The 129,505-nt window shown below is 27.4% G+C and overlaps 5 protein-coding genes across 8 annotated transcripts; 4 read left to right on the top strand and 1 right to left on the bottom strand.

Annotated features, from left to right (window-relative positions):
• Positions 1–10,990: 10,990 nt before the first annotated feature.
• Positions 10,991–21,825, top strand: LOC145838451 (uncharacterized). Its single transcript, XM_082946043.1, has 6 exons — positions 10,991–11,083; positions 11,737–12,079; positions 18,100–18,216; positions 18,551–18,642; positions 20,187–20,308; positions 20,747–21,825. Exons 1-6 carry the CDS (start codon positions 11,032–11,034, stop codon positions 21,392–21,394), a joined length of 1,374 nt encoding a protein of 457 aa, XP_082802169.1. The 5' UTR covers positions 10,991–11,031; the 3' UTR covers positions 21,395–21,825.
• An 8,239-nt stretch (positions 21,826–30,064) lies between these two features.
• LOC145838179 (uncharacterized) lies at positions 30,065–39,524 on the bottom strand. The gene is made up of 4 exons (XM_082945737.1): positions 39,435–39,524; positions 31,932–38,014; positions 30,722–30,809; positions 30,065–30,386 (listed from the first exon to the last, which is right to left on the bottom strand). Exons 2-3 carry the CDS (start codon positions 38,005–38,007, stop codon positions 30,751–30,753), a joined length of 6,135 nt encoding a protein of 2,044 aa, XP_082801863.1. The 5' UTR covers positions 38,008–38,014; positions 39,435–39,524; the 3' UTR covers positions 30,065–30,386; positions 30,722–30,750.
• Positions 39,525–58,471: 18,947 nt separating this feature from the next.
• On the top strand, positions 58,472–74,217 carry LOC145839464 (sodium/potassium-transporting ATPase subunit alpha-1-like). The gene is made up of 21 exons (XM_082947034.1): positions 58,472–58,516; positions 59,835–59,894; positions 60,714–60,920; positions 61,539–61,652; positions 61,976–62,110; positions 62,554–62,671; positions 62,937–63,205; positions 63,440–63,638; positions 63,749–63,883; positions 64,144–64,265; positions 65,101–65,296; positions 66,422–66,597; positions 66,880–67,016; positions 68,687–68,837; positions 69,207–69,375; positions 69,632–69,786; positions 70,061–70,184; positions 70,488–70,633; positions 71,442–71,572; positions 72,118–72,311; positions 74,189–74,217. The coding sequence occupies exons 1-21, from the start codon at positions 58,487–58,489 to the stop codon at positions 74,215–74,217; spliced, it is 2,997 nt and encodes a 998-aa protein (XP_082803160.1). The 5' UTR covers positions 58,472–58,486.
• Positions 74,218–79,755: 5,538 nt separating this feature from the next.
• LOC145838178 (protein N-lysine methyltransferase METTL21D-like) lies at positions 79,756–80,732 on the top strand. The gene has a single exon (XM_082945736.1). It carries the CDS (start codon positions 79,756–79,758, stop codon positions 80,518–80,520), a length of 765 nt encoding a protein of 254 aa, XP_082801862.1. The 3' UTR covers positions 80,521–80,732.
• A 1,088-nt stretch (positions 80,733–81,820) lies between these two features.
• Positions 81,821–127,185, top strand: LOC145839445 (patatin-like phospholipase domain-containing protein 6). Of its 4 annotated transcripts, none has more exons than XM_082947014.1 (34): positions 81,821–81,989; positions 83,562–83,643; positions 85,651–85,748; positions 86,270–86,403; positions 88,823–88,945; positions 90,177–90,345; positions 91,280–91,410; positions 92,490–92,637; positions 94,038–94,108; positions 95,733–95,820; positions 99,987–100,081; positions 100,529–100,607; positions 101,122–101,166; positions 102,192–102,302; positions 103,561–103,668; positions 104,030–104,295; positions 106,178–106,301; positions 108,018–108,116; positions 108,652–108,814; positions 109,513–109,708; positions 110,358–110,459; positions 110,985–111,051; positions 111,725–111,907; positions 112,185–112,347; positions 112,943–113,172; positions 114,064–114,133; positions 118,985–119,101; positions 119,887–120,038; positions 121,273–121,409; positions 123,150–123,285; positions 123,834–123,933; positions 124,945–125,036; positions 126,145–126,218; positions 126,572–127,185. In XM_082947014.1, exons 1-34 carry the CDS (start codon positions 81,879–81,881, stop codon positions 126,669–126,671), a joined length of 4,164 nt encoding a protein of 1,387 aa, XP_082803140.1. In that variant the 5' UTR covers positions 81,821–81,878; the 3' UTR covers positions 126,672–127,185. The 4 variants fall into 4 exon arrangements, with proteins under 4 accessions (XP_082803140.1, XP_082803139.1, XP_082803138.1 ...); XM_082947013.1 differs by having other exon boundaries at positions 95,733–95,889; positions 123,834–123,921; XM_082947012.1 differs by having other exon boundaries at positions 95,733–95,889.
• The last annotated feature ends 2,320 nt before the right edge of the window (positions 127,186–129,505 follow it).

Below are 129,505 nucleotides of genomic sequence, written 5' to 3'. Positions count from 1 at the left end.
ACACAAAAAAAAAACACATGTAAGTTTAATAAAGATGAAGTTTCTGTACAAATTGTTATATTATATATAATCAGCAGACTTGATTCGCTAGGATCTGCATTAACAAGCCTTAAGTTGTATTTTTGAATACTTGACGTGTATGGACTAATATTTTTGAAATTAATCTTTTTAATTGATAAAATGAACTTGTTAATATTAGTGTACAAAGGACTAAACTACAGAGAGTTATGGTGTTTATAAGAACCTGTTTATTCATAACGTTCATTCATAACGGCCCCCTTTGGAGCTGTTATAGAAATAAAGGGGGCCATAAGCAGCAAATGGATCACAGGGGACCATGAGGTTATATTTTGAAACTTACACTAGCTATTCTAGAGTTGATGGTAAAAAGCAAAAAAAGGTCTTAGGTGTACTTAAGGGTAGTTTTGAAACTTATACTAGATATTCTGGTTTTGGCGGTGAATAGCAAAAAAAAATTTTGAGAAGTCTTGTCGGAGGGGTCCATAGATTTTTTTATTTCAAAAGGGGGCCTTGTGAAAAAAAGTTTGGGAAACCCTGGTTTAGACTTACAGCAGCAATAAATACTGAAAGTAAGACAAGATAAACTTTAATGCTAGCTTTAAATTATCCTGGACAAGACGTTAAAAGGTATCCAAGTGGTGTGCGACTTGAAAACCGAAAGGTTTTTTCGTAGACCAGGTCCTAGGACTAAACACTTTTAGCGTATTTTTTGTTGTTCAATGATCTATAATAATAATATACAACATGATTATACTATCAATTTTTTGTTGAGGTAATGAAAGTTTTTTAAATAAAAAAATGTTAAAGATAACTTGTCTTCAAAAAGTTTAAAATGTTTATTGATATTTTAGTTTACATCGTCATCTGATAACCATTGTTAAAAATTGACCTTAGTTTAGCAAAAATAATAGTTGTTTTATAAATAGTTACGTAATAATAAGACTAGTGTGAAGCAAGTGTTTGTCAAGATTTTGAGTTCTGAATTGATTAGTGATCAAATTAGAACTACTTATTAGTCAAATCAAAATTAGTGACTACTGATTGAAATCCGATCTTAAAAGAAATAACAAAAAAAACTTTTTTGTTTACTAAAATTATTTTTAATCTAAACTATACAATTTTTCTATAAGTATTATTCGAACAATAATGTATTATATGTATCAAATATAAATTATAAATACTGATATCAATAAAACAAGAGTTTTTTACTTCTAAATTTTCTCCTTTTTTTGTCCTTTTAATTCCCTTATTAATGTTCTTTTTTAAGTTTTATTTTTTTTATCTTTTCCCGTTAAACCAATTTCCTTCCGAGTTATTTTCCATCCAAATGAATTCTCAAATTATTTACCACCTAAATATTCTTTATAAAATAAAGATTTTATTTATTCCAAGATAAATTTTATATGTTATTGAAAATAAAAACTAACATTATTTTAAACTAAAGCAATGAGTTTTATATTTACTTAAAATAAACTTAAACCTAGTCTTTATGTCTATTAGATTCCAATGTTTAACTTGATATAGCTTTTCTAGTAATCTTTTATTTTTAAAAAATCATTAGTTTAATTCAAACAAATACATCGTTTAAAATTATTTCGACCATATATAATTAAAAAAAAACTGTGTTGTATTATGATGTATACTAACTACCAAAAACTTAAAGTAGATTTAACTCTGATCCTGATAGAATTTGTTCAACTGATGAACTTACATAGAATTAAACATAGTTAAAGCTGTTTTTTAGTTTTGTTGTATATTGGAAAAAAAAAAAATATTAAAAGTAGTATTTCAAATCAAGTGCATATAAAAATTAATTTATTTTAAATTCTGATTTGAATTCTGATTTGGATAGCAGATGATAATTTAAAACTTATACTGTATGTTTAAACTGATAAAAACAAAAAACATAAAAGAAAAACTTTTTAACTTTTTCTTTTGATTAATATAGTTTACAAATACCTTAAACTTGATTTAGTACTTATAAAGTTTATACTGAGATAGCAGTAATACTTAGTCAGTATTACTGACTATTAAACATGTTTCTAATCTTTTGTAAAGACATTAATCCTGTAAAAGAGTGTCTTTGTATTCGATTTGAAGCAGTGATACTCCAATACCTTAGCAGTTTTAATTTTTATTGAAGTAACTAAAAGTATATTCTGACAGATGTTTTTAAAACTAGTTTATGTTAACATTAAAAAAAAACTACAAACTATTTACTACCTGAAAAAGATATGTTTTGTTCTAAATATATTATTATTTCTAATTAATTTTTTTTAGCAAAAGTCTAATAAACAATATTTTTACTGGTGATTTATATAGATCAGGGGTCGGCAAACTGCGGCCCGCGAAGGGTAAATCTGCGGCCCGCGAGCACGTTATTTTTTTGAATGGAATGCGGCCCTCGAAAGAAATTTTTGTGGCCCGCGAGCATGTAAATGTGGCCCGCTGAGCAAAAATATATTTCAAGTTTAATTTTTTCGGTAATTCGATTTAGTTTGATTAGTTTGATTTTAAGTCTATGTAAAACATTTAAAAATATTAGAAAAAATTACTGCTTTAGTTCAAAAATGTGAAAGAGACAGATTAGCATTCTAACAGGATATTTTTTGAGTTTCAAAATAACTTCTTTTTTACAACAGCAAGTAATTATGTGAAAAAACAGTGTATAGAGTGCTTGAATTTAATAAGTTAGTTATATAATACCTATTTAACAATTAAACTAAATGCAAATGTTTTCCATTTTGTACAAAAGTAATGCACAGTAATTAACTAAAGTTTCAATTTTTTATAGCTTAGATATTCTTTTTCAATATTTTTTATACCTTAGTTTCTTTTATAGATTTTTTATTTGTCAATGTTATATTTTAGTGTAAAAACATTTAAAACAACATAGTAATAAGAAATAATTTTTATTTAATTTTTGTTTTGACACATTTAAGTTTTTTAGAAGTTTTCTTTGCACTTAAATTAATTTATACGCACACCAACTTAAAAAGATGCTCATATTTAAACCACTTTTTATTTAATACTTTAGTTAGTTTAAGTTTAGTTTATGCATAACTTTTTAACATTGTTGTTTTTACATGTAATATCTAAATTTGTACAGACACATTTAAAACAATATATATGACATAAATTAGTATTCTTTTTTCAAACATTGTTTTTGTCAAACTAAGTTAGCTTTTATGCCTTGCATATCAATACACACATTTGCTGTTTTTTGGAGCTACCTATTTGATATAAACTAGATTTAGGGATGGTAAATTTATCAAGTTTGCACATTGTTAATCAAAAAAGTTCAAAATAAAGCAAATAAACAACTAAACATTGACACACACTCAGACTATCACTACTTTAAGACTTCAAATCTCAGGCCAACTAAGTCATTTTATTAGTTTTTGGCTAGAATTGCTTTTTGTATACAAAAATATCAGGAATGTTTTTGTTGATTCAGGCTGACTTTTTTGCTTGAAATAGTGGCAAATTAAACTTATGATGTAAGTTTTGCTCGACCCACAGTGATTTTATTTAAGTGAACGAGAATCAATTTTGTTAAAGAATTTGTTCTAGCTTTCTGGAATACAAACATGTATTAATTTTATTAAGTTAACTAATTACCAATTTTTTAAATGAATGTATTTTTGAAGTAAATATTCCTAGAAATATGAAAAAAGGGGTTGATAATATAACAAATACATAAAAGTAACCCATAAATTGTCTTTTAAGTTTGGTTTTTATAGAGAGTTAGGTTGTGAGTAAAATTACAAAAGTATTAACTTTAACTTTTTAAGTGCTTATGAAAGTACATAGTTTATTAACACTTACGTATATTAGTCAATGTAAATTTTACTCTAATAAATTTTAATTTATATAGGCATTCCTATGTATGGCTAAAAGTTATTTAAAATGATAAGGTAAATAAAAGTAAAACTTTTCTCTAGTGTGACTAAAACTAAAACCAAAAGATTATTCAAATGTCACTAAAACTAAAACTGCGGCCCGCGAAGACTTTAGAAACTTGAAATTTGGCCCGCGACCACCAAATGCCTGCCGACCCCTGATATAGATCATACTTTCTAATTCTATTAATATAAGAAGTTTTTCTTTTCTTATCTGCACTTATCAATCATTAAGAAAGCGTTAAATAATTAAAGATTAAGTATAAGACTTATAAGCAATTATCTTTTAATTAAGTAATGCTTGTTTAAAACAACTATTACTAAAGTATTTAAAAGTACCAAACGATGAATTAAACTTAAGAAAATTAATTATAAAACAATCTTTAAATTAAATCGATGGTTTTATAAAAAATGTTTATTAGAAATGTTTACAGAGTTGTGTTAATTTGTAAAACTGTGTAAAATACGATAGACTATATAGCGACAATAATTCTAAAAAAGTTTGTTAATTTATACTTATGTACTTTTATTAAGCTTGTATTCATGAAAATAAACATTCATCACTCATTAGCTAATAGTTTATTGGTAAAGATCCTAACGAAGCACGTTTGTTAGAATAAATTATATAATAATATAACTTTGACATCACTTTCCTTTTTTTCAACTAATATATGTTTATCTTTGTTAATTTGTTTTAAGATTTATTTCTAATCTACTCCATTATCTACTATTACTTATTGATCTACATAAAATAGGGCTTTTTTTTAGTAATTTAAATATCACCTGCTTTATCATCTACTTTTTTCTTGCAGCATTAATTTTTAAAGAACTTCGTGGAACTCTGACAACTTAACACATGTGTTTGTTAAATAAAAAAAGTGCAAAATATAATTATTATGTATAAAATTATCTTTTTCTCAACAGCAAATGTAGAACAGAAGTAAGTTTGATATTCACATTTAGACCCTGCTTTAACTGTAAGGCCAAAGCTCCGAACAAATAATATTTTAAATTATGTTCATTTTACTTTTATTTGTCATTTTTATTTATTGAAACAAAAAAGTTTTGCAAAAAGTTATAAAAATAACAAAAGAATGCAAGTTTTTGAGCTCTTGGAAGTAATTAAAAGGCCAAGTTTTTTATTTAGTAAACGATTTAAAAAAAAATATTCTAAAAGGCTAAGTTTCCAACATTGTGAAACGGTGAAAAACATCAGTAACTAAGACGAAGACCCTTAAAGTTTTGATTTGTATATTTTATTTTTTTTTACTTTAAAGATAAAGTTTAACGATGTATAAAGTTTTTTGACATGTTTTAGTAGTTATAAAATCATCAATTCAAATATTTATACTCCCAAATCAACTTGGAACGAAAAATTTTGCAAAAATCTAAACTGTGCAAGTTTTTTGTTTTGTGAAATAAAAAATCACGATACACCTTATTTCTTAAGGAAGTTCTGCATGAAAAAAATGTATTATTATATTTTAGCTGTTTTTAATTTTAACAGCTTATGTAGATTAACCTTGTTAACCGTTTTGCATTAAAAATAAGTAAAACTAATTTTTTCTCAAACGTTAGCTAATTCTTAATTTTTACTGAGGCAATAACTCATTTCTGTTTAGTAGCTAAATTAACTAAAAAATATAATTAGAATTAGAAGAGTTCTTATGATTTGTATATTGACTACTTTAGTTGAACTTGAATTAACATACTAAAACAAAAAGCATTAACTGAGTCAGTAGTAACAGCAAACAGTTAAGTATAGAGAAAGTTCTGAGCAGAGCTCTTATTTAGTATCTTTTTGAAAAAAGCCACTATTGATTTTTTGAAATATTTTCAAAACCACTAAAGTTTGGTAAATTTCCATAAAAACAATTAAGAAACAGATCCATTATCATTTAGTTTTGATTCGAATACTTATTAGTTAATGTTCCAAAGCTGGAGATTAAAAACATATTAAGTTAGTTTGTGTTGTTTGCTGTTTTAAAAAAAGTGTTATTTTTATAAAACTCCTAAAGTTTATATATACATAAATTGTTTTTTTATTACAGGCTGGTTTATAATGATAAGCTGATATTTTTTCATAGTCTTTTTTTTGTTAACTTAATTTAAAATTAATGTGTTTAACTTGTGTTAAAAAGTTTTTTTTTAAGGTAGAAAAACATCAGAATTAACTCACTCTCCCCTCTACAACCATAAACGTTTTCTGAAACGTTTCTGAAACGTTTTTAAATAAGTTCATTGGTTTATAATTTTCACTATGTGTTGTTTCTACTAAATTATAAGTGTTTTTTGTTTTTCATTATTAAGAATATCAGTTTAAAATTTATTTTCTCATAAAAGAAAAGTTAATCAATAAAGTAATTAGAATTAAAAGTTAGTAATAAAAAGTTAAGCTGCGCTTATTCAAAAAAGAGTGGTTTAAATAAATTATGATCAGTTACTTGTACTGTAAACCTTACTGTTTTACTTTGAAATTTTAAAGAAAAAGTAATAATGAATTAACTCAGTCTGAAAAAATTAAGCTAATTAAAAATTTGTGTAAAAACCAGGGTTGCCACACACTTAGGGAATATTAAAATTATAGAAAATCCCAGGAAAACTCAGGGCAGTTTTGATTTTTTTCTGAAAACTTCAGGAAGTTTCAAGATTTTTTAAACTAACTCTAGAATTTTTTTTCTAGATCTAGAATGAGATATAATTCCAGTTTCAATATTTTGTTTGAAAAACAATTTTATTTGTTTTTAAGTGCTTATTTAGAAATTTTTTAGCCTTTGGGCATAGGTCTTCATTAGAGATCTCTCATTTTGTCACACTGGACATCCCAAGTAAGTATAATGATTTAAGAATAGTCTTTGAGGCTGTGTTTGTGCTTTACAATGGCAAGGCACGTGATGAACAGGGCTTTAGCTTAAATAAGGAATTGATATCAACTAATATGGAGAGATGAAAATAAGGTCCTCAAAAATGATCAAAGATCATCTATATGCAAACAGTCTAAAACCAAACACAGTGGAACTAAGTTCTGTCTTGTTAAAATTTGTAAAATCTTCTAGGGCCCAATATTTGACATATCTTGAGCAACAGCGCTTTATTAAAGATGTTTCAAATATGCTTTGAGCGAGTTAGGAAAATAAAAAAAGTCAATTAACAAATTAAGTCAAATATTTGAATGAAGATTATGACAAATATACTGCAGATGCCAACAAGCAATCTAATTTCAAAGCAATGAAAAAATTATCATAATGGGGAAAAGCTGCTAAGAATAATGCTGATAACCTGAAAATGAAATTAAAACTAATTACAAAATTGCTTACCTAAAAAAATAGCAAATATTAAGATATTTATTTTAGACAATAGATTTTTTATTAGGTAATATAAAATTATTTTTAAATCAAAATTATGTTTTTAGTTATTTAAAATAGATTGTGTATGAACATCTTAAACCAATCAAAAAATAAACATTTTACTTTTAAATTATATTGTATCATTTGTTAGGTATTAAGTTATACTTTTATATGAGGTATTTTTTAGTTAGTTTTTTTAACTTTTTTTTCGCATACTTTTTTACAGTAATGTTAAGCTTTTAAATTTTGTTTATTGCATTCAGAACATTTGCCAGGAAAGACGTACATTGAAGTTATTATATATGCATTTGAGTGAGTACTTCATGTGGAAGTTATTATTATAGAGTAATTAAAGTTTGTCAATTAAAATGACAAAAAAAACTATTTTCTTTAATGTATAAAGTTAAGGGCATGGGGGATAAAACACTTTTTTAACAATTTTATCTTATTTTATATTGTTTTTACTAAGTTACAAGATGCTTTTTACAGACTTTAAAAATTCAAAATTATTTTTGAGATATAGCTGGTCAAAGTTGGATGCAACAATATGTTCCTTATGGAAAGCACAAACTAAAACGGCAAAAATAGACAATTTCACTACAAATCTATCTTTTCCTACATTTTTTGAGATAAGTACCTCAAACTTTCAGGAAATGTTCCTCTTCTTTTGCAAGGAATTTAAAAAAAGTTAAAAAATAAAAATTTTATGTAAAAACTAAACAAAAAAAACAGTTTTTTTTGTTTATTTGTTATAACATTTTTATTTTTAAGTTATATTGAATTTTATAATCTGTAAAAAGCATCTTGTAGCTCAGTAAAAACTAATTAAAATAAGATCAAATTGTGAAAAAAGTGTTTTATCCCCACTTCCCCACTATGCCCTTAACTAACAAGTTTTCACAAAATTGTGAACAAATTTTGTTTTTTAATTTGAATTGTTTTAACCTTAAACTTTGAATTTTTGAAAATAGTATATATTGTAAGTTTAGTAAGTATCTAATGCAGATCCATACATATACAACCTTCCTTTTATTGCGCCAGAAGCAAAGAAAAAAGTTAAGGATTTGAAAAAAACTCATGGAAGTTAAAGGTTACTTCAAGAAATTTCTGGTCACTCTAGAAATATTTTTGACTCAAAGAGTGGCAACCCTGAAAAATTTAAATTAGGTTGTTATTTAGATAAGTTTAACAACAACTTTTACAAGTTTTCAAGTAATTTTCTTAATACCCTAAATTTACTAAATACATTGATATCTGAGTCTGTATAAAATTTGAGGTAAAGCTGTTTTATTAGAAGCTGTAGTAAGATATTCTTATAAAGGTATTACTGAGTGAATGATCAATATTGAATATTTATTATAATATACTCTTTAAAGTTAAATCGGAAGTTATAGTTGTATTTTAAACACTTGAGTCAAATATGTTAAATTAAATTTTATAATATTGTATGCATTAGACAAAATTAATTTATTTTTAGTATTATATTAACAAAGATAAATTTTTCAACAAAATAATTAAAATGTTTTAAGCATTTATAAAAAATAGCTTGTATTAAAAATATTATGGTTTAAAGATATAGAATTTATACTTGACTTAAATTATTTCAGCTGTTAGGTTAAAAATAAGGTTTAATATTTTAAGAATTTTTAAGTTGCTATACTTATGATTCATAAATGAGCAAAGTAATGAGCTGATTTACAAAGTTAAATGTTCTTAAGTAAGTTTTATTTACATAATCTTAAAAAAGTTTTACTTCTTACACTATATTTAATTATTAAATTGTTTTAAAACCGTTATTTAAAGTTAAAGCCAAGTTTTAAGTTACATTTGAGTATAAAAACACTGACTTTTAATTTACCAAATACAGTAAGCTGCCACATAACTTTTAGTACCTGTAAAATTTTGCTTTTTCAAAAAATATTTGGATCAAACATAAGTCTTTTTTTTAATGTAGAATTTAATTTGACTTCGGATATTTAATAAAAATATTGTGATGTTTTAAACTAACAGTAATTTTAATTTAACTTTTTTGTTGTTCTAACTTAAATGAAAGTAGTTTAGATATATAATGTTATCATAAAAAGTATTGAATTTTAATTAAAGTATTTATTAAAATTGTAGATTTGTATTGATCAGGGTGGCAAACTTAGGTGGAAACCTAAAGTCTGTAATCTAGACAAAAAACCTCAAGTTTGAAAAAATCCTGGAAACCCTGGATTTTAAAACAACTATTCTATGGAAAGTAAATATGTTCTGATTATATAATAAGTATCTAATCTATACAACAGAAATATTATTCTGATTATATAATAAATATATAATCTATATACAATAAGAATATTATTCTAGTTTTTTTTATTTTAAAACACATTTAAAATAGTACTACAGTATCTTTTTATTGTTTTTTATAAATGTTACTACGAAAAAAGGTACAGTTGAATTTGTACTTTATTATACCTGTAGAAAATTTCTATAAAAAGAGTGGCCACCCTGTGTTCTGTACAAACCATAAATGACATGGGCTCTTGAAGATTAGTTCGAATAACAAGTTTGCACTTGTTCTATATTTATAAACTTTTAACTTACATTTGTCATGCAAGGTTGTGAAACAGGTCACTGTACTGAAATTTTACCTGATTAACTTTTGTAAATTTTTTACAAATTATGTAGACACATGCTTAAAGCAAAGGTTGAGTTTGTTGTTAACAAAAGACTGTAGTAATAAAAAAAATGTTATTAAATGTTTTATTATGATTTTTGTCTTTTTTAATAACTGTTTAACAGTTTTACTTTTATTTGCATTAAGTTTGATATGTTTTACTTTAACCAAAAAGTTCTTCAAATTTATAAATTAAATTAAAATATTTTTTTTCATTAGTTAAAGGTTCTTTACTTATGATCTACAAGCTAAAAATATTTTTTAATTTAGTTGGTTTTATGCTTAGAAATAAATTTTAAGTTGGATAAAGTAAAAATGTGTACATCATCACAAAACATTAAAAAGTATTAAAAAAAGTTTAGCTCATGATTTCTCTGAACAATAACTTTTTTTAATACCTTTAATTCTTAACCTCTTAAATCTTGAGCTATGGTGTCAGTTATAGCTTTAATATGCTAAAAATATTACATGAATATTAAACAAAAGGCAAACTTTAGTATACTGATTTTAAATTAGTAAAAAACTATATCTATTTTTATTAATTCATGAAAAAAATTTAAATTCATTTTTTCATTATTAGATTTAAGTTTTTTCTTAGTTATATATTTTTAATGGTTTTTAAATTGTATCTTATGTAGCTTATAATATAACCTATTTTGATCACTAAGTTTAAATGACTTAATTTTTATACTAGTTGTAAATTTTTTTCTTAAAAGCTTACAATATTTTTGAAAAAAAAAAACTGAAAATTTTAGCTTAAATATTAATAGACTAAATTATATGATTATAAACTAAGTTGGCAATACCTTGAACTCTTAATATTTATCTAGTATGAATTCATATATAATAATAATATAATATAGAAAATGCAATTTTTTCTATGGTGTGAAAGTTGTTTTGAATAAATATATTTACTGAGAACTTTTTTATTTAGTTTGAGTTCTAGAACTTTTTCTGGTTAAAAAAAAAGTTAATAGAAACTAGCTTACCATTTGATTTATGTTGTTAACATTTATTATCAAGTTATAAATTATTCTGAACTAACGCATAAACATTTTAGAGTTTTTTATTAAATTAAAGCATTTCTTATAATATTGCAAAAATGAATGAATCTTCAAGTTCTGAAGTGGATGACATTTTATCTTTACACACAGGCAAGTTTTATTAAATTATTTTTAGTAGGTGTTTATTTTAAACTTAATAAATGAAAGTAAGTTGTTGTTACTTAGAAATTAGTATTATTATTTGTTGTATAAGTTTTTTATGAAAAGGAATAAGCATTTAAAAGATCACACATTACTACTTCTTGATTTAATTTTTTCAAGTGAATTTTTTTGTTAAGTCTATATAAAGAGTTTATAATACTTTTTAAACTTAAATTTAACATAGATAGTGATAAGCAATTTTCAAAAACTATTTACTAATACCTTTACTATTAAGTTATACAAAGTTAAGTTAAAAGTAAAGTTTGTTGTAGAAAATTAGTAGAACATTGCATTTGTTAATATGATATTGGTTACATTTATAAGGTAGTTGTTCAAAAATTAATGCTAGATGCTATTAATCATTTATAACTCAAAATTATCAAAACAATAACTGATCTAGTTGGTGCTTTTGTCTGCGCTTTTTAGTTTATTTTTTAGTTTAAATTACTAAATAAAATAGTTTTACAAAATAAAGGCTTTATCTATTGGAATTAAAATAATTTGATTATTTCCAGTTTATTGTATAAATTATTTACAAATTTAACTTTACTTACTTAAAACAGTTTAAATACAATTTATTAGATACACTTATTTAACAACAGCCTTGCAAGAAAACACAAAGCAGTTCAGCAGCCAGCTGGACCAGTGGAAGGACAAATACTCCGACGTCATCAACGACCAGCCTGATTGGCTGCTCGATTCACCATCCAAGTCTTCTGATTGGTTGGACTCGCCATCTAAGCCAATGGGCATCCCGCACGCCTCCACTCACCCGATGAGGAGGAACGTTTCGGAGAGCTCGCTGAGGCGGAGGAGGAGAAAGTTGAGCGCGAGGGAGGACAGCTACTTCGACCTGTCCTCCTCCAGGAACCTCAGTTACGCTTCGTTGGCGTCGAGCGCCCTGGACGAGGAGTATTTTGCCGGGTGTGAGGAGGAAGAACTAACGTGAGTTTATTTTAATTGCTTTAAATATTTATTTAAAATTTAAATTTAATAATTATTTAATTAAGATTTATTACTTAAAATAAGTTGTGCGTGTATACATTTTGAATTTTTGATGTTTAACGAATTAAGAAGTCAGGCAGTTTAAAAAAGAAATAAGCTTGATGTTGTGCTGTATTTCTGAAATAACAAATTAAGTTCTTTATATTTTAAGTTTGCTTTTGTTTTACAGATGTTAATTTATCTATTCAGTGACTGCATGTTTCAAAGTCTAATCAAAGGTGTAAAATCTTAAGTTTAGAGTATGCAAAATATTTAAATGCACTATGTCTTTACTTTATGTCTTCTACAACTTAGAAGCAATCATCCTATATCTTTTAATTCATAACTGGATTGCAAAGTTTTTTTTTGTTAAATATTATTTGTCACTAAGCATTCTTAAATACTTTTAAAATTAAAATCAATCTGAAGTTTTTATATATTCAATTCCTGCAAACTTACGAATTGAAAATAAGAAAAGAAGAAATAACACTTAATATACTTTTTTTAATGTGTTTGATAAAAAATACTAGAAGACTTAATAAAATTGGTTCTTCTGAATTATGAATTTTACTAGCTGTTTTATAAATAAAATATATATACTCTGACCATTTTCGAATAAACAATTTTTTAAAAAGTAATTGATTGAATCTTCTTCAGTTGACCCTTAATTAAATGGTAATAATTAAGCTTTTTAGGCAGCTATGTTAATCCTTTATATCAAAGATACTTTAACAAGTGTGTTTGTGACAATATAAATGTAAAGAAAATAGTGAAATAAATTGAATGAAAAAAAAAATTATTTCAAAACACCATAATGTTTTGAAGACATAAGAAGTTTACACCTAAGTTTTTTTTTAACCAGAATTGTACCAAAAGTTAATTGTATTTTCATGTTATAAGTAATTTTTTTTATTATCATGTAACTATAGGGATTGATTAATTATAATATTTCCAAATTTGGTGTCAGTATATGTTTAAATGAGTATAAATATTTAAAACCATTAGGTAACATGAAATCTATTAGTTTATTTAACTTTCATATACAAGTTTTACGTGATCAAATGCTGCAAATGAAATGTTAATTAAATATTTGTGTACCTCTAATGAAAGTAATGATAACAAGTTGGTGACTTCATGACATTGATGTCGCTCATCACGTAATACGCATTGCGTAATTGTGAGGTCTCAAGTTTGGTGTTTGATCAGCAGAGGTGTTGTTCAGGCTGGTTTGTGAAATTTGTTGTGCAGGGGTGTATATTGGGTTGTATGTTCATTTGTGGGTATTTTTTAAACTTTTTTTTAGTTCATTGGTTTGTTGAAAATAAGTTTTAAATACTTCATAAAATTCATACCATAAAATTTGTAACACTTCTTTAGTTGTGTATTATTACTATGTACATTAATTTTTAATGTGCAGAGTAATATGTTTATTTTCTTTATACTTTTTTCCGAATACAATACTAAAGTTGTAGGTTAACAGTTATAGAATGTTGTTGTTTTTGTGTAATTAGTTTTAAAATTAATATTTTAAGTTTAAAATGTTAAAAAAAAGTTGTACCATTTCATTTAAGATAAACAATAAAAATTTGAGAAACGTTAACAATGCATTTTAGTTAATGCTTACAAAAACTTCTGTTTGTGCTAATAGTAATGCTTAAACTGTTTTTAAAATTGCTTTTGTGTGTTAAGTCACGATTTCTCATTTTTGTGTGGTAAATATTGTTTATAAAATTAAGCATATTTTAGTGTTCTTCAAACTATTCAAAGTGTTTTTTGTTTGTTAACTATTAATTAAAGCTGAATATCAAATAGGTGTAATAGTAAAACTTACAAAAGAGATCTCAATAATATCTTTCAAAATATTTTTTTTTGTAAAACTATAAGAAAATTAATGTAGTTTTACTATTTTTTCCAATGTTCTTACTTTTTTTAAACAAAGATGGTAATGCTTAAAATCAGAGTATTGATTTCATATCATTACAAAATATTGTTCCGGTAGCAAAGTTAAATGTATTAATTTTTATTGCTACTATTTTAATTAAGTTTTAATAAAAAACACTAACATTTAAATTAGTAGCACTTTATTGATAAAATTTGGCAAACACCATTAAAATCACACTTAGGCTCCGGTTTATAAACAAAAAGTGGTTTATTACAAATATACAAAGTAGTAGTAAGAGGTGAGTTGATGAATAATTAATCAGATGGTTATAGAGCAAGTTCTAGTAAAAAAGTGTGAACTTTTTCTTTCCTGTTTATCATTTGCATTCAGTTTTCCTCATTTTAAAGAATTGGCGTATGAAAGTTTTCAATTATGAAAATATAAAGTCATTATTTTTTACAGTTTTTTCTACTGGCTTGTTTTGTATTTAGTAAAGGTTAGTTTAATTTTTTGTTCTATGATAAATTGATATTTTTATTTAATATCTAGCTGTCAAGTATTTTAGGTATGTTTTCACAGCATTTATATTTTACACTTAAAAGTTTTTTTTTTTTTAATATGTGTTTTGTATTTTGAAATTTTTGAGTTTTTATCAGCTTATGTATAGTTTATATGTGTAAACACTTTGTGTTAAATGCTTAAATCTTATGTGTAAGCTTTTTTAATATAGTCTTTTATTTATTTACAAACTAAGTCAACTTGTAGTCTATGAAATTTATTTTAACTATCCAATATATTTCGTGTTGAATTTGTTATAATTACTTTCGAGAAGTTTATTTGATAAATTAATTTAATTTTGAATAGCGGTATTTATCAGTTGTTAAATGTTTAATATTTAAGTTTAAAACAATTAGTTAGCTTTTGGTTATCCAAATTTATTAAATGATTAAATTTGGTTAAGTTAAAATTTATTGTAAATACCCGTACTAAATTCGATTAAAGTTGGCAAGTATAATATGGTTTGCACACTTGGAAATGTTTGTACAGGTATTAAGTTAAATTAATATAAAACCTCAATAGCTTACTTAATGTTAGTGTTGTATTAAAAGATTAAGTTAATTTATAGAACACTGTTTTGATTAAGTAGTTACTATTACATCAGTTTTCTTCTAAATGTTGTTTAAACTTCAACAAAGCAATTTTATATTAAAATAACATTTTATTTAATTCAATTTAATTAAAAACACTTAATAAAATGTTAATGATGTTTTATTTTTTAGTAATTTCAAACGAAATTCATGATTTTTGGAAAACTAAAGTATTTTAACTATTTTTTATTGTATTTTTAAAATTAAAATATGAAATATCTCTATTGTATAAATCACTACTTTTTACTATCTTTTGAACTTTGTTCTGAAATGCAACTGAAATATCGAAAGTTGCATTTTCTTATAACTTGCTTATAAATATTCATATAGCTCGTTCATGTTTTTTACATTAAAAGTTAAAATCCAAAAATACAAAATGGATAAAACAACATGTTTTGTTTAATAAGTATATTTAAAGATAAAAAACATATATTATTCAACTTTATGTAGTTCTTATTCCTCATATTGATTTTCATATCAGTTTATTGATTTTATTTTTTTCTTGCACTGGGGTCTTTTCCTGTTGAAATCGATAATCGTGCATTAAATGCTGCGACCTTGAATTAAATCGAAACATTTGCATGTCTTGTTTTTATTTTAGATTTTTGCAGATATTTCAAAGTGTTTTAGTGGAAAGAATTATAAAAAAATTCCTGTCAATTTATTTTTTTTATTCAATTTTGTATTTGTTTTCGCAGATCTTTCATTTGCAGTGAAAGTGTTATTTTTTTATTTTTAAGTCAATTTTTTTTTTTACATAAGTTTTATTGATTTTGAAGAACTGGCTGAAACTGTTTCATATATTTTTGTAATATATATATAAATCTAGATTGTAAGCTAATTAAAAGTTTAGTATTTATTTTTTTTTAAGTTCCTTTTATTAGCATGAAATCTTTTAATTAATTGATTTAAAAACTAAAGTAGCTTTATAGTCTTCTGTCTTAAATTTTTAAATGGTAAATAAAAGATTTTTATTAAAAGAAAGTTTATTTTGAAGAATCAGTCTAGTTTATGCAACACTGTTGGTCCTCGGCCCAGATTTTACAATAAACATCTTTTGTGAGCCGGAATTGTTAAAAACGGTTTTTAAAGGCTATTGTAATTTTGAGAAGTTGTACTACAAAGCCAAAGAATAACTCTGTAAAAGTAAAATTGTGTTTAAAAAATATTTGATATGCTGTTAGGTGTTTATTTCAATCTATTTTTTATGAATGATTTATTTGATATTTGCACAGCTTTATTTAAATTTAAAAATATGTTGCCTGAGATTTCTGTTAGTACGTTACCAACCCATAATCTGATATTTTTTCTTTACTCTTAAGTTTTTAAAATACTTTTAATTAATATTTATATTAAAGACTGAGTTTACTTTATATCGTTTCAATTAAATTAAAATGTCGTATTTTACAAAGGAAGAATTATTTAAAATAATAACTTTTACTCAGTTTAGTTACAAACCACATTAATAACTACGGTATTTGTTCTAGTCAGTAAGTTTAGCAGTCTTTAAGGCCATAGAGGGGGGTCCAACATTTTTTTTTACAAAAATTTACTTAGGCTTTTATATGAAAGCTTGAAGTACAAACTACAAGCCTGTTTTTATAGAATTCAAAACTATCATTTAAGTTTTGAGATATTTAATTTTTTGTTAAAATTTTCCAATACAAACGTATGGATCGCAAATTTTTTGAGGTCAATTTTCTTGGAAATTTTAAAATTCACTAAAAATCTATCTCTTCCTTAATTTCTCAAGCAATCTTCTTCAAATTTTTAGGAAACATTTCTTATAATAAAAGAAAAAAACTTTACTTTAGAATTTTATTAATAAAAAAAAAAATTATCACAAAAATTAAAAAAAAAAGTGTTATTTTTTCAAAAAAAAAACAAGTTTTTACAATTTTTTTTTAAATTCCAAAATAACGTTTTTTTGTTATTGTATAAAGATTAGACTGTGAAAGTTTGAAGAAGATTGCTTGAAAAATGTAGGAGAAGATAGATTTTAAATGAAATAGTCTTTTTTCGCTGTTTTAGTTTTCCCTTCCCATAGGGAACCTATTATGCGGCCCGACTTTGACTAGTCATACCTCAAAAAATATTTTGAATTTTTTAAAACGATAAAAAACATCTTAAAGCTTAGAAAAACTCTATAAAATAAGATTAACTTGTAAAAAACATGGTTTACCCCCCATTAAACATGGTTTAATTAGTTTTAAATTTAAGTTATCAGTAGACACATAAATGATTTTGTTCATTATAGTAGGTACTTTATTCATGTATATTTGTTATGTAGTATTTTGCATATTATTTTAATCAAAATCGGAAAATATTTTTTTTAAAGTATAAGCTTTGTAATATGGTAGATGTTGTTGTAGGTTTGTTCTTAACCAACAATTTTTAGTTAAACTCTAAATACTGGTTTCATGAATCTTTTGGCTGCAGCTTTTTGAAAAAAAAATTAGTAAGATATTTTATCCTAAAACTATAATTTATAATTTTATAATTTAAAACTTTTATCAAAAATAAAGTATGATAAAAATAAATATTTTAAATATCTAAATTTAAAAATAATATGTATAGGGCTGTTAATTTATGATAAAATTTACTTTTTCATATAGAAAAAACTATTTTTATCTACTAAATTTTCTGTCCACACCGTGAAACCAAATGAATGAGACTTCTCACAAACAAGAATTAATTTTTTTGCTGTAAATTATCTTGTTAGAAATTTTAGTCTGAAAGTTTGTGTTGGATCAAAAAACTTAACTAATTTATTATTGCCACACTAATAAAACATAAGTTAGTTTTCTGACTAATATTCACTTAACAATTAGTTTGAAGTATGTTTTGTAAACTCATTACTTACTGTTATACTTACTGTACATAACATATGAAGTCGAATAAAAATAAAAAGTTGTCAACTAAAAATTTCAAAATTGTAATTTATTCGACAGTTTAGTAGAAGAATTGGCTGAAAACTTGCAAATAAACAAGGAACAGGTCGGTATTAAAATAAACGAAATGAATGAAGTCATGAAGATGGTTCAAGATGAAAATGACGAAAATACAAGGTCATATTAAGTTTTAAACCTATATTTTTTATTAATAAATTTTTGTCCTTTATATCTTAATATCTTCATCTTAATAAAAATGACGAAAATACAAGGTCATATTAATTTTTAAAGATTTCTTTTTTATATATAAATACTTGTCTATCTTATCTTTATAACGGCTAGTTATTTTAATATGCAGAAACTGAAATTACGAAATGTTAATAATAAAAATTTTATGATTTTTATATTCAGAAGAAGATCATATTTCTAAATTTTTACCTTGACCTTTTTTTAAATATATTTGAGTAAAAATTACTAACTAAACCTATTAAACATCTTTATATTTTTACAGACTGCATGATCGGCTAGCCACTGCCCACAGATCTCTGACCATGCTTGAATTACGACAAGAGAAAATAATAAGAGACGCTCTTCACGACAATTGTTAGTAGAATTGTTTCTATGTACTTAATTTACTAACAGTTTATTTAAAAGCTTCAGGATTACGCACATCATAATTTGTGCAATTTTTTTATTTGTTTATAAAACTCATTAAACTAAAATGCTTATTTGAAAAGTGTTTCTATTGTATATAAGTCACAAAAACTCATTTTATTATGAAAAGCTATATAAAGCTCACACAAGTTTTGTAATAAATATTAACATGACTACCTCTTTGTACATCAAGTGTTTCAACTTCAACCTGTTGGCTTGATCACAATATTTAATCTTTTTTCACAGCTTAAAGTAATTGAGCTTAATTAATGCTCAACAGATACATAAGTTTAATTTATTCCATGGTTTGATCAGTAATTTAATTAATTAAGTTGTTTGACTTATGCAAACATAAGTGTTTTATGACTTTTGAAAGTTTTAATTTTATTTGTTATTGTTTTTTGCAAAACAAACTTAAGTTAAATAAAGGTTAATATACTTAAGACAGTAATGTAAAGCATTAAAAAATTGTAAGTATTATTTAATTATATATTTTCAACAATTTTTTTTCATGTATTACTAATTATTGAAACTAAAGTTGAAAAATAAATTTTAATGATTAAACAAAGCTGATTTATAATACTTTAAATGTAAAGTAATGTTTTTTTTTTAAAGTTATTGTTAAAAGTTTTTTGTAAGAAAATATAATTTTAAGTGTCTAGAAAATATTGCTTAAACTATACTTGAGTTATCTTAAATAAAGTTTAAGTAAAAAGTCTTGTGGTAAAATGTATACATGAAGTAAGCTATTACAGCAGCGTTATTGCGTTTAAACTCCTTCAGGCACTTTCAAACGGTTTCCTAATGATTGAAGTTACTGATGTAAGAGGAATATTTGTGCAAAATATTTTATCTATCTGTATGACGTCATAAATAGCAGCTGATGTTATTAGACGGCTAAAGTGTTTATAAATAAAATTACTGCGTCTTTAAATTGTTAATTGACATTATTAGATAGTTAATATTTCAATGAAAGATTATAAAAATTGTATATGTAAAGCTTAACAGGAAAGCTTTTAATTTTTTTTAAAATTTATATCTATGTATATTATAAAAATATAGTATTTATTAAAAAGTTGTTTGTAGATTATGCAAACTGGTCCGTTTATATAAGTTTACTTTCATAAAAAAGAACATTTATGAATAAATTATTGTTTCAAGAATTTGTTCAATTTTCTATAAATCAATAGTCAACGGTTTGGCATTTGAATAATTTAGCAGATATTTTTTTTTTTTTTAATTATTTATACAAAAAGTCACGCGCGTTTGAATTATTAAGATTTATAAGATTACCTTTTGTAGTTTGATATAAAAAAAATTAAGTAATAAAAATATGATTCTTTTCAATTTACTTTAAACAATAACATACCACACTCAACTGTATTTTCAATAAAACAGTTTATTTTAATTGTCAAGCTTTATAAGAACAGCTAATTGAATTTTATATAAAAAATGTTGAATATATATATAAAATTTATTCTATTTATTTACAGTGTCAGCAAACAAGACACTGAGAGAACTTCAAGACGAAATAGTAGACTTGAAAATGCGAGAAGCCCAAAATTTGAAAGATTTGCACAAATTAAATAAAGAAAATTCCCAGCTTAAATTAAAAGTACTTTTTTTATTTCTCAAATCAGACACTTAAAAATATAATTTGAATTAATAGTAAGTTTAAAAGGCACAACTGTTATAAGGTATACACAATTTTTAGTTTTAATATTCTACATATTAACAGGAACAAAAAATATTAGGTATTTGTAAAAACAAACTTGATTTTATGTTTTAAAATACTTAATAACAAAATTAAAATATTTTTAAAATGCTAGTCTTTGTTTAGTACAAGTATTGGGCTTCAAACTAAGGTCTTTAGTTTTTAATGACATTAATAAGTTCTGTAAAAATAGATTCTAAAGTTTTCGTTTGCTAATAAAACATAGAGTTGATTTTAAATAAGTACAATGTTAGTAGACCTTTCATTAAAAACACATTTGTGTGCAAATCACTACAAAATTATTTTTTTAAACACAAATTTATTTTTCAAAATTTCCAGGTTATGGAACTGAGGATGGGATCTCTGAAGCCGCCCTTGCCCCAGCAGCACCAACCCAAGAAAAATCCCCGGCTCCAGAAACCAAAGAAAGCGGTGGGAAACCCCCGCCAGCGGCCGCCCAGCCCGGGCCTGATGGACCTCGAGGGTCTGGACACCTCGCCCGGCCAGCTGCAGGCCACCAACATCGTCCACAGGGGCACCATGGGCAGCTTCCAGCGGGTGAAGCCCCAGAACAAGAACTTGTACGGCAAAAAAATCCCCGCGATAAAAACTCCGGAGAAGATCGAAGCGTTGGAGGAGTCGCAAAACACTAAAACGTGCCCGCTGTGTAAAATCCCCTCGAGTGAGAACAAAAATGTCAAAAAGTTAATGTCAAAGAAGAGCTTCACGAAAGCGACTTCGACGAAGGAAATTGAGAACGTGGTGGCGATAAGGAGTTCGATTAACCTGTTCGGCATAGTGATACCGATACCGCTGTTCGTCTACATGCTGCTGAGGCTGCTGGAGCGGCTGTACCAGATGTTCGTGACCTGGCTCAAGCACGGACCGTTCCACAACCTCAATTTCCCGCACAACTTGAAAATATCAGCCATGAAGGTGTTGAGGGACGTCAGGGCCAGGTTTCACTTCAACCCCATGTACAGTTGAAATGTCACCAAGTGAAGCGGTTACAGTTGAAGTGTGATGTAAAATGAATAGTAATTGTGATTTATTCTTATAAACTCTGAGTTGTTTGTCAATAATTGTTTTTAGATTCGATTAGTTCAAGTTCAAAAAAAATTTAATTTTTTGTTTTCCAGGAAATAGTTTATCTGTATTTTCTAAAGTTATAATTAAAACCTCAGGATTTTACTTTAAGGTTGTTTGGATTATTTTAAACATATGTTTTGTTTTAATTAACTTTTGTTCGTGTTTTTCCATTTGCTGAACTATTTTCAGGTTGAAGTATTTGCCTATATATTAAAATTAAAATTGTTTTTAGCTGCCTTTGTTCGCAATATATATATTTGTATTGAAAGCTTTCTTTTCATTTATGCACACAGTCCGTAACAAATATTAGTTCTTTTCATTTTATAGCATGACTTTTGTTTCATTTACGTTTTTCGATTTTTTTTCAACGCACTGATATTTAAAACATTTAAGTTTTTTCAAGCAAAATTTGTTGACTTTTAGAAATATCATTTGAATAATTAACACTGTGCTTATTTTGGAAAACATATGCCATTAAAAAAATAAAATTTTCTAAAATAATAGTTAAACTGTAATTGCTTTATATTCTACATACAAGTTTATTGTCTTAGTAAAAAGTTAAAACGTTGTTTTTTTTCTTATTTAGTACTGGTTTAAACTTGAAATTATAAGTACTTTAACAAATACAACTTTTATTACTGTATTTTCTGCAGAATAAAAGCATTAAAGTTGTTTTTTGTTCGTAGTGAACATTAATAATCTTATAATTACGGACTGCTAGTGTTAAAAAGTATTATATTAATAGAGATCAGATCTTCCAAACTATTAGCTAAAAAACTGTCAATAAAGCAAAATTTTGTTTAATTTTTTTATTATTAATAATAAAAAACCAACTTGGCAATTGTGTCAAATTCACTTTTTTTCTTAATTTTCAACTGAAATATACCTATATGACGCTTAACTTTGTGTAATGTTGTTAATAATTCGTTGTTTGTAGATAGTCTTTAATTAAGCTCCTCTAGGTACAAATTTTTAATGAAAAAACAATTCGATCAGCTTTTGTGAAATACTTATCTTTTTACAGCTTTAGGCCTGTTACAGTTTATTAAAACCTCTAAGTTTTTTGTTATTTAAGTTTCACTAAGTTTAAGCTTTATATGAAAATAAAATAAAAGATGCTTATATTTTGTACTTAATATAATGATAGCTACATTATTATGGTAACAATGTTTTAAATGAGAGTGATTTTAAGTAGTTAACTAACTAATTAGCAATACTTATAAATTATAAATCCTTTTTTTTTTACAATTTTTTTTATGTATATTAAAATGTATTATAATTATGTTATTAATTAGGCTAAATTAAATATAAGTAATTAGGTGTAAAACTTAGCATATTTAACTTTGATTCTAATTTTTGATAAACATAGAAATTTTTTGGGTAAACTAATAACTAGTAATAAATAAAAAGAAACAAAATATCTTCATACAAGTATAAATTTTCATTAGCTGTAAGGATAACCAAAGATAATGATTTAAACATCATTAGTTTAAATTGAACTGTATTATAAAACTACTAACTCAATACATTTAGTATACATATGTATACAGTTTGATAAATATATGAATATGTTTTGTATCATAGCATAATAACTTTAAATTCGTTAGAATTGTACTTATAACCACAAGAAATTTACTTAATAATACTTTGAAGGAAGAAATATTTCTGTTATGTAATTTATTGTCGACTTTAGTGGTTTAACACTTAATATCGGTAACAACAGAATACAAATGTTTTATAACTTATTAATAATAATAATTTTTGATGCATTTAACTAAATACAAATATTTAATTTATCTTAGAGTTCGTAATAGTAAAAACTTAAATACAGTAATAAAAAATAAATTGAGTGTATAGTACATTATTATTATTTTAATTATATATAACACGTTAGTAAAGTTGACAAAATTAAGCAAAAGTGTAGGCCTACGACTTTTTTTACAACTAAAACAGTAGAGGCAAGCTTCAGGTATTGTGATGAAAGTTGATGAATATTTTTTTATTGCTTGTGAGTAAACTGTGATACATTTTACACTAGCGATTTTTATAATGTAAAATTTATAAAATGCTAAAAAATTGTATCTAAAACACCAATGTCAGTTTTTTATCCAGTGGTATTTACGGTGTGCATCTTTAGAAGTTTTTACTGTTCCCAGAAAAATTAATAAGGTTAAGGTTTGTTCAGTTTTTTTTAATATTTTTTTATTAGAAAAAGCTAATTTTAACATTAATTATTTTTTTAACTTTTTATTTACTCAAAAAAAAACATCATAGAATGAACATCAGTGGTCTTAATAATGGCTTCATTGGCAAAAGTGAACAGAACTTATTTTCGAGTAATTTACCGTACACAGCTTTTGAAAAAATTGAATCCCACTGTTTTAATCATAAGTGCACTACTACACACATTCAAAAAAAAATACTGTTCTCATATTTAAAGAACCTACTTTTTATAGTATTAAAAACTTTTATAAAGATTAGTTTCAAACTTCTTTATTAAAAACACAGTTTTAGAAAGATTTATGCTATGATTTTTTATTGTTAGTGTGTCATAAAAGCTCAATACTTAACATACCAAACTTTTCAACGTTGTACTGGGGCTAAAAAACTGAGGTAATGTTAAATGCATAGAAGTATGTATCTAAAACTTTGTATATTTTGCATATAATATTACCAAAATAAAAAAAGTTCAATTTACGTCTACTTTAAATCTTTAGACTAAGTTTTAGGAATTTAAAATACAACATTAAGAGGTTTTTGTATTCTTTAGTAATTAGAAGCAATTAAGATTAGTTTCACAACTAAATAAATTTGTAATTACATATGTAGTAAATTACTTTTTTTTTATAGTTATTGGCTTAGAACTAACTTATAAAAGTAACTTCTAAGTAAGTAACTTCTAGAGCTTAACTAAAGACTTGATCTATAACTTCTTTTCGAAGTATTAATTGTTTGTGCTTTTGAAAGTATAAGTTTAGTTAGATGTCAAACTCGTTTATAGTAGTTCTTTGTGTATTTTAGAATTACTTTATAAACATATATTTTCAAAGTTTTTTCAGTATAAATACTTTTTGTCTCAAAAAAAATATTTTAGAAGAAACTAGTAGTTTGTCAAAAACACTAGTTTGGTAGCTGGCTTAAAATAAATATTTGTCCATTAGAAGTAAAAATGATTTTCTAAAAATAAAAAACATGCAATTGCTCAGCAGTTTATCTAATGTCCTTGACAAGACGTTAAAAGGTATCCAAGAGGTGTGCGACTCGATAACCGAAAGGTTCTTCGTGCAAAAGGTCCTTAGACTAAATATTCTGAGCGCCTTTATTTTGTTTATCAATAAACAAAATAAATAATGCGATGGTTAGTATGTTGATTTTTACAGGTAGATTTTAATTAAACGTGAAAAACGATTTTGCTCTAGTTGAAGTTTTGAAATCACAAAAAAAATCTCAGACATGAATCCTATTTAAACCAGTTTTTTAATGTTATAATCTTATAATCTCAACAAGGAAAAATTTCACCTCTGTAGTTATTTAATAATGATATTTTTGTTTACGAGGATGAAAAATCACTTATAAATCAAAATACAGTTTTATCTTCTGAACTATATTAGGTTGCAAGTGTTCTTTAATAAACTTTGCTTTTTCAAGGTAAATATAACTATTGTTTGTTAACTAAGTAGGATTTTAAAACAAATTAACTAGAGATCGTAGCATTCAAATAATACTTAATTTATTGCAGTTGAAATTTCAAATCTAAAACTAAGCAAGACACGTAATAACACGCGTCTAAATGATTTAAAAGCTAGGAGAGTAGTTCATAAAATAAAAATTGTACGTATACAAATTTATCGAACCTTTAGGACTTTTTAGTTTTATTTCCTGTTAAGTTTAAACAGTTGGAATCATAATACAAACTAATTAACTAATCAAGTTAATAAAACAAAATTGTTAAGTACTTGTAAATATAAATTAACTACTTTTAAATGATCATTAATTACTTAATTAACATATCTTAATGAGCTTTAGTATGTGAAGTTCTAAAACTAGTTCTTACATTTTTTAGCAATTATTAACAATTTTTTATATTTTGGAGTAGTAACATGGTTTGAGTAACAAAGTTTATTTAAATCCGGATTTATTTAGATAAAAGCATCTTCAAAACACAATTGGTAGAATATCATAAATTGGCTAAAATCACGTATTGTAAGTAGTTTTTAAAAAGGCCTAAACAACAAATAAGTATTTTTAGTTTGCCAATCTTTTTATAAATATCTTAAGCAAAGTTTTTTTTATTCATTGTCAGTTTTTAATACATCAAATATTTACACTTTTCTGTTAACTATATTTTTTGTTTAATAGTTTATAGACAGATGTTCTGTAAACTTTTTTTATATTTTTTAACTTTATTCATAGAAAAAGCGTTTTTGTTTTACTTAGTTTTAATATTGAGTTATTTCTGCTTCAAAATCCAAGTTTTTCAGCAGAAAAAACACATTTTATTTCAAAAGTGTTTTTTTTTTGTTTTACTTAAACAACTCAGTGATTATAAATAAACAATAGCTCTTCGTAAATTTAAATCTTACGTTTGCATTTTTGAAGACAAAGTAAAAAATTTCAGTTGATTTACTCAAGCTACAACAAAACCTGAAAGGTCATTAAAACTAAATTACTGAAGGGGAAAAAAACTTTTGAAAGAACTTTTTATTTTAAACTTGTAGGAATATACCACTAAAGGGGAAAATACTATTATAATAATTCTTTCTTTCAATCTAAGCTTTATCAAACTTTGTTTAATTACTACAAACTTACAACAAAGAAATAATTTCATATGAAAATGGCTTCAAACAATTATATTTTTTAAGAGGATACTGTAGATTTTAACAGTCTGGTTTAAGGCATACAACATTATGATAAGAAACGATTTTCAGAGTACAAAAAGTAATAAATAACGACTTATGTTAGTGAAGAAGGTATCAGAAAGTACATTGTTGAAACTTTACAAAATAATATTTTATCAGACAGGTAAGTTATGTGTACAAATCTATATCTATTCTTTTATTATTTCTAAAATTAAGGAAACAATATATTATATTAGTAATACAAAAAAAATTGTAGTATTATTTTTACTTAAAATCTTGTAAAACTGTATAGTTTTTTCTTACTCTACTAATTTTCTTAATAGTGACTTCAAACACTGTTCATAGACTAAAACAGATGTAATTCAGGATATATGGTAGTAAAACCAAATAAAAATTTAAACGTACAAAAACTAAAAACTCATTGATAAAAAAAAGAATGGTGTCTGGAAAGAATGTATCTATGTTTTAATTAAAAAACGGTTAGTAAGTTATTCTATTAACAAGTAAAACATTCAGACTTCTAGATATGGCTAAACAATAAACAACTTAGTCTTTAGACACCTAACATGAACAAAAAATCACTTTAAAAGCGTTAGTGTAAGTATGAAGTCTAGACATGCATGTTGCATATATTGCAAATTTAACAAAACAGTTTATAATATATCTATCTTAATAGTTCTTTTAAAAGTTCCAACCATTATGATATTTTATTTAAGTATACATTTTTAGATTCACTATGTACTGGTTGTATAATATTTTGGTTTAGTTAATATTTACGCTTAGATTTTGTTATTTTAGGTTTATAACTTAGTTTTAAGTAAAACTGTACACTTTTGCATATCTTTGTGCATAAAAATTAGTGTATGTGCACTGTTTGGTCTATAGAAAAAATACTTTACAAGTTGTTGTGTAATAAGTCTAAATACTTGATTGCTCTTAACACAATTTAGTAAAGTACTTTCAAGTAGAAGTATTCAAAGAACAAGTTTAGAATTTTTTAATGTGCTCTTTCATCTGTAAACAATTGTTTAAATATTATATTAAATTATAGTTCACTATAACTATTAAAAGCTGAACAGTTTTCAATGCTGTGCTCAATAAACTACCCAAACAAATGTTGCACAAATTTATTATGCAACTTTCAACTACTAGATGGCGCAAATTTTATTTAAGTGTTTTGTTGAGCGCAGCTTTATAAACCTAAAGAATCAAAGGCATAAACTAATTTAGTGCACCAGTATTTAGCTGTTTGACACTTTTTTAAAGCAGTATAAAAATTAAAACCAATGCACTTTTTTAAGAATGTTTAAAAATCTACAAAATAAAGAAATATTTATTACATAAAATTACACAGTACTAAAATAAGTTTAAATTTATTATTTCTACTTTTTTAAACTAATCTAGCTAACTCAGTACAATATTCTTTAAACACTAAATTATCACATTTAAACCAAAACTTATTTTGATTAGAGTGTTTATTTTGAGGTTTAAACTAAAGTAAGAAGCCACCCAATGTGAGCCATAAAATTTACAAAACAGTTACAGTTAATATATAGTTGTTCATCTTACTTTAAAGTATATTTAGTTTTAATTTTTTGAAACAAAAGTATCAATTATGTACTCACTACATAAGTAAAATTATACATAGTTTAATGAAAACTTTTGCACCCAGCTTTCTAGAAAATTGTGGATCAATCTTCACCCATGTGTTTAACCTATAATTTACTGTGTGTTACAGTTAAAACAAATGACTTTTATTATTTTTTGGATCATTTGAACAAACTGTTTTCATAACACAATTTTTTAGATATTAAAAAATGTATTGAATCCTTAGCATATCTATAAGAAAGTTATTGATTTACAAAAAAATACTTTTTAAACAACTTACAGTAACAAGGTTTTTTTTAATTTTTATTTGGTTAAGATTTTTTTTGTAAATATCGTTCTAATTATAAACTTTAAAATGTCAATATTGATTTATCATTAAATTATATGAATAAAGTGTTTTGTATAAACTTGATGTGAAAAATTAAAACAGCTTATTGTGTTTAAACTTCTTCGCAGTATAACTTTTGAGTATTAACAAGGTAATTTTATTTGTTTTCTATACAATTACTTAATTTTTGAGTGAACTCTTAAGCTTTTGTTCAAAATTTTTTTAGCTTTTATTGCGTGGTACATAAAATCGATAACTGTTCATTTACAAACCTTGAAGTTACTCTTTAATTAGTAGCAGTTCTTTGGTAATACCTATTGAAGCTAATTGTATTGCAATTTTGTTTTATACTTTCAACAGTCTGAGAAAATTAGCTGCTGTATAGTCGTCAAACTTTTAAATAGCTGTTCTTTACTTAGTGGTATTGACATTTTTATCAAATTTAGACTTCTGTTTTTTGCTTTAGGTTGTCATAATATTTACTGTATCTCCTAAATAAAATTATGTTTTATTCTCTAACTTTAGTAATAATTTAAAAGAAAAATATACAGTATATGTAAATATACTAAACCTCACCGTTAGTTTAACAAATAGTTTTGTCCATTTAAGACGAAATTAGGATGTTTTCAAGATGAATAGTTTTAGGTGGATTCATTTATCCGATCCAAATTTGACTTGTTTAAAATAAACATAGTTATATTGTAGATTTACTCATTTCTGATTTTTTAAACTTTTATACTTTAATAGTATTTTTTTGTAAAATTAATTTTTACAGAAAAATCAATATGCTAATAGAACTAACACAGTTTAAACTTTATGTTGGTCTTTAGTATATGAATTTCACTTGTTAAAACTGTTTATTACCTATTACAAATTTTTACAATATTGTCAGTTCAATATTATACTTTAAACAGCCTAAGTTTTATAAGATATATAAAAAGCTTTGGTCAATATAATTTTATTTCATTTTTTCTAGTTGAATCAGTGTTCTTTAAATTTATGTATTCAAAAAAAATCAATTAATCTGACCCTTAATAGTTAATTACTGGATAGTGTTTTTTTTTTATTATAGCCTTTAAAAAATTGTTTGATTGCTTTTGTTTGTTTATGAATAAATATTCTATAACACAACACATTTTTTTAAAGAAGTTAAAATTACTATTTGATGATTAATTGATTTTTTCAACTTATGTTCCACTAATAAAACAAAGCTAATAAATCATATTATATATAAAATAATGAATCAATTTAAAAGAAAGCTTCTTTTTAATTTTTTATTTGTTTTTGAACATTTTATTAAATTTTTCAAATTTATGTTTTCAATACTTTTTATGTCAGTTTTTTCTTAGTTAGCAACAAAAATGACACAACTATACATATTATTCTTACATACATATTATTATAAATAAACACTTTTTTTGATGTTTGTTTTATTACATTAAAGACGATAACAACAACATATATACCAAAATAATTAAATTTAAATAATTTCAAATAAAACTTATAAAACTAAAATTTCAATCATATACCTTTAAGTGGATGCATACATAAACACAAATGTTTACATGTTAATTTTTTTTTGTTTTTTTTATGCATTAATAAAAACTTGTTTGTTGCGCAAATTTGCTTTCGAGTTAATCCAACAAAGTTTATCAAGTTTGCTTCACCTACAAACAGTCGGTGGCTTTTTGTTGACAAACATTTCAAAAAAATATAAAGTTTAATAATTTATACGTAATAAAAACAAAAGACAAATGTTTAAGGCAGGGTTGGAGCTACTATTCCTAAGAAGCATGTAAATTGACAAAAGCTCGGTATATCTTAACAACAAATGACATAAACACGTTGTTTTTATCAGCTTTTATGCATGCATTTTTAATGAGTTAAATACTTATAAGAACAAAAGGTTAAGATAAATTATAACGACATTTTTTGTTTTAATATATCAAGCGCGTTTTACACGAATAATAATAAACAGAAAACATTCTGGATAAAAAAAAACTACCTGTACTTTTTCAATTAACTACGTGGCAGAAATTTAATATTTTGTATCATGGTTCTCTTCAATGAACCACTGAATATTTTGCTTGATACCCTGAAATTTTTTCAATCGTTGTAAAGTTTTGAAATGATTAAATTTTTTTACAAAGATAAAAATACTTATGAACAAAGGAATTTTAATGCTTGGGTAAATTTTCAACATTGCATTTAACTAATAATATCAAGTTTTTGAAAACAAATGTCATACCCTTTAAAAATACTTTTTTGATTGGTATCATAATATTAAATTTCTATTTGTTTAAATTTGAATACAGCTTTTTAAAACATTTTTTTCATATGAAGCTTTTAATTATTATTTTTTTAATTTAATGAAAAAAAAAACTATTAATAATATTTTTTAATGGAAAATAAAAAAATAAATTGCCTCACTTTAAACAAATCATTTTCACTGTTGGCTTTTATTTTGATTTTCCTTTAAAATCTACTAAAAGTTTTGCTTCTTCCACAGTTGCCAGATCTGTTCAAATATAAAATAAATAGTTACATCTTACTGTTTTCTTCTTTATACTTACAATGTTGTTACATACTTATTGAACTTTTACTTACACCAAAGAGAATAATTTTTTACAAAAATTTTAACTTCAATAGACTCGTAAGAGCACGTTTTATCTTGATTTATTTTCAATTTTTTTACAAATAAATATTAGCCTATTTTATTAATATTAATTTAAGTTTTAATTTGTTTTTAGCTTATATCCAATGCTAATATAACTATTTAGATGCTTATAATTTATTTAAATTATCTGTGTTTAAAATTTTTTTTTATTGTGCTTTTCTACAAATGTTGTAAATAACAAAACAAAAGAGTTAAGGATCTCTAACATAAAGTATAAGATAAATTTTTACTTAAAAGATAAAATCAATTAAATTTGTTGTTCCAAAAACTAAAACTAACTTAGCAAATACTTCTATCTATGTTTCATTGATTTTTGTTTCTAATTAATTGTTATTTATCTTAAATTTTTTTTAATTTCTGAAACTTCCATTTCAAAAACACTAAACAGTAATCAATTATTACTTGTAGTTTTTGAAAATAAGCTTCTTGCTCAATTCATGGTTGGTAGTAAAGCTGATTTTATTGCTACATAAAGTAACAATGACTCAGCACATTCCAACGAGAAGTATTATTTCTCATTAATTTACAAAAGAATTGGCAAAATGCTTATAAAATAACCTAAAAATTGTTGAAAGTTTTGTTTGTAAGTTATTGTTGTATTACACAAACGTTGATTTAATAGATAGTTTCTTTTGAAAAACAGTTTATTATTAATTTATTAAAAACCTTAATTTAAAACTTGTAATAAATTTGATTAAGTAATCTTGAAAAATTACTAAATTATTTTACATCAAAAATATAAACAATCAGCAAGCATTGTATAAAAGCATAAATTATTTATATTTTAATGATTAACCAATGTTTTATACGCATTTTAGCTTAAACTAGGTATTTGTTCAGATGATAAAAACAACAAAAAAGCCACACGCTACACGCTGAAAGCTAGACTACAACGAGTAGAACAAATATTTACTTTGAGCAAACAATAACATTATATTTTCAAAATTAATCATAAAAACAAACCGTCTCTAACAGCTTGGTTGTTGGTCGAATCGGCTGTATTCGTTATTTGGGTGCTTTGGTTTGCCGGCGAGTTTTGAAAATCCGAGTTGTTACTCACGTTCAAAGTTCCGTTGAAGTTGTTATTATGTATTATATTTTTTTCCGCCTGATAGTTGCCAAACAAGGATTGAGCAAATTGGTTCTGAATGACTGCCGGGTAGCTCTGGTTCAAATTCATCTGCTGAATATTGGAACCAACATTGTGCATTGGTTGCGGTGAACCAATAGGTACTTGGCCTACCGGTGGTGGTGAGTTCAACTGTTCCGAACTGCTCATGTTGACACAATTCTGCCCGATGAAACTCTGACCCGCCACCTGCGGCTGTAACAACTGTCCGGGCATCATGGCCATCGGAAACTGGCCCATTGGTAGAGCAGGCATTTGAGTCCCATTTGGCGACAAAATTGGTCCGATTTGAGGAAACTGTCCCATTTGAACGGGCTGCATCTGCGAGCCGTTTGCGGGCATTATGACCGGTACAAACGCCGGTACCGTCACCACTTTGCCGTTGATGACCTGCTGGAGTTGCACCGTGTGAAAGTGCATCTGCTGCACGGGAGGCTGGTTGAACACCTGCTGCGTGTTCTGCGCACCTCCTGCTGTCAGCATGCTTGCTTGTTGAGGCTGAACGCTGTTGGCTGCCGAGTTGTCCGTCGATCCACTGCTCTGGTTGGACAAGTTCAAGCATTCTTGGGAACCGGTGTTTTTCTGCTGTTCAACCGGAGGCACTTGCAGTCTTTTATCAGCAGCAGAAGTTGAAACGACATTACAGTCACCTTGCTTCGGAGCCACAACTTCCGCAGCTGAACTTTTGTCTTCGACGTGGCCGACGGCGAGCAGCAGCATGTCCAAGTTTGTCATGCTGTTCGGCATGTCGGCTTCCGCGGGTTTGCTGCCAACCTGCTGCTGGGCTTCCGCCGCGGGAACAAACGCGTCGCTGCTCAGGTTGTCGGGCGATTTCGACACGGTGCTCGAAGTTTCAAAGTTGTCGCTGCAGAACCCGGACTCCTTGCGGTTCTTCGTTTCCGGGTTGGAAGCGCCCTGGTCTTCTTTCGTCGCAGGCTGGTTTTTGTAGGAGAGAGACAGCTGGTTTTCTAACAGGTTCTTGTAGATGTTGGGCACCTTCAAAGCCTTGCAGGACGTTTCAGGGAGGTTTTTGTTGGATAAAGAGAGGTCCTGCGGTTTGTCTGCTTCTTCAGAAACATGAAAGTTGGATTCGTTTGCTGACGGAGCGTTCTTTGAAAGAAATTCATCATCGGATGCAAACAAATCGCGCTTCACCTTTTTCTTGGGAGAAGCTTCATCATCAAACAATCTTTGTTTTTCATTTCTGTAAACTTTCAGGTTCATTGCCTGCTCAATGACCGCTCCTGCAGTTTCATTGAAAGATTTCTCAGTTACATGCAGAATTTCTTTGGATGGCACGTTGCTGCTTGAATAGCATTGTTGTTCCAGTTGTTTAGCAACCGGCATTCCCAGTTGCTTGGCGATCTTTGCTGCGGGAGATCTCGCCAGCGAATCAGCAAGGTTTGGACTCGCCTTTAGCGGACTCTTCAAAATTTGCAAGTTTTGAGGCCTTTCAGGTAAACTCGTCTTTGAAGGGACCACAACTTCTGTTTCACTGGCTGTGTCTGTCGATTCATTGTTATACTTGACATTGGTGAAGTTGATTTGCGCAACTTCAGGTTTCTTCCTATCCTCTTTAGGTGAAAGTTCGTCAACGACTTTTTGACCTTTTGCAATTGAAGTTTTTTCAGACTGTAAAGAAGAGTTACTAGTTTTGTACGATAAGCACAACGCAGTTGGCGATTCAGTGCTTTTTGAACAAACGGCATACTTCATTTTTACGGCTTCTGGAACTGTACTTTTGCTTGAAACGAAAGTGTTTAAAAGTTTATCTTCTGCTAACGAAATGTTACTTTTGACAGATTTATCTTCTGCTAACGAAATGTTAGTTTTAACAGATTTATCTTCAGTTAACATAATGTTAATTTTGACAGATTTATCTGCTGCTAACGAAACGTCACTTTTGACAGATCTATCTTCAGTAAATGAATTCTTAGTTTTGTCAGATTTATCATCTGCTAACGAAATGTTAGTTTTGACAGATTTATCTTTAGTTAATGAATTTTTAATTTTGTCAGATTTATCATCTGCTAACGAAATGTTAGTTTTGACAGATTTATCTTCAGTTAATGAATTTTTAATTTTGTCAGATTTATCATCTGCTAACGAAATGTTAGTTTTGACAGAATTATCTTCAGTTAATGAATTCTTTATTTTGACAGATTTATCTGCAGCTAACGAAACGTTACTTTTGACAGATTTATCTTCAGTTAATAACCTTTTAGTTTTGTCAGGTTTAACTTCAGTTAACGAATCCTTTGTTTTGACAGATTTACTTCCTTCAGTGGGACTTATCAACTTTTCTTCTACAACACGGTCGTCGTCAGTTTTGGCGGGTAAAGACTCACTCGCAGTCAAGATGGGTGACGTGACGTCATGTTTGTTTTCGTCATCTTTTTCAGGATGATTAATACCTTGAAGGGTTTCTTCTGAAGACGAGTTTGTATCTTTCGAATCAGATCGTTTCACGCGAACGATTTTGCCAGGCGCTTTACCAGTCGACGCCAGAGAAGCTTTGCAAGCTATTCGCAACGACGACCTAGTAGGAGTGGGATTGGCAATCGCACTACTCTGGGTTTTATCATAAACTTTTTGACTCCTTGTGACTCTAACAGACGACAAAATGGGATTCTTGGGCAGCTGAGCTTTTTGTATTGGATTTTTGGATGAACTTTCCTTTGCAACCAACTTGGACGCGTCGACTGTTTTCAGTACCTGAGATCTTTCGACAGTTCTCACAACTTGATCTGCGTTCTGTTGAGCAAAGAACTCCCCCAACAGCTGGTACGGCTGCTTTTTCTCGTTTTTCAACCGCTTCGAAAATTTCTCATACGCTACCGGATTGAAATTCGGCAGTCTTTCTATCCTTTGCTTCAACTTGGGAAGCTGCGACAAAACCTTGGGTGAGCGACCGGACTTGAAGGTGTTCTGCAATTTAGTGACTTTCTTGTAGAAGTGCTGGCCATGCTTGACATTAGCAAAGTGGTTTTTAACTGAAGGGACGGTTTTGCTTTCATCAAAATAATCACAAACTGGCTCTTCTTTGATACCGACTAAAGTTTTTTCTCTTTCATAGATGTTCAAAGGCCTTTCGTCTTCCATTTCAACCTTGACTTTCGCAGTGCAAATTGCAAGTGACTCTTTCGCAGCACTCTCAAGTGAAGAAAGAGCGTTTTCTTGTGTAGGTGCACCATTTTTTAGTGAAGAAACACTTTCTAGCGAAGGAGAAGTAATTTTCAGTGAAGAGCTGCTCTTTAGTGGAGAAAAAGTATTCTTTAGTGAAGAAGAAACACTTTCTAGTGAAGTAGGAGGGCTCTTTATTGAAGAAAAACTCTGTATTGAAGGAGGAGGGCTCTTCACAGAAGAAGTAGGAGGGCTCTTCAATGAAAACGGAGCGCTGCTGTAATTCGACGTACCTGCGCTGTCGGGAAGCTTCGAGCTCTGAGTGACCATGAGGTTTTCGACCGTGGCCATGTTTTCGCTAGGTTCCTTGACATGTTCAGTGTCGGCATGAGGCATTTCGTCGGCTTGCTCCAAATCCAAGTTTTCATAAATGGTCTCAGGAGGAATGTCAATTTCGTCAGCTTTGTTCGGCGATTTCAATTCCTTTTTGATTGTTTTTGCATTACGCCTGGGACGTCTGCCAGAATTACGTTTTCTATTTCTTGGTCTTGGTCTTCTTTTTCTTTTAGGATTTTCTTTTGGTTTATTGGACTCTTGCTTGACTTCTACTTCCTTCTTTGTTTTGCTCACCTCCAAACCAGGAACTTGTTTCTGGCTAAGAGAGTTTTTATGACTTTCAATGATACTTTTGTTAAATGTTATATCTACAGCAGAAGATTGTTTTTTCGCTGTTTCAAGGCTTTTGACAAAAAAGTTATTTTTGTTTACTAATGGATCTTCGGTTTTAACTGCTTTTTTATTTAGAATAACTTTACCACTTGTTCTTCTAGATTCTTCAGCTTTTCTTCCTCTGTTACCAGAGCCGAAACGTTCCTGTTTTATTTCTGTGAAGCTTCTCACTCTGGCAGCTTGGGGCCTTCGACTTTCTTTACCAGCATCGCTCGTTGTTCTTGTCTTGGGTTGTTCCGCGAAAGTGTTCGTCGGCAAACCGCGCCTTCTCGCAGCCGGCGAAGAGTTCCTCCGGTCTCTGTAATGCGGGCTGGCCGACTTGGCGCTGCTCCTCTGCTTGACCTTTGAAACGAAAGTCTTTGGCCTGCACGCTTTTCTGGGGCTGATGCTGGCTCTCAGCTGAACGCTCCCGTTGACTTTACAAACGGGCTTGTCCGCGTTTTTGTGGCAATATTTAGCAGAACTTTTCAAACCAATTGCGCTTGGCTGCTGTCGAGCGGCCGGTTTTGAAACTTCGACTGTTTGCTTCTTGGTGTTTTCGCTAGAATGGTCACAGCTTTCAGACTTGAAACCTACCATGTCAACTGCGGGATGATGGATATCATAAGAGTTTTCAGACTTTATCATTCCAGAGTTGTGCTGTTTTTCTTCTCGCTCTTTAAACTCTCGTTTGATTGATCTATTACCTGAACCAACCTTGGGTTTCATCTGCTTAGTTGGGCTTTTGTTCTCTCTAACCAAGTTATTTTTCTTGGGCATGTCAACATGGCTCAAACTACTTTCAGTACTTTTTGAAGTCTTATGAACAAATTCACTGTTGCGTCTCAATTTGATTCCAGACTTTCCAGCTTTAGTATGAGCAGTGATAACTTGACTTACAAGTTTTTTAAACTCTTGATCGTTCATCTTTCTGGGAGAAGAATCTTGACCAACGCTTTTCTGTGTTAAACCAATAGAACGCAGAACAGCCGGGCGGTCCTTTTCTCTCATACCAGATTTTAAGTTGCTTGGCTTTAAAACATCCTTCTTACTATGGGCTTCTTGTTTTTTATTCTTGGGCTTCACCTTGCTGACAAACTTCGATCTGCTCTTTGTCGGACTCTTAGCATAAGGCTCTGGTTTTTGGCGGACAAAATTATCTTTTTCAACAGGGAACATCGCACGATGTCTGTTTCCAACTCTGGAAGGCTTAACGCGGTCCTCTTTGCTGTTTTCGTCCTCAATAATGCCGCTCAGCCAATCACCGCCTCCGCTTTCGTCGGAGCTAGAATTTGGTTGGTTGACGACCATGGAGCACTCCTGCAATCTCTTCTTGTGGTCAGAGTCCAGTTTAGGCCGCTTGTTATTGGGCAAAAAAGAGCTTTCCACCGATTTTCTTTTATGAAAGCTGCCTCTTCCTTTTTCTATCTCGAAGTCTGAAGAGGAGGAAGAATCTCGGTAGGCTTTCGGGATTTTGTTTTTTCTTTGAGAGCTCAAGCTTTTCACTTTGTTGTAAAAAGCTTTGTGGAAGAGATTCGTGTTGCTGCTGACCGCGGGTGAACTGCTGGCGCTCGCAACAAGCCTTTGCTGGCTGCTTTCCCTGCTCTTCCCGCGTATTTGGACCACTCTGCCGCCAGTGTAGTCTCTCAATCGGCAGGGAGCGCCCTTTCTGCTCCCAAACTTGAAAACAAAATCGTTTGGCGTCTGCCGGTTGTGAACCAGTATGTCGCTGTTCCTCTGACAGTTGGTCTCGCGCACAAGGTCCTGCTGCATTTTCAAGGAGTGGTCGTGCGAGGACTTTTGCGGGCCCGAGCTCCTGCTCAGGTCGTTCTTGACGTGGTACTTGCGGCTGGTGCTGGGAGAGCTGTAGCGGTCGGAGCTCTCGTGGCTCATGTTGAACCTCTTTCTCGCCACGGAGCCCCTGCGACCCCGATCGGGCGACTGGTAAGAGCTGGAGTGGGACCTCGGCGAGTGGAACTTCTGGCTGAAGGCGTGGTGGGAAAAGTAGCTGGTTATTTTGTCGTCCGCGCTCCGCATGGCCGGCGGGTCGGAGTCTCGGTGGTTGTTCTGGTGTGTCATTTGTGTCCTGTTTAAATTATAAAAAAAAATAAAAACTGATTACTCAATATTGATTGCTTTTGTAAATGTGTTCATGTAAATTTTTACGTTATTCTGCAGTTTTGTTTTCACAAACTACAACATTATTTTTAAAACAATTGAATATCTCAAGTATAGCTTGATTCTTTTTTTTTCTGTTGAAGTTATGATTACAACATTATTTTAAAAACAATTAAATGTCTCAAGTATAGCTTGATTCATTTGTTTTCTGTTAAAGTTATATGAAAAATATTTAGGTAAAAATTTAATCAAATACAATTTTGCATATTTTAGTTCAAGTAAGCAGTAAATTTATAATTATCAATGGATGTAACTAAATTTTAAAGTAATAAGGTGTTTAAAACTATTGAGTCACATTTGAATATATCGTAGTATGATACTTTATGTACAGCTTATAATAGATTAATGAAAAGTTAGTTTAGTAAAACTTTAAGATTTGAATTAAAATTGTTTAAAACTTATTTTAATAACTTAATAAACAAAAATACATTGAAATAACAAACAGAATAGGTAAAAAAGTTACAATTAAGTTTTAATTACAAAATAGAAACACACTTAAGTCGGCATACAAAAACTACAGTAATTTATACAGTTGGGATTCGTACAAGAATTGTTGTATACACAATTTGGCTTTTAAGTTTTAACATATAGCAACTTGAGAATACTGAAACGGTACGCGTTTTATAAAGTCAAAATAGAAAACTATTTCCTTCATAATGTTTCGCGCATTCCCGGATTACTTAGTAAATGCTTAGCAATAAAAGAATGAAAGTTTCCCAGTTTTTTCTTTTATTTATTCTATTTAAATGTGCAATGAGCATCTACTTACTAATCCAGAATGCGCAAAACGTTATGTGTTTTATAAACGTGACTGTTGCTTTAATTAAATATTAACTTTTATTTCAATATAAACATCTAAACATGTTTAGTTTTTGTAAAGCTCTTATCACAAAATCTAACTGGACTTTTTAGTAACTTACAAATGGGTCTCGAAATAAAAATATTTTATAATGACTAAAATAAACTCATTATAAAGAAAATGACAAGGCATTTTATGACAAAAACTTTGCTTTGAGATTTAATTACTTAGTTCACTGGAAATTTAGTTACAGTTTTGTTATTTATTACTAAATGATAATAAAAATTAGTAATAACTAATACTTGATAGGATTCACAAAGTACATATTGCATATGCTTAAAAACACTACAAAATATAGCTTTATTTTAACCGTCACTAACGAAGATATACTAATCACATAATAAATATATATTCGATTGAGCTAGTATTAATTGTAACACAAAACTGGTAAACACATACCAGCCTGCTTTAAATGAAAACAAAGATATAATTTAAAGTATTTATCTAAAGAAACAAAATTCCAACTCACGTGTTACTTAAGAGCAGGTGAATTCTCAATTTTCTGATATCATAAGTTTTAATATTTTTTAATTTAAGTATCTGTCAAAAGAAATTCAATCAAGCATTAAAATATAACTTATGCGTGTTAAAAACAGCTATAAAAAGTACCTTAATTTATTTTACAAAAAAGAACTAAATAAAAAGCAAAAATTTAATTAATAAGATTAAACAATATTAAGTCAGGTTTAATTAAAAACTCTTTAAAACTGAAATTACAAAAAAAAATGTTTATACTTAATACTTTAACATTTTTTAAAAAACTTTAAATAAATAAAAGTTTAGACAGGAAAATAAACATGACCAAATTATAAGATTATATGGCCTATTAAGTGTGCAATGGCTCTACATTCAAAGCAATTGTAAACAACAAACTTTTGTTTACTATTGGCTTTACACCAACTTGTTTTTTTAAATATAAACTTATTAATAAAATAATGTCAATAAAAGAATAAACATATACTTCATCTCGCAAAAGTATTTGTTTTATTGTATTTCTTTACTTAAAGAATTTATAATAGAACAAATACTTGTTTTCTGCTTAAAATGTTTTACAATATTTTGTATTAGTTGAAACCTGAATAAATGCAATTCACGTTAACAATTGAAGAAACATAAATTAAATGAAGAAACATAAATTAAACGTTTAAAAACTTTACCTAAAGATTACAACCAAAACAAAATAGAGTCAAATACTCCATTTAGTTTATTTTACTTCTTAACTGTATAATACATAATGTAATAAAATTTATGAGAAAAAGTTTTAATATTTGAAAGTTTTAAGTTATAACTATTAGATTTATTTTAAAGTAGTTAAGAATTTAAATTAATTTAACAGTATAGTTAGTTTTGTAAACATAAAATCCAGTATAAAGTACATATGTAGGGAAACTTTCTACAGCGATTTTTCTCTTAGGTGGAAGAAACTTAAGTTCATTTTATTCGAGGTTGATTAAGCTAAGGATATCAATTTTTTTACATGAATAAATACAATTTCTATTTGAGAAACTTGAATTTTTTTTGAAAATAAATTTTACCTAAAAGATTTTAAAAAGCCCTACAACAATTAATTTGTTTGTATTGAGATAACTAAACAAAACTTTAAGTTTTTACATTTAAGGAGAAAATAGATTTTGTGAAAAGGCCTTTTTCGTAGTTTTAATAGGAAAGTATTACTTTCTCTTAACTTTACATCGTCATATCTCGAAAAGTTACTTTGACCATTTTACAAAATTATAAATTCAACTCAAAGCGAAGGGTCTACAAAAAATACCTAATTGTAAAAAATATTAATAAACACAGATAAGCCAGATTTACTTGTAATACTACTTTAAAACAAAAAAAAATTACATTATTAAGGGCATAGGGGGGGGTAAACACCTTTTTTTGGTTTTTGATCTTATTTTATATAGTTTTTACTAAGCTACAAGATGCTTTTTACAGATTTTAAAAATTCAAAATAATTTTTTAGATATAGCCGGTCAAAGTCGGAGGCTACAATAGGATCCTTATGGAAGGCGCAAACTAAAACGGCAAATAACTAGAAATCACTAAAAATCTATCTCCTCCTACATTTTTTGAGCTAACTACCTCAAATTTTCAGGAAATGTTCCTTGCAATATTTAGAAAATTCTGTCGGAACAGAATTTAAAAAAATTAAAAAATAAAAATTTTATAATAAAAAAACTAAAAAAAAACTGTTTTTTTTGTTTATTTTTTTTATAAAATTTTTATTTTTCAATTTTTTAAAAATTCCTTCCGACAGAATTTTCTAAATATATCAAGGAACGTTTCCTGAAAGTTTGAGGTAGTTATCTCAAAAAACGTAGGAGAAGATAGATTTTTAGTGAAATAGTCTATTTTTGCTGTTTTAGTTTGCGCCTCCCATAAGAAACCTATTGTTGCCTCCGACTTTGACCGGCTATATCTCAAAAATTATTTTGAATTTTTAAAATCTGTAAAAAGCATCTTGTAACTTAGTAAAAACTATATAAAATAAGATCAAAAGCCAAAAAAGGGTGTTTATCCCCCCCTATGCCCTTAAATTTTAGACATTAACTGTACAGCATGCATATTAATTAATTGATAATCCGAGTTATAATTTAAAACTTTTTCAAGTTTTAACAATTATCGCCTAGAAGTAAAAAACAATTAAAACTATTTGGTAAAAAGTAAATCTATTTCTTTTTAAGTTAGTTGTCAAAATTTTTCTTCAAATTTAGTCATTTTATGTTTAATAATGTTCTTGTATGTTTTAAGATAATTAGGAAATATTTAAACATTTTTTATACACTAAACATTAATTTTACTTATTTTATACCAGTTTCAATTTGGCATATATAATTTTTAACGGTGTATCATTACTAAAAATCAATGCTATTATAACATACATAGACTTTAGTAGAAGTTCGTTAACTTTTAGTTTTACTTTTGGTTTTGCATTCTAAAATTGATAGCATTTTAATTTCACGATCCGTCGTTGTAAATTTTATACCCGTTTACACATTTTTGAATTTTATCATATCGTTTTAAAATTCATATTGTATTGTTGACCATAAACCTATTTTCTTTTCCAAGCCTTGGAATCTGTTTTTGAAAATTTATTTGTGAGCTTTCATTTTTAACTAAAACCTTTAGTGAAAAACAACTTAATAAATAGACTTTTACATTATTAATTATTTATAACACAATTATGAAAAATAGCAACTAATGTTATATAGATATATATATATGTAAAATGGTTAACTTTTAACCATAAGTAATATAAAAACTTGTAAAGATGAAAAAACTCATGATTTAACCTAACAGCATGTTTTAGCTTCCTTCCTATTTTAAAAACTATAATTACAGTAATCAGTGCAAATTTGAAACCATTTGTAAAAATTTTTAACAAAAACAACTAAAAAAATATAAATATAACTAAATTAATTTTAGTTTTGTTTATAACTATGTTTTTTAACTTGTTAGATAGTTGCTAAAATAAAAATGTCAATGAAAACTTTACTAATTATTTCAAAACTAAAATACAATAACTTGAAAAGATGTATTTAGTTTTGAGGTGCTTTTTACTGTATAAAAGAAACCTAAAAAACTTATGATAAAAAAATTAAATTGTGAGTAATTGGTTTAACTAAAATAGAGGTTTGTTACATATTCTAACTTTTAAGCTAATTTAAAACTAAACTATCTTTGATAACTTCAACACCAACACTTGATAAACTTAATATGTTTTTATATAAAATGTCATCTTAATTTTAAAGATTAGTTCTACAATGAAAACAGTTTTCAAAGTTCTTTATACATTTAAATTTGTTTATATTTCAGCAGATTGCTGCAACGATTCCTTCTTAATATTTTCACTTCATTATTTCAACTCCTTTACTCAAAACTCATTACAAACTTATGTCATTTAAACTACTAAAGCCTTATCAACCCAGACACCAAAGTGATATTTCATCCTTTAAACTTAAAACTTATTTCAATTTATTGTATTTAATAATGAAATAACATTAGTTTTAAGCATAAGTGATAATTTAATAACTAAAGTTTTTAATGTTATTATGATAATTAACTTAGTATAAAGTTATTTGGGTCCTGGTAGTATTAAAGTAACTGTAAAAAAATAACAAATTTATTTCATTAGTACACATTCAAGGTTTATAAAAAAAGTTATAGTTCCTCCAGAAATGTGGTCAGCTTAAATGATAAGTTTTTTGTTAAGTAAATAAAAATGAGAACTTGAAAAAAAAAATCAGTTTGAAATATGAAGATAAACAGTGTGCAGGAATTTGCTTTGTTATTATCTACAAGTTTACTTAAAAACAAACCATTTTTTTTTACTTGATTAAATAACTTAACAAAAAACCTTAGAAATTTCTTTGAAAATTAAAAACTCATAGTCTAAATTGTTGAATGTTATACAAGTAAAACTAGAAATACTGTCACATTAAGGTTCAATGTTTATGTTCAACAATATTTTAAATTATTTTTTTGTCATAAATTTTTGTTAGTTTTAAACAATTTTTGGCATACAATTATTAAATAATTCTTTATTTAGTTTAATTTTCTAATGATAATTCTAGAAACCTTTTGAAGTATTTAATGAGGTTTATTGAAAACTTGAGTCTTAAGCTCAAAAAATACAAAAAAGAGAATATGTTTTCAAGTCCATAGGATCTTTTTTACAAGTTTATTTTACTTTAAAGCATGCCAAAGGTTTTTTTTTAAGTTTCCAGGTTTTCTGAGTTTCTTCAAGTTTATAACGAATTTTAATTTATTATTAGTTTAAAATTAAGTTTATGGTCTTAAATGGTATAACAGTATTAGAAAGATACTGTAATACTTCTTTAAAAAAGTTATAAAATTAAGAAAACATATAGTACATAAATATAATATTTTATATGAAAAGCTTTTTGTATCTAGTTTAATTTTTGTTAATTTACTTGTAAAAATTGTGTTAAATTCTAGGTTTTTTTAATTATTTTTGTTCATAGCTACAGGATTTTTTTCAAATTTTCTTTAATTCCAGATTTTTCCAGGTTTTTCTGTTCAAACATTGATTTAAGCAAGGTAGAAATTTCTTTTTACTGATTGTAAATTTCAAAAAAGTTTTTAATTTATAAGGGTACATAATAAGTTCTTTATGGAAAGACCAAATAAGAAAAGCATAAAAAACTTAATATTGTAAACTTTATCTTTCTTCAGTTTTTAAGCAACTGTTCTCATTTTTTTTAGTTTTATCATAATTTAATAATGTACAATTCCATTGTAAGATTTCTTAGTTACTACTTTTTTTATATAAAAAAAATTGATTAGCTATTTTTTACTTTTTATAATACAATTTTTTACAGAGTGGCCACTTGTTTTTAAGAATTTTCTTTCAGGTTTTCAGAATTTTTCAAAGCTTTCTGAATTTCTTCCAGGTTTTTGAAAGTATACGTTTTTGAATCTATTTTTAGCTTAAAATCAACTTTAAGAAAAAAACCAAGTTAAACAGTTTACAACATTGAAAAGATAATGTTAAGCTACTTTATTTGTGTTTTTTGATTAAAAAATTTTAATGGTGACAAAAATCTTTATCTCTATGGTAAATTTTTTGTGTTAAACATTAATTTTACTGCTTAATATGTAAAAGTTGTTTAAAATTCTAGGTTTTTTTTGTGATTTTTGTTGAAAATTTCAAGTTTTTCCAAATTTATTTTTAATTTCTCTAATTCCAGGTTTTTTAGCTTAAATTATCAAATTTCAAGTTCTTCCAAATTTTGTGGCAACCCTGGTTTTACTAAAAAACAAAGAACATTTCCAAAAAATTTGAGATTAGTTGTTTTAAAGTGAAGGAGAAATAAAGTTTTCTACTTCCATACCTTTGTAGTAGAAACTAGTTAGAAACTTATTATATCTCAAAAGTTAATTCAAATTTCTATGATCTATAAAGTCTATTTAACATAAATTAAGCTTTCAAGCAAAGGCTGTTAATTTGTGTAAAATAAAATGTTTACCCTATATGGCCTTTAAACTTTATTGGCATAGGTAGATTCAATGTTTTTTTTTACAAAAATTAGCTCTCATATGAAAGCTTTAAGTATAAACTACAAGTTAGTTTTTATAAAAAATATTTTTTTTAGTTTTTGAGATATAGACATTTTTTAAAAAAGTTCCAAAACAACCATATAGACGTAAATATCTCAGGGTCAATTTTCTCAAAAGTTCTAAAATTCACTAAAAATCTATCTTCTCCTTCATTATTTAAGCTAGAGACCTAAAATTTTTAGGTAACATTTCTTTTATAATTCAAAAGACTTTTAATGTTGGTTGTTTTTATAAGTTGAAAAATAAAAACTGTAGATAAAGAAACAAAAAAAAAAGGTAGTTTTTTAATAAAATTTACATTTTTCAAAATCAAAACACTTCTGCATTAAATTGATTTAAATATTAGTATTTGACTTACTGTGAAATTTAAAGAAAATTGATCAAAAATTAAATGAGGAGATAGACTTTAATGAAATAATTTTTTTTATAGTTTGCAGCTTCCATTAGGAACCTTACAAAGTTATCAAATTTAATTGCTTATATTTTTTAAAGTTACTTGGATATTTGTTAAGCGGTCAAAAACTTTTGACAGCTCAGATTAAACGCTACAAAATAAAATCAATTTGTAATAATCAAGGTAACCCCCCTATGCCCTTAAATAAATAAATGCTCCACATGTCTATATTAGAGGCATGTTACAAAGATGACTAATCACTGAAATTAATAAAAATTTTACATACTACAAAAATTGACTTGAATTTGATATTTGAAGCTTTCAAGCTAATGTTAAATTTTGTAATAAAAAAATTTCTCCACCCCCAATGGCCTTAATTATTAATAAAAATAAGATAAAATTTTGGGTTAAATGCATTTTTTTACCACAAGTAACATAATGCATTATAATTTTTATTAACTTTTGAGGTATAGTCATTTGTGTAAAATGTTTCTGATAAATAGATATAGACCACAATTTTTAATGTAAATTTTATCAAAAGACAAGGAAATATTACATTAACAGTTTAAAAAAGACAAGTTGGAATTTTATGATAATTGAAGAATTTAAATTTTAGATTAAAATCAAAAAACATTTTTAATGTGATTTTTTACAATATTAGTAAACGAGCAACTGTAAAACGTTGGTTAACATAACATTAAAAATGGAGAAGTTAAATTGGCAGTGAATTAGCCTTTTTTTGACTTTTTGGTTTGTACCTTCCATAAGGAACCTATTAAATTCAACAACCTTGATTTATTACTTCAAATTTATATGGTGGTAAAAAGAGTCTAATAGATAAGATAAATGTGTGAAGTCATGGTTGACACACTTAAGACCTTAAATTATCTAAATATACTTTCTAAATTTTAAATCTTGCTAATTCATGAAATTTAGAAAAAATGTGCAAATACACAAAATAATTGACACAATGTTTTTTAACTTAAATAGGTATGTAGATTTTATTTAACTTTTGGATAAAAATATTAAAGTAAGTAGGTTTCAAAAAAACAAACTTAGATTGTTCTACATGTGACAAACTTAAAAAAAAAGAACTAACTCTGTGATAATTTATCTCGAACTTTATCAGTCTTATCTTTGTTTAATAATAACTAATCTTATAGTAGGATAGTTTTAAGTTTTGAGTAGTTTTTTTTTTAGTATTTATTCATTTATTTTGGATATAAATGTTTTATTTATTTCTTAGAGTTATTACAATACAGTCTTTTCTTTTAACACAAAAGAACTTTTCATAAGTATTGAGGTTTAATTGCCCATGAAATAAAGGAATAGATTGATTTTTAGTGAATTTTTTTTTAAGTCAAAAAATTGGAAATGTAAAATATTTTTGTATGTGTTTGTATAAAAACTTTATACTAGACTGTACCTGAAAATAATAATTATAATTTTGATGTTCCATAAAAATGTTTCTTGATACATAGTTTGAGCTCTCATTTAAGGGACAATGTTAGTATTTGAAAAAAAATCTAGGACTACCCATAGTTCCAACTAATGATGCTTTAATAAAGCTAAGCAATGAAATCTAGAAACATTTTTGTCTAATTGAAAACATACTAATTGCAATTTATCAACTCCATGATTTTATTTTTGGTTTGATTATTTTATAATGGTTAGAAGTTTTTATCTTTGTATGTTTACTAGTAACTGGTGATGTTATTTTTAACTATTAATATTTTATGGACCATGACAATACTAGAATGATATATCAAGTTATTTTCAAAAAGTATTTTATAAATTAATATCAGTGCTGTTTTATATACAAAGCTAAAACTATCAATGCTTAAACTGTTTAACTTTATCATAGTGACATTTTAATTTTTTATCAAAAATTCAATATTGACTAAAACTAATACTTTCTTAATATATTTTACTATTTTTTTTTCAAAGAAAATATCATTTTTAAGAAAATATTGAAACTTCACTATAAATGTACCTGGTTGATAGGACAATAATAATTTAAATGAATCATCAACTACTAACGCCAACAAAAAATTAAATATCTAATTAAAAATATTTAACTGAAAATATGTGGGAATTAGCCATAATATAATCAACTTTTTTAAATGTTATAATACTTTTATCTGTTAACCTCACAACTAATTGGACTATGACTTTCTGTTTATTGTAAAGAAACTTTTTCCTCCAGTATTTCAAATGAATAAGCTAGTCATTACTATTGTCAACTGTTAAATTTAAATATTATCTTTCATTTTTTAGTTAAGGGTATCAGAGAGTTAGTTCTTTTTTTCCAATTATAAAAGATGTAGAATTTTTTTTTAATTACCTACTTTGAAATCCAAAAACATTTTAATTTAAGCTAAATGCTTTCTGAAGTTATAAAGCAACATTGTTTCAATTAATAAATAATTTGTGTATTTGCATTTTTTTCTAAATTTCATCTAAAAAATTTAAAATTCAAAAAAGGTTTTATTCATCTAAGTATATTTAGATAGTTTAAGGCCATAAATGTGTCTTTCACACACTAACCTTTTTTGTAAAATTTTATCTATCAGACTTTTTTTACATTTTAAAAATACATTTTAAGTATTTTTAAAATAAAAGCAATCAAAGAAGGTGAGTTCAATAGGTTCCTTATGAAAAGTACAAACCAAGAAGTCAAAACAAACATATTTTACTTCTCTATTTCAATCTAATGTTTATCAAATTTTACAGTTGCTTCTTTACTAATAAAATAATAAATGACATTATAATTTTTTCTTGTTTGTTAATCTAAAATTTTACTTTATAATTATCATAAAATTCCAACTTATCTATATTAAACTGTTTCAGGAATTGTTTCCAGAAAATTCTCTAGCTTAACTTTTTTTACATACAGAGATAATTGAGGGCCATTACCACTCATACTTTGAGTTTTTAATAAAATTTACAATAAAAAATTGTGGTCTATACCTAGTTATCAGAAACTTTTTACACAATGACTGTACTACAAAAGTTAATAAAAATCATAATGCTATATTTAATTTTTGTAAAAAAATGCATTTTATTTCTATTTAATGTATTGATAATAAAAATATTAGATTTTAATTAGTTTTCAATTGTTAAAATAGGACTTTTTTAATTATACAATAACATATCTTAAATTAACTAATTAAAAATAAAGGAGTAGGTAGGTTTTACCAGTTTTTTTAATTTTCTGAGATAACCAACAATAAAAAGTTTCTCCTCCATACATTTGTGTTGGGAAGTTTTTACATAACTAAACATATCTCAATTTTTTTTCCTGTGAAAAGTACTTTATAGTATATATTTTAGCTTTCATACAAGGACAAATTTAAATTTTTTTGAAAAAATGTTGGACCCCCATGGCCTTAATAATTGTTCTCTTACAATAAACACAAGTTTGATTTAAAAGATATTTTAACTTCTGAAAATAAATTTTATAAAAGCTACCTCATACCTTTTAAATCAGTTATACTTAACAGGGGCAAGTTTATTTTGGACTTGGTGGCCTAGAAGGTTATAACTTCTAAATTAAACATTAGTCAGTAGTCATAGTTGATAAATTAGCATGGAAGTTAAAAAAAAAACAACTTTAAATATAACAAACTATAAGGTTTTAATTTATTACATATTTTACACCACACTCCCAATTTTTTTTAGTAGTACTTGGGTATAAAGCTGTGGGCTAGTTTTACTATAAAATTACTTAGCACCTGCACTAAATTGAAAAAGTCTTTCGCCCACCAAAGTTATTTTAAAATAATTGTAGTAACAAAATTTTAAACAAAAATGTGATTTTATAAGCAATAATACAGCACTGGTAACAAGTATTTGTTAAATTAAGAGCATAGTTTAAAGTTTTATACCACATTTTTTTAATTGTTGTAAATAAGTATTTTATTTAGTAAAAAGTACCTTGTGGGCTGCAGACTTTTCTTTTGAGGGCCACAGTTTTCCCACTCTTGTATTAGTGCTTAATGACATATAAAGAATACACTCTTGTTTCAACAGATATTTGATTGTCTTTACAACCTTTTTTGTTTTAAATAATAAGCTCTTTATATACTTAGTTTTTGAACATATAGTTTTAAAATAAAATAAAAGAGTTCTCAACTTAAGTTGAGGAGGATAATAAAAAACAATTGAACAAGCTTTCTCAATAAGTTAGTTCAAATATAATTATGTATACTCAAAACTAATAACAATGATTACTTAAAAGCTTAATTACCTTTATTTAAGCATAAAATTTAAAAATACTATAGGCTTTTTTTTGTACCTTTAACTTTAGTATTAACATGAAAAATATACAACTTTGTTTATGTACTTTATTTTCTGGTAAATTAATGAGAGTATTTCTTTTGCCATGTTTTTATTTATTCTCATCACTTCAACAAAGAATTTCTTGAATAAATTCTAGTATATGGTTGCAGTTAGAAAAGAATGATCAACACCAATTTGTTTTTACTTCACTCATTTACCTTGGTTTTCCTATAAAAATGCATAACATTTTAATGTTCACATGACAAAAATTAAGAAAATTTTATTTATAGCTAACTACACTTGATAAGTTAATGTAACTTTTTTTCTCTCTAGAAGTTAACTAAAATATTTATTCTTTTAATAAAATTTAGTAATTTAGTTAATTAAAGCTTTTGTGAAATACTTTTGAAAATTTTAAGCAATTGCTAAACTGAATGTTTAAAACAGAAAAAGGTTTACCTTTTGGAATGAAAAAAAAAAATATTGTGGCTCCATAAAATTTCTTCTAGAACATTTGCATACATTATGCTTGTGGAATTTAGTAGAATTGTTCAATGTCGTTTTATTTTTTGGAATAATTAGTTACTTTGCTCATACAAAATATTGCAACATAGTTGTTTTAAACAACTTTAATATTCAAATATTTTTTATAGCAACAATTCAGCCTAATGGGGAAAATCAACTATTTAAAACAAACATTTTTTTTAATTGAAATGTTGCTCAAAACAGATCATTGACTGTTCTTAACTAGTTGTACTTATGTCTTCTTTATTCAAATAAAATCTTTTAGTACTAGGTAGATGAACCAAAATGGTATTTAAATTTGAGACATTCCATGAGTATTTTATATAAATTTTAAATCTGGTAAGTATTTTATTAATTGATCTAGTCTTTGTAACAGTTGTTAGCTCTTTTAAATTCCATATCAACACTTCAATGTTTTCTTTACTGTGACAACTGTTCTTTTTTGTGGATATTATCAAATGATAAAAATTCTTCAATTATTATGTATGCTTTATCACTGGATAGAAAATTCTGTAAAAAAGAAGGTTAAGCCATTATATACAGTAAAAATTTTAAAAGTACAAGTAGAAAGTTAATCTAAATAAGTATAAAAATGTAACAGATAAACAACAATTTATTTTGAGAGTAAAATGACAAACAAATTGCAGTTCTCTTTTCTACAAAATAGAATGCATGCTATATACAAAATACATAAACATTAAAACAAATAAAAAATATAAAGCCACTCACCATGAGTACATTTTTCAAAACACAGGTTCAACTTTTCTTATAACTCTTCTTTAGTACTATTTTTCTCTATACTGCAGAATCTGTATTACAAATCTTAAAATAAATTTATATTTTTGTATTGCTTCTATAACTAACTAATAGAAATTTAAATAAGATTTTTATTTGAGAGTTTAAGGTTGGTAGAATTAACAGGGTTGCCACTAGTTTTTTCAAAGTTTTTTCCAGGTTTTCCAAATTTCTTCCAGGTTTTTAAAAGTACACATTTTTGGGTTTATTTTTAGTTTTAGGTTAATTTCTATATAAGAAACTGTATTAAATAGTATAGAAAAAACATTGAAAAGATACTGTGAAGTTACTTTAATTATGTTTATTAATAAAAAATTTTTTGATGATGACAAAAAAAATCATTTATATGATAGACTTTTTGTGTCAAATTAAAATTTTACTACTGATAAATTATTAAAAATTCCAGGTTTTTCCAGGTTTTATGATCAAACCTCAAATTTTTTGTATGTTTTTTTCAAAATTTCTCAAATTCCAGGTTTTTCCAGGTTATTTTTGCCTAAATTGTCAAATTCCAGGTTTTTCAAGGTTTTTCCAGGTTTCCAGGTAAAGTGGCAACCCTGAGTAAAAAATTAATACACATTGAAAAAAGTAATGCATTCATAATTACATTACTAGTTTAGACATAAAAAGATTAAGACTTAAAGTTTACATGATTATGAAGAAAAAATAATAATATCTATAACAAATATTTGGAATCACAACTAATCATAACAGAATTGCCACTCATTGAAGCAATGAAGTCAGCCTGAGTGAACAAAAACTAGCTTGAATTACATCAAACCATCATGGGTTTAAAAGAAAATTGTTTAAAAATGGCTCAGTTAAAACAAACAAAAAAATAATTACTAAATCTAGCTAAAAAACTTAAAAACATTATAATAAAATCAATATAACATACTATCAAAGAAAAAAATTCAAGTCATTAAATTTATCCTGAGATATGCAAAAAATCAAACAAGCCTGATTCAGTTGAGTTATTAAATAAAATTCTAAATACCCTAAAGGGTTGGTCTGAACTTTTTTTTTTTAAATAGAATGAGCAGCAATCCTGATACTGTAAGTATTTAACTAAAATATAAACTTTCTTACCTCTTTTATTATATTAGATTATTTTTTTCTTGGACCAATTTACCATAAACCTTTTTGGCTGGAATGCCAACAAACTCTGTTTAAATTAAAACTATTTTATAAAAATGTGTATACTTGTTTAAAATGTAATACTTAGTAATATCACCTTTAATATCAATTTAAGAATTGAATATTACCAACAAAAAGAAACATTTATAAAACTTTTCTAATATAAGACAATGTCTTATAAAAATTGATATTATTACTTGGAATACTTTTAAGCTTAGAAAATACAATTGCCAACCAATTATATGTATGTCGTTTTAAAGAATTGATTACACTAGAATTTATTAACCTAGAAAATTTATGTACTTGAGACTTATTTTGTTAATTAAAAAAAAATATTGGTAGTAAAAGGGAGTGGCCATTAAAAATTTCATTCAAATGTTTCATTTTTAAAGACACTTTTTTTTTAATCTGATATTAAATATTAAAAACATTTCATTTTAATTTAAATACTTTATTTCATGGTAATTAAAAATAAGCTAATATTCATAAATCAAGCTCACAATATGAACACTTAAGAATGTTTAATGTACATTTATTTAATTTTAATAAACTTAAAAATATGTATTCGAAAAAGTTATTAACTTACCATGTAATTATTATCTTTAAGAATTAAAGCTTTTTTCTGGTTTAAATAAATTTTATTAGTTTTTTTAATTTTATTAAAATATTCTTCCATATGAATGAAACATTTGCATATCCGATTTGAAATAAGACCATTTTAGTACTTCAAGTTTTAGCAGGATTTTTTTGTTAATGTTTAAACTTAAAGTTTTTGTCCAGTAAGAAAAAGTATTATATTAATGAAAGACACTTTATTAACTAAATATTTATAATCTGTTTTATTAAAAACAAAGTTTTTGAACAACTAAAATTAAAAAAATACTCATTTTTTCCCTTTGTACAAAAATACTTTAATAAACTAAGCTACTTCATTGAGTAACAATAAACTAAGCTATTTTATTTAATTAGTTGTTATAAAACAATAAAATTTAGTAATTCAATTACCGCAAATTAATAGTTGTTAAAATTTATTTACATTTTTATACGTTATGTATTATTATTTTCTATATAAACCAAATTGTAGTTCTTTTAATATTCAAACTAAGTGAAAGTGTCATAAGTTTTTTTAACTGAATTTATATTTTATAGATGTCTTAACTTAGGCTTGATAACATAAGGATTCAAACGACGGCTTTAAAAATTCTCGGAGTTTACCTTTGCAAAATCAAATCTTGATAGTTGAATCATAAAAAAAAAAGACTAATTTAAAAGATGATTAATTGTTTTATTACCTTTTATCACTTAAATTCTAATTACATTGTTAATATTTTTAAGCTCATTGTTAACTTATTTTTCAAAACAAACTGTTTTAAAATAAAAACATAGTATAATCTTTTTATTAAATATTATCATCTACTAAAACTTTAAGTAATCGTAATATTGCAGTAAATTGTTATAAAATACTTTAGTCAACAGTTTGTAAAAAAAACTAAAAGGTTTTAAAAAAATTGGTAGTTTAAACAAAGATAAAATTTCTAAAAAGATTTTTTTCAAAACAGCACTTAAACACTTTGCAGAACTATTTAATTTATGTATAAAATTGCTTAAAAATCAAAGATTAAACAAATAAAATCAAATTCATACATCAATTAGTAATGTAATGTTTACAACAACTTTTTTATAGTTGGTTTATATAATGATAGTAATGAAAGTTTAACAACTATTCATTTATAAAGTTTAAATTGACAGTATTAAAGAAATATTTTTAAAGAAAATAATTCTTTAATGGAAAACTAGTTTTTTTTTTTGAGTAAAATATAATAATTATTTTCTTATTCTTCTTATTCTTTGTCTTCTTACATAAAGCTAAATAAAAAACTGATAACTAAAAGATTGCTAACTAATTTAAACGTAATATGTTAGCCTTTATTTGGTATTTAGTTCAAGCTTTAACCCCTTTACTTTTCCTTGTGTTTAATATTTTATCGTGAAATTATTATTTAATTTACTAGTCTTTTAACTTCAGGTTATGTTTTTGTCAAACTAGCAAGCATCAAAAATAAATAAATTTACGTAAAAAAATGAATGAATAAGTAAACAGACGCAATATAAATAATAGCTATAGGTAAAATTATTTGAATTTGAAATTACAACTATCTAATTTTGAAATTAAAACGCTTAGAATATATATCCAGCCATGGACAAGACACTAAAATGTATCCAAGTGGTGTCGATAACGAAAAGTATTTTTGTACACAAGGACCTAAACCAATTATTTTGAGCGCTTTTTGTTCGCTCAATAAACAATATATAAAATCGAGAATACTTAAAATATTTTTTGAAATTGATAACATAATCAAAATTTTGCAGGCATAGTTAAACTACTGAAGCTACATTTTTCTTAGTCTTTATCTCTTGTAGATCTAACGATTGAAAAAATACCTGATAGTACTTAAATCGTCATGCAACTAATTTTTACGAGTTAAGTTTTAAAGTTTTTCTTTCCTTTAGAACCGCTACTTGTATGGAAAAATCACAAGTTTATAATTTTGTGTTAGACATAATTTAAACGCTTAATATTAAGGGCTACTTTCTGAAATTTTCTAGAATTTATTTTAGTAATTTCTTTTAAGATAACACCACTTGTTACTTCAATGGAAAATGACTTTATCTGGCTAAATATTTTTTTGTTTACTAACATATTGGTCTAAACACCAAGTTTATTTTTATTGACTCTACTTAGAAAACATATTCAGTTTTGCTTGTGAAGCTTCAGCTAAATGAGAACTATTTGCTAAATAATTTTTTTTGAGCATAGTAGCCATATGGCATTTAGAGACCATACTAATGAAAATGTTTTCAACAAGAGCTTCCTTAAACAAAGGTTTCACTAAACTAAATTTATTTAGCTCTAGCACATGTTTAAACAAGATCGTCATGTGTAAAAGCTCCTAAGCACAATAAAAATTAAAAAAAAGCTCGATAAAAACTACAAGCCATCAAAGTAGCTCATCTTCACAAGGTCCAAAGTGATGCCAAAGCAGCAATTACCGTTAAAAAGATCTTTCTTTTTTCTTCAGATAGTAATCTCATTGATATCTTACATACTCATGTTTTAATACTTGAAGAAGTGTTGTTTTTTATTTGGTTGTTTGTTTTATGAGCTGTACGTCATCGGTTGCTTAGAAATACTTGTAATTATTTGATACAGATCACCTCTCACCGCTACTTGTAAACTTATTATAACTTAAAGTCTATAGTTTTTGGTTTGAAGCCTCAAGGTTGTGGGCTTCGGAGGTTAGTACACTTATCTTGTTATTACTACCCATCGTAATTAAACTCTACATTATTTAATTACTATCTAATAAATATTAAATTCTAATTGAGACAACTTTATATAATCAGACAGACAGTTTTGAGGGATGAATCTTTCATATAAAACACAACAAGAAATACAAGCATATACAAAATTATAAATTACTATTATAACACTTTAAAAACTGGAAGCTATATAAATCTATATGAATAGACTTTAAACAATAAACTAAAAATTAAATAAAAATTTTAGTAAACAATAAACTGTAAAAGGTTTAACAAACTATCAAAATATAAACCTGGCTTAAATATTCGAACAATTAAACACCAGTTGAAATATTAACTTTAGAACAATACTAACAATAAGCATTCACAAAAAAATCAAGATCAGTTGTTGCTTCCAGCTGTACACAAAACAAACTGACTAACTGCTTACATATAAACTGCCTATCATGTTCTGATGTTTTGTTGCATCAGTTATTAGTATAAAACATTTCGTCATATGATTCTCATTGGCTCGTGCATTCAAGCGTATCTAACTCTAAATACTCTATAAAACAATGACAATGCAAGGAATTTTGCACTGTCATTACAAGGTATTAAAAGTATATGATTGGAGAATAAAATAAATAAAAAGTTTTTGTACACAAAGGTGCGCTCTAAAAACATAATTTTTTTAATACTTTTCTCGTTGATCAGTTAGTTAATGTTTCAACGTTTTTATATTTTTTCAATAATTCTCACTAAACATTTGAATTAAATTAAAACTCTATTTAAATGAGTTAATTTTTTATATTTGATACTTGTATGTAAAAAATCACAAGTTTAATAATTCTATGTTAGACATAATTTAAACGCTTAATATTAAGGGCTACTTTCTACAAATTTCTTGAATTTATTTTAGTAACCTGTTTTAAGATAACACCGCACCACTTGTTTCTTCAATGGAAAACAACTTTATCTGGCTAATATTTTTTGTTTACTATTATATTGGTCTAAACACCATGTAAACTTAAAGTAGCTTTTCTTTGATCACTATCAAAAATATTAAGGCTTGCGGCATTCAAACTAAAAACAACTGTAACTTAGGGGTAAGCACCTTATCTGGTCAATTAATAAGATCACGGGTCGGCAATCTGCGGCCCATCGGCAAGTTACGGGCTTCAAAGCTCGAGAGGTAATTTTAAGATCAAATTGAACTTTTTTAGAAAAGTTAACAAGAAAAGTTTTTGTGGTAAAAGCTTAAAATGAGGCTCTTTACTTAATAACTACTCATCACTAGTGCTCTACAAGTGATTGTTTTATCAAATCTTGAATTGTAGTTACAATTAGCCTAAACTATTTTTTCAAACCAAGCTTTTAAACTTAGATTATTTTAAAATCGTAAACATTTTTATATTATAAAGTTTTAATGTTTGTACTATCTATATCAAATTAATAAAAAAATAGAAAAACTAATAATAAATTTCGAAACTAAACAATAATTACAATAAGCTGATTTTTATAAAGACAATAAAACTACGGAAAAAAAATTAATTAAACTTTCTACCTGTTATTTTTCATCAGTAAAACAGCTTAGATTTTATAAAAGTGTTTCCAAATATTTTGTTTCGAGTTAAATCATTTTTTTTAATAATAAAAAATTCAAAATAGATCAATTTATGTTATATAATAAACTCACAGAAAATAATCTTAATAGTTAAAGTATAATAATTTCAAGCTGAAAATTTAACACTTTTGTGAAAGTAAAACTAATTTAATGATAAAAACTTAAGGTTTAAATAAATAAACTAAACTTAAAACTATCATTAAACCCTCAAACACATGATAAAATAAGTGCAAAACAAGGTAGTATTATTTGACGAGTTTACACTTTTTACAGCAGCGTTTGATGACTAATGACTGTAGCAAGGAAACAACTTTGCTTAAAGTACTTGTTTATGTTACAGTAGTATTTGAATGGCTGTTAGGCGTTTGTTAAATAAAGTAAAAATAAAGAAAGTTATTTTTTTAGTTTATAATTTTTTGTTTAAACAAAAAAGTAATTAAATAAAAACACTTTAAAGTTTTTGTTTAGTTTAGGTTACTTTTCATATTTTAATTTTATTTGTTTAGTTTTATAAATGAAACTAACGGTTTTAAAACTGTTGAGAAAGTTATTATATTCTTATTTTGTATGTAGATATGTCTATTTAGTAGTGGTAGACTATAGTAACAAACAGTCTTAAACTTCAAACTATATTAAATTTTAAGTACTTTTAACTAAATATCGATATTAATTTTGACTTAAGGTAATATATATATACTCACATTAGTATCTAAAAATCCTAAAAAAATTAAATAACAAAATCATAAAAAAAAAGTATTTTTAATGCTAGTATTTCAGATTACATTTATTTATTATTTTGCTATAAAAATTGTATGTTGGTATTTTAAAATAAATTTATAAATATGGACTAAAAAATTACATATAAAATGTAAAAATTAAGCGAGCAAGCTGTTTTTACTTTAAAATAAAGAAAGATGTTCTTTAGATGTGAACTTAATTTATTGTTTTGCAATAACTTCAGTTTTATTTCTTGAACTGTAGTAATTTGTGACTAATATGTAAACTGAACTATGCAAAAATTAATATAAAGATTAATATACAAATACCTAATTACGCAATAACTAACACATTTCTTAATAATTTATTGACTTTAAGTTCACAGTTTAAACTTAGTTGAAGTTAATGATATTTTAATCTTATTAGTAAAATAAATTACTACTATAAATAAAGTATACTTTCTCTAGATGCTGAACAATTTGAAAATATACTAAATAGCTAAGAAATTAAGAAAAATCGAGTGCTGTAGAACATGATGGCAAATAACATTTTAAGCGAAAATATAGAAATGGACGAGTTACACTCTTCGCAGGACGATGGAAATGTTGACAAAAAAGATCTGATAAAAGAAAAGCCTAAAAAGAAAAACAGTAAAAATAAGATGCAGCAGCTGAAGAGAGAAATCGAAATGGTAATAAAATTTTTGATGGTTTATGCTTGCAATTTGGTATTAAAATTTTTGATAGTTTATACTTGCTAATTGGTAATAAAATTTTTGATGGTTTATACTTGCAATTTGGTATTAAAATTTTTGATGGTTTATACTTGCAATTTGGTATTAAAATTTTTGATAGTTTATACTTGCTAATTGGTAATAAAATTTTTGATGGTTTATACTTGCAATTTGGTATTGAAATTTTTGATAGTTTATACTTGCAATTTGGTATTAAAATTTTTGATAGTTTATACTTGCTAATTGGTATTAAAATTTTTGATAGTTTATACTTGCAATTTGGGTATAACTTGCCATGGTTGTGTTTTCGAATATACAGCTGTTTCGATTGATATGATTTCACAAATTAAGCGCACAAAATAAAAATTTAAACAATCGATAGGTTTAAGAGAGTTTGATCAACAAGTTCTAATAGACATACTAAATTAAATTAGAACGAAATAATAAAGGTAATCCTTTTAATGAAAAAGTTAATTACTTTATATGTAATAAAAACCTTGTATAATATATATAACAATAAAACTACAGTGCGTCACTACCATTTATACATTTTATTCTATATGTCATAAACTTAACTAATTTCAAAAACTTAAGATTTTAGTGAGATCAAATCTACAACAACTTATTCATGAATGTTTGTGTTGTCTAAGGTACTAGAAGTTTTTTAGTTCGATTCATTCAAAATTTAGAATAAAAAGTAAAATATTAATGATGGTGTTTTTGGCACGGTGCTCAACAGATTAAGAAATACTCATAAGCCACGTATCAAAACCTGCTAATTTAATTTTAATTTAACCGGTGACTTTCAAAGGCATTGTTTAACAAGTTTACAGCACAAGCTACCGCAGGAAATCTATGTATATAAATATAAAGCATTTTGTATGTTTTTAAGTATTGTAAATTTTTTAATTGTTAATATATCTGAACACGTATTTAAAGCTCTTCACACAGTGATAAGTTATGGGAGTTTAACCGTAATCTTAACTTTATCAACTTCAAACGCTTTAAAAAAAACAACTTTTTGTTTATTAATTGAAGCAAAGTTTTTGTTTCGTTTGGTTTTTCATTCTTTTTTAAGTAATTATACTTTTAAACCCTTTTCTATATTTTCAATTTCTTTCTTGTTTTTTACTTAAAACTTGACATAAAGCGAAGAAACTGAAACTGTTTTTTTCAAGTTATAATGCTAATATATTACATATTTAAGGACGAAAAATTTTGAGCTAATATATTAAATTTTTGTTTTCAATATGAAATTGTTGTGTTATTTTAACAGGATGAACACAAAATCGAACTTGAAGATCTTCTTATAAGACTAAAAACTGATTTAAAAGATGTGAGTTTTTAATTTTTGTTAAAACAATCAAGTAAGCAGAAATTTTTTATAATTCCACAACACTTTTTAAAAGTAAATACTTTATATTGCTAAAATAATATGTTTTTTTAATACTAAACTTATGGAAAAATAAAAAGTATTTATCTACTTTCGAATAGATAAAATATTTTATGACTTGGTCGGCTCAGAGGCTAAATACGGCACTTAAAGCCAAAATCCGTGGCCTGCGTGGCACTTTTCAGCTAAAAACATAATTTTTTTAAACAATAAAAAGAATTTTTAGTATTACATGAGTTTTATTTTTATTTCATTTGTTTCAAAATAACATTGGCCCGGGAAAACTTTGTTTTATAAAATGCGGCCCACGAGTAAACTATTTTAGTAAAATTGGCCTGCGACTTAAACAAGGCTGCCGTAATCTGACTTAGTACATACTTTTTTGTTTATTTTTTTCTAAATAATGAAATTGATAAAAAGTCCGATAGTCTACCAACAAATACTTCTTTTATATTTGTTAGAATTTAGGTTCTTCTTCTATCTAAGAAATCTTCAAACCAAAAAAAAAGCGCTACTAAAGCAGAATTTCAGAGAACTGGGTTTATATAACTGTTATTAAAAATCAAATAAAAAATAAAATCAAGCACACAGTCTTTAATTCAGATGACCATTTCTAAATAAAACACCAAATAATGTATGTTGTACAAATATGTTAAAAAAATGTTGCTTTTTTACACGGATTGACTAAAAACGGGGTGCAGTCCAATCAACACGACCCACAATTTTCTCAAGTCTTTCAAATTTGGCTTGCAAACCATACAGGGACTGACCAGGCAGAAAGCGGCCGAGTTGCTATTAAGGGACGGCCCCAACCAGCTCACACCCCCGAAAACGACTCCGGCGTGGGTGAAGTTCCTGCGAAACATGTTCGGGGGGTTCAGCACCCTACTGTGGACGGGCGCGATTTTATGCTTCATTGCGTTCGGCGTGGAGTACTCGCAGGACCCTGGCGGCGTTGAGCTGGATAATGTTGGTTTTTAGCAAATTTATGTTCAAAGTTTGCTGTATTTGATTTATATATAAATATATATTTATAGTTTGTTTATGTTTATAAATAACGGTGTAGTTTTATAACGTTTTTTTTTAATTAAATAGAGTTTAAAATTTGCTGTAGTTTTTTACACGCTGTCTGATTTTAAACAAGATAAAAAATATATTCTTTTTTGCTTTCTTAATTTATTTCGCCTAAACTATTTCGCGATGCAGTTGATATAAGCTGAACTTTCAGTAGTTTTAAGAAGAAAACTATATACTATTCTATAGTAAAATTTCATAAACTTTTTCTCTTAAGTTTCAACAGTTACATGAAATAATGTGCTTTATTAATGTAGACACAACACAAAATACAGAGTAACAACACTTTTTAGTATGAAAAGTATGTCAAGGTATTCTTAAAACTTTAAATTTTTTAGCGTTTAAAACAGTGTAAAAGGTTATTTTTACCGGGAAAGGACTAAGGTAATACTTAGTTATAATAAAAATGCATTTTTTATGAATTATACAAAAAGTGACAGTTTCGATACCAAAGATGACCCAAGTAAAATATGCTATTATACAGCTCATCAAAAACAATTTATTTAAATTAAGGTGTTTCTCGGAATAGTTTTGTCTGCGGTGGTAGTAATAACCGGGTGTTTTCAGTACTACCAGGAATCAAAAAGTTCAGCTCTGATGGAATCATTCAAAAATATGGTGCCGCAGGTAAAATTGTGTTCCAAAAATTGTGTTTGTCAAAGGTAAACTAAAAGAATGAAAAAAAAGTTTTTTTGTTTAACTGCAAGGTATCTTTTTGAAAACAATATAAACAATAATGAATTTTAGACTTACAAAACATAAATTTGTTTATTATATGGAACTTACAAAATAAAATTTAGACAAATTCAAACTAACCATTTAGTTTAAAAAATTTCAATTCAAGTTCTTATGAATAAGAGAGCCAACAAATGTTAAGTCTCATTCTTCGCATCTACTCAAACCTCAAGCTTAAAAAACCAGTACATTGAAAAATCAATAATCATCATCAGAAAGCGCTGGTGATAAGGGAGGGGAGGAAAACGGAGATCGACGCGGTTGGGGTGGTTGTTGGGGACCTTGTGGAGGTGAAAGGGGGGGACAGGGTACCCGCCGACCTCCGGGTCATCTCCTGCAACGCTGCCAAGGTAACTTGAAACAATTTACATAGAAAACATTATTTTACTTTATTTAATTTCTAATCTATTCAGGATCTATCCATTAGACTCTGTAGTATTTTTAGGTGTTTTTTTTTTGGTTCGAGAAGAAACTTTTAGTTGTATCATTTCAAAATCCACATCAGTACGTAGCTACTTTGTGCAAAAATACTAAAAAAAAATTGTATTTTTAAATTAAAGTACACGGTGTTGTTTTGTAAATAATAAGTTTGTGTGCTTACCTGTTTATACAATACAAATACAAACCTTTATAACGATTTTCAAGTAACGTAAACGTTTTTTAGTAACGTAAACGTTTAAATAATAACCTTTGTTAGATAAGCTTAAAACTACAAAATATTTGTTCTTCATATATATTCTATGCTTTAAGAACCTTTTTTCTGCTTACTTTGCTAATTTTAAACCCGTTTCAGGTCGACAACGCCTCCCTGACCGGAGAGTCGGAACCGCAAAGCAGGGCAGTCAGCTGCACGCATGACAATCCTCTCGAAAGTAAAAATGTCATGTTCTTCTCGACTAACTGCGTTGAAGGTGGTTTTATGAGGCAGTCTTAAATTTGAATTAAATTTAATTAAATAAATACTGCTTTTTTTTAATGTGAAACTTAAAAGTCAAAAGGAAAGTTTATCTCTTAAAGTTTATAATTTTTGAAACTTTTAAAGAACATAATTAATAAATTATAAACATATTTATTTGCAAAAAATTACAAAACACTTAGGTTAATAATAGGTTTTTTACAAATTATTTTAGTTGCAACTAACAAAAATAAGTATTTTAAAAAATCCTCAAAAATCAGGGTCAGCGGTGGGAATAGTGATCAAGCGCGGGGACGACACGGTCATGGGCCGCATCGCGTCCCTTGCATCGGGTCTCGAATCCGGGGAAACACCCATCGCGAAAGAGATCGAGCACTTCATCCACATCATCACGGGGGTGGCCGTCTTCCTGGGCTTCCTCGTCTTCTTCATCTCGTTGGGACTCGGGTACAAGCTGATCACTTCCGTGGTCTTCCTCATCGCCATCATCGTCGCGAACGTGCCTGAAGGACTGCTTGTCACCGTGACGGTGATTAATTACAAAATTTCAACAGATTTTTTATGACTTTGTTGTGATATGCTTCAACGAAAGTTTTGATATTAATTCGTTTTAGTATACTTATTGTTTTAGTTGTTTATTTTTGGCTACTTTTAAAGTATCTGATGTAGGTTAGTAAAAGCACTGAAGAATTAATAAACGTTTTGACGAAAAACGTAAACTTTTAAGCATGAAAATAAAGTACTGTAAATACTTTTTCATAAGGTATGTTTATCACTCACTGCCAAAAGAATGGCCAAGAAGAACTGTTTGGTGAAGAACTTGGAAGCCGTGGAAACCCTGGGTTCCACCTCCACCATTTGCTCTGACAAGACCGGTACCCTGACCCAGAACAGGATGACAGTGGCCCACATGTGGTTCGACAAAAGAATCGTGGCAACCGACACCAGTGAAAACCAAACGCGTAAATTGTTTTAACTCTTAAAAGTAAAAAGTTTAATATGATTTCAAAAATAAAATACAGTTAACATGTAAACGTTAGTATTTGCCTAAAGTATTATTTTATTGTAACAGAAAAAACGAGCAAGTCTCCGAAACTGATAAAATCTGCGACGTACGACTCCCTGTGCAGAATAGCCATGCTGTGCAACAGAGCCACGTTTCTGCCCGATCAGCACGAAATACCTGTACTGCATCGCAGCACTGCAGGTTGAGTATTATCTTTATATTTATTTACAATAACTTAAAGCTTATAAAACTTTGTCATCAAAGATACTATTTATGCTATGTTTGATATTACAAACCTTAAAGGTATCAAATAAAATACGACAAGAAATATAAAACTATCGTTAGGTAATATCAAACTAATTAAATGTTCATAACACTAAGTACTTAGGATAGAAGTAAGACTGGTAATTTTTGTTAATACTTTCAAATAATTTTAATTAAATATGACCATGATATTTTAGGTGATGCTTCAGAAACGGCTCTTCTGAAATACACAGAAATATCAGTGGGAGATGTTGAGGAGTTCAGGAAAAAGTACGAAAAAGTTGTGGAAATTCCATTTAACTCTACAAATAAATACCAGGTCTTTTAATTTACAGTACTTTATAAAATTTAAAAACCTTTAACATGACATAAAATCATCACTAACTAAATATGTATAAATTAATTACAATACAAATATATTAATATATTATAATAAACAAGTGAGAACTTAAAGTAATGATTTTTTTTCGATAAATTTTAGTATTTAAAAAGTATTTTAACTGTTATTAAAGTGAATTCATGTGCAAAAGCTAAATTAATAGCTTTTTTACATTTTGCTTGGTAGAAACCTTCAACAGGTTTTACAATACAATTAAATGTTGTTAATAAAATACCAAGACTAAATTTCTATTTTAATTTGACATAATATGTTTACCTTTTTTAGTTAGTTAACTATAGAGAAACATCAATTAGATTTTTTTTACAAACTCATAGTATATGTTACTTTAAAATTTTTCAAAGAAGTTTTATGAAATCCTTAAAGTCTAAGCCAGCAGCTTCAAAACTATTGGGTAGTTCATAAAACTATTTACTTTAAATAAGCAGTTGTATATAGCACAACCATTTTTGTCTAAGCCTTTTTAGGGACGATTTTGACCACAAGGTGGAAATAAGTAGTAAAGGGGTTTATAGCTTTTAAAAGAAGAGCTATGTAATAAAGCGGAAAGTTGTTTTTTAAATCTCTTCCAAGTGGGCAACTAGAAAACTTAATATGGTTATCCCTGTACTAGACTAAGACAATGACGCAAGCTGAGCTAATAATTAATTACTTCATGTTAGGTATCTAATCCAAAACTTTTTATTATAATTGTACTTATTTATATATGTTAATTGTTATATATTTTTTTTGTAGAGGTTTAAGTATTTCATGTCAGGTATCCGTCCACGAAACGGAAGACGCCAAGGGAGAGTTCAGGTACCTATTAGTGATGAAGGGAGCTCCGGAGAGGATTTTGCAGAGGTGCAGCAAGATCTTGAATGGGGAAGAGGAGGAGGATTTGGAGGAGGAGTGGAAGGAGGAGTACGATCAGGCGTACAAGGAGCTGGGAGGGATGGGAGAAAGGGTGCTCGGTTTGTTTGAATATATATATATATATTTATATATAGAATAAGGTAGTTGTTCAAACTTAAAAACCTTCTACAGAGCCCAATTGAAGGGCTTTTAAATAGTTTATTAGGAAAACTAGTATATATGTTTATTTATTGATAAATAAAGTTGAAATAAAGTTTGTTGTCTGCATGAAACAAATGCCCACCAATAACATGAAAATAAATTAAAAAGTGTCAAAAAGCTCTAAGAGCTATTAGAGCTTTTAGAGCTTTTTGAGACTTCGTAGATCTGTTCTTAAATTTATTTGAGAGCAGTGAAACGCCGTTAGTCGGAATAAAGTTTTACCACAAAATTATCTGTGGTATATATATATATATATATATATTGATAAACAAATGAGTGCTGTATATGAAAGAAAATTTAGTTTAAGAATTTTAAAAATTAATGAATATTTATTGGGAAAAAGGGTTTTTGGTTTGTTTGAATATATTAATACACATTTGTTTATTGATAAATAAGTTAAAATAAAGTTCGTTGTGTGCATAAAACAAATACCTAACCAATAACATGAAAAAAAGTTTAATTAAAAAAAATAAATTCAAATAAAAAACGTTATGCCTACCTAAGAAAATGTTTAGTACGTTGGGAAAAATTTGAATACAGATAAAATTAATACGCTGTGTTTGTAAAGTATTACAAATTACTTTTTTGCGAGAAGCAGTACTTATGTAACTACTTTGCCTGTTTTATTGAAGGTATTCAAAGCTTTTAGGATTCAACTTTATAAAAAAAATACATTGTTTGTTTTTTTGAAAAGACAAAGTTTCATTGCTAGTTTCAAACTAAAATGCACTTACAATTATAAATTTTTGTATATACAAAATTTTATTGACCGAAGTAACTTACATAATAATAGTTATTCTGCCGACAATAAATTTTTTTTATACTTTTTACTCTTCAAAACATAATCTCCTTAGATCCAGTTCAGTTTAATCATAAGAATCTGCCCCAAATTTCACTTCGTTTTTAAAAAAAATCTCCCCTTACTCATGATTCCAGGATTTTGCTACATGAAACTTTAACATGTACATTTTGTGTTGCAAAAAAACTACCTGTTTAAATTTACTTAGACTTTATTTTTCCAGGGTTCTGCCACAAGTTCCTGCCTCCCGACCTGTTCCCCCGAGGTTACAAGTTCGACGCGGAGGAGGCGAACTTCCCGCTGGAGGAGCTGACCTTCGTCGGGCTGATGGCGATGATCGATCCGCCGAGGGCGAACGTCCCGGATGCGGTGAAGAAGTGCAGAACGGCCGGCATCAGGGTTGGAATAATTTATTTTATTTTTGTGTAAAAATAATTGGAACGGTACTGATTTTTATCAGCTACGCGTTGTTTGTCATACAAAATCGTTGTACTAGAATAAAAAGTTTTAGCTCGATAATGTTTAAATCAAAATTAATTTAACTTTATAAAACTAACAAACAGGTTATTTTTCTTACTAGCATTTAGCTACTACTGACTTTGAAGTTAAATATATCAAAAGCACTACTTGAAACAATTAAGGTTATAAATGTTTGTAAACAGCAATACTGTTTAATTCAAGGTGATCATGGTAACCGGAGACCACCCGATAACAGCGAAGGCGATAGCGAAAGGGGTCGGGATCATCTCGGAGCAAAACGAAACAGTGGAAGATAAAGCTCTCAGGCTGAATATTCCCATTGAAGAGATCGATCTTTGGTTAACAAAAATTTTAATATAAACTGAAATTCTAAAATATTATATTACTTTTTTTCAGCTAAAAAACTAGTTCTAAAACTATATTACAAAAAAAACTACTGCACACGTCTTAATTTGTTTTTTTTAATTAACTAAACTTTGTATCTCAAAATTTCAAGACAAGCTGAAAAAAAAGTTTTAACTTTATAAATATGTAAAATATTTTAAGTTCCTAAATAAAGTTGCAAAACTCAATTTTAGTTTTACAACTTTTATATCATAAAATTATAGCTTACATATAGACTATTTCGCTAAAAACATTGTTTTAGTTTAATTATTTAACTTGTATATCAAACAAAAGTTTAAAAGATTTTTTTTGTTTTCCTGAACTAAACCAAATAATGTTTTACCTTAATTATTTAATTTGACTTTACTATACAGATTTTTAACATTGTTTTGTTTACAATTTAATTTTTTGTACTTATTTCTATTGTAAACTAAACAAATGTTTCAATTAGTAGAAATAGAAAAGTACTAATGACTAAAAGTAGGATTGTCTAATGTTAGACAGTTTGTTCAACTTATCAACATTTATATTTTCATACAAAAAATGTACAAATGAAAATATTTAACGTATATCAAAAGTAGTATATCTTATACTTTTAACCAGTGGCGTCGCGTGGTGTTTTTCTAAGGTGGTGCAGAAAAAAAATCCGAGTTGCCGGTCCTTTAATTGCCCCTACTCCAGTTGTTCCTGCTCAAGTTGCCTCTGCTTGAGTTGCTTTTACTCGGTTTGCCCCTGCTCGAGTTGCCTCTGCTCGAGTTGTCTTCGCTCAAAATGCTTCTGCTCGAGTTGTCCCCGTTCGAGTTGCCGGTGCCCGAGTTGTCCCTGCTCGAGTTGCTTCTGCTCAAGCTGTCTCTGCTTAGCTTTGTTTTCATTTTTTGTATGCAATCCCTTGTGGAATGATACTTAAGCCTGTAATGTTTTAGGGAATTTTCAGCTTAGCTTACTTACCGCAAGGTATTGATTTTGCGGTAATTCTTGAAGAAATTTTGCTGTTTTGAGTTCACTTGCGGCAGTCAGCTAAGAGTTTGCGGCAGTGTAGTGAGCAAAATGATCGTTCTTTAGACTGGAGTTTTGTAAGAGATTTTGTTCTAGAAAATAACTAAAACGTTATAGATACTTAATTTTTTCTTACAAAACTTGAAAGTGGTGCAATTGCGGCAGTCCAACACCCCACGCGACGCCCCTGCATTTAACCATATTATTAATTAAAAAATCACCACTTAACAATAGATAAAATCAGCCATAAAAAATATAAAAACACGAGTTTAAGTTCAACAAGTAGTCTTTTTATGTTAAATTTTCTATAGAAAAAAACAAGGATACTAAATCTGAGTTATATAAAAAACACAAGTGAAAAATGAGGTATGTTGACAATATTTTATTTTGACCATGTTGTTTGTAACATCACGATCAACCGGCTGCGGATAACAAATAATTACTTCAGTAAAATATTATAACTCGTTAACAAGTCGTTGAACAATTTTTGCTGAACTGAATATAAATAATTTATAATGTAATAATGTATACTATTACAGTATTAATATTATTTCGTTAAACTAGTTGACTGTGCCTCAAATTTACAAAACAATTTGGTTTTTATAACTTGATGATATTTAAAAAACAGTGACATCAAAGCTTGCGTCATTCACGGGTCCAAGCTGATCGACATGACGTCAGAAGAGCTTGATGACGTCATAAAAAATCACGACGAGATAGTGTTCGCACGGACTTCCCCGCAACAAAAACTGCTGATTGTTGAAAGCTGTCAGCGATTGGTGAATGTCAAATACTAAATCATATAAATAGTAGTACACATCTTTATAGAAAATTAGTTTTGTTTATGTTGTTTTGTTGCTTATTGAATCAACTTTTTTCTGTTTATTTAAATTGTTAAGAATGAATTTGATTAAAATTAGTATTTTGCACAGTACAACTTGAAGTTTTAATATAAACAATTGAGGATTTTTTATTTGTGGATAACCTCTGCATACTTTGTGCCTAATGCTTATAAATTTGGAGTTTCTTAAATTTATACTTTATTAAATTTTTCTAAATACATTGTTTTAAGAAACGTCAGTAAACTTTAGAACTGTAGTTTAGGATAATATTTTACTTAATAGAACTTATAAAAATGGCAATTTAAGGGTAACATCGTAGCTGTAACTGGTGATGGTGTAAACGATTCACCCGCTCTTAAAAAAGCCGATATTGGCGTTGCTATGGGAATCGCGGGTAGCGACGTTTCCAAGCAAGCCGCTGACATGATCTTGCTCGACGACAACTTTGCGTCCATCGTTACTGGTGTTGAAGAAGGTCGTTAATTTTTTTAAATTAAGAAAATAATTGGTATTTAGCAGAAGTTGTTTTATCTGAACTGATAGTTTAAAAGTAAATGACGAAAAAAAAGGCTTCTTTTCCTTAGTACAATCTAAAATACTGATATTTAAGTTTTAGTGAAATCTCTAGTACAAGCTTTAACTCAATTATCTAACACTTTGCACTTTCAAACTTTTTTATATACTGCGCAACAAACTTACTTATTAAGCTTTTATTACTTTTATTTCCACAGGCCGATTGATTTTCGACAATTTGAAGAAGTCCATCGCCTACACCCTCACCTCCAACATTCCCGAGTTGACCCCATTTCTCATGTTTATCGCCCTCTCAATTCCCCTTCCACTGGGAATCGTTACCATTCTGTGCATAGATCTCGGCACTGACATGGTTGGTTAATTATTAAAACAATGTGTTTAACATTTTTAATTGATCAGTTGGTTAGATATTTTTGTTTCGCAAGTTTTAAATAGTTTTTATCATATTGTTTAAATTTAAAACTTCAAACTAAATATTTAAAGCAAAACAGTTTTTGTTTATTTATTGTGCATAATTTGTTTAGTACAATATTACAAGAACTATCACAATTTTTTACTTTATAAAACCGTAGAATACATACACAAAGTAGAAAAACTTCAATGATATGTTTCTAACACACTTTCAGTTGCCCGCTATTTCGCTGGCGTACGAGAACGCGGAGAGCGACATCATGCGGAGAAAACCGCGAGATTCGAAAAACGATCGGTTGGTCAATCCGAGGTTGATATCCCTTACATACGGCCAAATAGGTATTTATTAATATTTAATTTTTTACATACTTTTCTTAAGTGATCATTTCACTTAAGATATGTTTGTAAATTAGTTTTTATAATGAAGTTTGAAAGTTATACAAATGTATAATCAAAAAACAATTTGAAAACGTACAATAATTTCATATATAATGAATGAAAGAAATATTCTACTTGAAAAATTCATTGCGATTACAAAGATATAAGCAACGAATGTAAATGTAAAATAACTTGTGGTACATTTAAGTTATACAAAAATTAAGTCTTCAGTATGTCAATAAATCTCACTGAACAAAAACACAGGCATGATACAGGCGTTGAGCGGGTTTTGTTCTTATTTCGTCATAATGGCGACGAACGGCTTCCTCCCTTCAAGGTTGATCATGTTGAGAGCTGACTGGGATGACTCTGGTTTGCCCAACCTTGAAGACTCATACGGCCAAGAATGGGTTAGAACGAAAGTTGAAACTTTTTAACAAGTTATACATACTTTTGGTTTTTCAAGTTTCAATTGGCTTGTTTTTTTATTTGAATTAGTAACAAACTACCAAAAATGAACTTCATCACTTATACAAACAAAAAAATGCACAAATTATACTATGTAACTGATTATGGTTTAAAACGTTTTAATACAAAAACATAGCAATTTAAACGTTAGAAGTTTTAGAAATATGCAAGGTTATTTATTAATTTAATAAAAGCGTAAACTAGACTTTACAACATTTGAAAGCTTATATAACAAATTATGTTTTATGTAATTTTTTGCTTTTCATAGTTTTAATTTTTTATCCTTACTTTTAAGTAGTGTCGAAATGCAAATAAAGTATTTTATCATTTTTCTAAGTAATAAATTCAACCTGTTTGCTGAAGAAGAACTTGCACGTACTTCAAACAACATGATGAATATAAAATAATTACTTTGTCGATTTTTTGAGGTATATGTAGTATCAAGGTCAAAGGATACAATATCACAAAGAATAACTGACATGTATAGCTACAATTTGACAACTTTAAATATTGTAAGGTCATCTTAAATAAGAAATATATGTAAAACGTATATAACATCAGAATATAACATTAGCTATATAACGATACAGAAAAATGTATATAATTTTAGTCTTTAATCAAAATGCTTTTCAAAACAGTTTTACATAGTAAAAACATTGAAAACAAAAGTATTTACTTGAATACTTTTATGCGGGACTACGTAGCATTATTTTAACCAGTGGACAACCAAACTTAACAAACTTTACACAGAACTACCAGCAGCGAAAGATCTTGGAGTACACCTGCAGTACCGCCTTCTTCACCTCCATAGTCATCGTTCAGTGGGCCGACCTGATCATCAGCAAAACGAGGAGGCTCAGCGTTCTACAGCAGGGAATGAGGTGGTTAATGAACGTACTTATTTGTTTATTTTATTATAAAAATTAAAAACAGTTTTACTCGTTGCCAAACGAGTATGTTAAATAATTTTAGTTTGTCTTCATCATCTTCTTGATAAATTTTTTTAAATAAATAATAATGTTTAAATATTACAACAGGGCATGAGGTCCAGTTTTTTATTATTTCCATTAAACAAACTTTTGCTCGTTCTAATCTATCACGTTCAAAACTTTTAGTTTGTTATTACCTTAACACCGATAACTTTTTCTAAAGGAAGTTTAAATTAAATCTAGCAAAAAAAAAGCTCTAATTTTATTTAAAATAACAAAGCTTGTAAACTTGTATTGTTTCTAAAGCAACATGAGGATTCAATTAAAATTTTTGCTGCCCCTTTTTTTGATGAAGCATCTTTTTTTGCTAGAATTATTTTAAACTTCTTTGAAGATGCGCTTTTTTTTTTATAACAACTTTCAAAGTTTTTAACGTAATACGAACAGTTAAGGTGCAAAAATTTAATTTTATTTTTTTCTTATTAAATTTTCCCCAGAAACAAGGTGCTGGTGTTCGGCTTGTACTTCGAAACCTTGCTGGCCGCCTTCATCATCTACTGCCCCGGCATGGACTCCTTCCTCAAGATGTACCCCCTCAACTGGACCTCCTGGCTCCTCCCCGTCCCCTGGGCCCTCCTCATATTCGTCTATGACGAAATAAGAAGGTTGCTGATCAGGAAAAACCCCGCAGGTGAAAATTTGATAAAAGTTCGTGTAAACTTTAACGAACTGAAGTCCGGTCTGGTCATTTTGGCCATGGTGTGCCTGATGGTGACCGTGTTCTCAGTTGTTTTTATTTTACTTTGAAATTTTGCATTTTTTAATTTTTAATTGAATTATGCTCAGATTGCATTGTTATTTTCAGTAGTCGGGAGTTTTTAATATCTCGTTTCAACGACATTTTACTTTTCACTGCTGAATCAATGAAACTTTTTTGCTTTGCAAAGCTCCACCACTGTAAATTGTTACCTAGACAGCATCTTCTAACTTTAAGAAGAATTACTGTTACTTTTTATATTTAAGTTAATATTTATTCAAAATTAATTAAGCATGTTCGTATTGCTATGTCAGATTGCTTTTGCACAAATTCAAGCTTTTTTCATATCAAACGCTTAAATAATCTGTTACTTTTACTATTCACTGTTATTTTACTGATGCTTTTTTTTTTCAAGCCTTATCATTTAAGGTTTTGATCTGCACAGCACTTTTAACTTTAAGATTAAGCATGAATTATTTAGTATTCATTTGATAGTGTTATGTCAAACTTATTTTTTATTTGCATGTAAGTTTTATTTGTATACTATTTTTAGAAACATTTTTAGTTATTAATTCCTATCAAGACTGTATTATTCATTTCGTTTAGAACAATGAGAAACGTTTTTACATCTCTAATAATTAATACATGATTTATCACTGTTACTATAATGTTTCCAAAATGTTACTTTTAATTTTTGTTCTTATTTTGCTGATGCTTTTTTTTAAAGCTTCACTAATTTAGATTTTTATTTAGATAACACTTTTAGCTTTAAGAACGACTATCAAATATTTAATATTAGTTTAAAAATGTTATGTCAAACTTACTTTTTTATTTGCATGTATTTTTTTGTATATTACTTTTGCAGAAATTTCTAAAAAAGTTTTTTGTTAGAATAGTGTTAAACGTTTTTATATATCTAATAATAAAAAAATGATTTACCACTGTTACTTTATATTTAATTAGTTGCCTAAATAAAATTTCTAATTTTAAAAACAAACTATCACTTTAAATTTGTAACAAAAAGTTCCTTTAAATGACACTAGTAAAACATCAAGCATAGAAGTCTGCAAAGCTAGATGTTTTTACAAATTGCATTTGATGCTTCATGATTTGTAGGTTTAAAAATACTTACAAATCTTTTCTCGTTGCTATACAAGCTAAGGCTTTAATAAAAAATCAAAAGATAATTTTTTAGCTTGCACTTTACTGGCATAAGCTTATTGATCAATTGATTTAAGCTAATTTTGCTTTCTTCTTTTCATGGTATAGTTTGTTGAAGTACAAACCAATAAACTAAAAAAGCTTATTTATTCTTATTAACTATTTAGCTTTAAAAATAAAAGTTAAAATTAGGGATGAGCAATATTCATACCTCCTAGCAGAAACTTTTGACTCACCACTAAATCTTAAACCTTAAAAACAACTTGTGCAAAACAAAACAATTAGAGCTAATTTTTTTTAACTTGTATTTTAAGTGTGCTTTTATTAGATTTTTTCTACACAGTAGTGTGGTGCTTACCAATTTTTTTCCGTGTAAAGATTTAAAAAAATATAATAGTATAGCTTTCGAAAGTAAAACGGACCGCCAAAATTGTTGCCAGCTCGCGAAAAATTTTGTTGGTGATTAGATCTGTCGACAATATCAATCGTTAATTATTTGTTCTAAGTTTATGTTTTTTTTTTCATTAAATGTCAGCATGAATTATTAGTCATGTGATAAATTTGAAACAAATAGTATACAATGCAAGTTTTGATAAAGATTTATATAAAATACAATCATTATAAACAATTTATGATAAATACTATAACAGGATGGGTGAAACAAGAAACTTATTATTGATGTAAACTTCATAAAACTTTATCAGAATCAGTCGTATGGAGAACTACTTGTTTATGTTTTATATATTTACTTAAAATTATATACTTGCAAATGTTTACTGAGTAGTATTTTTTTTATGTAAGCAAGATGTTTACGTTCAAGTGTTTATCAAATAGTTTTTTGGTGATTGAATTATATAATTTTTTTATTGCTACTGATAACTTTTGAACTTTTGAAAAGAGTAAGCCTAGAAAACATTACACCTTTTTAAATATTTAACTTTTTAAATAATTCATGAAGTATTTTCAATGAAAACACTTTTTTAGTTTATATTTGTTAATGACAAACTAAATTCTTTTAAAAAGTACTTTTTTTTTGTATATTAGCAATATACTTTTAAAAAGTTGTAATCATACTGTTCAACCTCTTAATTTAGTTTAAAATACTTTTATACATTTTTAATAGAATCAACTTAAATTATTAATTGTTATCTTATAAACTTGTTTATGTTAAAATAAAGTCTTTAGCTTTTTGCTGAGTTTTGTTAAAAACATAAGAAAAAAATGCGTTTATATCAATATCAAATTTGTATAGCAGAATATTTGTAGTTTGTACAACAGATGATGCTATACACTTTTACATTTTTAATTCTCTTAATAAGATTTTAACAAACTTTATATTTTTTAAATAAGAAGTGTTCGACTATTTTATACATTTATATTTATATATCATTATTAGTTTATAGTAATTAATTTCGATAACAATGTTTTTTTTTTCTGATATATAAGCTAATTTTTTTTTCTAAAAATAAAACACAAGGGTTTTCGTGAAACACTAAAAAGCTTATAAAAATTTTTTTTAACGAGTGAATACACTTTTATGCCTGATTAACACCAAAAAGTAAAAAAATGTAAAGATTTTCAAAGTATTCTTAATAAAGATCACTTAACATTTTAAAAACTACATATATTTATAAAACCAAAAATTGTGTGCTCCATTTATTTAAACATCAAATATTTTATTAAAATATCTTAAAAAAATTAAAGACAAATTTATTATTGACAAATAAAAGTAAAATATGTAATAATATAAGTGCTATCTTTTTCTTGATGTTTAAAAGATATATGGAAAAGTTGTTCTTTTTTATACCAAAAAACATTTGTTATCTATTAAGTCTGGAAGATAAAATGCTTTCTATATAAGTTAATTAAAAGAAAAAACAAATGTTCAAAAAGCTTGGTCTAAAAAACTGGTGCACAAAAAACCTTTTAGTTATCTGTAGTGTAGTAAACCACGGATACAGTTTAATTTCTTGTTCAGGACATATTTAAAAAACAATTTTAATTAAACATTTATACAGTTTAATAAACAGAATAAGTTTAAATTTATTCTTAAGTATTGGAAAAATATGAATAAAACAAAATTCAGACTTTAGTTGTGTTTAAACCAGGGTTTCCCAAAGTTTTTTTCAAATGGCCCCCTTTGAAGAAATAAAAAAGGTATATAGCCCCTTCAAGGTTCAAAACTACTAGTAAAAAAACCTAAAAGCTATTTTTTTCATCGTCATCAACTCCAGAATATCTAGTCTAGTTATCAAGTTATGACCTCATGGCTCCCCTGTGGCTCCTTTACTGCTCATGACCCCCCCTTTGCTACTCGTGGCCCCCTGAACATCTGTCCCACTTGGCCAACTTTGGGATACACTGGTTTAAACATTTAAACCTTTTTAAATGTGTCTGATGTTGTTTAATTCTTTTAACTACTTTTACTTTATAGATGTTTGCTACTTTATTAGCTAAAGTTGACAATGTGAGTTATAAAGTTTGTATGCAATGCAACTGTTTAAAACTACGTTATATACCCACTTACCTTATATGTGTTTATGGCTTACCTTCTACTTTTTAGTAGTTTATTTTTGCTATTATTTAAAAAATATTATTGATAAAATTGTTATCGGTTAGTTTTTATAGTATAGTCTACCTCTACAGTCTACATCATTACACGAAGAAAAGTGGCTCATGTTAAACATTGATGAAACTCGCGGTTCGTTACCTATAAAAGGCCAATATTCTTAGTTTTAAATCGCATTGTTTTTCGTTCGCATTGTAAGCATGTTTCTTTTTAAATATTTTCAAACCTCATTTTTCATAAGCGGGGAAGTAATAACTATCTGATACTTTCCTATTTTCATAAACAACTTTGCATTTTACAAAGCAAAGACTTTTCCTAAATTCTATTGTTTTTTCCCTATGAAAAATTTGCATATTTTGTATAATAACAAAACATCTTGAACCTAATTGTTTGCTTGCATTAAGAAGTATATTTTAAGTTAAACAAGTTAATTATGTCATGTTTAGTTTTAGCTACTCCTTAATATTTAATCAATCCAAAATAATTTAAAATTTTGAAAGTTTTTTTTTTTAATGGTAAAAAAACATCAGTCTCAAACTCAACCCCTCGCAGGGATAAACGTTTTCTGGGTAAAAGTGAGTTAGCACACCATATGTAATTTTACCTGCCCCATTATTATATAGTTTTAACTATCCAAAAATAAAATAAACAAAAAACTATCTTTTAAACAAAGAAAAAAACCCTTGGTGACACGCCATTTGGAGAAAACTCACAAGCCTAAAATTAACACTAAAAACCACAAAGTGTGAGAAAATCATTAAGCTCAAATCCCCAAGTAAGTGTTTATTGGTACTACAACAAAAAAATCACACCAACAATCCAATAATGTGATCACTGCCACCATAGTGAACTCACAATCAGTTGTTGAAAAAATGCATTAAACTAGTATTATAATGAATACAGGGTTGCCACACACTCAGGGAATTCAGGGAAACTCAGGGTATTTTCAAGTTATAGAAAATCTCAGGGAGACTCAGGAAAAATCAGGGCAGTTTTGGTTTTTCTAAAAATTTCAGGGAAATTTTATTATATTTTATAAAATCTCTGGGAAAATTTTTTCTAGATCTAGAATGAGATTTAGTTAAACCAGTTTTAATACTAAAAAAAAGTTTTATTTGTTTTTAAGTGCTTATTTAGAAATTTTTTAGCCTTGTATCTAGTTTTTTAATATTCTTACAACTCACATTGTAATTTTTTATTGAATAATAAAATTTTTAAGTTTTTTAAAAAATCTCAGGGAAATTCAGGGAAGTTTAAGGTTACTCAGAGAAGTTTCTGGTCACACAGGGAAGATTTTTTGACTCAAAGAGTGGCAACCCTGTGAATATATTAACATTAAATAACTATCTTAATGCTTGATAACTAACTATTTCTGAAATGTCCCTCAGAAAAAAATTGAAATTAAACTAAATTAAAATAGCCTTTGAGAAAAAATATAGTTTCTGAAACTTGTTTTGGTAGAATTAGTTTTAGTCTAATAAAAGTAAGAAGAAAAAAACTTATTGTTATGCAGTAGTAATTAATATACATACAACTGACAAATAAAATATAACAAAACTGGAAAACAGCAAATAAACAATCAACCACAACCATACAATATCTTTCCCCATCAACAGACCAATTTGAAACATTCTAAAGAATAAAAATCTTTTTTAAATGATATGGCAAATTTTCACCAGGTTAAACTTAAAAATTAAATACCTAAAAGTTTCTGAAACAACTAAAGCTCATATGTATATGTTTATTAAAGTTACGAAAATCATCAAAATTTTTAATATGTGACTTTTTTCCAGTAATGTAAATCACTATTTTTACAGCTTATAAGGCTCTGAGTCTTAAGAAGATTTTTTAATAATACATAAAGTCTGATAGTTTGTGTCAAATCATATGTCTCAAAGTATGGTCTGAATAACTATAAGACAGAATTGTTGATCTGTGATTGTAAAATAATTAAAAAAACTTATATAGTAAAAATAACATATAAATCTATATCGGAAAATAGTTTTGAATACGCAAAATAAATACCAGTATAATTTAACCTATAGTTAAACATAACCAACTCCACATAATATTTTGATATCATTAGCAAAAAATAAATAACATTTAGAAAAAAAATTTAAATAAATAATTTTAAAATAATAAGTTTCATACTGTATGTAAATTTTTTATATATACATGCAGAAAAGCTTCATCAAAATTCACATATTAGTGGTTTAACAAAAAGTATTTGGATTTTTATTTAAAAAATCAAAAAAAAATTAAACATCTTAATAACATTTTAACAACAAAAAGTTTTAAGTATGCCTATGAGCTTAATAACTTCTAAATATTTTAACTTCTTAATAACTAAATATGGACAAAAAAAACTTCCAGTTTCAAAGACTCTAGAAGAAAATTATAAAACCTAAAAGAAATTTCTAAAAATTCAGTGGCCACCCTGTAAAAGTTTTAATATAAATTAAATACTGTAAGTGAACAATTTAAACTTTTAATCTTAAGCTTACATTTATGAATAGTAAAAAAATATTTTGTATAATTTAATATAATTTATTAGTTTTTTGTTTAACAAATTACAAATAAATACTTATTTAAAGAAAAAGTGTTTTTCAGTTGTATGCACATTTTGTTGAGAAGACAATTGAATACAGGTTTATATTACAAACTTAAGTTGCACACTTATTTTACATATAAACTCTGAACAGTTTATTTAAAGATTTTTATGGTAATTAAAATAAAAAGTTTTATTCACAGTTCATTTAAATGATATCATATGAAAATGTTTATTATTTTTCCAATACTTTTAATAAGTTATGATTGAAAATAATTATTCTAAAGCTAAACAGTTATTTTTATAGAATTACCCAATATTCTTTAATTGAATAGTACAAACTTACAGAGTTTAAAAAACTTGATAGAATTTTAATTTTCATAATGTATTTAACATTTAAGACTTTAAACTAGTCAAATTTTGAAAACATTTTATATCTTTAATACTTTATTATTGAACATATATTGTTTTTTTTATTGTAAAACGTTAATTGTTCACAGAGTAATAGTTTCAAATTGTTTTCTGTTCATGTTTTTTTTTTATAGATAAGTTTTAAACGGATATAAGTGGTAGTTGTTTCTCTGACTTTTAAAATTGAAAATTACATAACTAACTAAAAAATCAACTAATATCATTATTGAGTTTTAATTAAAATGTAAACAAACTTGTTTTTTTCTTCTAAATTTTTGGTTGCCACTTGCTAGGTTTGAACTTTTCTAAAGCTCATGCTTAGTTTAACCAAATCAAACGAGTTAAAAAAACTTGAGCTGTTTACATTTTTATTAAAACTTAATTTAGCTATTTATTTGATTAATCTACTTATATCACTTGGTTTTTGTTTATTTAATAGTATAAGAGATTAAAAATATTTAATTATTATTCTTATTAAATTATTATTAATGTGTTTACTGTTAATAAAAATAATTATTAACCAAGTTTACAACCTCATACTTGTGACTGATAGAACAATTTAAAAACTGTAAACTCAAGCTGACTAGTTTATTTTAACCCAATTCAGTTTTTCTAATCCTCAAAAAGTTGTGAATTGCAGACAACTAAGCTAAACACAGTATTTTATACAGTTCTTATTATTAACAAACATGGAAAAAGTTTTAAACGGCCAGAGGACCCTGGTGAGAGAAATAGATGTTCTGCCACCGGATGAGCAAGAAGAATTGTTTTTGAACATCCACCAGCTCACAGAGGCTTCAGTGGAAGGCTGCGTTGTTTGGGATGCAGCAATCGTCCTTCTCAAGTTTCTCTTCACCCCGAAAGGCCAGCAGTTTGTGAAGAACAGCAATGTGATTGAGCTGGGTTCTGGCACTGGTGTGGTGGGCCTGGCCTCACTGCTGGCCGGGGCATCATCTGCTTACATCACTGACATGCAAGAACTGCTGCCTCTTATGAACCTCAACTTGGAGCAGAACTTTGAGTTGATAAAAAGCTACAGGAAGGACTTGGTGTTAAATGAAGCTGAGGAAAAGAGTTTCCAAAAAGTCAAGGTTGCCAAGTTGAAATGGGGTGACGAGAAGAGCCTCAAAGAATGTGTTGGTTTTGTGAGGCAGGAGGGTTCTGAACAGAAAGAAAAAGTCTGCCTGCTGATAGCAGATTGCGTTTATTACGAGCAAGGAGCCGATGACCTGGTAAAGACCATCACAGACATCATGAGCACTTTTGACAGCGGATCAGTGGCTTTGTGCTCGTACGCAATAAGAACCACTGGCAACAAAGTTGAAGTGCTGAAGAACTTTATTAAAAAGTTGAAAAATAACAACTTGAGCCTTTCATTTGTCAGCAGCAATGACATGGACCCAGTTTATCAGAGTGACGATATTTCCATTTTAAAAATTACAAAGCTGCAGTAGTTTTATACAACGTTATAAATTACTTGTGCAAATGCTCACAATTAATTTATAAAAAGTAAAAGTAAAAACAATATTTTGCATCTAAGACACTGTGTACTTTTGAAATATAGAATTTAGATATAGTAAATTTGTTATAAATGTTTATTTTGATGAAGCACTTAACTAAATTTTACTTTCTTAGAAATAATTGTAGGAAATTAGACTATTTTCTTAAACACCTTTAGAATGAAAACACCTCTACACATCTAAACTTATATGTACAATTTTATATTTTAGTGTTTGGCATTTTAATTTATTTTAAAGTACTACTTTTAGTAAAAGTCTTCAATGTAATAAGTTTGTTGAGATAAATCTATTTAATTTATACATACTTTTTCTTATGTTTATTTAAAAATGTATAATGTAAAACCCTCTTAAATGATTAGGTACAAAGTTGTAAAAACACCTATTGAATATATAGCTGCTGTCTTTATGATAATATAATTTTTTTTGGAAAGAAAGTGTATACTTAATTTTTTAAAAGTGCTTTTAATTAGATGATTTATTTTTTTAATTTATTAAATGTTTATGATAATAAAGTTATTCTCTTGTTTAGTATTTGCATAGTTGTGAGCCAATGCTGCAAGATTAGCATTTTATGTCATTTTTTTACCATTTTTTATTGATTTAAGTGCACTAGTTTGTTTCAAAAAAAATTCGAAACTAAAATATGTAAAATCCTTAATAACTTTCTTTAATGGAATTCAAAAATTCAGTCCATAAGACAAAGCGTTAATCTCCTTTTGTTCAAAATTGTGTTTTGAGATATTTGCATTCCTCCAAAGAAAGTTAATAAAGAATTGACGTATTTGGTTTAAAAAATTTTTTGAAACAAACACTTAAACCGATAAAAGTTGGTAATAAAATGACATTTAAAACTAATCTTGCAGCATTGGCTCACAACAAAATTATTTGCAAAAATCATTATAAACTTATAATCTATTATAAATTTAAAAACAATACAAAAAAAGTTATTGTTGTTGCTATGAGTTTAATTACAGTTTTATTCTATTTATGATTAAAGTTTTGTTTTTGAAGTTCTTTTATTTTTATCAAAAAAAAAAGCACATGTTTTATGTTCATACTGTTAAAGTACACAAATATAAAATTTTCAAATACTTTGATTAATGTATATGTTCAAACAAGGTACAATTAGCTGTAAAAGGAAATTATTTGCTTAGAAAAACTTAAAATAGTCTTTTCATGTTAACGCGTTGAAAATTTTATAGTTAAATTTTAGTTGTTTCTTAATTAGGTTTTGCTTAACAAATTAATTAAGTCGCTGTTTCACCGGAGAAAAAGGAGAAAACAAAGGAGAGATGAACAACGCAGCCATCAGCTCTCTGTACGAGAGCCTCATTTCGAAATTATCCTCCTTGGGTGTTTTGCAGTTTGATGATTTGGACGAAGCGATGGGTTTCTCAACACAGGTTTTACAGGCAGTTTTTTATTTGTTTTGTAAATGAAAGTTGTCATTAAAAATGTTAAAAATTTTTTTGTAAAGACTAAATGGTTAAAGTTTATACTTAATTAGTTTTACTATATAATTATATTTAATAAGTGTAATATAAAAAGTTATATAAAGTGTATGTATATCTCCTCAAATTGCTATTGTCTTTATCATTTTTTATTTATGTACCCAAATTTGTTTAACCCTCTTATTTGGTAAGTGCAAAAACTAAATATTGATAAACCATGTTAGTGTCTCAACTGTTTAATTGTTGTTTTCAATCAATAGTTTACCTAATAATCCACTCGTTATACTATTGAATATAACTTTCAACTTATCATTATGAAGTTGTTATCACATTTTGTTTATTTTTTTGAAGATAATCAAAGTATAAACATTTATTTTTTATTGTAACCAGTTTTCTTAAAAAAAAAGGCTTTATATATAAATATTTTAAGATTTACAAGCTGGCAAAAACCATTCGAGAATTTTCAGTACATTGATAAATTATATTTAATTTGAATTTGAAAAAGTAAATTTTTTTGATATTTACAATTTTTCATAGTCATTTAACAAGTTAACACACAGAAACATATGCTAGTTTAATAAAGAAAGAGTATTTTTTAGTTTTGTTATTCTATATTTCATCGAACTTGGTTCGCTAGGATCTTTATTAGCAGATAATTAACTTTAAATATTGAATATTTACGTTTTAAATATAGATAAATAGTTAAATATTTCTGCATTTAATAAAACAAAGCATTATGTGAATTAATCTATTAAACAAATGTTGTTTTTAGACAAGATTTAAATAATAATACAAGAACAAATTAACTGTTTTTATGTAATACCAATTTCCAGTCGGGAAAAGTTCTGACCTTGTAAAATATTGATAATTGAAGTCTACAATGTTAATTCTCACTTGTATTATTATAATGTATAATTATTTCTAAAAGCTCTTTACTCAGAAAATTGAGCAATTTTTTATTCAACACAAACAGTTATGATAAGATGACAATTCAAATCCCGACAATTCAAATCTCAACAATTCAAATCTCGACAATTCAAGTTGTTAAAAACTTATTAAAGGGCCACAACTCAAAAATTAATACATATTAGAAAAAGATAACAAAGTGGTTTTAATTCTAATAAATAAATAAATCTGTTTAGAGCGAAAAATGTATTAAAAAGCATTTTAAAAGCTACTAGAAATATTTTAAAAGTTATTTCAGCCATATCTCAAAAAGTATAGCAAAAACTAAAAAGTGTTTGTATTTTTATTTTTTCAAATACATATTACATTTTGAGTTGTGGCCCTTTAAACGTTTTTTAATGAATTCGAATTGTTGGAATTTGAATTGTCTGAATTTGAGTAGTCCTGCACCTAGTATTTGTATAGATAATATCTTATATCATTTTGTGTCAACTTGTTGAGTTTTTTAGGTTTTAAACTTTCTAAACTAATCAGAACACAGATAATTATTGTTATTTTTAAAGTTTTTATGCAATAAAAATAGTTAATACTAAAGTTATTTTTAACAATGTTTTACAGTATTTCTGGATAGCAGGAACAATCACTGTGATTCTTATCATAATTCCGATTATATACTCAATGCTTCTAAGAATAAGAAGGGGTTAGAAAAGATTATTGTGTATTTCGTAAATAAATTTAGTAGGTTGTGTTTTTTACCTACAAATAAGAAAAAAAAAACGCTTTTATAAGAAACTAGACAACATTTCTTAAACTTGAATTTTTTTTGTAATAAAGTGGTTTAGTTATGTCAAATTTAGTTTTATTTAAATTTTAGTTGAGTTAAGTAGTTAAATGCAAATATTTAAAACTTTATAATTTTTTTTTATTGAATGAATCTTCTTATAAAGGTTATATTTGTAAATCCTTACAAATATCAAACTTCTGTGTAGTACAAGATTGTACCTATTGAATTGTCTAAACTTAATTGAAAATTCCTTACAGATCCAAATTTATTATACTTTAACTCTTATATATGTTTTTAGTCTGTGTTTTTTTAATATAAAAAATACTTGTGTTTTGAAATTAAAAAGAGGCAAATTTAACTCATATTTTAATTGATTAGGTTTTGTAGCAGCATGTAGTCGGTGTTTAGTAGATGTTATATTAGGGGTTGGGAGTACTTGGGTGATGTTTGCTTGACTTATGAGTCCATATGATTTGGATGTGTTTTTGCTTCATTAAGAAGAATCTGAAAAAAAAAGTTTGCCGCCCAAAAAACTTATTTCACCTCCAAAAATCCCATACTTTTCGATTTTTTGGCTTAAACAGTAATAAAATACATGTCCTAGACTTATAATTTATGTCTTAAATGAAAGCTTATACTTATTGACATATATTTAAAGACTTGTTAACTGCCTTTGATATATTATGAGGTCATAATGACCCTAAATGTGCAAAACTTGTCTGTAAAATGTAGGGGCAGGGAGTACAGCACATTTTTTTGGTCAAATTGTAAAATTCAAATAAGTACCTGATTCGGATGTGTTTTTGCTCAGTTAAAAAGAATCTAAAAAAATATGTATAATTTTTCAAAAAAAAAGTTGCTGCCCAAAAAACTGATTTCAACCCCAAAAATCACATGACTTTTGATTTTTCGACTTAAACAGTAATAAAATTACTTATACATGTCCTGGACTTATAATTTATATCATAAATGAAAGCTTATAATTATAGGCATAAATGAAATACATTTCAACTGCTTTTGTTGTATTATGATATCATTATTACACTAAATATGCAATTTTTGTTTGTAAAATTGTACTTTTTTTTCTAATATAAAAAGCAAATTCCTCTGCTGTTTTACTTTTAGTTTTTATTTAGAATATAAAGTGTGTCAAGTCAGCTAGGCAGAAAGATATTACTGATGTAATGTCATTTCAAATGCATGTTGATAAATATATATATATAAAATACATTTTAAATCACTTTCCGTTAAATCATATTGATTTGAATGAATATTACAATATGACCAAAAAATGTGCTGTACTTTCTACCCCTAGTTATATATAAAATTTTTATAACAAAAAAACTCTATCAAGTAAAATATTTAATGAAAATTTTAAAAATACATTCTAAAGTTTGTTTTCGAAGAATATGTTAGCTAAAATTGGATATAAACTTTATATCATATAAAAAAGCGCACACTGTAAAAATGTTTTTTGTTTCTTTTTATCTACTAAATCTGAGGATTTTAAAAAAACATATACATATATATCTCCTTAATTTAAAGAAAGTTTACTAAAGTGTTGATAGAAAAAGGTGCAAAAAATACTTTTTTGTCTTTTTTCTTATAAAATTTAGATAAAAGTACTAAATGAGTTCAGTAAACAAATCTTTAGATGCCTGTTTTTAAACTACAAGAAAAGTACAAAATTGTTTTATATCAAAGCAAAGTATATTTTTATTTACTGTTAACTGTGAGTTTTTAAAGACATCAAAATCTAAACTAATTTGAACTGTGAATCTCCTTTCAGAGACATTATAAATGAAACTTTTCGTTCAAGTTTCCAGGTTTTCAAGACTGGACCCACAGCGATCTAAGCTTTCACGCGTTTACCATCCCTGGATTTATGACAACTATGACGTAATAATAAACTATTTTTCACAGTACCTGTGGAAGAACCGGAATCTCCAATCCGCCCGGTCAGAGGCCGGTTCAGAAAAAGAGACAAAGTTGACTTCTACGCGAAAAAGTTCATTCGAAAGGTAAGTTGTTCTTGATAAATATTATTTTAATTTCTTTTTTAGAAGTAGGGTTTATACTTTTATGAGGTTTTGAAATAGTTTTTGGTTATTTTAAGCTTTTGAAAGTCTAAAAAAGTTTATAAATAATTAAATGAAAGCCGTAAAAAGTATAATTTATCCAATTTGAATTTTAAGTTTGTCCTAAAATATGAACTGTGTTAAAATCTGATAGTTCTCATACTTTGAACTGTTTAAAAATATTATACAAATACTATCATGAAACCATATGGTGTTTTGATGGAGAAAAGAGGAAGACTTTTTCCTTATTTTTAAGGTTCTGTTTTTTTTTTCTGGATAAAAAATATCACCATCAAACTTTATTTTTCAAAAAAAATCTACCGACTACTTGTGCTAACATCTTGTACTATATGATACTTGTACTAAAGTCTGTCTAATATTTGTACTGACATCTTGTACTAATGTACTATATCTTGTACTATATGATACTTGTACTAAAATCTACCGACTGCTTGTGCTGACAGGGCAAGGACACGGCGTCGACGATCTCGAAGAAGCTGAAGACGTTCCAGGACAACGTTCCTCAGGTGAGCAGGTCGGGAAGGAGGTTGCACCGGCATGAGAGGATGCTCATACTTGCCCGGATCATGTTCAACAGGTTTTTATTTTGAAGTATTTAAATTGAGTTTTCAATATATATCTTGTAACTTTTAAGCTCATACTCGCCAGGATCATGTTTAACAGGTTTTTATTTTTTAATGAGTTTACAATATATATCTTGTAACTTTTAAGCTCATACTTGCCCGGATCATGTTTAACAGGTTTTTATTTTGAAGTATTTAAATTGAGTTTACAATATATATCATGTAGTTTTTAAGCTCATACTTGCCAGGATAATGTTCAACAGGTTTTTATTTTGAAGTATTTAAATTGAGTTTACAATATATATCATGTAATTTTTAAGCTCATACTCGCCAGGATAATGTTCAACAGGTTTTTATTTTGAAGTATTTTAAATAGAGTTTTCAATTTATATCTTGTAACTTTTAAGCTCATACTTGCCAAGAACATGTTCAATAGGTTTTTATTTTGAAGTATTTAAATAGAGTTTTCAATTTATATCATGTAATTTTTAAGCTAATACTTGCCCGGATAATGTTCAACAGGTTTTTATTTTATTTTATATTGAGTTTACAATATATATCATGTAATTTTTAAGCTCATACTTGCCCGGATCATGTTTAACAGGTTTGATATTTTTTAATGAGTTTACAATATATATCTTGTAGTTTTTAAGCTCATACTTGCCCGGATCATGTTCAACAGGTTTTTATTTTGTTTTATTTTATATTGAATTGAAATTTTTTATATATAATGTGATTTTTATGCTCATACTTGCCCGGATCATGTTTAACAGGTTTTTATTTTGAAGTATTTAAATTGAGTTTTCAATTTATATCTTGTAATTTTTAAGCTCATACTCGCCAGGATAATGTTTAACAGGTTTTTATTTTGAAGTATTTAAATTGAGTTTTCAATTTATATCTTGTAATTTTTAAGCTCATACTCGCCAGGATAATGTTCAACAGGTTTTTATTTTGAAGTATTTAAATAGAGTTTTCAATTTATATCTTGTAACTTTTAAGCTCATACTTGCCCGGATCATGTTTAACAGGTTTTTATTTTGAAGTTTTTTATATATTGAGTTTACAATTTATATCTTGTAACTTTTAAGCTTATACTTGCCAAGAACATGTTCAATAGGTTTTTATTTTGAAGTAAATTAATTGAGTTTACAATATATATCATGTAATTTTTAAGCTCATACTCGCCAGGATAATGTTCAACAGGTTTTTATTTTGAAGTATTTAAATTGAGTTTTCAATTTATATCTTGTAACTTTTTAAGCTCATACTCGCCAGGATAATGTTCAACAGGTTTTTATTTTGAAGTATTTTAAATAGAGTTTTCAATTTATATCTTGTAACTTTTAAGCTCATACTTGCCAAGAACATGTTCAACAGGTTTTTATTTTGAAGTATTTAAATTGAGTTTTCAATTTATATCTTGTAACTTTTAAGCTCATACTCGCCCGGATCATGTTTAACAGGTTTTTATTTTGAAGTATTTTAAATAGAGTTTTCAATTTATATCTTGTAACTTTTAAGCTCATACTTGCCAAGAACATGTTCAATAGGTTTTTATTTTGAAGTATTTTAATTGAGTTTTCAATTTATATCATGTAACTTTTAAGCTCATACTTGCCCGGATCATGTTTAACAGGTTTTTATTTTGAAGTATTTAAATAGAGTTTTCAATTTATATCTTGTAATTTTTAAGCTAATACTCGCTAGGATCATGTTTAACAGGTAGTTTTTGAATTATTTTAATTTTCAAACAAATTTCGCAAGTTTTTAAATATTTTTTAATCGTGCTGACAGCCAGGGTCAATTTTAACAGGTTTGTTAGCAATATAGTTAAGTTTTTTGAAATTTATAATAAACTTTTCATCCAGTCTCACATTCGGAAAGAAGTTTGATTTCTGTTTTTAAATTTTAATGCTCAAGTTAGCAGATCACTGTCTTAAATAAATCTGATTGTTTAATTTGTAAATTTTAGATTTTTTTAATAAAATTTTTATATTTTGGTTTTTGGCAAAATGACGTTTAACAGGTTTTTTTGAAATAATTTGATGTACAGTATTTTGATTTATTTTAAATAAACGCTAAGAGTGTGATTCAGTTTAAAAATTTAAGCTGTTAGTCTTTAAATAAATATTGTTCTTGATAATAGTTTATCTTATTAAAAAAGAATTGATATTTGTAAACATAATAAATACGATTATTAATTTAACGTACACTACCTACTTCATATCATTGCAAAACATATTATTATGGGTGCTTATGCTAAATTTTAATTTCAATTCTCAGCAGAACAATGTTAAAAATTTTCGTTAAATTATTCATTTCCACGATTTATAATTTAATCTTAACTAATATTCTACCAGGAACCGTTTTTAAAGATACTCGTGTATATTTTTACACTGTCTTTTTTTTGACCCAAAGGTATTTTCGCAGGAAGAAACAGCCGATCAGCCTGATAAAGAAGGACTTTCCGTCGGAACTTTTGGAGGCGGACAAAACGGATGAGAATTACACCAGCTTCCCGGAGGAAGTGCTCTACCTCCTCCAGAGCGTTAAGTAAGTTCATTCTTGGTAAGATTATTATGAAATAGAAATATTCTTTCTAAAAGAGTCTTTTTAGAGATTAAAAATCTGGATAAATAGTTTACCCATTCGATAGAAAGTTCAAATTAACATTTGGCTAGTGTGCACAATTTTTCCGTACATAATTTATATGCACATGCAAAGTTTTTGATTACTTATGTTTTCGATCCTTCTGAACAAGTAAAATTTAAGTATTAGTTAAAAATGTTGCAATAATAGTAGCAACTAAGTTTTCGCATTGGCAAGAAGTTCTCGTCAGGTTAAAGTTTTTGCAGAGTTGGTTTTGTTTTTATGCTTGCTGCCAATTTTCTTTCTAAATTTTAAAGTAAAAGAGGTGCGTCCATTGACACATGATCTTCAAGTTACAACACTTATTCTATTTTACTTAATCCCCATCCTGCATTTTAAAACTTTTTAGAAAATAGGTTTTAATTTTTTAGTAGCAAGATGAATAATTCAAATCCTTCTGTGAGTAGATGTAATTCTTTACTCAAATTAATAAAAATTATTAGTAAGTAAGTGCAATCATTAGCAAAAGGTTGTAATTTATCTAATCGAAATAACAATTAAACATATTAGTGACTAATAAAATAAATAAGTAAATAAACTTGAAGTCCACTGCCAAATTTTGAAAACCTGGAAAAAAGTGCTTTTATTGGTACAGTGTTCAACAAAAATTGATTTATTATGTTACAAGCTTATGATGGAGATAGAGTGTTCGGTCTTCAATATCAACAGATTTTTCATGTCACAATACTATGACAGAGTGTTCGGTTGCAGTGAAAGAAAATAAAGTAAAATAAACAACCTGATTTTTCTTAATTTTAAAGCGTTTTTCCAACGGACCTACCGCTTCTTTTTCCATGTGTTCAAAATATACAAGCGCTTCCGTTGGCACATGCTTTTTAGTTTACAGAATGTATTTAGTTTTACACACTGTCTCACAGAGTGTTCGGTCACTTTGATGAATTTTAGCGGCACGCACACTTATTTTTTGAAGTATATGCAAGGACTATTCCTTGCACAACATATAGGGCACAACAGGTCTCAACAAATTTAATTTCGGAGACAAAGTTAATTTTTTAATTTATTTATTTACACTAAGGCAACAATGATTCACCCCTAACGGATCTTCAGGCCTGCAAAATAAAAGTGCACGCATACTTATTTTTTGAAGAAAGCTTAACAGCAGGTAACATTGCAGGGTGTTCGGCCACTTCGAGAAGGGAGTGTTCCTGCACTTGTGCCGGCACATGGAGACGCTGAAGCTGCGGGAGGGAGAGCCGCTCTTCAACGTGGGAGACGAGGACAAGTGGATGTACGTGGTCCAGGAGGGGCACGTCAACCTGTACATCAACCAGGACGGGGCGGAAGTCGGTGGTTTTTTGTTTGGTGTTTAAAAAAGTCTTTGATTATTACAGGGTTGCCACTTTACCTGGAAAAAACCTGGAATTCGACAATTTAGGCAAAAATAACCTGGAAAAACTTGGAGTTTGAGAAGTTTTGAAATAAACCTGGAAAAACCTGGAATTTTTAATAATTTTAACATTTTTAGTAGTAAAATTTCGATTTGACACAAAAATCTATCATATGAATAAGATTTTTTTGTCATCATCAAAGAATTTTTTATTAAAAAACACATTCAAAGTAACTTTACAGTATCTTTTCAATGTTTTTATACTATTTAACACAGTTTCTTATATATAGAAATTAGCTTAAAACTAAAAATAGACCCAAAAATGTGTACTTTTAAAAACCTGGAAGAAATATGGAAAACCTGGAAAAAATTTTGAAAAAACGAGTGGCAACCCTGTTATTAGAAGTTAAACTGGTTTAAAGCCTCAAGCCAGTTGAATCAATTTTTCTCCAGAGTTTCAAAGCGTACGAACAACATGTGTAAACTTTTGGTTTTTGTTAAATCTAAAAATAAAAGCTTACTGTAAGCATCAAGCTGTGGCTAAAGTTTGTTTCGTGTTTTTTAAATAAAATTTATAGCCTGCTAAAAAAAAATTCTCATCTTTTTACATTATACTGTAAAAAATTATAAATGTAATTTACTCATTTTTGTTTGGTCTGACAATTTCAACTTATACATTATTTATTTAACTTTTTTTATATAACTAAACCTTAAATGCAACCACTAAAAGAGAAAACAACAGTTTTATTATTCACCACTCCGCACACTGTGGTCAATACTAAACATTTACTTTATTCATTATTCCTTAAGGGCATTTTTTTAAATCCGTAAAAACAAACTAAGGTATTGAAAAACTACTTTTACCTCGCTGATGTTTAATTTACAAACAGGTGAAACTGGCCGAGTTCACGGTCGGTGAGAGCCTGCACAGTTTGCTGTCCATCTTGGACGTTCTGACGGGCCACACCGCCCCCTACAAGACCGTCTACTCGCGCGCCATGAAGTCCTCCACTGTCATCAGGTTGGTCATAATTGAAAATAAATTGATTAAAAAAATTTGCGTGATTGTAGTTTTTAATTTAAATTTAAACTAAAAATAGACCCAAAAATAAGTACTTTGAAAAACCTGGAAAAAATGTTGAAAAAATGAGTAGCAACCCTGAACTTTGCGTAAAAATGCATTGAAGAAAAATTATTTTTCGCTTACTCAGAGCTGTCTACCCAGACAAAGGTTATTTAAAACTCACAAAAATTGAGTATATTTTTGACCAGTTTTTAAATTTCAAGTGTTTAGATTAATATTTTGGTTTCAAAAAGAAGTATAACTGTTTAATGTACGTACTCAATTTTTTCCTAGTTCAGCTTTGAGATTTTTTATTGCTGTAAGATTGGTATGAACTCTAGCTTTTATTAAATGTTTTTATATGTATTAAAATTTAACTTTTATATTCTCTAAGTATACTAAAATGAATAATAAAAAACACCTTTTCAATATTACATAAAAATTTAAAAAATAAATGATTATATTTATGGTAGAAACATGTTGAAACGGGTATAAAAATTGAGTTGACGAAAATTAAACTAGTGCGCCCCTAAAATAAGTAAGAATTTTTAATGAAACCTTAATATAAAAATTTTATTTTTCATACAGATTGCCAGTTGAAGCGTTCAAAATAGCGTTTGGTATTAGCTTATATAATAATCGTTATGTTTTTCAGTATTTTATTCTTTCTATAGCCTCTAAGGTTTATTTGATTTACAACAAAAAGCTTTTTGAACATTTCAATTACCTATGAAAATAAGCTATTATTAGCAATTTAAATTGAAAACTATAAAAGTTATTGGTGTTATGATAACAGTAAATTTATTATTTTATCTATGGTTGAAACAGACTATGGGTAGGAGCGCGACAGTTGACGGAACCTAAACTTTGCGCCACTATTAATTGACTATTTTCAATAAAACTTGAATTTTAATTTTTTTACACAGGTTGCCAGTCGAAGCGTTCAAAATCGCGTTTGGTATTGACTTATTTAATAATCGATAATGAAAATTACTGGTATAATTGTAACAGTAAATTTTTTATTTTTTTCTATACAGGTTGCCAGTCGAAGCTTTCAAAATCGCGTTCGAGAATAGGGAGTACTCTCTGGTACAGATGGTGCAAGTCATAATGACCAGGTTGCAGCGAGTCACCTTTCTCGCCCTGCACAACTACCTCGGCCTCTCACAGGAACTTTTGCAACCAGTTAGTTGATAAAAAATAAAATAAACTTTCACAGGAACTTTTGCAACCGGTTAGTTGATAAAAAAAACTCACAGAGTTTTTTTATGCTTAACAATCTAATTTTAAGAGGCTTTTTTTGAATAAAATTAGGAGATATATTACAGTAGACTACCGCTTAAGTACGCACTTTTTTTGGTACGCACCTCGCCTTAAGTACGCACTTATCCAAAAAGACAAAAAAAATCTAATTTTTTTTTTATGTATATGTACAATTTATTTATCAAAATAAAGGATTTTATATTAGAACTTCTAAGAAATTCCAGATTTTTTGCCTAAATTTTCAATCATCAAGTTTTTCCAGATTATTTTATGTTTCCAGGTAGAATGGCCAACCAGCTGAGTTAGCCTGAGACTTTCACAATTTTTAAACTAGGGTAAGTAATCTTGAGTATTCTAAGTGGCCTGAGATTAAGAAAGTCCTGTTATTAAATGTTAATAAATTAAATATTTATGTAGTGGTTGCAGAAAAGTGAAAAGAATAATGATATTCGAGCTGTAATGCTATAAAATAAACAAATCTAGATGACAAAGTTAAAAAAATCTAAAAATACAACATAGTTAAGTCATAATTTAATTTAAATGTACACACCTTGATGTTTTAAAAATGTGTGGTAAACACAATGTAGTTTGGTACTTTCTAACAAAACAAAACATAGAAAATATGGCTTAACATTCTTTTTTATATCAATGACTGACATTGACTTTCTATATTAAATGTATGTATTAATTATGTAGAAACTTTTTATAAAAAATAAATCATTTTAAAATATTTAAAAAAAATTTGCAGATTAGAATTATGTATTAAATGTTATTTAAAATAAAAAGACTTGTTTATTTGGCTTAATTATTTGGTTGTTAGTTGTAAGAAAGAAAACAAACAACTAAATTTCATATTATACCATGTCGTCAAAAAGTACGCACTGCCCGTGCTAAGTACGCACTTTTTGGTCAGGTTCAATTTGCGTACTTAAGCGGTAGTCTACTGTATTTTTAAAAGGTTTTATAAACATTTGAAAATGAATTTTTAAAAACAAGTTTTTATTAAATTACTAAAACAAAATGTTGACCGCGGCCCGTTTTAAAACTACTGTTGTATACTCTCCTTCAGTGTAAATATTCAAATAAAAATATGTCTACTTTATATTCTATGTTATAAGTTATTTTGAAATATTTTTGTTTCTACTGTAAATCGTTTAAACTGCTTAAAGATAAACTGTTCAGTTTTTAGTGGAACTTTGTTGCACAATTTAATTAAGGACTGACCAGTAAAGTTTTGTGTGCAACCGATATTGTTAATTAATTTTTTTCGATTTTGCGTAAATAATTTTTAAACTAAACAAAATTAAATTATAAATTTGCAGATAAGAAAATCATCTATAATGACAACAGTACAAGCAATGTTAATTAAAGATCTGGCTAAGAGACATAACAGGTATTACTTGGTTTCATTTGAATAAATATTTTTATAATTAATTTCATAAGTGATAAAAGTTTGTTTGTTTTTGTAATTTTCAAACTTTTTATTTTAAAAAGACTAGAGTATGTACTATACAAATACTGGTGTTATAAACATGTTCATATTATAAATTCAATCTTGTTGGTTCAAAGTACAATGTTTTATAAAAAAATATTTGTAATAAGTTTGTAGCGATTTCAAACACATATGAACTTTATAGTTCTTTAAATTTAGAATTAAGTTATTTGTTAAAAATGTTTTTATATATCATAACTACATAATCTTTTATAAGTTGGATGTAAATGCAATTTTATTATAAATATTCTAATTTTTCTAAAATAGTTTTCTTTGCTCTTTAGGTATTTAAAAAATATTTACAAAAATTAGATTATTTCAGTTAAGTACTTAATTTTTTTTCAAAAAAAAGAAATATTGAAAATTTTGTCAATATTAAATATTGTCAGTTATTTTTGTACATTAGTTGCACAATACTAATCAGAAACTTTCCATTTGGTTCTAAAAGTAAATAAAACTGAAAACATCAAGGTTTGTTTGAGTTTATAAAATAGAAAATAAAAAATTATTTAAACAAGTTGATATCGTTCTACCAATTATAAGAAAAAACAAAGTTTTATTGCAACCCATTTGAAACGTATACAAAACATTACTAAAGTTTAATTAAATTTTTACAGGTTAAGATAAAACGCGAGTTTAAACATTCTTAATAATTTGGTTAACATCATCATGTTATATTCAAGTTTTTATTAGAGGAATACTATATAAAATAATTCTACTAAAAATATTGAACTTAATTAATCTGCCAATATCATTAATGTATAATTTGATTCTCATACGTCACAAACATAATATCAACAATAATATGCTGTAGAGTTATTTGATTTTTTTGTTATTAGTTAGAATTACTTTAGCCGATTTAAATTAAAATAACCAAAACACCTTTCTTTTTTTTTTTTATTATTAATAAGTGCTTCCATTTGAAAAAAGTACATTTGTAATATAAATATCATTTAATGCTGTTATTAAATGTACTTAAACTTAATTATTATATTCTACAACTTTGTTGTTTTTCTATAATGTTACACATCTTCTGCCAATGAAGCCCCTTATATCGTCATAGATGATTTAAAAACCTCATTAAACAAAATCACCCATATTGAAGGAAAATGCTGTTGTTTAAAAACCATTGTAGTGTACTTCAATTTGTTGTCGAAACTAAAGTTATTTAACAGTTCAGTCAACTTTTCGCACTTCTTATAACTATATAGATATTTTGAAAGTCTTAAAAAAGAAAGGCAAGTAAAATACTACTATTTAAAACCATCTTAATATTCAAAAAAAAAACGAAAATAGAATAATTTACCATTTTAGTGAACTTTCTACAAGATGAAATAAAGTATACCCACTGGATAAATATATAATTATTTTAGAACTACTTCAATACATATTAATATTCAAAAATACGAAACATTTCACCAATTTAGTAAACTTTCCGCAATACTTTACTTAGTATATTTTAGAATGTACAAAACATGACACGAAATTATTTAAAATATATTTAAAAATTAAATCTGTTTACCAGTTTGGTGGACTTTCCGCAAGATGGCGGTGTCAAGTTCGCCGATTGTCCAACCACGAGCAATCTGATCAGGAAATCGTCCAATCAAAAGGTTACAAACCAAACGGAGCTGCTTAGAAAGGCTTCCACTAACACGGCGCCTATTAAAACGTTGCACAAGGTTGCCCGCTTACTTGCTTGTTACGTCATAGTTGGTTTCAGGGTTGCCGCTTTCGACTCGGGACGTGTTAGGTTGTATTGAAAAAAAAAAAGTTTTATGTAGTTTGAAGTTTTTAAAAACTAACACAACTTTTGTTTTGAATAAATTAATTTTGTTCGTAGTAGAAATTTTACAGGACTTCCGCAGGTACAGCTAAGGGAAAAGTCAGGCTAGTTTAAAGACTCGAAGATAATTTTAAAGTAATGTTTTTTAAATTTGATATGTTTTGTACTTTACAGGTTCTCCAATTACTCATACTGTAAAATTAAAAAAAAAAACTGATTCAGGGTGGGTAAATCTTTCAGCATCGTATTTTTTTTTCTGACATATAATTAGAACTTTAAACAAATAAACCTGGTTAAGAGTTATAAAACTCTGTAAACGATGATATGAAAAGTCTTCGATTTTGAAAGTCTTCAATTATTCAAGATTGTTTGAATTTATGTAAAAGCAAAACACTCATACTGACTAAGATTAGTTTTATTTTTGTTGAGTTCAGCAATTTTTTATGTATTTTCATCAATATCAAGTCAGTTTTATCTTTTTTGAAATTAAACAAGATTATGCTAGCTGAGGCTTTTTTGTTTAAAGAGTGGCAACCCTGTATTTGCTATTAGAACTAAATTTTTATAAAAATTTTAACTTATAGATGTACTATTAGTAACAAGTAGAATTAAAATAAAAAAACAACTTTTGACATACGTTTTAAAATGTGGCTCACAAAAAATTAATGTTATAAAAATGTGCTGTTTTGCTGTTCATAGAACTTTTACTACTTAGTGGCATGAGGTGGCTTGTTTAAATTAGTTTTTAAATTATAATAAAAAAAGATTTATAATTTTTACATATGATATTAACTTTTATATTTACACAGCTATAAGTTTCAAAATTTGTATTTTAAAACTATAGTTCTATCATTTTTAGTAGTTTTTCGACTCTTACAAACAAAGTTTTAAATATAAACTATTTTAAGTAGTTTTAGTGATGAAATTTAATAAGGGTGAGCTTCTTAAAGAAAATATTCTTTAAAATTAGTTTTTTATTTCAATAGAACTAACTAAATGACTTGTTTTTACTATAGTTTTTAGTTACTTTATTTACTTAATAATTGAAAATTGGTGTTACTAATGTTTAAAAGGAACTAGATATTGAATTACAAAAAAAAATATTAATAAAATATCTTTTAGTTTTAGTTTGTTCTATCTGAGATATCAAATAAAATTAAATATCATAGTTGAGCAAAAAAAAAAAAGGTTATTTATGCTATTCATTACAAGCATTACTTAAAAACATAGCTGTTTATGTTTCTTTAGGTTATTTACTGCTACTTTTAACCTAAACATAAAAGTTGTTATGTTCTTATGTTTTAAAAACCATTACGTTGTCTTGATCTAAATCAGATGTATATTTATATTAAACAGCTATTTTCTTACTAAAAAATAAGTTTGTAATAACTGTGTTTATTTGAGTTAAAAGAGTCGTTTTTAACTAAAAATTGATTTAATAAGCACTAATATCACCACTAACATTTTCCAGTTAAACATTTGATTCCTTTTTGTATTAGTTTTTGAATCTAAGTTAGAACACATAAAACGTTGAAGATAAAGTTTTTTTTAGTTAAGGGGCACAGGTTTGTTAAAATATTCTTATTTGTTTTTTAAAATTTAGTCCAATTTTTTACATTTATTTTTCAGATGTAACCCACGGGTGTAGGTTTCTTAAATATTAAACAATATGGTTGTAATTTATTTACAAACCAAATTAGATTAAATAAATAATAACCTAAACCTAACTACTACTGATATTAAATATTACTCAGGGCTACTCTATATAAAACTAGGCATGACACGAATGAACATATTGTATTAAAGAACCATAGCAAACACTAACAAATATAAAGAACCTTGTAAAATAAAGAAAACTTTATCCTTTATGAATTACTTTGAATGTTATCAAAACCTTAAAACAATTTTAGTTCTCAGAGAAAGATATCAAGAATGTATAAAATAATATTAAATTTAATTACTTGGAGTTTAAGTCAAAAAAAAATGCTTATAAGAAATAGCGTTTTTCAAAAATGAACTTTACATAAAACAACAAAAACACAAATGTCTATTTGAACAACATGGTAGCAGCAGCAAGGTGGTTTAGAATGAATCCTCTGAAACTGATGAGGATTTATATATGGCTGTAGTGTGCAAATGCAAAATTGCATCAGTAAAACACGTGACCTTGCCAGCTTTATCTTAAACGCTTGGATGAACAAGAACTTTAACTCACAACTTTCCATTAAACTTAAATAGTTATCAATTGCAGTATCCTGTTACACAGGTTTCGAATAACTTTTACACATTATAAACACTCAAAGTAGTTTTCAAAGATGCAAAAGGTTGTCGTTGGTGAGCTTAATAAAATCCGTTTGTGATATAAAACATGTGTTGGAAACTAGTATCCCTAATAAGCTGGATTTTTAAAAATACTTATAAACCTTTTTTTTTGAACATAAAAAGTGTGTGAGTTTACAAAAAATGAAAGGAACATTTTTTGAAAATAATTAAAATAATAAAAGTATCCGGTAGACTTAAAAAAATTTTTTTTAGAAAACCGAAGATAAAAGTTTTAGATCTATACATCAACGTTTGAAACTTTTTACTGACTATACTTTTAAATTTAAATAAACATTTAAAAATCTGTAAATAGTTTCATAATTGAAGTTTTCATGTATGAAGTAATTTTAATTATTATTAAAGAAGTGCCTCGACTTCTCTATGACATAAATAATTATCTTATACAACGAACACTACGAATTGCACAAATAAAAATTGCACTAAACACTAGTTTCTTAAGTTTTAATACAGAGTTTATAAGTATTTATAATTTAAGTACGATCTTTTTCATGTTTTAATAAGTAGGAATTAAAGTGAAAAAAGAGGTAACTTACTTATTGTATCTTCACGTACACTATCACAGCAAAAATCTATAGATAATTAAAGTACTAAGTTAAAGAAAAAGATACTATACATAAAAAATTATACTAATTAGTTTCCGTTTGTTTATAAGTGATAAAAATGTATTATTTAATAAAGTTTGTCATATAATTAACTTTTAGTTTCTGTTAATGTATGATAGAAATATCGGACACGTTCTAAATCCACCCGCGTTCAAAATCCACCCAGTTAAATTCGAAAACCTCTTACCGATCGAGGGTAACGGTTAGGGGTAACAGTGATAGTGAAAAATAAATAAAAAAAGTGCAAACAATTAAAAAAAAAAATAAACAACGAAACTAAAAAAAAACCGGGTGGATTTTGATGGTATACCGATATATCATATCAAAGTTTATTTGTTTAGTAAAAATAAAGACATGCACTACTTACAAGGTTTTTTTAAACTATACAACAAACTTGCTCCTGAAAAATCCTATAGTAGTTTGACACTTTTAGCTGTAAATAGAATAATTTCAATTTTAAAGTTTTGAAGTTAGTAATGACACTGGAATAAAATCTACAGAAAAATACAAATTTTGTAAATTTTAAATCCTTCAGATACTACTGACTTTGAAACAAGGGGATAAACTAAATAAAATTTTATTACACTTCATGGTTGTGCAACTGATTAAAGCTAGTTATGGTTGTTACCACTTAAATCCTTATAAAAGCTCTAGATTCTATTAAATTAGTCATATTTTCTAAAAACTATTTAACTTACAGAGTTAATTTTGATAATTAAGTTTTTAACTTACTTTTATTTAAGTTGCAAAAGTGTATAAAATTAACTGCTTAATAAAACTGCCACATTAAATTAAATAGTTTAAATTATTTTTTTCTTATTGCAGAGGGCTTTACTGTATTTTAGCAAATGTAGTCAAACAATATTAATATGGTTATACAACTACAATAGAAATTTGATATCAAAATACTTTTCAAACAAAAAGTGTTACTATACTTTTCCAACAAATTTGTTTTTTTTTAAACCTTGGAAAGTTGTAATTCTCAGAAGTATTAAATCTTTTTTAAAAGTTTGTTTTTGTTTTTAAACTTAGTTATTCGATTTGGTAGGAAAAACCAATAAGAAAAATCAGTACAGACAAGAACCTTCGCTTCAACCCGGTCAAATCTGTGAAAGACACTGAAACAAACGAAGTATCATTCGGGTTTTTATATTTTACTAAATTTTATTTAATAAGTTTACTTCTTAGTTTTTCATTAATATTAGTGTTACACAAAATTTAAGTTTTTTAGAAATTAGCTTTGTTGTTTCAACATTTTAAGTAATACAGCTTCTTAAAACATTTTAATCTGAAAACTTATTTGGTAGACAGCCACATTTTTTTAAATTTTTCTTATATGTAAAGATTCTGTCTACATTTACCAAAACTTCAGTTCTTAAAAATTAAACAACGTTTTTGCTTGTAAGCTTTGCGTAAATTACTAACTATTTGCATCATATTCGACGTTTTAGTAAATTTGTGGTTTACAAATACTTTCACAAACGGATGCACTTGTTTTCCATTGAAAACGTGAGAACCTAAAAAAAGTATTTACAAGTAAATAAACAAAATGTAAACTAAATTTTTCATGCATGAGTAATCATTGAACAGAGCGACTTCCAAGTCTTACAGCACCGACAACGTGTTTAGGTCATCATCGTCTTCTTCTAAAGACTCTAGCAACGAAAAAGTTTGTTTTGTAAATTTTTTGTGTATAATTGTCTTTTTTGTTTGGCTTTTTCTACTAGTCAATACACCCCCAAGAGTTCAAGTACTTTTTTTTTACCTCATTATAACTTGGTTTTTTTCAAACTGTTTGTTTTTGATGTATTTGTGTAGACTGGCAGCTGCAGTTAATTTTGTGGATTTGAAAAACTTGCTTGCGAGAAAAATTAGCCTAGACCAGGGTTTCCCAAAGTGGGTTAAAGTTTTCCAAAGTGGATTTGCAAAAAAGTTTGAAAACCCTGGCCTAGACCAATCAAGCCAATTCAGTTTAAAATAAATGTTCAAGACTTTACTTTTCTCTAAACTCAAATTTAGATAGTTTCAAAAATAATTTTAAAAGCTTAAAATATTAACTTCCAAAAGTGGATTAGAGCTGTGTTTAATTGGTTTTCTTTTGAAATTTAGTCATTCTTAGATAGCTTTTCTTAGAAGTTTGCGAAAAATATTCAATATTTTAATCATTAAATATTTCTTTTCAGGAATCTGAATCAGATGGTTTCGGTAACAAAGAAACAGAAGATACGGTATAAAATTAAAATTAATATTATTATTACTATTATTATCATATTATTGTTTAAGTTACTATCATAATTAGTAATTGCAAGTAAGTACATTTATGATCATGAGATGCTCTCAATAAAAAAAAAAAAACAAGCACTTATACAGTCATTCAAACCTTAAAGTTGTGTGATGGTCTATAAAAAAGGATTAAAATAATGATAAAGTATGAGTTGAAAAAAAAACTGAATTTATTTATTTTTAATATCAAACTACTAAAACTTTTGATATTAATATGTTAGTACAGTTTTTTATACGGCTTAATGTTGAATAATTTTTTGTTACAATCATTCTATATCTTAGAGTAGGTACGAGATAGAATAATTATTATTTTGTCTTACTATCATTCTCCTAAGTTTGTCAACTTTTTAAAATCATTTTTGTTTAAAAAAGTTATCATTTTGTTCTATTAAATCACTTAAAGTTTCATTTGAATTTTTGTAAAAATTAACTGTAGATCAATGTAAAGTAAACCATTTTTTTATACTAAATAAGTAACTTTAAACGTGTTTAACGATCAAATTAATAGTCAGTTTTTTGTGCACTCTTGTATGAAAATTTGAAATTTAGTTTTAAGAAATAGTGATAAGTATATATATACTTAAAAACAGATCTACGGAGTCTCAAAAAAGCTCTAAGAATATTTTTTAGACTCCGTAGATCTGTTCTTAAATTTATTTGAGAGCAGTGAAACGCCGTTAGTCGGAATAAAGTTTAAACACAAAAACATGTGTGGTATATATTCCTATAAGCTTAGCTTATCAGGATCTCCAGGATTTAACGCCTTTTAAGGTTACATCTTATATACTTAAAAACACCAATTTTACGCAATTGTAAATGATATAATTAAAAAAAGTGGTTCATTTAAAACAAAAGTATACAAAACTATCAAAAAAACGTTTATTATACAATATATTATAAAGCAACACAAAAAAATAAAACTATTTTTCCAATGTGTTCGTAAAAACTAAACTTTTTATAAAACAAAAAGGTGTACAAGCTAGACGAGCCGCAAATACTGGACATTGTGACTAAAAACATCTGCGAGCAACTCAAAATAGAAGAGTACGAACTCGTGAAGAAAAACGTTAACCTGCTCAAAGTAAAATAATACAAATATATTCAAGTTCAATAAAAAAGTTTATTTTAACCTTTACTTCTTGGTACACTGGTGGCTCTTTTTTTAATAAACTAGATAAAAATTTAAAAGTTAAGCCAGAGTTTTTATTTAAGCGAAATTCGAATATTTAGTAGTAACGATTACTTTGAAATAGTTGTTTTTAGAATTAATCAACTTTTTGCTTACCGAAACGTGTTACAAAAAAAAAACATAAGTATACATAATATTAAAGCTGTTGTACGAATAATTTCGACATTTTCGTTTGTAAGTTGCCTAAACCCCTTGGTGGTTTGTTAATAAATAATCTTTATGTTTTCTTATTGTAAAAGTAACTATTACTCATCTTTTTTAAAGCACATATCTAATCATATAGATAAAAAAAATGTCATCATCAAAATTTTTTGTATTAAAAAAACACATTTAAAGTAGCTTTACAGAATCTTTACAATTTTGTCATACTATTTAACACAGTTTTTTACTTTAAACTGCAAATAGACTCAAAAGCGTGTACTTTCGAAACCTGGATAAAATTCAGAAAACTTGGAAGAAGTTTCTAAAAAACCACTAGCCATCTTGTTAAGTACATAAAACTATTCAGTCTTAAGAAAATAAGTTGTTAATTAATGAATTTAAAGTCTCTGTAAAACTTTAAAATAAAACAAATTCTTTCTAAAAATAATTAACTTCATTTCTTCGATTTTATAATTGAGGAAAATAAGAGCACTCATTAATTTTTTAAATAATTTCTGCCAAAGGATACATTAATAATTAATAGTATGTAAAGTGTTAGATACTGTAAACTAAAATCTAATATACATTTATTTTTCACATTTTTAGTTTTTACTTAACATGTTTAAACAAATCACTTAGGTGTTATAAACAAATATTTTTTAAAGCTATGGATATTAGTTTAATAAAATAAATTAAAATAATAAATAAAATAAACTAACTGTTCAAAATATATATTTAATCGTTTGCCAACAAAAGATCCTAGTGAAAAAAGTTCACTGGAATATAAATAAAATAAATAAAAATAAATAAATAAAAACAAGTTATACTGTATAATTTGTTTTTATAAATAAAATAAGTTAATTAATAAAAAAAGCAAAGTTAGTTTAAAGCCTTCTGCACCTACTTGCCCAAAATTTGAAAAAAAAAACGGGAAAATGTTCGTTCATCGGCACATTGAACTAACAACATTATTCTCATTGTCGCCACCTAGCGTATACAATTCCAACAGGTATGTGCGGGCCACCAGCTAGTGGGAGAAGGTGATCAAGAGGTTTCTATTTACTTGGTCGTAACGGGAATGCTCACCGTGTTCCAATCCGCCGTTGAGAACGAATCGGTTTGTTTGTTACAAATGTTTGAATTATTTTAAATTAAATGATCTGAAAGTTAAAGTAACTTTTTTATTTGTGTTTTGTTTGAAACTGTTCTATAACCCGTGATTCTTTGTAAAAACAAAATAAGAAGACTTAAATCGAATTGATGGGCTAACAAATCTAAAGCCCTTTGCCAACGACTATGTTGGAAATATTTTTTACAGTCTGTAAAAAAAGTTGCTAATTTAAAAGGAAAACTTTAGTTTTGTATAAAAACCCCTGCTTTTAAAGTTTTTTTTGCACTTAAAAACAATACTTTCAATCCAAACACAATATTTTCACAAGCCATTTAAAAACTAAAATTCAGTTTTCATATTTTCGCAGGTCACTTTGTACACCGCGAAGACGGGCATGCTCACAGGTCAGTTGGCGGTGCTCACGGGGGAGCCCTCGTTCTTCGGGGTGGCCGCGCAGATCGACTCGGTCGTCGCCCAGCTTTCCCGCCACAGCTTCTACGAGATAATGAAAGTGTGCCCCCAAGTGGTGCTCAACGCCGCCCACACCGTCATGATGACCGTTTCTCCCTTCGTCCGCCAGATCGACTTCGCCCTGGACTGGGTGAAGGTCGAAGCGGGGAAGTCCCTTTACAAGTTTGTGAAGTTCTACTAAATGTGTTTTAGTCTCCAGCATCATTTTTTTTTATATTGTAAACATTTATTGATTTAGCCTTTTTGGAAGCAAAGCCGGAAACTTGGTTTAAAATTTAAATCAAATTCTCTTGAAATGTGTTTAAAGTACCTACGGAACGAGTTTCCTCTATAAAAACAAGTTATAAATATAAATACCTACTTTAGTAATTTTCACTGGAAAAAAAATTATAAATTATTAAATTAAAAAAGTAAACTTTCTTGTATGATGGTCAAAAATAAAAGAAGTGGTATTAATTTGTTAAAAAAAAGTGTTTATTTAGAATTTATAAACACATGTTCCTGCTGATATCATTAACTAAATATTTCGTTTTAGTAGCAATTACTGTGTAGGGGTTTTGTACAATTTAAATTTTGATAACGCAGTTAATATTGGTTTTAAAAGAAGGTAGAAACTGTAGCAGTTTTACTGAGTTAAAGTTTCAGTAAATCTTTCAAATAAAACTCAATTACATTCGTATATTTTGACAAAAAAAAAACAGTTTTTATTGCTTTCTTATTAGTAGTAGTATTTGCCTTTTATTAAAATGTCTTGAACTATTTCAGCAAACTGTTTTCGCCATTGAGTTTCGTCATTATTTTTGTTACAAGGTGTAAAATACATTTAAAGTATTTCATCCTAAATATTCTATATGAAAAATGCAGGAGTATTTGTAAATAGGAGAAAAAAATTTGTATCAGTTTTATATTTTTGAAATAATCTGCTTGTAGTTAAGGCAGACGTAAAAAAAACCACAGGTTAAATTTCACAGTTTTCCTGTCTTTCTCTAAACAAAGTAAAGAGTTTATTTCAACAACTTTACACGGCAACACATTTGCACCAAGTTGTTTCAAAGTTTCAAATATACTTTTCTTGGAATTCTGTAAATCGTATAAACGCAGCGCGAGCATTTACAATCTAATCAAAGCATTATTTTGGCACATGAATAAATTGTTTTTAATTATTGTTTATACTTTTATTAAGATGTTGTTAACTAAACAGTTTCCCAAACCAAAATTTTTTCGTAATCATTCAAGTTGTTTCTCATCATTACCTTCCTACCAACAGACAGGGGTCGACGGGAGATAGCTTGTATTTCATCTTTCATTTTATAATAATAATAATATCAATAATAATAATGTATTATGACGTAACAGACAGGGGTCGACGGGAGATTGCTTGTATTTCATCTTTCATTTAATAATAATAATGTATTATGACGTAACACACAGGGGTCGAAGGGAGACTGCTTGTACATCATCTTGCATTTATAAAATGATAATAATGTTTTATGACGTAACAGGCAGGGGTCGACGGGAGACTGCTTGTACATCATCTTTCATTTTATAGTAATAAAAATAATGTATTATGACGTATCAGACAGGGGTCGACGGGAGACTGCTTGTACATCATCCTGCACTTATAAAATGATAATAATGTATTATGACGTAACACACAGGGGTCGACGGGAGACTGCTTGTACATCATCCTGCACTTATAAAATGATAATAATGTTTTATGACGTAACAGACAGGGGTCGACGGGAGACTGCTTGTACATCATCCTGCACTTATAAAATGATAATAAAAATAATGTTTTATGACGTAACAGGCAGGGGTCGACGGGAGACTGCTTGTACATCATCCTGCAATTATTAAATAAAAATAATATATTATGACGTAACAGACAGGGGTCGACGGGAGACTACTTGTACATCATCCTGCACTTATAAAATGATAATAAAAATAGTGTATTATGACGTAACAGACAGGGGTCGACGGGAGACTGCTTGTACATCATCCTGCACTTATAAAATGATAATAATAATGTTTTATGACGTAACAGACAGGGGTCGACGGGAGACTGCTTGTACATCATCCTGCACGGAAGAATGAGGTCGGTGGTGAGTAAGGAGGACGGGAAGAAGGAGCTGGTGTCGGAGTTTGGGAGGGGAGAGATCGTCGGCATCGTCAGTTTTTTAATTAAATTGAATAGGAGATAAAAATATAAGATATATAAAAAATAGGTTTTATATCTAGTTAATTTTGTTTATTTGTTTAAGTTAATTTATTGGCCCGGAGTTTTACGTTGATAAATCGAACAAAAATCTAATCATTATGAATATAAATATATAGTTATTTTATCTTTTTCCAGATTTTAAAAATCCGGGAAAATAAGTTTATCCACTTGTTCTAAGTCTTAAGTTAATAAAATATCAAAAACTATTATAAATTTAATATCTAGTTAATTTTGATGTTTTTTAACGCTAGATCGAGGTCGTTCGTTTTTTTAAAATGCAAACTTTTAAGCTTTATTACTCAATTAAATTTTCGGAATTGTGAGTTGCATGCTGTTGCTGTTTACACAACTCAATTAAGTTTATTGTTTAAACAGTTTTGTAGCATTCTTCAGATGTACTCACTTCTTTCCAAGATAAAGATAAATAAAATTGTAACTGACTTTTGTTTATTTGAACTTTTAAACGCCAGATAGTTTAATTTCTTTAAATAAAATTTGCTGTGAGTTTTTTTTTAACTGCTAGATGGCGCTAGATACTTTTTCTTGTTGAGAACATTTTTAATTAGGAGAAAAAAAAATGTTCGATAAGTTTTGTATAGTTGATCTTGGAATTTAACTTTATTTTTAATGCTTCCAAATTTTACTGGTACTTTAAGGGGTCAAGGATAACATGGTTTAAATTACTTACTTGCGCAAAAGTGAAATTTTGTGTAAATGTAAAATTAGTTCTTTATCAATAAGTATACGATTAAATCATATGTTATTTTTTCAGTAATTAAAACCTAAGCTTTAAAATAGTAAATAACAGCGTTGAATTTCATCTATGTAATTAAAACGTTAGAAAGTGCTAGTAGGTATATACAGGGTTGCCACAAAACCTGGAATCCTGGTAAAACCTCGAATTTGACAATTTAGGCTAAAAAACGCTGAAATTTGAGAAATTTTGATAAAAGACTTGGAAATACCTGGAATTTTAAACATTTTTTACATCTTAAATAGTAAAATTTCGATATTTGTTTAGTCATCATCAAAACTTTTTTTTGTTAAAATAACACAATTAAAGTAGCTTTACAGTATCTTTACAATGTTGTTATACTATTTAACACAGTTTTTTTACTTTAAGCTTAACTTTAAACTAAAAATAGACTCAAATACAAGTACTTTCAAAAACCTAGAAGTAATTCAGAAAACCTGGAGAAATTTTGCCAAAAACCAGTGGCAACCCTGTATATAATGTAAAGGCTCTAGTTTAATTTTTATTGAAGTTTATATTTGTTTCATCGATTTCAAAATTGAAAATGAAATTCAAATTTTAAGAGTTGAATTGATGGGTTTAATTAACATCAAACTATTGTTTTGTAGTAGTTTTAATATGTAGTAACTTTTGTGATTTACATCACTTAGGCAGATGCTTGCAAGAATTAGCAGTTGATTCGTTGTATTTTTACAGGGACTAAAAGTCATTTTGTATAAATTATTTTGAATTTTTGTTATTCGTGTTGTTTTTGTTATTTTTTCAACCGCTAAATGGCGCTAGATACTTTTTTTTTGACGATCACGCTCAGAGTTAAGTAAAAATGTTCAACTATGCTTTTTGGTTTTAAAACTTATTTTCTAATTAGTTTTTTTTATTAGTTTGACAACAATCTACTCATGGTACCCACAGAACGAAGCGCTCAGCGGGGGACCGAGGGCTTGCTCAGTTCACGCCATCAGAGACACGGAGCTCGCCAAGATGCCCGAGGGATTAGTGAAGCACATCAGGGTAAAAATACATGAAATATTTGAAATATTTAATGAGTTGAATTTATATAGTTTGATTGGACATATAAGGTTATGATAAAAACGTAAGTTTGGTTTTCTTTCAATTTGATTGAATCCTCTTGGCCAAAATGCCCGACGGACTCGTCAAACATATTAGGGTATTTTATGTATTTAATATTTGTTGAGGTTGAATTTCATATGAGATTTAAATGAAAATATAAATTGGGTTTCGTTTAATTTTACTCCCAGGTTACCACTTTAGTGTTAAATTGAAGAGGTTAAGCAAAAAAGAAAACTGAAAATCATTTAAAGTTTTAAAGATTAATATCACCTTCAAAGCCAATCGAAAATTTCCCTACAAAATTGTTTTTACTAATTTTTAAAAACCTAAAACCACGACGCATTCTTAGACTTAAAAGAATGAAATTCAAATAAGAAACTTTTAATTTAGTTATCAAATTTGTATTTTTATATATCGTGTGTATCAACGGTGTTTTATTCAAAATAGAACTTAAATAAAAAATTCCCCTAAACAGCGACAACATCCGGGGGTGGTAACCAGGCTGATATCGCTGGCCAGCGACAAGTTGCTAGGCAACATAATGGCGATGAGGAACCGCCAGAACCTGGGACGGCCGATGGACAGCATCATGTTCAACCAATCGGCGCAGAGGAAGAAGGGACTCATGCATGACGAAAGTTGGTTTTTTAATAATTAAATTAAATAATAATAAAATAAATAATATAATTTATTGTTGTACAAATAAAATGTTTCAGGTGTAATATAGTTGACAATTAAGTTAAGTTCATCTTCGTATAAACAGGTAACTGAAGGTTTCGTTGCCTTTTATTTTTTTGTTAGTTTTCGTGGCTTTAAGTAAAACTGCCTCATAAAATAAAAGCGTTTGGACGAGTTAATTGTACAAACTGTTTAAATTTGTAGGACAAAACAACTTATTCTATCCTACTTTGTTATTAAAATTCACTTTTGTAGCTTAATAAGGGAAAAATACCAGCACAAATTTAACGGTCTGAAATTTTTATTATACTTTAAACAGTTTTAAAAATATCACAGATTCTGTGGCGTAAAGTTAAATAAAACTGTTCTGTTTACTGAAACTATATAGTTTTACAAACTTAATACCGAAACAGACTGTATTTAGCAAAAATAACATAATAGATTTTATGATGTAAAACCTTTTTTATTTAAGTCCTGTCAAAAATATTACTCACTCAAGCGCTTGCGACGATCCAACACTGTTTTTTGTATTTTTATTTAAAAAAATTTTCAAACAAATGACAAAGACTTGATGGCTTACGGTAATAAAAACACTAATAGAAAAAAAAAAAAAAAAATTTAACTTTTACATTTTCAATTAAACAATTTTTTTACAAAGACTCGATGGCGTACGGGGACGTGTCCAACCACCTGGCCAACCTTTCCACGGTCGCCATCCTGCCCGCCAGCCCCGACGTCCCGTTGGCCAAGTTCTCCATGGAGCTCAACCACGCCCTCACCCACATCTGCCCCTCCGTGCTCAGGTTGGACTCCCAGATCATGAAGAGGCGGCTCGGCGGGAACGTTTTCGACAGGTTTCGAGTTTTTATTTGTTTTTAATAATATATGTATAAAAATAATTAAAATAATTAAAAGTAAAAAGTTTTATTTTTAATGGGCGCCAACGTGTTCGACAGGTTTCAATTTTTTATTTATTTTTAATAATATATATATATAAGTAAATGTTAGTATTGAAAGAATTGAATTAATCAAAAGTAAAAAGTTTTGTGCTTATGGGGTTTTTGACGGGTTTGAAGTTTGAATGTTGTTTTCAAAAAATTTTAGCAATGAAGAAAACTATTAGAAACATGAAAGTAAAAATTTTTGCTTAATTAAAATGTTTTTTTAGTTAAAACGAGTGTTAGCAAAAGACAAACGACCAAACTTTTTGTTGTTTTTCTGCTTACTTGCTTTCTGATGTTCAAAGCCTTCTGCAAATCGATTCACTTGTTATCCATAATTTTTTTAAATCTGCGAAAATAAGTGTGTCCATTTTCACGGGGTCTCAAATTTACAAATAATAAAAATTTTAATTTTGCTTATTTTTTGTAATCTTTTTATTCCAGTCAATTTTTATCTTTGCTGTCAAAACTAGTACCAACGTTCATTGGCACAGGTATCAAACTTACAAAAAAAAAAAAAATAGTTGTTTCATCAAAATATTTTGATTAAATCAATTTACAGCCAGAACGAGTACCGGCTTTCCAATTGGCTGGCGTCGAGCGAGGACAGCCACCGGATCGTTTTGTACCAGACAGATACCAGCATGACCGCGTGGACCACAAGGTGATATGTTGTTGTGAATATCTATTTAATTACTGTATTAGGTGTTAAGTTTAAACGAAAACTGTTTAATGCATGTTTACGTTGTTTAAAAAAAACACTTTTGTTCTATTTTTATGTGATTTTCTGTGGATAATTTTCTCACAGTCTCACCTGCATAATTTGTGGTAAACAGCTCAAGTTTAAAATAAATTAAATGCTAAATAAAGGTGCAGTTTTTTCTCAAGTCTAACTAAAAAACTGAATTATAATTCAACAACGTTTCATACTACCCATAAGTTTCATATAATTTATCTTGTGCAATGAAATCATTGTTTCTCGAGAAGGGTGTCTCACAACTGAATCCAAAACGTAATTAAAGCTGTTTCTTGTATGTGTAATAACAATGTTTGAATACTCAGATGCGTGAGGTTTATTTCCATTAATAATTTTTATTTTTACAAACAGATTTGTGAGGTTTATTTCCATTAATAAGTATTATTTTTACATTGTTTTATATTTTATAAATAATTTTATTTTTATAATTAGGTGCGTGAGGCAGGCTGACGCGGTTCTCATTGTTGCGCTCGGGGACGGAGAACCCGAAGTTGGAGACGTTAGTTTGTTTGACGGGAAATATTAAAAAAGTTGTATAGAAATTTCACCAGTATGATAAAAGTTGTAGGATTTTTTAAACAATCGTCATGAAATTCCGCACCAAAGTGCTCTTAGCCGTTTTTATATGGGAACGGGTCTAAATTGCACGAAGCCAAATTTGCACGAAAGGAACAAAATTGCACGAAGACGATTTTGCACGAGTTACATTTTTGCATGAGAATAAAAAAAATTCAGAAAAAAATAATAACAATAATATAATAAAAAATAAAAATACTGACCGAGGGTAAGGGTTAGGAGCAACAGTGATAGTAAAAAAAAAATTAAAAAATTAAATGATATTAAAAATTAAAAAAAAAAAAAATATATATATATATATAAAATAATAATTTACCGACCGAGGGTAAGGGTTAGGGGTAACAGTGATAGTAAAAAAACTAATTAATTTAATAAAAAAAATAAAAATAAGTTAAAAAAATTTAACCTGTCCAAAATTGTTTTCGTGCAAAAGTATCTTGGTGCAATTTTATCTTTGTGCAATTTTGTACGCTCGCGCAATTTAGACAGCTACCCGTTTTTTATATCATTTTGAAACTTAAATTACTCATTAATAGAACCAAGTTGTAAAATTGTTGTAAATTTTCGAATAAATTCCCCTTTCACGAAACTCACAGCTGGAATCGCAAGTGGAGGGAATGTCGGTGCGATCGCTGAAGATGCTCGTTCTGCTTCACCGGCCGGGCGTGACGCGTCCGAGCGGAACGGTGGAGTGGCTCAACTGCCGGTCATGGTTGACCGATCACACCCACGTGCAGGGTCCCGCCAGGTTGTTCGCCAGAACCAAACCCAACAGACTGGTAAATTGATATTGTTCTTTATTAATTGATTTACATCAATTAAACTTTTTTTCAACTTACAAAGAATGTATTTAAAATTTTATTATTCATTGATAACAGACTGGTCCGTTGGTTGTTGATGACTTTATTGATTTTAAAGTTTTTAAACTTAACAAGGAGTCTAAGCATTTTATTATTTGTTGATAATGATCATAAAAAGTAAAGTTTATAAATTCAAACCCTTCTGTCAATTTTCCATGATTTTAAAACCTTGTAAAAACCCCCTCAAACGAAACAGCCGGAGTACTGGAGCAAGCTGACGAACAAGGTGGTGGACCGGTTCAGCGACTTCAGCAGGCTGGCCCGGTTCCTCACGGGCACCAGCGTGGCCCTGGTGCTGGGCGGGGGCGGGGCGAGGGGGTGCAGCCAGCTGGGCATCATAAAGGCCATGCTCGAGAAAGGTGAGATTGTAAAAAAATTATGCTTTGAAAGAGTTTTTTACATTAAATTTAACTCAAAGCTAAAAATAGACCTAAAAATGTGTACTTTTAAAAACCTGGAAAAAATTTTGAAAAAACAAGTGACAACCCTGTTGTAAAAAAAGATGTCATGCTTTGAAGGAGTTTATTTTTAGTTGTGTTATGAATGTTAGTTTCAATTAAGCTTGAGACCGGGTAAGAAAAAGGTATTTATTGTATGTAAAAATATAATTAAGTTGCTTGCGTTTAGGTGTTAAATAGGCAGTGCTCGAGAAAGGTAAGATTGTATTAAAAATAGTACAAGTTAATTTGAGGTCGTGTTAAACAATATTTTAAATTTATTTTCTTTTTGAATTTTAATATAAAATTAGATAAAGGCAATGCTCGAAAAGCAAAGATTATGAAATTAATAACCAGCTAATTGTATATATTAATAGCAATACAACTAGATTATTATATAAAATGCTTGCATTAACAAAAGATTGCAACCATGTTTTAAAATATTTGAAAAAAAAGCGTCAAGTAACTCTAAATTTTTCTCTCCTTAGCGCCACCTAGCGTTTATAATTATTCACAGGCATCCCTATAGACATGGTGGGCGGCACGTCCATCGGCAGCTTCATGGGCGGCGTGTGGGCCGCGTCACGTGACCTGCAGACGTTGAGGGACAAGATGATACTGTTGAGCACGGACATGTCTTCCTACGTGCCCAAGCTGTTCGATCTGACCTACCCGGTCACTTCCATGTTCAGCGGGCACTCGTTCAACCGGGCCATACACCAGATATTCGAGGACATTCAGATCGAAGTGAGTAGATTGTTGTGTTATGTTTTTCTGTGTTTCGATTAACCGGGCAATTCACCGGATATTCGAGGACATTCAGATCGAAGTGAGTAGATTGTTGTGTTATGTTTTTCTGTGTTTCGATTAACCGGGCAATTCACCGGATATTCGAGGACATTCAGATCGAAGTGAGTAGATTGTTGTGTTATGTTTTTCTGTGTTTCGATTAACCGGGCAATTCACCGGATATTCGAGGACATTCAGATTGAAGTTTGTTTTTTGATATGGTAATAATACTTTAAGCTGTATTGCTTGAATTCTTGTTTACTTCTGTGAAAAACTTCTTAAGCTTGTAGTAATTGGTTGCACTTTGTTTCAGATGTTTTTAAAAACTTGTAAAAATGAAGTGCATCCGCTGGTATAAATAGTCTTTAACTTCATAAATAAGAATCAATTGAAACTACTTCTCAATTGATAACTGGATTTGTGGATACCTTACTTCAATATAACTACCGATATTTAATAATAAATAGTACTTTACAGGGTTTATGGATACCTTACTTTTATATAACTAACGATATTTAATAAAAAATTTCACTTAACAGGATTTGTGGATACTCTACTTCAATACAACTTACGATATTTGATAATAAATAACACTTTACAAGATTTGTGGATTCCTTACTTCAATACAACTTACGATATTTGATAATAAATAACACTTTACAGGATTTGAGGATTCCTTACTTCAATATAACAACTGAAATTTAATAATAAATAATACTTAACAGGATTTGTGGATTCCTTACTTCAATATAACTAACAATATTTAATAATAAATAACACTAAACAGGATTTGTGTATACCTTATTTCAATATAACTAACGATATTTAATAATAAATAATACTTTACAGGATTTGTGGATTCCTTACTTCAATATAACTACCGACATAACTTCATCTGAAATGAGAGTTCACACCGACGGTTCGTTTTAATATTAATAAGATTTTTTTGTTCTTTAGTTAGATTTCTTTTTTCTTAGTTTTTAATTTGTTTGTTTTTAGAAGTTTATAAAATAAGTATTGAAAATATAGCTTACTGTTTTATTAGAATAAAGTTATAAAACTAATTAACAGTAAATAGATATTTTCAAATTGGTCTGAAAGCATTGAATTTAATTTTTTTGCCGTTTACACTTGAACCTTTATGTGTAGAACAAGAAAATATTTTGTCTAATTATTTTCAATAGGTCTTGCTTACTTAGTTTTTAAGCAGTTTGTTTGATTTAAGCTTACATGGTTCTAATAATAACTTTTGTAATAAAAGTATTAAGCACGAAAACAAGAACTTTCAAGTTATTTAATAGTGTTAAATTTTAAAAAACTATAGAATTAATTCTCATAACAACTTTCCAAAAAAAAAGGCATAAAAAGAGTTAAAAGATATTTTTGCTACACATTTAATTTCACACTAGTAAATGAAAAGTGATCAGTTTGGTAAAAACTTTCAGCTGTAAACTCAAAGAATAAAAAATATGTTGTCACTATTTAGTTTTATTTTCTGCCTCTAACATCTAACTAATTTATCAAGTTTTTGAATTTTTTCCGTTATAAAAGTTCAAAATCAAAATCTTTAAGTTTCTTGTAGTTTTTTTTTAGCAGTAAAATTTTACATCAAAGTTTTTTTAATATTTACGGAAAAAAAAATAAATTAGTTATATACTCAAAATAATCAAGAAAGTTGTTTTTTCTAAAAAGTCTACCGAGCTTTCTTATTAAAAAGATTTTGTTTTAGTTATTAAGCAGTTGCTTTTAGTATAAAAAACCGAAATTCTTGCAAAGTCAAGTAAACTCTAAAAAAAAATCAAAGGTAGAAATCAATAGTGTTCGTGACATGCTTTAAAAATTATTTAAGAATCTCATGTAACTATAAAATCTGTTTAAAGAAGTAAGCAACCGTCTAAAGTTTGAATAAATTGATAATTTTAATTGATATGTAATTTTCCTTTATATCAATTTGTTTTTATTTAGTAATTGCATGGAATTTATTGATATATAAATGGCTACTACTTTTTTAAATCATATATTTTTGCACTTGACACTTTTTTTTGTTAGCAAAAGTATTCTTACATTTTATGCTTGCACTTCAGTATAATAACTCAGTATAAAATAATAAACTAAGTAAAAAACTATTATTTATGTTTTGTTATAATCAGTGATCTCAGAAATAGTTAAGTTTCATTAAAAAAAAATGTTTTTAAGTTTTTTCAGCATCGCAATGTGCTTCTTGTTTTCAAGGTTTTGTAATAATAGTTTTTGACGTTTTAATGCAATTGCAATAGACAGGGTTGCCACTTTACCTGGAAACCTTGAAAAACCTTGAGTTTGACAATTAAGGCAAATATCCTGGAAAAACCTAGAATTTGAGAAATTTTGAAAAAAAAATTGGAATTTCGAACAAAAAACACTAAAAAAACCTGGAAATTTAACAATTTTCACATGTTCAGTAGTAAAATTTTTGTTTGACTCAAAAAACATATCATATAAATAAAAAAAGTTTATCATCATCAAAAAAAATTTTTTATTAATAATCATAAATAAATTAGCTTTACAGTATCTTTTCAATGTTTTTATACTATTGAACACAGTTTCTTACCTTAAATTTCACTTTACAATAAAAATAGACCCAAAAGTGTGTACTTTTAATAACCTTGAAGAAGTTTGGAAAACCTGGAAAAATTTTTGAAAAAACGAGTGGCAACCCTGAATAGTATAATTAAAAAAAGTTTTTACGTTGAATTTTTATGCTTGAAGATATTAGCATGTAAAACTTTTTAAGAAACTTTTGTTGTAGGTTTAGTATTTCTTTAAGTTAACGAAAAGTTATTATTATTTCTATGATAAGTACAACAACATAAGGTATTTATAAACCAAAGCTGAATTGATTAATGGTGTACGTGTTTAATTTTATCCCCTTTGTCGTCTACAATAAAAAAATCTCAGTGTTTAAAAAACATCCAACTAATTAAATGATAAGTTTTGTTTATGTATATATATATAAAGTCAAACCATTTAAATTTAATTTTTTGCTTTGAAAAAAAAAACCATTACAGTACACTACCGCTTAAGTACGCAAATTGAACCTGACCAAAAAGTGCGTACTTAGCACGAGTAGTGCGTACTTTTTGACGACATATTATAGTATGAAATTTAGTTGTTTGTTTTCTTTCTTTCAGCTAGCCACCAAACAGTTAAGCCAAATAAACAGGTCTTTTTATTTTAAATAACATTTGATACATATTTATAATCTGCAAATTTTTAAATAGATTTTAAAATGATTTATTTTTTCTATAAAAAGTTTCTACATAATGCTAGTCAAGCTAAGTTTAGTTTAGTTAATACATTTATTATAATTTTCCATAAGCTAAAAAGTGTTTAATTTTTTTCTATTTGAAAGAAAAACGTTTCAGGACTGTTTTTGTAAGAAAGTTTATAACAGTAGAAACATTTATAGTATAAGTGCACAATGATATAATGTTCATTAATTTTTTTTTAACTTTACTTTTTTGTTGTTGTTGCTTCTTTTTATATGTTTATTTTGACTTAATAAAAATTGTAACTAGTTTTTGTGGTTAACTAGTCAAGTATTATGTAACATTAAAATTAGCCTTTCTTTTGCAGATAATCTGAAATTTTTTGAATTAAAAAAGTTTAGAAACTTTATAAAAATTTAGAGAATTTAGAAAAATGAACGGAAAGCGTCAGAAAATGACTCTATGGATCAAGTCTTTAGAAAAAATCTAAGTCTAAGAATTTTTTTTTTTGTCTTTCTAGGTAAGTGCGTACTTAAGGCGAGGTGCGTACCAAAAAAAGTGCGTACTTAAGCGGTAGTCTACTGTACTTAAAAATTATTTTTCAAATTTTAGTTAGTTGCAACCCTAATGTAGCCTTGTACCAAAACCGTTAATAATAAAAAATGTATTAGTAGAAAAGATTTAATGTAAAATTGTCCATATTTCATCAGCAAAGACTTATCATTTATTACAGCTGGATTTTTTTAAATAGTAGGATTTTTAAGTATTGTGGATAACAAAAATGGAACAACACAAAGTAAATATAGAAGCTTAAACTTAAGTTATTCTTGCAACTTTAAAAATAAATTTACTCAAGTTTATTAGCTTTTAATGAACTCAGTTTTTTTTGGGTTCAAATATTCAAATAATTAAGATTTTTTTTTGAAAATAGTCATAGATTTCTTTAATCACTAAATCGATTCTTTTTTTTTTGCTTGTATGAATGATTTAGAGTTTGAATCTTTAGTTTTGATCACTAAAAAACCTTATATTTAATCTTTTAATTTTTTAATATAGATATAAATATATAATTCTAATTTTAAAAATGTCTGTTACTTCACATAAAATTAAATACAATTGATTAAGTTCTCTATGAGATCTCTATGAGTATTTAATATAAAAAAATAGTAAATAAGTATTAAGGTATCTGCAACTGTGCGGTTTTAAGTAATGACAAAAGTTTATTTGTAAAACTTAAAAAATGAAAATGAATCATTTAACTTGCATTTGAATATTTTTTTGTCACTAAATTTACAATGAAAATAAAAATCAATTTAAACGTCAAGCTTGTAAAATTTACATTTTATTAATTTTGTTCTAACTTATACACTTTACCATGCTTATGCCTTGTTTAACAAAAACGTAATTGGTAACAATTAATTGTAACAAAGTTTACACAAAATTTTAACTAAAACACCCCACTGGAAATGAAGGAGTTTTGTGGAAATACGTGAGAGCGTCGATGTCCTATTCTCCTTACCTCTCCCCACTGTGCGACCCTTACGACGGTCACATGCTCGTCGACGGTTGCTACGTCAACAACCTCCCAGGTACACTATGACGTCATAACGCCGCCGGAAAACCAAAAACCCTGTTTATCAACCTCTTGCACATTTTTTTTCTAATAATCTTTCTCTTCTTGCATGGCCGTTTGTTTGGAGTTTGAGTTGCTGCAGTTTGCATGTACTTTATTTTAGTTTGATAAAAAGTTTTTAAATTAGAATTGTGCTGTGCTAATTTTAATTTGCAGTGTTTAGTTCTAACAACTCGCTCCCAAAGTTAGAGTCATTAGCTGATCATTGAATGCTAGATTTACGTTTGTTTAAATAAGATAAATTTTGTCCACTTTTAACTATTTATAAGATTAGCTGTGTAAAAAACAAAACCTATAAAAAAGGTAAGAAGTCATGAATGAATTATTTTTAACTTGAACCTATTTAACTCAGCTTGGATTTTCTTTTGTATATACTTTTCTAAAGAAAAAACAATAAGCACAACAAAAAAATCATTTATAAGAGATCGACTGTGAATGGCGTCAAAATTGAATACTAAATAACTTAAAATTTAAGTAATCATCCTCAATATTTCAAAACGCAATACTTATCACTTAGATCCTGACCTATCAAACAATAAAAGAAATAGTTATCATAGGTTTCTGCAATGGTTTTTATAGTAATGTATGCCATTTAAGTATTATAAACAAAAAGCCTTCTGCATATTGAACGTGCTTTTTATTTAAATCTTGGAAAAAAATTGCATCCGTTCGCACAGGGTTTTGAGTTTCAAATTTAGGTGCTAAAATGGTATTTTATATTATTTTGTTTGTTTAAACAAACAAAAACTGTTAGGTTGGCTGCAAAAGTTTAACCATTTATGTTTATCAAAATGGACTGATAAAGTTTAAAACTTACAACACATATTTATGTGCTTGTTAAAATTTATTTAATATTTCTTCCATTTAATTAAAGCAAACAAATTGTTAGGTTGGTTATGGAGGTACGTTCGGGCATCCATGTCTCTTTCCGGGTACCTTCCCCCAATTTGCGACCCCAAGGACGGCCACCTTTTGATGGACGGAGGCTACATTAACAACCTGCCAGGTATGACGTCACACTTGATAAGCTGTTAGGGTGTTGCGTCATAACTAACTGAATGTTGTCTTAATAGCTGTCGAAATTGAGTGAACGCGTTGGGTTTTTTGTACGCTTAGGTATTTTTAAGATAAACGCTTTGCCTCGTTTTGGTTTGGTGTGTAAAATCAGAGGGTTTTTAAATGTGTAAAGGAAAAATTTAAAGTACAAACTTTTTAAACATTTGGTAACGCTGTTTTAGCCGGTTGATTATTTTTTCTACACAAATTATTAAAACAATTACTTAAATTTTGAAAACTTATATTTTTTTTTAAATAATGAATTATGCGTAAACTGTTTTCTTTGTATCAATAGTAAAAATAAATATTTTTATTTAAACTGATGATTCATAAAAAGTTTGATTGTTTTAAATTGTGACTGTTCTGTCTGCTTTTTGGGTGTTTTTCTAAATGTTTAATGATTTTATAAACTTTTCATTACAGGGCTTTGGTTTTCTAGCGGCATTTTATTATTGTTAATTAGTAAATGTAAGTAAAAATAATTCATCAATATTTAGATTTGAAATTGTTTGAATAAAAAAAGTTATTAAATCAAAAATAACTGTTTGTTTTTGTGTCATTAGTTTTAAAAGTATATTTTTACACTAGTTCTCTTATTAAATAAGTAATCAACAAGTTAAGTTTTATAGTTTAGTCATTTTTTGCAGTAATTTAATCATAGTTTATCATTATTAAAAAGTTGACCTCTCGCGATCACCATCTAGCGTTTAAATGTTTTACAACTTTATGCAACAGGGGACGTGGCGCGGTCGAGGGGGGCGTACAAGGTGATAGCGGTGGACGTGGGCAGCGAAAACGACATGGACTTCACAAATTACGGGGACTGCCTCAGTGGGTGGTGGTTGCTATGGAAACGATTCACGGGCAGGTGGACCGGAAGAATTAAGGTTCGTTTGATGAGTTTGTAAAAATATCGACAAAAATTATGTTTATGGTATAACCAGGTCGCCTGATTTTAGGGCTTTTTATCCAGAAACTAATAATTGATAAAAATACTTGATGCAAACTTATAAACACGCTGTTTTTGTTTGTGAGTAGATTGTGCTGCATATTTTAAGTTCATTGCATTGCACATTTGCTCTTATAGGTATATTTTAAAGTGTTTTGGTGAACTTTTAAAATACACTCTGACTTGCAAAAACCTTTTTCACTACTTTTGGCCCGTTCCTTGTAAAGGGCTGCTCATCCCTGACTTGGATTTATTTTTTAGATTTTCCTTGAGTTGCAAGACTTTTTGTTTTCTTAGTCGAAAAGTAATACTGATCAGGTTTATAAATATACGTTTTCTATAATAAGATAGGTTTAATAAAAAACTACTGAAAAAGTTTCTAATTTACTTTGTTTTTAAAGTAAAAGATTCACAACCTAGTATAAATAGAGACAAAACTTTGTGTGAATATTAACGAAGTTTTAAATTTATAAATTCTTTAATTTTTCATAGCTGATAAAATATCCGGTTTTAAACAAACTCGTTTATGTAAGTACTTTAAAAAAGTTTTTAACTTATGTGGCCAATATAATAAATAAAAAAATCTACTTGTTTTGTAATAAGTGGCTTGTCATGCAATCAAAAACATTGGAAACCTGTTGTGTACAGTTCAAAAAAAGCTTAGATTAGCACCCTCATATTCTGAACAGATTTTCAAATAACTAAAAACAGGCTGTTTTCATACTAATAAACAAAATATTATTTGAATATTCTTTTAATTTTATTAATGTTTTAAAATTTTAACTTGTGCTTTTAAAAAAAATCTTAAAACTGGCCACATTAAAAACCACCGTGACTTATTTGTTATTAGATAAACCCTCAATTTTTTTTTCAAACTGGTAAACTTTTAAATAAACACAATACGAGCTTATACAACTACTTGAAGAGTATGTTTCAATGAGTAATTGAGATATGAATTGAGTTTTATTTTTAAAACTAAGTCTTTATACTTTCCTTAAATGGACTCATTTATTTTCCCAGCTTTTTTAAATATGGGAAAATAAGTGCATCCGTTGCAGAAGAATTTAATTTTGTTAAAACAAGTAGTCAATATTCATGAAAGTATTATGAATTTTGACAGTATATTATATCAATATTGACAGTATTTTATCATAAGTAATCAACATCCGCAGATACCAGATATGAACGACATACAGTCGAGATTGTCCTACATATCGTCGTGTTACCTGCTGGAAAAAGTTCGAACTTCAGACTACTGCTTCTACATAAGACCTCCCGTTACCCCCTTCAAAACGCTCGATTTTCACCGGTTAGTGATTAGATTAAAATTTTTAAATTATAAATTTACTTTCAAGACACGGCCCTTAAAAATATTGTTTGCTTAGTCTATGCTGTTTAAAATTTAATAGCTTTTCTCTCTTCATTTTTCAAAACTTTACTCCTGGTGAATTGAATGTACCATGGTATTATCAACAGCTAGATTTTCAAAATTCACCCATGGTGGTAAGCTGAAGCTGAACAACTTGTGCCCCAAGGGTCGACAAGCTGCGGCCCACGGGCCAATTGCGACTAGCAAAACAAAAATATGCGGCTCGCACTGTGCTTTTTGTTCAAAAACTTTTTTTTTAAGGGAAAAGAAAAACATTGTAAAATTTTACAACTAGACTCTTAACTTAATTTCGATTATTTTTCATCTTTTTTGTTTAACGAGTGTTTTTATTTTGATTAAACAATTGTTTTAATGACGGCCCCCCTTTTTTTTCTATGCAACTTTTTCTAATCAAATTTACCCGCAACTTTTAAAAAGCTGCCGACTCCTTTCATACGCCAATGCATGTATTTTTTACAGATTTTTTTAAATCTGCAAAAATAAAATAAGTATTTTTTTTATAGTTGTCTCAACTTTTAGCATAACAATAAATACCACAGTAATATTAACTATGCATTTTTCATAATAAACTAGTTAGAAATTAGGATCACTTTTAAACAGTAAGTTTTAATATTTCTGCTTTAAATTTTTTTGTTATTGAATAGAGTTTTTAACTAAATAATAATTATCAAAAACTAGTGTTTAACAACATAATATGATAAGAACGTATACCTTTTATTAAAATTTTTCCTATTAGTTTAAATAATTTTATGTAAGTTAATTTTTGTTCATGGGTGCACACTTGTTAGTTATTAACTCAAACAATAAATTTTAGGTTTCATTTGTTTTTATTAATGTCAGAAATAGACTAGCTGTTTTGTATAAAACAAAAAAATATTTAAGTAAAATTAATTCTTCTGCCAGTGGGTATTTTTGTTTCCTCAATATATTTAAAGGCATAGGGGAGTTAAATCACTTGTTTCACAATTTTATCTTATTTTGTTGAGTTTTAACTGTGCTACAAGTTGATCTTTACATATATTTTAAAATTTCAAAACAATTTTTGAGATGTAGCCGGTCAAAATCGGAGACTATTAAAGGTTTCTTATGGGAGGCGCAAATTTAAACGGCAGATAACTATAAATCACATTAAAAAAAAATTTGACATAAAATTTTTAATTATTAATTTCTTTAAACTTTGTTGCAACAAAAATTTAAAAATATTGAAAGGAACAATTCGTTAAAGTTTAAAGTAATTATCTCAAAAAACGTAGGAGGAGATAGAGTTCTAGTGAAATAGTCTTTTTTTCGCCGTTTTAGTTTGCGCCTCCCATAAGGAACCTGTTGTTGCCTTCGACTTTGACCGGCTACATCTCAAAAACTGTTTTGAGTTTTAAATTTGTAAATATCAACTTGTAGCTTGGTTAAAACTCAACAAAATAAAATCAAATTGTGAAAAAAATTGATTTAACTCCCCCAGGCCTTAAAAACATGAGAGACAAGCGCTTTCATTGGCACATGGTGTATAGCGCCCATCAGCGGATAATATATTAAATATTAAAACCAATATTGTGAAAAAGGTGCTTAATCTCCCTTGGGCCTTAAAAACATGGGAAAACAAGCGCTTTCATTGGCACATGGAATATAGCGCCCATCAGCGGATATATATAATATATTCAGGCACGCGGAACTGACGAAACTGGGGTTCGACCACGGTGAGAAGGTGTTCACGGAGGAATGGTGCGAGGAGTTCTGGGTGAATTTGAGGAACAACTTGTACAAGCAGACCACTCAGCTCAGCTACAACGTGCCAGATGTTTGTTTGGAAATTATTTTTAGTAAAAAAGTTTAATTAATAGAGTTTCTGATAGTGAAATGATGTTTGTTTAAGTTATAGAGTTTGAAAAAAGTAATCAAGTTGTGGCCAAAATTTTAACATATAGTTACTGATAGCTCGTGTATACAAAAATACTTATCATGATTATATAGTTTTTTCCGTAAAAAATTGTTTTATGGAAATTCAAAGCCATTTTGGAAAATTTGTGAATTAGTTTTAAAAATTATGTTTTGTAAAGGTCCAAAAATTGCTGGTAGCTTTTTGCCTGATGCATAACTTTATTTGTATGTATATTGTCTTTGTAAACTATTTTTTTACTGTTATATGACATAATGAGTATTTAAAACTAGATTAAATACTTTACAAATTCTCATTTAACCATAAATTTGAATCTTTATGCCAATGAATAAACTTATTTGATATATTTTTTAAATACGATCAAAATTGTGCATTTTCATTGAAAGAAGTAGACTAAAGTTTTTTTTTTAATTAAAATTAATATTAGTTGATTTTTTATACAACCACAGGGTAGTGAGAGGGATGAGACGTCTTGCATCGACATTTCGTCATTTTTGAAAGACAAGCAAACTGACGAAAATGCGCAATCCGACGACGGTTACTCTCATGGTTTTTATTATTATTTACTTAGAAAATAATTTGAATATTTTATAATTGTTCTCATGGTTTTTATTATTATTTACTTATAAAACAATTTGAATGTTTCATTATTGTTCTCATGGTTTTTATTGTTATTTTGCCGTATAACTTTTTGTATAAGTTTTGAAAAATCTTTAATTACAATAGTGGTTTTTTTTTTCAATTTTCCAAACGTGTGCACAGTAAATAACTAGAAATTTGTTTTAAGCGAGTACTGATGTTAATATTTTTTACCAAATTGTCTTGTTGTCATTTTATTTTTTTTAGTTATCAATAAGAAACAGCTTTTAAGAACTAATAGTGGTATATTACTCACTTTTTGTGGTGTAATTTTTACAACTTATTAAACACTGCATTAAGGTATAGAATATTTTATTGTCAAAAAACATGTTGATAGTAGAGTGAGAATTGTTGCAAATCGTATTTTCTCTTTTTCAAAACTGTGATTTCGTTTCATTAGGTACTGTAACTTTCATTGGCAAACAAGTACAAGAAGTTTGAAAAAAAAAAAGGTTTTTAAAAAAATGAAAGTTGTGCTACCATATAAGATTTAAAAAAAGTTTTAATAAATATAATTTATAAGCATTAACTAATAAACAGGTTTCTGAATAACAGAAACCATGTGTTTCATGAAAAAAGAGTTCTTCAAAAATAAAATATAAACATTATATCAAAAAAAAAGTTATTGTTAATTGATGCAATATTTCTCAGTGATTTTAAAATCTAGAAAAACGAGTCTATCCACTGGACGACATTACGGTCGTTTAAACTCACTGGTGTTTTCTGTATTGTTTTTAAAATCTTAAAAAGTAGTAAGCTGAAGTAAGAAGAAGTAAAAAAAACTTGTTAATTTCAAGCTAATTTTCATCTTTAAAAATTTTCCACAAAACTGTTTCAACACGCAAAACTTAAAGCGGCAATAAATACAAACACGTAAATTCCTGCGTCCCAGGCATTTTCACAGGAACTTTTTACTTTCAGATTTCAAACACGGATACGAAAGTTCCCCTGAAATGTCGAGTCTGCCGGGAGCGGGAGTTCAAAGAACCAGCTCAGAGATTCAACTCCATCAGGTCGGATTTTTATTTTTTGCTATAAAAATTCAATACATATTTTATAAGTTGGCTTCAGACGTATCAAATTACATTATTTTTCTTATTAAATTTGCAAGATGGTTTTTTAAAGGTTATTTGTTTCAAATTAACTTGCAAGTCACCATTGAAAATTTACCTAGTCTTTTTTTTAAGTTATTAATTTTTATTGTCTTACTAACTCTAGCTATACCTTTATTTAATTTTACAAGCTAGGAGTTTTATTTTCTTAATTAGTCTTTTAGTTGAGCTTAACTTTAAAACTAACCAGACATCATTGGTGCTTTATATTTATAGTTGACATTTTTCTGAAATTTATTGAGTTCTTAGACTTAATTTATTTGAATAAAGACTGTGAAATTAGTTTTAAATGCACAAAATTTACAAAGCAACAACACTTTATTGTTTTGGAGTAGTCGAACGATTTTGTTCTATGTGTTAAAAGTAGTTATACTTTTTATTAAATTTCTTCAAACTTGTTTTACATGCGATATTTACATTTAAAAAGTTGAAGTTTATCTTATATTGCAACAGGTTAACCCTGAGCCAATAAACACTTTTATTTATACATTTAAAAAATTTAATAAGAGAAAGAAACAAGCTAGTATGTTGATATTCACTTGATAGTAAACACTCAGTTCTATTTGACTTTTTAAAGTTTTAAACAAATAGCTTCTGTTCAGTATTCTTTATTCTTATTTTCCCAGATTTTAAAAATCTTTGGAGAAAAAACTAACATGAAGGTACTCACTAAAACAGGGTAAAGAAATTAAAAAAGCTGTGGCCCCCTCCAACAAGAATACTAAAAAACTACAGTTAAAAATACTTAAGATCTTTTTTATTTTTTGCTCTTCATTAACAACTCCAGAATAACTAGTGTAAGTTTCAAAACTACAATTAAAAACACCTAAGACATTTTTTTTGCTCTTCATCAATAACTCCAAAATATATAATGTGTAAGTTTCAAATTATGGCCCCCCCTGTGGCTCCTTTACTGCTTATGGCCCCCAAAGGGGCCACTTGGCCCACTTTGGAAAACCCTGCACTAAAAGAACAAAATTGTACTTAACTTGTGTTTATACTTCAACAGATTGCTTCTGAATCGATATTCACTGCCACGGGTGGAAGCCAATCGGCAGATGAGAACACAACAACTAATTCCAGGTGATAATTGTAATATAAGTATTTTTATTGTATTTAGATATGATTAATATTTAAAAAAAAAAATTCTTAATATGTGCATAGTAATGGGTGTGTATTTCTTATTGTGCTATGAAAATTTTGCGGGTATAAAAGTGCATTTTTCAGGCAAACGTATATTCTAGTTCTCCTTTTTAAAGCAAGTTTTAATTATGGTGACCAAAAGTTTTCAAAAATTCCGTATAACCTACAAAACAAATAAATCGTTAAATGTAGAATTGATATAAATTCAACTAACTGGTCCACTGTGCACAAAACTTTCTCTACAGATACCTAAAAAATCATTTGTTGTTTTTACATTATTATTTGTTTATAAGGTCCAGAGGAGGGTTGAAGGAGCGGAGTATGAGCGACTCGGAACGGGTGTTCACCGAAAACGGACTCGGAGGTAGTGATGACGACGACGGTGCACTGTGAAAAATCCCCCAAAACAAAACTGTTTTGTATCAGAGCTTGGTGTACTGCTGTGTTGTTGTCGATAAAATTTTCTGGTTTTTTATCGCTCTTCGTTTAACTTTAGTATAGAAATAGTTTACAAATTTTATTAACCGAAACTTAAAGTACATATATAAATTTATTACTATCATTACTTTGATTACTTTTAAAAAAATCTTGCCCATATATTTAGTCTAAAGATTTTTTTTTCAAAAAATATTCATTGATGTTTATTGGGCCGTTTTGAGTCATTTTAAAGTATCCTAGTTTTTTTCTTTAGCAAGTAAGTAATTTTTATTTTTTATGCAAAAAGTCTTATACTGTTTGTCTTATATTTTATTTTATGAAGGGTTTACTAAATATTCATAAATGTTAGATATAGCCACCTTCATAACACAACATTTTCTTTTCTAAATTGTAATATTTGTTTAAATTCAAGCTGTTTATGTTGTACTTTACTTCAAACTATATATACACCATTAGAGTAAAATAACTTGAAACTTATCTAGTAAAAATTAAAATCTGTTTTTTACAGTATAAAAATATTTTCTTATTATCAAAATCTAAACAATATCGAAATTTAAATACTATCAGTAAGATTATTATTTGTTATCAATTCTTTCAATAGACTTAATTTTCAGTTTTTTTGCATTATGAGCGGTTTTGGTACTATTGTTGTTGTTGTCTCTGCAACTTATTGCCGAAATAAAAATATGTAAAGCCACTTACTTGTGTTTTTATCAATAAAATTGGTGAAAATAAGACTCAAATGTTATTTTCACATAAACTGGTAAATTTTTATGCTACTTATAGGATACTTTTTAAGTTTTTCTTATTGTAGTTATTGCTAATATTTAATAACAATAAACTATTTTTTGATTAGTATAAGTTGAAGCATAATAAAAGTTTGCTGGCTAATTAGACCGTTTGCTTTTCATTTGGAAATTTGTAGGAACAGGAAACATTTTTAATAAAGTTTTGTTTTCAATAAATAAATCTCAAAGATTTTAATTATTTTTTTCTTTATATTTTGGTTAATTTTTAAATTTGTTAAACTCAGGGTTCGTGCGCGTCAGGCTAAATCAGTTTTTTTGAAAAAAGTTGAAAAACGTCAGGATAAGTCAGTTTTTTTATTTAAAAGTTTGAGAATTTCAGTTTTTTTCAGTTCAAATGCTTGAAAATTTTTGACTAATGTGCAGATTTTGGCTTTGAGAGCCGCATTTGGCCTGCGGGCCGCAGTTTGCCGACCCCTGTTATAGAGCCTTGTTTTTAAAAAATTATAAGATAGTGTTTTCAAGAAACCTATCACAAACCTGGTATTTAAGTATTAAAATTTTTCAGTATGCAAAGTTGTTTACATTTTCTTTATTATTACTACTTCTATTGATTATTATCTTTAAGTATGAAAAACAAAACTTTTTATAAATTGAACTATTCTTATCAAAACTTAGACTTATACTTAGAATGCTAGAACTAGATTAAAAGTAAGTGGAGTCTAAATTTTAAAAGGAAAATTCATTGAAAGCTTTCAGAATATTATGCTGTTTTATAAGTTTTAAAAGTTTTTAACATCTTTATTTATTAAAACAAACTTAAAGTCAAAAGCAAAAATATAACCAGATAGTTTAAAAGAAACGCAGTAAGTTTTTACATATTGTCGAACTATTATAAGCTTGATTTTACTAAGGTAACAAAAGTTACAAAATTAATACTAAAAAGTTAAATCAAAGTTTTTCATACCAAACAAAGAAGTTATACTGATGTTTTTTTTTTCTGTAAACTCTTAGTTTATGTTTTACTTGTATTTTGTTAATCTGGCTTGTTAACATGTACGTTTGTGTGTATGTTTACATGTATACCAATATCTCTAAATCGTGGCACTAAACATCAATAACAGTTTAACTTATTTTTTAACAGAAAAAACATAGAATGTAGGTATTTCAAAATGTAACAAATTGTTAAATGTTAATGAAAATTTTTCAGAGCGTATACTTCTACTAGTTTTTGTTTATTGTATTTAAATCATACAACAAAAGGTATTTGCTTGTACTTTTTTCAACTAAAAATTTCAACCAAAACTTTCAACTAAATTTTTTTTCAAACTAAACCAGCCATTGTTATTTGATCCTTACTTAAATTATTTCGTACTTTTATAGAGTTATAACTAAAACTTTTATAAACTGTGACTAAGATATTATAATTTTACAAGTATCTTTTCAAAGCGATATTATTAGTATTGTTTAATTTGAAAAAAATGTTTTTAAACTTTTTAATGGCGATAAAAATAAACAAAAAGTATTAGTTTTTTTAAGTATACAAACACTATTATTTAGTAGTTTTAGTAGTTAATATAAGGTTTATCGTAAACACTTTTTTTTAATTCCGAATTTAAAAGTTGAAAATTACAAATTAATAAAGTGATATTTATAGTTAAATTTTGTATGTATGACTAAAACTGTATGGTTATCTAGCCAGTTTTTTTATTATTATTTTGTTTTGTATCTCTTTAAGCCTTGAAAACATAAAGTTGTTGCTTTAAACTTATAATGTACATATATACGTTTAACATAAATTATTTAAGTACTAGGCCTTAATATTTATGTAAAAACTGTTTATCTGATTTACAACTATAACAAAATGATAACAGGTTTATTAGAAACATAATTATATTAATAGTTGTTAGCTATTAGTAACTGTGTTTTAGTTAAGAAAGTTTCTATTAAAGTTATAAGCATTTCCAAAACTTGTTTTCAGAACTTAATTGTTTTGTGAACTGAACTTTATCTAAATTGTTTTTTCATATTGAGAAATTTTAA

Source organism: Thalia democratica, chromosome 6 (assembly GCF_965202585.1).
Source record: "Thalia democratica chromosome 6, ktThaDemo2.hap1.1, whole genome shotgun sequence".
NCBI lineage: Eukaryota > Metazoa > Chordata > Thaliacea > Salpida > Salpidae > Thalia > Thalia democratica.
This window is presented reverse-complemented; position numbering and strand designations above follow the sequence as displayed.

Coding starts and splice junctions, on each gene's coding strand:
- LOC145838451 (XM_082946043.1), top strand. CDS start 11,032: ATGAATGAATCTTCAAGTTCTGAAGTGGATGACATTTTATCTTTACAC. Junction 11,084..11,736: donor CATTTTATCTTTACACACAG/GCAAGTTTTATT, acceptor ATTTAACAACAG/CCTTGCAAGAAAACACAAAG. Junction 20,309..20,746: donor ATTCCCAGCTTAAATTAAAA/GTACTTTTTTTA, acceptor CAAAATTTCCAG/GTTATGGAACTGAGGATGGG.
- LOC145838178 (XM_082945736.1), top strand. CDS start 79,756: ATGGAAAAAGTTTTAAACGGCCAGAGGACCCTGGTGAGAGAAATAGAT.
- LOC145838179 (XM_082945737.1), bottom strand. CDS start 38,007: ATGACACACCAGAACAACCACCGAGACTCCGACCCGCCGGCCATGCGG. Junction 30,810..31,931: donor CAACCAAGCTGTTAGAGACG/GTTTGTTTTTAT, acceptor ATATTTGAACAG/ATCTGGCAACTGTGGAAGAA.
- LOC145839445 (XM_082947012.1), top strand. CDS start 81,879: ATGAACAACGCAGCCATCAGCTCTCTGTACGAGAGCCTCATTTCGAAA. Junction 101,167..102,191: donor ACAAAGAAACAGAAGATACG/GTATAAAATTAA, acceptor TAAAACAAAAAG/GTGTACAAGCTAGACGAGCC. Junction 110,460..110,984: donor ATGACCGCGTGGACCACAAG/GTGATATGTTGT, acceptor TTTTATAATTAG/GTGCGTGAGGCAGGCTGACG.
- LOC145839464 (XM_082947034.1), top strand. CDS start 58,487: ATGCAGCAGCTGAAGAGAGAAATCGAAATG. Junction 62,111..62,553: donor TCTCCTGCAACGCTGCCAAG/GTAACTTGAAAC, acceptor AACCCGTTTCAG/GTCGACAACGCCTCCCTGAC. Junction 72,312..74,188: donor GATCAGGAAAAACCCCGCAG/GTGAAAATTTGA, acceptor ATACTATAACAG/GATGGGTGAAACAAGAAACT.